At 43.7% G+C, this 144,179-nt stretch overlaps 3 protein-coding genes across 3 annotated transcripts in view; 2 read left to right on the top strand and 1 right to left on the bottom strand.

Annotated features, from left to right (window-relative positions):
• Nucleotides 1–9,828, top strand: part of GNS (glucosamine (N-acetyl)-6-sulfatase) — a 43,908-nt gene extending 34,080 nt beyond the window's left edge. Inside the window, exons 11-14 of the mRNA XM_023225082.1 lie at nucleotides 1,741–1,848; nucleotides 3,149–3,259; nucleotides 4,674–4,834; nucleotides 6,391–9,828. Of these exons, the coding sequence (XP_023080850.1) occupies nucleotides 1,741–1,848; nucleotides 3,149–3,259; nucleotides 4,674–4,834; nucleotides 6,391–6,469 (459 nt within the window). The 3' untranslated portion in view covers nucleotides 6,470–9,828. The remainder of the gene's footprint in view (nucleotides 1–1,740; nucleotides 1,849–3,148; nucleotides 3,260–4,673; nucleotides 4,835–6,390) is intronic.
• Nucleotides 9,829–26,279: 16,451 nt separating this feature from the next.
• Nucleotides 26,280–114,233, bottom strand: RASSF3 (Ras association domain family member 3). The gene is made up of 5 exons (XM_023225083.3): nucleotides 113,726–114,233; nucleotides 38,547–38,654; nucleotides 35,018–35,255; nucleotides 32,191–32,300; nucleotides 26,280–29,055 (listed from the first exon to the last, which is right to left on the bottom strand). The coding sequence occupies exons 1-5, from the start codon at nucleotides 113,834–113,836 to the stop codon at nucleotides 28,906–28,908; spliced, it is 717 nt and encodes a 238-aa protein (XP_023080851.1). The 5' UTR covers nucleotides 113,837–114,233; the 3' UTR covers nucleotides 26,280–28,905.
• Nucleotides 84,027–84,544, top strand: LOC111551225 (60S ribosomal protein L35a). Its single transcript, XM_023225084.3, has one exon. The coding sequence runs from the start codon at nucleotides 84,135–84,137 to the stop codon at nucleotides 84,465–84,467; it is 333 nt and encodes a 110-aa protein (XP_023080852.1). The 5' UTR covers nucleotides 84,027–84,134; the 3' UTR covers nucleotides 84,468–84,544.
• Nucleotides 114,234–144,179: the final 29,946 nt, after the last annotated feature.

Below are 144,179 nucleotides of genomic sequence, written 5' to 3'. Positions count from 1 at the left end.
CATGAGCTTTTTTTTTTTTTTTCTTTCTCATTTTCCAAGACAGTCTTGCTCTGTTGCCTAGGCTGGGGTACAGTGGTGCGATCTCAGCTCACCACAACCTCTGCCGCCTGGGTTCAAGCAATTATCCTGCCTCAGCCTCCCAAGTAGCTGGGACCACAGGTGTACACCACCACGTCCAGCTAGTTTTTTGGTATTTTTTAGTAGAGACGGTGTTTCACCATTTGGCCAGGTTAGTCTTGAACTCCTGACCTCAGGTGATCCGCCCACCTCGGCCTCACAAAGTGCTGGGATTACAGGCGTGAGCCACCGCGCCCAGCCATCCTGAGCTTTTTAAGTCTCCAGCGAGTCATGATTTCTGAGATCCTGAGCCACACAGGATTGTTCAAGTTTCATTGTAGAACAGAAAGTTAGGAAATAATTCCTATCTCTAACTCCCCCTTTTCAGGTGGCTGCGGCATTCAAGGCCTTGCACAAGCTGTTACCCATTCCCCACTGTACTGACCCATGTTTAGCATTCTTTAGAGCAGTGATTCTCAAACAGGCATTCCCTAGAATTGCCCGTGGGACTTGCTGAAACCCAGGTTGCTGTCTACCTATGTTAGGAACTAAGAATTTGCATTTGTAACAAGTTTCCCGGTGATGCTGCTTGTCCTGGGAACCACACTTTAAGGACCACTTTTTTAGAACAGTGCTTCTCAGATTTTTACTATGCATGGAAATCACCAAGAGGTCTTACTAAAATGCAGGCTTTGGCTTGTTAGAGCTAGAGTAGGACCTGAAATTCTGCATTTCACCAAGCTGCCAACCAGACTTTGACCATTTTAAGAGCAGCTTCTAACCTGGTCTTCCTGTCTTTGCATATCTCCATTCTGTCTCTAGATTCTGCCACTAAGCTTACTTTTCTAAATCACTGCCTTGATTGTGTTACCTCCCTGCTCAAAAACCTCCTATTGTTTCTAGGACAAGCCTGGGCAGCATGATGTTCAGGGCCTTTTCCTGTGTGGTACCAGCCTGCCTCTCCACCCTCACTGTGCACTGCTTCCTCGTCTGAAACCTGGGTTTCAGGAAGCCACACATCTAAGTGGTCTGTGTTCAACCTATATTCATGTTCTTTGAATCTAAAACTTGCTCCTATTCCTAGATTCTTTCTCCTTTCACCATTTGTGTCTTAAACTTGCTCCTTTCAAATGCTGCCACTTCTTTCCTTCCACACCATGAATGTACATTGAAGAGTGAGTTAATGTACTATACCTTCATTTTGACCATCAAGAGGTGCTTTGAACCTGTCACAGTCCTTTGCACACAAGTCTGCGGAATATTTCTTTATTGTCCTTGTTTCTATTAGGTTATAAGTTCCTTAGTCTGAGCTTAAAACAGTTCTTACATAGAGCATATGACAGTATTATTTATTCTAGTCTGGACTTTCAGCAACTTGCACTGTAACTTTGATTCTTGCTTAGTTACCTTGTCAGGTTCCATTGCTGACCTGATTCATGGAAGTAGCCTTGGAAAGGAGCTATTAAATTTTCAAAGCATTTGACCATCACTTGGAAAGGCCCTTAAGTACCAAACATGCTGCTCAGTAGCTTTCGTGTGCACCTGTTTTAGTCATTCCCTTCAGTTACTGAATGAACAGTCCAATTACTTTTGACTCCCAAGTCCCCTTTAGAAGTCAGTTACTTTGTGATCTTTATCATAGTCTATGTGCCTCACAGAAACTCCACTTGCTCTTTTATCTAGAGAGGTGCCAGTAACTTGACCTGGCGATCAGATGTCCTGGTGGAATACCAAGGAGAAGGCCGTAACGTCACTGACCCAACATGCCCTTCCCTGAGTCCTGGCGTATCTGTGAGTAATAGCTTGAATCGACTTAGACAGATTTCTCACTGATAATGTGGCAAGGTGCTGGTTTCCATGTGTGAAGTATTGAAACCTTTCATCTGAGTCCTCTTCATTTCTCACTGACTGTGAGTGGTTAGTAGATGGACAAAGGTAAATCCAGTGATCTTGGAAATGATGCTGCCGACCTGTCATCAGAATGTGCGCTGTTAATTCTTCCAATTTATGTAGCAAGTGCATGTATCCACCCATGTTCTTATCAATTCCTCTTCCCTGTTCTTCTGCCCCTCCCAATAACATTACCAGTTTTTTTAATTAGGGATGTTACTGAGGCATGAAGTAGAGAGATGTAGTTCCTGCCTGTAACCATGCCATTATGAGTGCCTCACATTGGTGGCAGCCAGCCAGGTCACAAAAAGGGGAACAGCCATGTTGGCCTCACTTTGGAGAAGGGAAAAATCGGCTTCCATTTGGAGTTGATTGATTCTTCTAACACCAAAGTGTTACAGTGTAATGAACCAACCAAAAGTGCAATAACAGATCATATGGTAGACGGAAGTTAGATTTAAGTTGTACTTGGTGATAAAAACACTCATAAATAACTTACCTGCAAATGATTCCACAAAACTCATTTTAGCCTTCTCCTCCAACTTTTTAGGGTGATAGTTCCTAGTAGCTCTTAGAAATGAGTCATTTGGGCCAGGTGCTGTGGATCACGCCTGGTAATCCTAGCACTTTGGGAGGCCAAGGCAGGTGGATCATCTGAGATCAGGAGTTCGAGACCAGCCTGGCCAACATGCCAAAACCCCATCTCTACTACAAATACAAAAATTAGCCGGGTGTAGTGGTGCATGCCTGTGCTACTCAGGAGGCTGAGGCAGGAGAATCGCTTGAACCCAGGAGGTAGAAGTTGCAGTGAGCCAAGATCGCACCATTGCACTTCAGCCTGCATGATGGGAGCGAGACTCTTATCTCAGAAAAAAAAAAAAAAAAGTCACTTGAGTTGATTTCTTCTCCTTGCCAACCCATACATTTTACAGGTGCCCATTATAAGTAATTCTTGTCAAGAGTTTAGCAGACAAGGATGGCAACAGTCTACAAATGGAACAACCCATATACCTTGATCAAGTTAGCCAAAGGAACAAAGCCTCACATCTATTTTTGAGTTACTGGCTTCTCCATGGAAGGTTTTCTAATTGCTGTCAAATTGCATGTCTGGCATGAGCCAAGCTGATTGCCCTTCTAGGCAACTAGGTATTTGTTACTATGGAACAACTGTCTTCATTTAAATTTTGAAATATCCCTACAGCAATGTTTCCCAGACTGTGTATGTGAAGATGCTTATAACAATACCTATGCCTGTGTGAGGACAATGTCAGCGTTGTGGAATTTGCAGTATTGCGAGTTTGATGACCAGGAGGTAAGAGGGACTTCTGCCTGCACTTCCCCCACTGCTTTCTTGCTGGTGCTTTGTTGGCTGGACTTGGTGGCATAAAATAGCAATTCCAAGGCTGCTCCCTAGGGAAGAGGTTGTGTTTCTTATCTGTGCTTCACTTTAGGTTTCCTTCTGTTGTAAGGCCATGTGTCACTTCTCTAACTAATCTTTCTGAATGGAGTTCTCTCCACTCCTACCACCACCCAAATACACACTTTAAATGCACAGTTCATGTTTTCAGAATGATAAATGCTTTGTCTGTTAGCTTCCCTGGTAGTTTGGGGTGAAAGAACTTTTACTTTCAAGTGAAGCCAACTTCACTTGAGTTGGAGCCTTTCCTAGAAAGCTTACCAGCACCTGGTGTATTCAGAAACTCCTGTTCCCACCACAGCATAATCCACTGCTGCTCTAGTAGATTAGAGTAGGGGTCAGAGGCCCAGGAGTCCATCCATGGAAGAAGGTGGTTTTTGGCCAACACAGTTTGGTGTGGATTTATCTGAAGGATCCCATGGACTCTAGTCCCTTGTGGTTTCTTACTGTTTATCAGCATATGCTTACCTGCCCCATCTGGCAACCCTTATCTGACCATCTGGAACAGATGCCCATCTGTGTTTCTCAGAAATGGACTCATTCTCCACTCCATTTGCAGCTGATAAGCACTTTGGACAAGCAAGAGAGCTTCCCTCAAACTCAGTTCCTGTTCCCTGCTCCCCCATGATGTTTATCAGTTCAATCACTACTTTATAAGTGATAGTGTGTGGGCAGCTACCTGAAGCCATTATAGGCAAAATTACCTACCATCTTTCTAGCCTAACATTTGACTCCAATTTGGAGAACAGCATACAGATTATAGAGTAAGACCTGTCTTATTTTAGAAATAATAATTAGTACTGTGTCCTTCCCCAGTATATCCACAACTACTTTTTAAAATAGGAAAACTTAACATTTGTATAACACAGGCAAGAGTACTTTCATATCCATTCTCATTTGAACTTTACAATTCTAGGGCAAAAATCACCTTTAAATGTTCGCTCTTGCTTTAGTAACTTTATTGCCAAGTCTTGTTTCTGAGACCTTACCATTGGAAACTCCTGCCTTCTGTTCTGTTTTAATTACAGAAGATAATGCATTTCTTCCCCATACCCCTTCTTGCCTCTGCCTGAAGGCACAGGCTGTGTGGCTGGAGACCCGAAGCAACTGAACCCCCAGAACAGATGCTCCCTCATCTCAAGGAAGCAGTGAGCTCTTTGAGGATCTTGAGACCAGATTGAGAGTCTCCAGGGCCTTGATTTTTTTTATCTACCTCCTCCCTTCCCATTTAGAAATAAATCACATTAAGAGTATTTCTTCACAGCTAACCCTTGCTCTTTTCTTTCCTCCATCCTTTCGTGTCCTCTAGGTGTTTGTAGAAGTCTATAATCTGACTGCAGACCCAGACCAAATCACTAACATTGCTAAAAGCATAGACCCAGAGCTTTTAGGAAAGATGAACTATCGGTTAATGATGTTACAGTCCTGTTCTGGGCCGACCTGTCGCACTCCAGGGGTTTTTGACCCCAGGTAAGTTTCCTTTCTCTTCATTTACTTGGCCAAGTTTTTTCTAGTAGTCATGCTGTTCTGGAAGGCAAAGGGAGCCCTTTTTGCTGTGAGATGATGATTCTTCTGCTTTGGAGGGAATACTGTGTTCTTAGTGCACCAGCCTGTTGTGCTGGGAAAATAAGCTTTTGAAATTTTTGTTCTCCACTGCCAGTTGGTGCTTTAGCCAGAGGTACAGCCCTGCTCCCCACCAAACATGGGGCTCTTCTTTTCCTCCAAGATGGGGTCATCAGATGTTGTGAGCCCAATCTAGCCCCACCTGCTGGAACACAGCCTCACACATTCTTTTACCTGGTTTTGGCTGCTTGTGTGCTTCAGCAGCAAAGGAGAATGTTTGGGACAGAGACTGTATGGCTCCCATACCCTAAAATATGTATTATCTGGCCCTTTACAAAAAATATTGGTCAATTGCTGTTCTAAAATGCAGTAGTCTCCCCCTTATCCACAGAGGATCTACTCCAGAACCCACAGTGGCTGCATGAAGCCACAAGGATAGTGCCAGGCCCAGTTGCCGTCAGTCTGAAGATGTTTCCATTTGTGTCTTCTACCATCAAATTTTATGCCTTTTCCATCTTAACTAAGCTTTTGTCATGCACCGTGGCCCTAACTTTTGCAGTTTAAGGTGTGGCAGCAAAACTAGAATTCTTTTTTCCTTCTTCATGATTTCACAGATAGAAGATTCATTCTTGGCTGGGCGCAGTGGGCACGTTTGTAATCCCAGCACTTTGGGAGACCAAGGCATGCAGATCACATGAGCCCAGGAGTTCTAGACCAGGCTGGGCAACATGGTGAAACTGTCTCTACAGAAAAAAAACAACACAAAAATTAACCAGGTGTGGCCATGCCTATGTTCCTAGCTACTCAGGAGGCTAAGGCGGGAGAATCACTTGAGCCTGAGAGGTGGAGGTTGCAGTGAGCTAAGACTGTGCCACTGCACTCCAGCCTGGGCGACAGACTGTGACTCTGTCCCCCTGACAGCCCTCCCACCAAAAATGACTCATGCTTATGGTGAGTCTGCTGTAGGTCTTAGCAGTCTCACTGTACGATTTTTTCTTTCCTTATTAAGTCAAGAGCATTCACTTTTTCACTTAAGGGGATCACTTTATGGCTTCTCTTTGGCGTTTCTGAATTGGCAGCACCACTACTCTTGTGGATTGGAACCATTATTAAATAAAATAAGGGTGACTTGAACACAAGCACTATAATAATGCAACAATTGATCCACTCCTACTCCCTCAAAAGAAAAAAATCTCAAATCTTGCTGCCTTCTGGCACCTTTCAGGATTAACCTACTTGTTTTTCTCCTTTTGACTTGCACTGTGTGACTTTGTGTGTGCTGACTGGTGATGTAAATGTTCGGAACTGTCGAGGGCTCATGTTTTGTACCATAGACTTTCTCACTAGAGTCCCTTCTGGTGATCTGTTTCTTTTACACCAATTCGTGCTATCCTTTCCACTGAATAATATTCTGGGTGAGAAACTAGCGAGAGCTAATGTTACATTTGGTTTTTCCTCCCCAGATACAGGTTTGACCCCCGCCTCATGTTCAGCAATCACGGCAGTGTCAGGACTCGAAGATTTTCCAAACATCTTCTGTAGCAACCTCACACAGCCTCTGCAGATGGATCCCTGCACGCCTCTTTCTGATGAAGTGATTATAGTAGGTGTCTGTAGCTAGTCTTCAAGACCACACCTGGAAGAGTTTCTGGACTGGCTTTAAGTCCTGTTTGAAAAAGCAGCCCAATCGGCTGACTTCCTCGTGCAATGTGTTAAACTGTGAACTCTGCCCATGTGTCAGGAGTGGCTGTCTCTGGTCTCTTCCTTCAGCTGATAAGGACACTCCTGAGGTCTTTGTTCTCACCATATTCTTTTTGTCCTGGGGCCACAGTTCTTGATTATTTCTCATGTGGTTAAAGTCTGAATTTGTAAATCCATTCAGATAAATGGCAGTACTTTAGGGGACACACACACACACACACACACACACACAGATACACCTTTTGATATATAAGCTTGACCTAAAATCAAAGGACCTGTGTAGCATTTCAGATTGAGCACTTCACTATCAAAAATACTAACATCACATGGCTTGAAGAGTAACCATCAGAGCTGAATCATCCGAGTAAGAACAAGTACCATTGTGATAGAGAAGCAGAGATACATTTTTTTATGATGTTCATCACAGTGTGGTAAGGTTGCAAATTCAAAACATGTCACCCAAGCTCTGTTCATGTTCTTGGGAATTCTAGGCTGGTGCTGCACTGAAATAGAGCAGTAAGCTTGTGATAAAGGCCAATTCCAGATAGCTCTTGAAGGTGATAGCCATCTACTTTCCAGTGGCTGCCAACCACAGGGAGTGCCGGTTAACCCTGGAAGGATTGAGCAAGGTCCCTTCTCTTGAGACGCCCCTCTGAGATCTGAAAATAAAGTGGCTTAGAAACATCAGCAGAGAAGAACTGCCAAGAGTTGGTGAGGGTTGTCTCTTACAGGGTGTTCTGAAGACAGGGCTCTTGAACAGACAGGTGGAAGGACTGTACCGGGGATAAAGGAAGGAAGTGCCTGTCCAGCAGGGAGCTTGAATTTCAGTTCCATGCATGAAGTCGTTGGCTCTAATCTGCATTTTTCTGCCTTTCTCTTCATTTGTTTCAAGATGGAAAATTTTCTTACAGTTGGTGCAAAGTATCAACTACTTTACTCTACCTTCTCCCCTTTTAGATGGGTTCTTCCTGAGTTTTGGAGTATTGTTAATTATCAGTATTCCCCCTGTCAGAATCAAATCTATTCAGGTTTCTTCACTGTTGAGAATATGTAAATTTTTTTTATTTTTGGCGGAGGGTGACAGAGTCTTGCTATGTCACCCAGGCTGGAGTGCAATGGCATGATCTCGGCTCACTGCAACCTTTGCCTCCTGGGTTCAAGCGATTCTGCCTCAGCCTCCTGAGTAGCTGGGATTATAGGCACGCACCACTATGCCTGGCTAATTTTTTGTATTTTTAGTAGAGATGGAGTTTCACCATGTTGGCCAGGCTGGTCTTGAACTCCTGACCTTGTGATCCACCCACCTTGGCCTCCCAGAGTGCTGAGATTACAGGCATGAGCCACCATGCTTGGTCTAGAACACCTAAATTTTTATGTTTCTTGACTCAAAAACCAGTTCCATTTCTAATGTTTTCTTCACAAGAAGACTAATTGGTGGTGAGACAGCAGGGGAGGAGGAAGAGCTGTGGTTTATAACTTGTTCAACTCAGGCAATAAGCGATTTTAGCTATATTTAAAGTCTTCTATCCAGCTTTAAGCACTTTGTAAGACATGGCTGAAAGTAGCTTTTCTATCAGAATTGCAGATAGTCATATTGGGCTAATAGCCATTGGATTTATTCCTTTACCTCACATGATCCCAGCAACTGAGGTGGTATCTAAAGGTGAAATAGGCAAGTGAAATGGACACCTCTGCTGTGAATGTTTTAGAAGAGGAAATGCAAAAAATGTTGTAACTAAAAGCAAACTACATTGTTGAATATGGGTATCGGCTTTCTTTTTCACTTTGATTCTTAACATTATCAGTCAACTTCCACATTAATGAAAGTTGACTATAGTTATTTCCAAATAAAAAGAAACCAACTCTTACCAGGTCTTGGACTGTGATGTCATTCAGTTTTTTGCTGGTTATTTGCAGATTATTCAGTTTTATGCTGGTTTCTAAGAGCAGAACTCGTAAGAGTGACATAGTCAGCTGCTGACAGCACCTCTGCCACACCACTCACTCTCAGTTCAGTGGGTGTGCTTGCCTGGTGGGGTGTGGTGCAGCCCTGTCTCTACGCTCTTCTCTTTTTGGTATATTTCCTGTCTAACCTTCAAATAGCTTTCAATTCTACTTTTTTTCTTGGACTGGCTCCATTCTGAATCTGTGCTAAAATCTTCCATAAAGAGACCTCAGTTGATAGCGTAACAGACTACACAATGCACTGATGTTTTCATAATGTTTTAGGGACCCACTGCAAGAAGCTTGCCTTCTCCTTTTAATTGTATTCATTTAGATTTTGATTTTCCATGTTAAGAAGGTGAAGTCCATATTGGTGCCCTTCAGAATAGAGAACCATATAAACATTAGGAATGAACAGAGGCCTTAGGAATGAATAGAGAGTTTGCCTTATACGATTTCCTGTTACAAAGCTGTCCCTCTCACACAAAGTAGGGAACATCTTTTGAGCATCTTTGGATTTGACAAACGGTGCTGTTGCAAACACTCTTTTTTTTTTTTTTTTTTTTTGAGATGAAGTCTCGCTGTTGTCACTCAGGCTGGAGTGCAATGGCATGATCTCGCCTCACTGCAATTTCCACCTCCTGGGTTCCAGCAATTCTCCTGCCTCAGCGTCCCAAGTAGCTGAGATTATAGGTGCCCGCCACCATGCCTGGCTGATTTTTGTAACTTTAGTAGATACTGGGTTTCACCATGTTGGCCAGGCTGATTGAACTCCTGACCTCAGGCGATTCACCCGCCTCGACCTCCCAAAGTGCTGGGACTACAGGTCTGAGCCACTGTGCCCGGCCCGCAAACACATTGTAATTGACAACACTAGGGCTCTTGTACAAAATAGTCATGAAAGCCATGGAAGTTTTACCTTATTCTGTGAGAAGTGTTCTTAAACTTATTAAGTGTCTAAACTAAGGTTTAGTGCTTTTTTAAAGGAAAGTTGTCCCAGGATTCATATTAAAGCAAAAGTTATTTCAGCTGATCCACCAATGGAATTAGATGGGTAGAGTTAGGTTCTTGAGTTTTATCACCACTTAGTTCCCACTGAATTTTGTAACTTCCTGTGTTTGCATCCTCTGTTCCTATTCTGCCCTTGCTCTGTGTCATTTCAGTCATTTGACTTACTTAGAAAGTGCCCTTTAAAAGGACCCTGTTCACTGCTGCACTTTTCAATGAATTAAAATTTATTTCTGTTCTAGTGGGAATGTGTCCTTTGTTTTAGTTCACAAATAGTAATTTTGACAAGATGCTTTCTTCTGATGCAGTTTGTTTTAATCACTCACCTAGTACTGGAAATGGGCTTTCTAGTCAGATCGTATAGTCTCTATCTGTATAGCTCTTACATACATGGCTCCTACTGATTGATAACCCCTGAATGAAGTACCATGTAGAAAATATTTCCTGATAAATCTTTGTGTATTTACAGCTTTGGAGAAAAAGTCTTATCTTGGCCGGCTTTGAAACAGACTCAGCTCGCCTTCAAAGGTGGTTTGCCATGTGATCCATTGCTCTAGATGAGGAATGACTTCTTACGGGGTCAGCAAACTTCTTAAAGGGATAGACGGCCAGTATTTTAGGCTGCCAGGCTATGTGGTCACTATCAGAGCTATTTACCTTTGCTGTTGTAACACAAAAGTAGCCATAGACAATAGATAAGTGTGCGACTGTGTTCCAATACAATTTTATTTTCAAAAACAAGTAGGTCATAATTTGCCAACCCCAGAGCTTATAGGTTGCCTCATATCTTAGCAATTCTGAAGACCACATAGAAAACAATGTTAGGCACTCATAAAATTGCCAGATTACTATCAGAAAAACAGGTGATTTGGGCCGGGGCAATGGTTCACGCCTTTAATCTCAGCACTTTGAGAGGCCGAGGCAGGAGGATCACTTGAGCTCTCTGGAGTTGGAAGACCTGCCTGGGCAACACAGCAAGACTCTGTTGTTATAAAAAACATTTAAATTGTAAAAATGAAAAATAGGTGATTTGGGTATATCACAATTTTAAGGTCATTTATTAGGGTCTGGGATTTGTACTCTTCTTGCAAGCTAATTAAGTAGGTCTGTTATTTCATGAGACTCCTGGGATAAAGACAAAGGACTTTAGTACAGCACAGCAAGCAGTAAGAGCCTGTCAGTTCACACTTACACCCAAGTCCTACAGGTACGATGCAAAGGGCACAGAGGGATGCCTGCACATGCAGTGGGTTTTGTTACAGGAAAAGAACATTAGGCTTGGGGAGCCTTTGTCCGGGCTGGAGTACAGTTGTGCAATCGTGGCTCACTGCACCCTCTGCCTCCTGGGTTCAAGCAATTCTCATGCCTCGGCCTCCCGAGTAGCTGGGATTACAGGCACACACCACCATGCCTGGCTAATTTTTGTATTTTTAGTAAAGACAGGGTTTTGCCATGTTGGCCAGGCTGGTCTCAAACTCCTGACCTCAGGTGATCCACCCACCTCAGCCTCCCAAAGTGCTGGGATTACAGGTGTGCGCCACCGCACCCAGCTGAGCCTGTTGTTTTATAGCAAGCACTCAGGCTGCTCTTTGTTCCAGAAAAAGACATCAACTTATCCCTCAAACTGCTCACTACAGACAACGCTGAGGAATGTCCAAAAAGTGGTCAGCCTGGCCAACATGGTGAAACCTTGTCTCTACTAAAAATACAAAAATTAGCTGGGTGCAGTGATGCATGCCTGTAATCCCAGCTACTTGGGAGGCTGAGGCAGGAGACTTGCTTGAACCTGGGAGGCGGAGGTTACAGTGAGCCAAGATCGCACCACTGCACTCCAGCCTGGGTGACAAGAGTGGAACTCTCTCAAAACAACGGCCAGGACCTTGCGTTCTTGGCATATCCAGCAAGGAGGTGCAAGGATGCTTGGGGTTCATAGTGGATTGCCTCTCCCAAGAGCTGTCAGCTGTTCAGTAGCAGGGGATCACCTGGCTGGATGTTTCTAGCCCTCCAGAAGGGCTAGAATGCTAGATCAGGCCAAAAATAGCAATAGTAGACCTAAATGCTTAAGTGAGATTTTTTTTTTTTTTTAACCTGGGACCTAAGGCCAAGAAACATGGGAAAGAAAAGTGGGTACTGGCCTTTCAGATTTCAAGACAAGACATCAAGACCTTAAACTGATGACTTAAAGGGAAAGGATAACAAGGTTAAGCATCGGGTCAGATTTAGTTCTGAGAGCTACCTCGTCTGGTCTTTGTCTAAATACTAGAGAAAGGCGGAAGAGAAAGGAGAGTCCCTGTGATCACTGACCAAATACTAATAGAAACGCAAGATGGTACACAGCACCCATAAAGTCACTAAATTACCATCCTAAACATTGGAAATTTGATTACATCACAGTCGAGCCATCAATAAGGAGGAAGAGAATCTTCACTTGCATAGACTCAGAGTGAAGATACAGACTCCATTAGATCCATTTTTTTTAACTTATCCCAGCTATTCCCACTGAAACGACCCTGCCCTGTAGGGAACCAAATTCCCTACAGAAGTGGTGTTTGTTTCATCTTTCTCTGCCACCAGTGGATTTAATCTATTTTTATTTTTTGAGACAGGGTCTCGCTCTGTCGCCCAGGTTGGATGCAGTGGCCCTATCTTGGCTTACCACAACCTCTGTCTCCCAAGCTCAACTGATCCTCCCATCTCAGCCTCCCAAAGTACCTGAGACTATAGTTACACACCACCGTGCCCAGCTAATTTTTGTATTTCTTACAGAGACGGGGTTTTGCCATGTTGCCCAGGCTAGTCTCGAACTCCTGGGCTCAAGAGATCCACCTGCCTTGGCCTCCGAAAGTGCTGGGATAATGGGCATGAACCACTGCACCCAGCCACCACCAGTGGATATAAAGGGCTGGTCATATGTGTACACGAAAGTCTGTTGAGGCGAGAGCTGACAACCAGAGAGCCCAAAGGATACAAGCTGAAAGCATCGTGCTGAGATCTCTACTGATGGCCTAGAATCACTGAATAAGACAAGATTTAGATATGGGACACGGGAGCTAGCTCCTGGAGTACGGTAGAGTAGATGACATTTCTAAATCTTTTTTTTTTTTTTTTTTGAGATGGAGTCTTGCTCTGTCGCGCAGACTGGAGTGCAGCGGCGCAATCTCGGCTCACTGCAACCTCCGCCTCCCAGGTTCAAGCAATTCTCCTGCCTCAGCCTCCCGAGTAGCTGAGATTACAGGCGCCCGCCACCACGCCAGGCTGATTTTTGTATTTTTAATAGAGATGGGGCTTCACCACGTTGGCCAGACTGGTCTCCAACTCCTGACCTCGTGATCCACCTGCCTTGGCCTCCCAATGTGCTGGGATTACAGGCGTGAGCCACTGCGCCCGTCCTTGACAGTTCTAAATCTTAGTCTTCGAGAGGAAGATTTCATGATCACCTGCTGGTGAGACTGATACCTGTATATGTCATCGTAACCTGCACCTCTTAACTGATGACGATAGGTTCTCAAAGGATAGAGAGATACAAGGATGCTTGTAATTATCGTTTTGGGGGGATAAAAACAGCTCCATAAGATAGATTTATTTCCCTCAGCTTAATTTATCCAAACTCACAAAGCTAATTGTCAAAGAAGAGTCAGAATTTCAAAGATGTGGTTTCAAAGCCATCTTTCCATTAACTCTGTTGTCACCATGATCTGTGAGGCTGTGTCTCCACCTCATTACATGTGCGAGTGCCTACTCTGACTGGTGGTGAGCTTAGTTATGAAAGGGAATTATTCTGGCCAGGCGTGGTGGCTCACGCCTGTAATCCCTGCACTTTGGGAGGCCAAGGCGGGTGGATCACGAGGTCAGGAGATCGAGACCATCCTGGCTAACACGGTGAAACCCCGTCTCTACTAAAAATACAAAAAAAAAAAATTAGCCGGGCGTGGTGGCGGGCGCCTGTAGTCCCAGTTACTCGGGAGGCTGAGGCAGGAGAATGGCCTGAACCCGGGAGGCGGAGCTTGCAGTGAGCCGAGATTGCGCCACTGCACTCCAGCCTGGGCTACAGAGTGAGACTCCATCTCAAAAAAAAAAAAAAAAGGGAATTATTCTATTCCTCCAGGATATTATTATGTAGACTGAAAAGAGAACTCATCTCTCATACCTGTACTTACAGGGAAACTGGTTTCAGGCTAAGATGAGAATGTACCACGGCCATTCAAGTGTCTTCTTGTCCTGTGCTACAGCCTGGCTGGCAGAAAACAATTAAGAAGAGGGCTCCTCTCTGTATGCCTCATTTAACTGTTTCCAGCATGGCTGTGGTAGCCAGCCTCCAAGATGGCGCCTAATTATCCTTGTGCAGTTTCCTCCCACAATGCATCACGGTTGGTCCATGTGACCAATAGAACAGGGCACCTGTGATGCTGTGTGACTTCCACAACTAGGTCCCAAAAGACATGGCCACTTCTGCCTTGCTCTCTCTTGGATAACTCTGGGAGAAAACTACTGCCATATCAATGACAACAAAGTAGATCTTTGGTGAGGTCCAAGTGGTGCAGCAGGTGGATCACCTGAGGTCAAGAGTTCAAGACCAGCCTGGGCAACATGGTGAAACCACCCCCCCTACTAAAAATACAAAAATTAGCCGGGCATGGTGGCGGGTGCCTATAATCCCTACTCAGGAGGCTGAAGCAGGAGAATTGCTTGAACCCGATTGCACCACTGTACTCCAGCCTGGGCAACAAGAGTGAAAGTCCATCTCAAAAAAATAAATAAATAAAAATAAAAAGCTAAAATTAAAACTGTGCCCCCAAAGGATTAAACACAGTAAAATTCTTTAATTTATGGGATAGCATATTTTAAAAGAAAACTAGCTAACTAGATTTTGCATAGAATGAGTCTGACATCACAGCCTGAATTTCCACTGCATGTTTCATATGAACTCCCCAAATTTGCACCTTTCACCCATGAGCTTGCATAAAGAAATAACTACATGCACGCAAGGACTTTCCAGACCTCAATTTTCCTGCCACCAAGCACCTGCTAATCCACCCCCAAACTCCTTTTTGTTTTTTTGTAGAGATGGGGCTGTATGTTTTGGGGGTTTTGCAGGGGTGGTTTGAGACACGGGCTTGCTATGTTGCCTAAACTGGAGTACAGTGTTGTGATCATGGCTCACTGCAGCCTCAACCACCCAGCCTCAAGCAATCCTCCTGCCTTAGCCTCCCAAGTAGCTGGGACTACAGGCACGTGGCACCATAGCCAGCTATTTTTTTTTAATTTTTAGTAGAGATGGAGTGGGGTCTCACTATGTTTCCCATGCTGTTCTTGAACTCCTGGCCTTAAGTGATCCTCCCACCTGTCTCCCAAAGTGCTGGGATTACAGGGATGAGCCATGGTGCCTGGCCTAAATCTTTTTTTTTTTTTTTTGGAGACAGGGTCTCAGTCTGTCACCTAGGCTGGAGTGTAATGGCACCTGTGCTCAAACGATCCTCCTGTCTCAGCCTCCCAAGCAGCTGGGACTACAGACATGCTATAGGCATGTGCCAGCATGCCTATCTAATCTTTTCTAATAAAATTTCTGCCTGCCTTAAAGACAGCACAGGGAGAAATATTTGAGCTTGACACGCCTATCTCCTTGTGAGTCAACTTATATATAATATAAAGTTTTTCTCAAAAACAACAAAAAACCCAGTGTCATGGTATCGGCTTCTGGTGCATCTAGCAGGGAGCCCTTTTTACTACAGGGCAGGGCAGAGCTGTCTAGTGGTAGAGGCTCAGATTGTCTCCAAAGTGGGGGAAAATATGTACATGACATACTAAAATAATAGAAATAAGCACTGGTTCCCAGCTATTGTTACTAAAACCAAGTGGAAGCTTCTTCGTTGGAATGGTTGCTAAAATGTTCTCAGCACATGTTGGAAAATATTTTAATGGATTCTTGGCTGGCAAGCTCCAGTCACAAGTCCCAAGTTTTCTCTCTAGCGGGTCTTCACAACTCTGAAAAGCTGGTGCGAGGGAGAGTCACAGCTTGGGAGAGCAGCCCCTCAGCAGCTGCAGTACGCCAAGATTCTAGCTGGGTTTCCGAGGCACCTGTTGTCCAAATCAAGATCATCAGTCACTTCTCCCTTTCTCCTCCCGATGCTGGGAAAGTAGCTCAGATGCACAATGGATTCTGTTCCCACTTACGTCCCTAAGAAAGGGGCTGCTTTGTGTACTTTTCCTCCCAGTCCCTTTTATCCAGCGTCTCACAGATTAGGTGAGCCGCACACTAATTAGGCCTGAGATCAACACGACAACTTGGGTTCTTTCCAGCAGTCTGGAGCAAGTAAGTACTCATTTTGTCATCTATCAGGGCAGGCTTCAGCCTAAAGCTCAATGCCCAGCAATGCTCCCACAGAGGATGAAGCCCATGATGCCATGTCTGGTCCTCTGCACAGCCGGGGATAACAACACTCTGGCCTGCAATCATCCTGGCCCCTCTCTTCTTCCTGTAATGCCATCAAAGGTCTTGTTTAAGAGTTCAGCCGAAGGTGAACACTGGCTGGATGAGGAGCAGCAGGAAGCTGCAGCTCCGGGTCTCTCTGTAGAGGGGCACCTTCTTGTCTCAAAGCTGCCCAACTGACTGTTTCCAGATATGTCTATGAAATGTTTAGTCTCCCAAATGCTGTGCCCTGCGGCTAGGAGAGATGCAAAGTGAGCTGAAGATATGGCCCAGTCTCCAAGGAGACTACTGTCTAGGGGAGAATTTACATGCATAAAATCATGGCCTAGAAACAAAGGTCAAGGCTCCCCACTGCACCACAGCCGTCTGGTTTGGATCATGCAACATCACTCTGTCCCTTACATTGATATGAAAACCTGGGCATCCCCAGTCCCAGCCGCTCTGAGCAAGATAGAGCCCACTCTATCTTGTCAAGGAAGAAAGAATACTTTGTGACTGTATTTACAGGGAGCACAAGGCAAGGTACTAAATGGTCTGGCCTACCAATCACCCGAAGAATCTTGAATGTTTTGCTTTTAACTCCATTTCCTTCCCATAGCATGAATTTTTTATTTTATGTTTTAATTTATTATTTTTTTTGAGACAGAGTTTTGCTCTTGTTGCCCAGGCTGGAGTCCAATGGCACAATCTCGGCTCACTGCAACCTCCAACTCCCAAGTTCAAGCGATTCTCCTGCCTCCGTTTCCTGAGTAGCTGGGATTACAGGTGCTCGCCACCATGCCCAGCTAATTTTCTGTGTTTTTTCAGTAGAGACGGGGTTTCACTATGTTGGCCAGGCTGATCTTGAACTCCTGACCTCAGGCGATCCACCCACCTCGGCCTCCCAAAGTGCTGGGATTACAGGCATGAGCCACCATGCCCGGCCGTGGATTTTTTTTTTTTTTTTTGAGATAGAGTCTCACTCTGTCGCCCAGGCTGGCACCTGTTGTCCAAATCAGGAGTGCAGTAGTGCAATCTCGGCTCACTGCAAGCTCCGCCTCCTGGGTTCACACCATTCTCCTGCCTCAGCCTCCTGAGTAGCTGGGACTACAGGTGCCCGCCACCGCGCCCGGCTAGTTTTTTGTATTTTTTAGTAGAGCCGGGGTTTCACCGTGTTAGCCAGGATGGTCTCGAGCTCCTGACCTCGTGATCTGCCCGTCTCGGCCTCCCAAAGTGCTGGGATTACAGGCTTGAGCCACCGTGCCCGGCCTCCGACCATGAATTTTTAAAAGAAAAGAAAACAAAACAAAACCCTTTCTGCTTGGAAAAATGTCCATCTTGGAAACTGGCACCTAGGATGCCTCTAGAATGGTAGATAAGCATCTATCATTGGCCCAGTAGTGAAGCAGCCACATTATTGTAGGAACAAATAGTTGGGAAATAATACCATCTCACGCTATACCAGGAATTACAATGCACAAGATACTTGCACATTCCCGATCTTATTTGGTCCTCACGGCAGCCTTGTGAGGTAAGCAAACAAGTGATGTCCTCTCCATTTTACAAGTGGAAAAAATAGGTTTGATCCAGAGCAATTGCCATTGCAAACTTTTTTTTTTTTTTCTGGGGGGACAGAGTCTTGCTCGCTTGCAGGCTGGAATGCAGTGATGCGATCTCGGCTCACTGCAACCTCCACCTCCCTGATTCAAGCAATTCTCCTGCCTCAGTCTCCCAAGTGGCTGAGAGCTGGGTGCCACTGTGCCTGCCTAATTTTTGCATTTTTAGTAGAGAAGCAGTTTCGCCATGTTGGCCAGGCTGGTCTAGAACTCCTGACCTCAGGTGATTCTCCTGCCTCAGCCTCCCAAAATGCTGGGTTTACAGGTGGAAGCCAGTGCACCCAGCCTACGACTGTTAATTTTAACTCCACCCTTGCCAAAGATGAACTCTTAATGTGAGGAGAATTATTTAGGCCTAAAGTTCTTTGCTTATAATATTACAGGTTGGTATAAAAGTAATTGAGGTTTTTGCCATGGGGGGCGAAAAACCAGCAAGAGTAATCCTGATAAAACACACTGTCAAAAAGAAAGACCTCAAATACCAGTCCCCACCATGCAGAACATGTTCATGTAAGTTATTAATTCTTCTAGGTAACTCCTCTTCCTCCTTCAGATCTCAGCTCTAAATCACTTTCTCAAGGATGCCTTCTCTGTCCTCCTAAATTATACACTCACAGTACACTGAATTTTATCTCTATGACACTTAACAATTTACACTACACACGGACTGATTTTCATAAACAGAGTTCAGATGTTCTCACTCATCATAATCTACCCAGTTCTTGGGGGTGGGTCATGGGACCAGGCAGCACAGGCTTGAAAAAAAAAACAGGCCAGGCGCAGTGGCCCATACCTGTAATCCCAGTACTTTGGGAGGCTGAGGCGGGCAGATCACCTGAGGTCAGGAGTTCGAGATCAGCCTGACCAACATGGAGAAACCCCCGTCTCTACCAAAAATACAAAATCAGCCGGGTGTGGTGACGTATGCCTGTAATCCCAGCGATTCGGCAGGCTGAAGCAGGAGAATCGCTTGAACCCAGGATGCGGAGGTTGCCGTGAGCCGAGATCGTGCCATTGCACTCCACCTGGGCAACAAGAGTGAAACTCCATCTCAATTAAAAAATAAATTGGCTGGGCGAAGTGGCTCACACCTGTAATCCCAGCACTTTGGGAGGCCGAGGCGGGCAGATCACGAGGTCAGGAGATCAAGACCATTCTGGCTAACATGGTAAAACCCCGTCTCTACTAAAAAAATACAAAAAAAATTAGCCGGGTGTGGTGGTGGGTACCTGTAGTCCCAGCTACTCGGGAGGCTGAGGCAGAAGAATGGCGTGAACCTGGGAGGCGGAGCTTGCAGTGAGCTGAGATTGTGTCACTGCACTCCAGCCTGGGTGACAGAGCAAGAACCCATCTCAAAACAAACAAACAAAACAAAACAAAACAAAACAGAATACAGATATCACAGGATACAAGGACATTAAATAAGATGGAAAGGAGGGAGGGAAAGAGGAGACCACATGTAGACCCAACTGTGTTTCCAATAATGTGGAAGCTTAAATGTTAGGTATAGATCACATGCATTAAAGCTTCATACTGCAGACACTTGTAAACGGTAAATTCCTGAAAGACCCATGAAGTTGGTAGCAGCAGCAATATCAGCACTTGTCTTTTGGCAAGCTTCTTCAAAGCTAGCCAATAGATAATAGAGGTATATATATATATACACACATATATATGAGAGAGAGCGAGAACAGAATAAGAGTAATAAGAGTAATTTTTTTTTTCAAGAGGGAGTCCCACTCTGTCTCTGTCACCCAGGCTGGAGTGCAGTGACACAACCTCGGCTCACTGCAACCTCTGCCTCCCAGGTTCAAGAGATTCTCCAGTCTCAGTCTCCCAAGTAGCTGGGATTACAGACATGCGCCACCACATCGGGCTGATTTTTCGTATTTTTAATAGAGACGGGGGTTTCGCCATGTTGGCCAGCCTGGTCTCAAACTCCTGACCTCAGATGATCTGCTTGCCTCAGCCTCCCAAAGTGCTGGGATTACATGCATGAGCCACCATGCCTAGCCATAAGGAAATTTATTTCAATGCAAAGACCTAACATCTGAACACATCAAGTATATCTGTAGTAATGATAACTCTCTTGTTCCTGACATTGGTAATTTGCCTCTTTCCTGATCAGTCTGCCTAGTGGTTTACCAATTTTGTTGATCTCAAAGAATCAACTTTAGTTTCATTAATTTTGTTTTTAATTTCATTACCCTTTATTATTCATTACATCTTTAGTATTTCCTTTCTTCTGCATCTTTGTGTGTAACTTGCTTTTCTTTTCATTTCTTAAGGTGGAAGCTGATGTCATTGGTTTAAGATCTTTCATCTTTTCTAATATAGATATTTAGTGCTATAAATTTTCCTCTACCATTTCCATGCTTGATCCTATAGTAAAAATGGGCACATGAGTACAGAGCTTATGTAAACAAAAGTAATCCTTTACGAAGGAAAGAGTGTTACCATGAAGCACCCAACAGCTGGAACACATCAGGTAGGTTCTAAATGTACTCCCTCCACCTCCCAGAGGCCGCACAGCCTCTCCTCTCTGCTTCTCTGCTTCATTCTGCTTTCCCTGCCATCTCTCTCTGCCCATGATACAAGGCCCAATGGTGGGCTCAGCTCCTGGTCTATAAATATTCCTTACTAACTAGAATTCTTGTTTATGTAAAATTTTGAGGCCAGGTGCAGTGGCTTGCACCTGTAATCCCAGCACTTTGGGAGGCTGAGGTAGACAGATCACTTGAGGCCAGGAGTTCGAGACCAGCCTGACCAACGTGGCAAAACACCATCCCTACTAAAAAAAAAAAAAAAAAAAAAAAATCCGCCAGGCATGGTGATGGGCACCTGTAATCTCAGCTAATTGGGAGGCTAAGGCATGAGAATCACTTGAACCCGGGAGGTGGAGGTGGAGGCTGCAGTGAGCCAAGATCACACCACTGCACACCAGCATGGGAACAGAGCGAGACTCTGTCTCTAAATACATTATTTAAGTTTTGAGAAAATCTAGTTGATCAATGGCCTTTCAGCAGAGGCCTAAGATCCAATTAGCCATGGTCCAGGGGAACAGGATATATAGAATTGTCCTTTCCAGGCTAAGTGAGGCAGATCAGAAAGCCTCTTTGCAGGCTAGTCTTTACTCTCAATTTGGAAGCAATTTATTTAAAATTTCAAAACAAGGGGTATGAGGGAAATACTCTATGCACAATGATGTATCCCTTCAGCCTCACAAACCCTCTGGAGAGCTCTAGGTTTTGCAGTTGGCATTTGAAAAAATATGGAGCACTTATTAAAATGGCAGATTCTCAGGGGCCAGTACTAGAGATTCAGATTAAGTAGCTTCAGAGTCGGGGAACAGAAAAATCTGCCTTTAAAAAATCAGCCTGGGCAGTGGCTTACACCTATAATCCTAGTGTCTTGAGAGGTCAAGACAGAAAGATCATGAGGCCAGGAGTTCGAGACCAGCCTGGGCAACATAGCCAGACCTCATCTCTACAAAAAATTTAAAAATTTGCTGGGCATGATGGCATTGATGCCCCTCTAGTCCCAGCTACTTGGGAGGCTGAGGTGGGATGATCGCTTGAGCCTAGAAACTTGAGGCTTCAGTGAGCTATGATCATGCCACTGTGTGACACAGCAAGACCTATCTCAAAAAAACAAAAGTCAGCACCTTCCATAGTTCCAAAGGCAGTCTGTGAAGACATACTGTGATAACCTCATTTTGTCTTGAAGTCTTTTCCAACAGATCCTAACCGTTGCCTTTTCCTAACTACCACCTTCATAACAAATAACTTTCCATGATAGAGGGGACATTGTTTCTGGCCTCCCCAACACCACCCTATACCCTTATCTTCCTTAAATCCCACTTTCTTCCCCAGCACACACAAACTCCTATACAAATTGTATTTAGATAGAGGCGATAGGACTGGAAGTTTTCTGATGGCTGGGCACAGTGGCTCACCTCTGTAATCCCAGCACTTTGGGAGGCCGAGGCGGGTGGATCACCTGAAGTTAGCAGTTCAAGACCAGCCTGACCAAACATGGTGAAATCCTGTCTCTACTAAAAATACAAAAACTAGCTGGGCGTGGTGGTGGGTGCCTGTAATCCCAGCTACTCAGGAGGCTGAGTCAGGAGAATCGCTTGACCTTGGGAGGCGGATGCTGCAGTGACCCAAGACCGAGCCACTGCATTCCAGCCTGGGCGACGAGCGAGACTCTGTCTCAAAAAAAAAAAAAAAAAAGAACTGGAAGTTTTCTGAAAGCTGGTCTTTGTGTTCCTCAATTTCTATGGTTGCCCTTACCTGCTCAGTCAAGCATCTTTTATTGATAAGGCCTTGATATGCTCAATCTGACCAAAACAAAATTGACTATGAATGTTTTCCTTGCAAAGATCACATATGCAAGAAAAATATTTGAAATGTTGACCATCTTTAAAAGAATCTGAAGACACCATTTAGAGTCCTGAGTAAAAGGTTTGAATTTAAGTTGTTGCCTCCCTGCCTGCAACAGTAGTAATTCAGAATTCCAAGTTTTGGCAAGGCACTAAAGTTTGCTGCTTCAGAACTTTCAAAATTTAAACAAATTTTATTGCACCTGTAAATGGAAAAACGCTCTAGAGCAGAGCCTCCCTAGAAAGCCACTTCAGAGACAGGAACCACAGAGAGCTTAATGAATCCCACGTGCCCACAAAGCGTGGCTCAACAGCCAGCAGTACATATGCCAGCAAACACAAACCAGATAGATGCCCTTAATGACCCAGGCGCATTGTAATCAGAACTCCTCGTTTAGAAAGAGGAAAAAAAAATGAACTCTCCTGATTGAAATAACTCCCTCCCCAAAACAAAGTCAAATCCCAGTTTCTTTTGAAGTTTACAAAGAGCCCTGATGTTTTGTTGTTTGTATGTAAATAATACTGAAAGGTGCTCACATTTCTCAGAAACAGGAAGAAGAGAGCTTTCAGAGTTCACTTGCTGCCAAATGCAGCCTCAGCCAAACACGTGAGAACCACAATCATCCTTTGGAAACTACTATTTAAGATCAAAGGGTCTATCCTGTACCCTGCTATTCTCATCTCCTAGAATAGGGAAAGATTTGTCAAAAAACAAAACCAAATGAAACCAAAACCAACAGGCAAAAAAAAAAAAAAAAAAAAAAACCCCAAAAGACAAAAAACAAAAACCCAAACCCAGATCCAAGCTTGCAGATGGAAGAAATGATTTAGCTTCAGAGTTGTTGGTATATAACCCAACTAGTCCCCACTCCCTCCTGTTCCAGCCTTCACCACACCTGCCCCCTGACCTTTATCCTTATATAGAACTTCTTTCTTGTACATTCAATTAAGCAAGCAGTGATTCACACCACACAAGCACACGCTTTAAACTTTGAATACTTACCTCCTAGTGTCTCTTTGCAGAGGATGAGTCTTCTTTGGGGGGATGGTTCCATGACTCAAACCTTTACACAAGTTTCGTGGCTCCTATAGCACTCTGTAGTACTGAAGCTGTTCTTCTGGTGGCTCCAGGAGAATTGTCTTACCAACTGCAGTGAGACCACTAAGTTTGGTTACCTGCCTTGTCATTTCACCCCATGCAACAGAACCTCTAAATGAAAACACAGGTCTGGGCTGGGCATGGTGGCTGTAATCCCAGCACTTTAGGAGGCCAAAGCAGGAGGATCGCTTAAGCCCAGGAGTTGGAGACTAGCGTGGGTAACACAGCCTGACTCCATCTTTACAAAAATGAAAAAAAAAAAAATTAGCTGGATGTGGTGGCAGGCACCTGTAGTCCCAGCTACTTGAGAGGCTGAGATGGGAGGATCTCTCAAGCCCAGAAGGTTAAGGCTGCAGTGAGCCGTAATCACGCCACTACACTACAGCCTGGGGGACAAGGTGAGACCCCATCCCAAAAAAACAAAAAGAAAACACAGGTCAGCATTTCTTTCTATGTGACTTAGTATAATCACCTAAATGAAATGATAAATGAACCAAAATGGATGAGAACACACTGACATCAACAAACCCCAATGGCACCAAAACAGTTACGCTTCTGGGTGAACTGTCCATTACGGCAATTTAACAGACTTTTGCTCCTTTACTCAATAGGCGATGTAACTGAGAAACTAGAGAGCACTTACAGGAAAAGATGGTAGAGGAACGGGGCAGTGGCTGGCTCTGCCACTCACTCACACAGTGGCCTTGAGCAAACTGCTAAACCTCAACATGTCTGTTTCCACATTTTTAAAAAAAGGGATATGAAGAAATAGTGTGGTAACGTCATGGGGGAGTCAATGAGTTAATACATACTAAGCATTTCAGAAGCATGCCTAGCACATAGTAAGCACTTTGTTAGCATTGGCTATTGTAGTGTAGACCTTCACCACCACACTCTTTTTTTTTTTGGATAGAGTCTTGCTCTGTTGACCAGGTTGGAGTACAGTGGCACAATCACGGCTCACTGTAGCCCCCACCTCCCGGGTTCAAGCGATTTTCCTGCCTCAGCCTCTTGAGTAGCTGAGACTGCAGTCGTGTGCCACCACGCCTGGCTGATTTTTATATTTTTAGCACAGAAGGGGTTTTGCCATATTGGCCAAGCTGTCTTGAACTCCTGGCCTCAAGTGATCAGCCCGCCTTGGCCTCCCAGAGTGCTGGGATTACAGGCATGAGCCACAACGCCTGCCCCCCTTCTTTCTTTTTTGTTTTTGTTTTTTTTTTTTTTTTGAGACGGAGTCTCGCTTTGTCGCCCAGGCTGGAGTGCAGTGGCCGGATCTCAGCTCACTGCAAGCTCCGCCTCCCGGGTTCACGCCATTCTCCTGCCTCAGTCTCCCGAGTAGCTGGGACTACAGGCACCCGCCATCTCGCCCGGCTAGTTTTTTTGTATTTTTTTAGTAGAGACGGGGTTTCACCGGGTTAGCCAGGATGGTGTCGGATCTTTTTTTTGTATTTTGAGACAGAGTTTCACTTTGTCACCCAGGCTGGAGTGCAATGGGGCGATCTCGGCTCACTGCAACCTCAGCCTCCCTGGTTCAAGCAATTCTCCTGCCTCAGCCTCCTGAGTGGCTGGGATTACAGGCACGCGCCACCATGCCCGGCTAATTTTTGTATTTTTAGTAGAGACAGGGTTTCACTGTTTGGTCAGGCTGGTCTCAAATTCCTGACCTCATGATCTGCCCACCTCAGCCTCCCAAAGTGCTGGGATTACAGGCATGAGCCACTGCGCCCGGCACCCTTCTTTCAATAAAACAAAACACCTAATTAGGGTTATCTGACAGTGTCTCTGAACTTGTCGCCAAATGATAACTGTTGCTTCAATAAATATTCATGTGAGCCAGGCATGGTGGCTCATGCCTGTAATCCCAGTTACTCAGGGAGGCTGAGGCAGGACAACCGCTTGAACCTAGGAGGTGGAGGTTGTAGTGAGCCCAGATCATGCCACTGCACTCCAGCCTGGGAGACAAGAGTGAAACTCTATCTTTTAAAAAAAAAAAAAAAGGTTTTTTAGTAATAAAAATTGACTTTAAAAAAAAAAAAAATTCCTACCTGTAATCCCAGCACTTTGAGAAGCCAAGGTGGGTGGGTCACTTGAGGTCAGGAGTTTGAGACCAGCCTAGCCAACATGGAGAAACCCCGTCACTACTAAAAAATACAAAAAAACCCAGTTAGTCAGGTGTGGTGGCAGGCACCTGTGATCCCAGCTACTAGGGAGGCTGAGGCAGGAGAATTGCTTGAACCTGGGATGTGGAGGTTACAGTGAGCCAAGATCATGCCACTGCACTCCAGCCTGGGCGATTGAGTGAGACTCTATCTCCAACAAAAAGCGGGGGGGGGGGGGGGGGGGGGGGGTGATAAAAATATAAAAATCCCCACGCACCATGGGTAGTAACCCAAGTAGAACCCCCAAACCTGATTCCTCTGAATGTTTCAGTAGTAAGCAGAATTATACAAAGCCATAATTTTCTATCACAGCATTTTTATTTAGAGAGCAGCTATGGTACGTGAAAGGCCTCTACCACCTGGTGCCAGCCTTGCTCCTATTTCATCAGCCCCTCCAGGGGGCAGTGTAGTAGTAAAAACACTCCCAACAGCAGGCATGGAAGCTGAACACCACAGGACAAAGACGAAGTGCAGGTGCGCACAGGGCGGAACCCCATCATCCCTGCGGGTTCCCCAGACACTCTCCATCCCATATGTGTAACGTAGTCACGGTGACCAAAAAAAATACAAATACTCACTTTATGTTGAAATGGTGTGTTTCAGGGGTAGGAGACCTCAGGGCAACAACAGGGGTGGAGGGAGATTTCGAAAGATCTGACAAAGTTCTATTTTGGTAATGGCCATGGGTTGTCCATTTTATATAATAATCCTGTAAACTGTTCGCATGCTTTTTTATTTTTATTTTTTCACTCTCGGCCTCCCTCTTATGCATACTTTTTATACTTTTAAATGTGTATATTTCAAAAATTAAAACAATTGTTTTAAATAAAATAGGAATATGCGGTGTGAGCTTAAGGTTATTTTTCCTCAGAGGATAAGGCAAAGAGAAAATGACATCTGGGAGAATAAATATGACCCACCCAAACTTAGTAAAGTTGTTGCATTCCAGCATGTGTCCCTGTGTATCTGCAAAAGCAGCTCAGCCCACTCCTGTGACCTTTTTAAATCTAGCATATTATCATACACACAAACATCAACTAATAACTTCAATTTTTAATAATGGAAACAATTTTGCCATTCTAGAAACAATTTTAGGGAGGAAAAATCTTCCCTACAAAAATAAGCTTAAACCCATCAAAATTATAAATATTATAACTTTTTACTTCTGCCATTTAAAATGCTCTCCTGCAATACTACCCCCCTTCATTTAACATCTTTCCTGTACCATCACATATTGAAGAGAAAACAGTATTACAGCAAAGCTTAGATAGTTTAACATAATGATTTGCACAATGGTTCTTAAAAAATCTTTGGCCTTAGTGGCCTTTTTTCTTCACTTACACATTAAAAATGCTGCTGCAGTAACCAGTGTTTGGGAAAGGACATCAGTCTTCAAGAACCATGAACTGACAGAATTTCAATACAGTAAGTTTCCAAATTGCAATCTGTAGTGCACATGACAGTGAGCGAGGTTCTGGATAAATACAAATAAGGATGCCTATTCAGACAATCTACTTCAAGTAAAAAAAAAAAAAAAAAAAAAAATTCACAGATACCCATAAGCTACTACTTTAGGTTCTAACAGTGTCTTAATCTGAGAAACAAATGCTTCACAAAATATAAGTTAACTGGGATGAATAATTTAAAAATCAGGTGGTAATAACAATATACTCAAACCCAGGCCATAGTCTGAATAGTAAAACCAGTAAAAAAAAACATCACGAAGGCATTCCCTGAACAATAAAGGTAAAGTGTTGGATGATAATGTCACTAAAACCTCATCAATGTACTAAAGAGAAGTTACATGCAAAATTAAACAAGATGTGCCATACATATTTGATAGCTGCTAATTCTATTTTTTTCAACTTTCCTTAAATGCTTAGGAAGATCTGATTGTCTCAGTAGATTGTGTGGCACAGCATAACAACTTAGGTCTGCCTCCAATAAGATGGGTGTTCTCCGAAAAGTCAGAAGAGCCACCAAGAGAGGAACAGATTTGCAATAAAAGGCACAGTTCACTTAGGCAAAGAACTGAAGCACCTTGGAATTTCAAAAAGAATCCATTAGGTGTCACCAAAGTGTTAACAATTCCTTGGGAATTTATAAACAAAAAATATCTAGACTAAAAATAGAATATAAGGCCCCTCTGGAACCACTGCACACCTTTCCCTCTGTTCTCAGATTAAACTGCTGCATAAAATGAGGTTATTTAGCCTGTTTTAAGGAAGGCTTCTATTGCACATGCATTTCTTTGGTTGGTAATAACATGTACTTTTGTTAAAATATTTCCATAATGAAGCCCTGCTGTGTGGTTAGCTGGGTGTGGACTTTCCTCCCTTTCTTGGGGGGCCCTCCTACTCACAGTCAAGTTGCCCTTTAGAACTAAAGATCTGGTAGGATTGGGTCCTCATTCAATTGCCCTGTTCTATATTATGTAAGAACAGATTTCAATGTAGAAAAGAAAGTTGGCGGGAGAAAAGGAGGGAAGGAACAAGGTAGGGTGGGAAAGAGAAGGGAAGGAAAGAAAAAAGGGAAGAAAGGAAAAGGAAAGGTGGAATAAAAGGGAAGGCGGTGATTGTCACAAAAGTTTACTTGATAAATATCCCAGCTACCAATCAACGGAAAAACAGCTGCCCCTACCCGAATTCCATCTCAACTTCGAAAACCACCTGGGTGAGGAAAATTATATACTGTATGTAACTTAGCAAGAGTTAGTGAATGGTCACTGTCCTGCCTATGCACAGCAGCTACACCAATTAGACCTTCCACTCCAAAAGGGCAGAATGAAGAGGGTCAGGTCCAGTGTGAGGCCTACCTCTGCCCAGGTCAGCAGGCTCCACCTGCCTGATTTTCTGGTCGGTTGGTTGCAGAGTTCATAGGGCCCTCCTTTTGGTTTAGCTCCTGCCTCTGGCTCTGTTCCCACATTTTACCCACCAGGAAACCAAGCGATCCTAAAATGAGTTTAACATCTCCACACTGAATGCTTTTAACTCATTTACAAGCAACTATCCCTTTCTCCACTACCCCTAACTGAAAAGCCAAGTCACCTTCCACAGCCCGCAGTGCTCGCCACCACCCCACATGCCTTCTTCCAAACTTACACTTTCCTTTCTGTGTCAACCCCTAACAAAATCCTTCACAATAAATTCCTCAGAGTTCCTAGATTCCTGTGCCTTTCGATTCACATGGATAGATTCCTCTGACATTAAAAAAAGAAAAAAAAACAAAACAAAAACCAGACAGGTAGTTTCAAAATAGGACAAGTATTCAGAAAGATTCCTAGTTAAGCTTTTTAAAACATCAACAGCATATCCGTAAGCTTAACAGCATCATCACATAATTAAAACAACCAAAAAAAAAAAAAAAAACACCCCCAGAGTTCATGCTTCCAAGCACCCTCGAATGCTCCTGACGGCGCTACAGATTCACAGCTTGCCAAGAGGTAACACTGCGGTGCTGAACAATAAGCTTGCAGCGTCCCTTACGTGGGACGCTAAGGTGCAGGATGCTGTGTGACCAGGTTTGGGGAACAAAATCTACAGATAGAAAGGGGAAGACCCTAGCATAGAGGGGCAAGACAGCAGCCCTCTGAGAAGAGAGGCACTTGCTGTTGTTTTGTACATCGGTCCCGCACCGGGCCTCGCGGGCAGGGAGCCCCCCTTTAATCAGGCTTCCACACCTCGCGGAGGGCTTCTTGCAGCTTGTGTCTGTAGGCTGCGTAGCGCCTCCTCAGGTTCTGCAGCTGCTCATCTTCTTCCTTGTCCAAGATACGCAAGAAATTCTGTAGTTCTGGAAGGCTGAAGGCTTCCCACTGTCAGGAAACAAAGGAAGAAAAACGCCAGGTGTTTAATGATCAGTCAGACTTAGGAATGCCGACTGGGAGCTCCCGGAGGTGCGGCTGCCCTCCCCTCCCAGCCCCAGGCCGCAGAAGGTGTGGTCTGCAAGAGCTGGGGTGTTGCCAGCCTAAGGACTCCCTCTACTCCCACTCCCACCCCAGCTCACACCAATCACCTTCCTACCCTCTCCTCCCACTGTTGTTCAAGACTATCTCCCTAAAAGCCAGGGGCCTCCGTATCCCTAAGTCTATTAGACACTTTCAGTCCTTACCTGATTTGACCCCCAGCAGCATTAAAAACAACTGGACACTCCTTCCATCTCAACCTCGAGTCCTCATTGTAACTGACTTCTTTCTTACCTCGCATAATCAATCTTATCACTCCCTAACAGTTCTCCACTCAGCCTTTTCTCCCTCGGTATGGCCCCTTGGTGCTAGCTACCATCATCTATCCCTGCATCGCTGGGACAGCTTCCTACCTGGCCTCCTCACTTGGCTCTTATGCTCCCTGATCTGTTCCCCAAACAGAACATCCTTTGTAAAATGCACATCTGGCCAAGACTCTCTCCTGCTTAGAACCATCCGACGACTTCCCTTAGTTGCTGAGGCTAAGTCTGAAAGACTCTAAACTCTCCTGCCCCATCTCTCTCTCACTGAATTTCACTCTCTACCCAAGTGGCACGCATTCTCCCCTCCTCCTCTTTGCCTGGCTATGAACTACTCATCCTCCCCATCTCAGCTTAAATGCTACTTTCTCTAAGCAGCTTTCCACATCTTCCTCCCCTCTCTTCCCACCCGGGACTAAGTGTATCAAAAGCCTTCACAGAGCCCTCATCACAACCAAGATTTTAAAATTACAATTATTAGCTTACTATCTATCTCACCTGCACCTTGCCTACACCACAGCTGCCATACTTCTCCTATTTAGAGTTTATCTCTTGCCTTGAGGCTCTGAGCTTTGTTTTCCTAACAGCTCCTAGTACTTATTTAGCAGGCACAAAATAAGTTTTTAGGCTGGGCATGGTGTCTCATGCCTATAATCCCAGCACTTTGGAATGCTGAGGCAGGAGATCACTTGAGCCCAGAAGTTCAAGGCCAGAAGTTTGAGACCAGCCTGGGCAATATAGTGACACCCTGTCTCTACAAAAAATTTAAAAATTATCTGGTTGTGGCGGTACATTCCTGTAGTCTCAGCTACTCAGGAGGCTGAGGTGGGAGGACAGCTTGAGCCCAGGAGTTTGAGGCTACAGTGAGCCATGATTGCGCCACTGCACTCCAGCATGGGTGACAGTGCAAGACCCAGTCTCTTTAAAAAGAAAAAAAAAAAACAATTAAAACAAATTTTAAAAAATAGAAGCAGTGAATGTCAAGGAGGGTATCTGGCATCATCTAGGAGGTTTTTTCCAAACACATCCTCCTCTCCCAAAGGCGACCCTGGATTCTGGTGGAGAATTGCTGTCTGATGGGGTAGAGAAAAGGTTCAAAATAACCAAATACAAACAAATAGAGAAAAATAAGTAAATCCACCAAGTGGGCTCAGTGGTAGAAGAATTCCTGGAGATAAGTTTAGGCTGGTTATTCAAACAAAAATGAGCAACATGGAGGAGGAGAGCAAAATTCCACGTTAGAATATTCTGTTAATTTTTAAAATTTCAACAGATTATCTTTCACCTATGTGGAAGTCTCCAAAATAAAGACATCATATAAATATCCCTCCCACCCCCTAACAGCTGTGGAAATTTCTTCCTTCAGTTCAGTTTTCCTCAGATAACTGAGAAACAAGAACACCATACAGAAGTCCAGTACAGCAGTCCGGAACAATACAACCCAATGTCAAGTCAATTTCAAACCTAAGTTAAGGCCAGGTGCAGTGGCTCACACTTGTAATCTCAGCACTTTGGGAGGCTGAGGGGGGAGGATCGCTTGAGCCCAGGAGTTTGAGACCAGCTTGGGCAATGTAGCGAGACCCCATCTCTAATTATAATTAAAATAAAATAAAATAAGTGAATAAAATTCTTGCCCAGTGTAGTTCTAGTTGCTACTTAAAACACTAAGTACAAGAAAAATAAAACACTGACTAGACTATGCTCATGTGTCTGGCTTAAGCTGGCAGAGGGAATGCTGCCCAACTGCAAAACCAAGTCAGACTCTGCACCCTGCCTTCTCCCCAAAATGAGTCTGAATGTCTTGAAAAGCTTCAAAACACCAGAATCAAAAGAAACTTCAAAAACATCTAAAACCACTGTCTTCCTAAAACTCCCTTCACTTCCATGTATACATTTCTAATTGTGACTCAAAGCCACCTTGTAAAGTGTTTAGTCCCACTCAACAGATTTTAAAACTGAAGGCTAAAAGATGAGAAGATTTACCCAAGGTCATGCTACTAATCTAACAAACAGTAGGAAACAGAGTGTTTCCCAACTTTTAACCTAGAAACCCTATTCTCAACTGCACCATGTAGGACATTTCATACCATTTCCTGTTTCCAGACAGAAGACTGGGACAGGAGCTTGGGATTTGCTCAAGTGTCATTTAAAGCTGACACTTGATCTAGAGGGCAGGCTCAAGTGCTTTTTTTCTTCTACTGAACTGGCTAAATACAATCCTCCCTGGAGACAACATGGTAAATGATGCACATGGAAACATAATTTCTTAATCAGTTGACTGGGCAAAGGGGGAAAAAAAGATTCTAGAAAGCTAAATGTCTTCCATGGTAAAGAGATCAAATTTCCTTTTATTTCCTTTAGAAGGGAATTAGCCTGGAGACTTTTGTTAGCAGCAAACACATGGTGAGTGTCAACTTTCAAAGTTCAGCTGGACTGGAGTATTTTGGAGGTGGGAAGGGGTGAAAATGACTCTCTGGATGGAGATCAAGTAAAAAAATTTTATTTTCTCCCATCTCTGACAGACTAATAACATAAGGTTATAAGAGAACGACATTGTAGGCTAACTTTGGGTTCATTTCTGACAATTTAAAATCTCTCTCCCTCTCCCTGCCCTCCAACTCTCCTCTCTTCCCATCCCCCATCAATAGCCAAGTCACTAGGCTACTGCAATTAAATAGGGCCAGCTGTTCTGTACAGTGTAAAGCAATAGTGAACAATAACTTACCTCTCCAATTTCATGTTCACGAAGAACAAAACTAAGCGTGTCTGTTCTGGGCCCTGCTACCAAACGCAGGTAGAGTGGATGTTCCCGGTCTGAGAGCTTGCAGGCGTAGACTGGGTAAGGAAACAAGCAGCATGTTACAGAGTATTCAGCCATTCCTGAGACCATTTCCCCATTGTGATCCCCTCCTCCAGATCAAGGTAACCATTCAAGTTACCCTAGTCTCTAAGTTGCCAATTGGCTCATCTTATTATTTAATACCAGTAGCCTACAGTGGAATAAAATCTATTCTGTTTCTGTTCAAATATAAACTGTGCCTTGATTAAGGAGGAAATTATTTTCAAGAATAAATTTTAATAGGTATTAGTCCCAAAATACGCTTATAGTTAGCTCTGCCCTTCCTTTTAGAAAACAGAGATAAGAGCCAGGCATGGTGGCTCACGCCTGTAATCCCAGTACTTTGGGAGGCCGAGTGGGCAGATCGCCTGAGGCTAGGAGTTTGAGGCCAGGAGTTTGAGACCAGCCTGGCCAACATAGTGAAACCCTGTCTCTACTAAAAATACAAAAAATTAGCCGGGCATGGTGGTGGGCACCTGTAATTCCAGCTACTTGGGAGGCTGAGGCAGGAGAATCGCTTGAACCTGGGAGGTGGAGGTTGCAGCGAGCTGAGATCGTGCCATTGTGCTCCTGCCTGGGCAACAAGAGTGAAACTCTCTCAAAAAAATAAATAAATTTTTTTAAAAAATGAAAAAAAAAAAAGAAAACAATCAACCTAAAAATGGGTCTACAACTCTTTTAAAAACAGTAAAAATAGGCCAGCTATGCTGGCTCGCACCTGTAATCCCAACACTTTGAAAGGCTGAGGCAGGAGGATCACCTGAGGCCAAGAGTTCAAGACCAGCCAGGGCAACACAGCAAAGCCCCGGTCTCCCAAAAAAAAAAAAAAAAAAAAAAAAAATTTTTTTTTTTTTTTCTTCTAATTAGCCAGGCAAAATGGTGCCCACCTACAGTCCTAGCTACTCAGGAGACTGAGGATCACTTGAGCCCAGGAGTTCAAGGTTACAATGAGCTATGATGGTGCCATGGTACTCCAGCCTAGGCGACAGAGTAAGACGCTGTCTCAAAAACCAAAGCCAGGGGCTTGCGCCTGTAATCCCAGCACTTTGGGAGGCCGAGACAGGCGGATTGCCTGAAGTCAGGAGTTTGAGACCAGTCTGGCCACCAACATGGTGAAACCCTGTCTCTACTAAAAATACAAAAGTTAGCTGGGCATGGTGGTGGGCACTTGTAATTGCAGCTACTTGGGAGGCTGAGGCAGGAGAATCACTGGAACCCAGGAGGCGGAGATTGCAGTGAGCCAAGATTGTGCCACTGCACTCTAGCCTGGGCAACAGAGCAAGACTCTGTCTCAAACAAACAAAAGACAAATTTTAAAAAATGTATATGCCATCCAAAGAACATAAAAACAAGAGTTCTAGAAGCAAATCTCTCTACAGATTAAGAATTAGCAGCTACAAACTGAGAAATCAGAATATAAGCTCTGGTAGCTTCAAGCACAGCCATGTCTCATGCTAGACACACACATACAGTGACACTGCCAATCATGTTAAAGGATTTGCCAGCCATGGGGGTAATATTTCAACAAGTCACTATTACTTTCAGATTGTACAGCTGAAGTCCAGGTGAGCAGGCAAAGAAACTGGCAGATAAAAATGCCATCGAGCTTCTCTACATTATTGTGGCACTTCCAGATGCACTGCCTTGCCAATTTCCCTGTAGATATAAACTTCCCCCACAATACTAAGCTTGTGACCTCTGGAGGTAGGAACCCTGGTCTGTTCATCTTTGTATTCCACGGGGTCTAGCCCCATGGTATGTTTTTAAAAAGATGTATGAATACTCAGCAATGAGCTGGGTTTCATCCTGTGTAACTGAAGAACATTACTATCATGTCAAGGTTAATATATTTTCTTCTATAGCTACATGAGGCTTTACCCAGAAAAACTAAAGAAAGCTTCAATAGTTTATTGTACACACCCACACACACACACACACACACACACCCCAATTTCAAATCGCATGTAGTGAATCACTGAATCACTACTGTCTACCACTGGTATCAATTTCTGGTTACTGCCTGACCTGGAATATCTCATTCTGTTTCATACAGTAATTTAATATTTAATATTCTCTTTCTATCCCCTGAATGTGGATATGAAGTTTAGTCAGACCCTAGATCAAAATGTTATTCACTCATTTTATGAGCCTCTGGGGGGCAGAGTACCAAAATGTCCCGGTGTAACACCAAGTGAGACAAGCTAAGGAATCAGGAGAGCCCAGGGCTGGGCCATTTGCATCAGTACGCTGAAATGTGCTGTGATGCACATGTGCCTCCCCAGTCACAAGGTCTCAGCACAGGTCCACCAAACCACTCCATGTACTGATGCACAACAAATGTGGAATGTGCTGTTGAAAACTTTAAACACAGAGGCACTCTTTTGTGTCCTAAAGAAAATTTAAATCAAAGCCACTCCTAACAACAACAACAAACAGCCCCCGCCCCATCCCCCCAACAACACCACAAAATACTCCATAACTGCCCATTGCATATGGATGCTTCCAAGCTCCTCAGACCCACAACTGTCCAACTCAAAAATGTGGACAGCCAGGAAGCACTAAGTGCATGCTAAGATCACCATGGCTTCCAGCATTGGACTCCAAGCTCTGACATAATTGACATGGATGAGACCCACCAGTCTTCCCTCTGCTAATGAGAATAGCAGATGTAAGTAGAAGCACAGACCATTTTCCTTTTAAGCTGGCAGCGTACCTTGGTCTTCCCTGTGACAACGCTTATAAAGTGCAAACTTGGCAGGGCTCTCAGTCACGAGAAACTTTTTGAGCAGGGCCTCGATCACTTCCCCGACAGTGTTTGTGCTGCTGATATGAAGTGTATTCATACAGCCATTGCTACTGCGAGAGAGTTTTCCAGAATTTGGAGAAGTCTGTGGAGGTCTGCAGAGTTCCATCTGTACTTTAATGAAGCCAGTGTAAATCCCATTTGAATTCTGAAGCAGGGAGAGAAGCACACACTTAGCTGGGTGGATGGTGGCACTTGAGGGAAGGAGCATATCAAAACAAAACGGGAAGGTGAAACACTCCTTTGTTCTCTTCTCTTGGAGGTTTGTGGCAAAACTTCACTAAAGATTGCCCCCAAGGGAATGACCTCAGAGGGCAGTTAACACACCAGGCAAAGTGCTTCCAGAGGCAAGGTCTGCAGGGCAGATGTGGCAACTGAAGAAGCCTCCTGATGCTGTGGCCGACTGCTGGCCCCAGACTCATGCCTCTGAAGCTACTGGCAAAAGGTCAGGGCCCATTTGCGAGGTTACAATCCAATGAAGCAGATGCTAGCCAAACCACAAAACTTATTAAAGCTTGGGGGATATGTCTAGGCTACAGGCTCAAAGGAAACAACATCCTCAACTGGCGACTATTATATGCAAAAGGAAGGTCACAATTAGGGCTCTGAAATACCAAAGTCAACAATGAGGAGACAGAAAGAAAATAGGCTATTTTCATTCCTAGTGGCTATATTCATATGCACTGAATTACCAACTTTGCTTAAACTTTTTAACACAGCATATATGCCATACAGCATAGGATGCATTTCAGGTCTCTTAAGCAGCATTTTAAAAACAAATTCAATCGCTTGAAACCAGAAGGTGGAGGTTGCAGCAAGCCAAGATCACGCCATTGCACTCCAGCCTGGGCAACAGAGCGAGACTCTGTCTCAAAAAAAAAAACAAACAAATTCAAGCCACTATACTTCACAGTACAGATCTTAAAAACAACTATCTTCGCTGATGGCAGAATTACCATTTCTTAGTTGACAAAAACAGTAATAACAGTTTGGTCTTCGCTTTTTATTTTTATTTTTCTATTCAGTATATTTGGGGCCAGGCGCAGTGGCTCATTTCTATAATCCCAGCACTTTGGGAGGACGAGGCAAGCAGATCACTGGAAGTCAGGAGTTTGAGACCAGCGTGGCCAACAGGGTAAAATCCTATCTCTACTAAAAACACACACAAAAAATTAGCTAAGTGTGGTGGTGGGCGCCTGTAATCCCAGCTACTCAAAAGGCTGAGGCAGGAGAATCTCTTGAACCCAGAGGCGGAGGTTGCAGTGAGCCGAGATTATGCCATTACACTTCAGCCTGGGCGACAGAGTGAGACTCCATCTCAAAAACAAACAAACAAAAACAGTATATTTAGAAAAGATTTACTGTAATGTTTTATTAAAACAAACTGTCAAGTGTTACATATAAATGCCACAGTTAAAGTAGAACATTTAAAACTACCTTTATGGTGTGTTATTTTTCTTCCTTCCCGCAAGATCAATTTCCAATCCCAAATGATTAAAATCCCAATTGAAAATTGTTCTTTTTTTTTTTTTTTTCTGTTTTTGAGACAGGGTCTCACTCTCTCACCCAGGCTGGAGCGCAGTGGCACAAACACAGCTCACTGCAGCCTCAACTTCCTGAGTTCAAGTCATCCTCCTGAGTAGTGGGGGCTGCAGGCGCCCGCCACTACGCCTGGCTAATTTTTCTGTTTTTAGTAGAGATGGGGTTTTGCCATGTTGACTAGGCTGGTCTCGAACTTTTTTTCTTTTTGAGATGGAGTCTTGCTCTGTCGCTCAGGCTGGAGTGCAGTGGCACAATCTCGGCTCACTCCAAGTTCCGCCTCCCGGGTTCACGCTATTCTCCTGCCTCAGCCTCCTGAGTAGCTAGGACTACAGGCGCCTGCCACCACGCCCGGCTAATTTTGTATTTTTAGTAGAGACCGGGTTTCACTGTGTTAGCCAGAATGGTCTCCATCTCCTGACCTCGTGATCTGCCCGCCTTGGCCTCCCAAAGTGCTGGGATTACAGGTGTGAGCCACCATCCAACTCTTGACTTCAAGTGATCCACCCGCCTCAGCCTCCCAAAATGCTGGGATTACAGGTGTGAGCCACTGTGCCCAGCCTAAAATTTTTATCTTTAAAATGATATGGATAATTTGTATCTGTTTTAGTCTCTATGGGGAAAGAAAAAAAAATGGAATTCTCCTTTGATGAAAAAATGTGTTTGAAAAAGAAATCTTGCTGCTGGAACGATGAAGAGTTACCTTGGGATTCTCTGTTCCTCTCCCCTCTTTTTGGAGGAGTTCTACCAGGGAGGGGTCCTTTACCACGAGGGTTTCTATCCAAAAGCTCCTCCCCAAGAATCACCGGATTCGGTAGGGCCTGTTTTAAACCAATCACCCTGTCCTTTACCAAACTCTGTCAGTTCACAGTAAACAGACTGAAAGACAGGGGTTCAAGTGCCCTGGAAACTGGCACCAAGGGCTGACAAGTGCCGTGAAGAAGGCGGGCCACCCAATGGGTAGGCGAGACCTAGATGCCAGCTAAGTTTAAAGGAACATGAATACTCTAGCTCTACTGTCAGCTCTTGTTTCCCTGTCACCAGGCCCTGAGCTTTCTCCCTCCTGTACACCGACTCTGCATGCTTCAAACAGTGTGGTGCAATGCTGTGGAAGCCTGCGACGGCGACGTGGAAGACACTGAGTATTAAGTACCTCGTCTTACACTAATGACCGGCAGAGAAAACTGTCCTATTATATACCTCTATATTCCAATCCATGGGCTCAAAATCCTTTCCCTGACACTTCCATACTTATTTTGTACATGACAAAAACTTACGGGCTTCTGATACCTGTAATCCCAGCACTTTGGGAGGCCAAGGTGGGCAGATCCCTTGGGCCAAGGAATTTGAGATGAGCCTAGGTGACATGGCAAAACCCCGTCTCTACAAAAAACTACAAAAATTAGTGGCAAGCGCCTGTGGTCCCAGCTACTTGGGAGGCTGAGGTGGGAGGATTACTTGAGCCCGGAGGTCGAGGCTGCAGTAAGCAGTGATCGTGCCACTGCACTCCAGCTCGGGTGACAGAGCAAAATCTTGTTTCAAAAAAAAAACCCCTTACCTGAGGTCTTCTTAGAATCTGAGTCACTATTTCTGTATGTTAGGCAATGATGCTAAAAATCCTTTGAGAAAGGAGGGGTAGGTCACAAAATCTTTTAAAATAAAATTGTAAGTGTTTCCCTTTTTTAAGGTTAACCCAGCAACCGATTTTTGAGACAAAGTTACTTCACAATACAGATTTAAATTGAAAGTCACAGAAATATTGCATTTTCCTGTTCTGTATACCGTGACTACTACCCTTCTACAAATGTTATTCAGATATTTAGAACTACAGATTGTAGTACCAACAATTCATATTTGTTTTTTGACAGGTGTCAACCCAAATAGTATTGTGGGTACTTACCAAGGTCATCTTCAACTTGTCTGTGACTGCTAAGTTGTATTTATGAACTTTCTCTTTGATCTCCTCTTTGCTGAGGTAACTGTGGGTTTCCTTCTCTTTCTCAACATCCTAGAAGAAAAACAAGCCATGTCACATGTGAGCAATCATAGAAAAAACTGCGGATAGGCTGGGTGCGGTGGCTCACGCCTGTAATCTCAGCACTTTGGGACGCTGAGGTGGGCGGATCACCTGAGGTTGGGAGTCTGAGACCACCCTGACCAAAATGGAGAAACCCTGTCTCTACTAAAAATATGAAATTAGCTGGGCATGGTGGTGCATGCCTGTAAACCCAGCTACTCAGGAGGCTGAGGCAGGAGAATCACTTTGATTGAGAGGCAGAGGCTGCGGTGAGCTGTGATCATGCCATTGCACTTCAGCCTGGGCAACAAGAGCAAACCTCTGTCTCAAAAATAAAAGAGGATAAGTCAGGATTTTTAAAAAATTCCACACAAGGGCTGGGCACGGTGGCACAAGCCTGCAATCCCAGGACTTTGAGAGGCCAAGGGGGGCAGAGCTTGAGCCCTGGAGATTGTGACCAGGCTGGGCAACATGAGGAAACTATCTCTACAAAAAATATAAAAATTAGCTGGGTGCAGTGGTGCGCACCTGTAGTCCCACCTACTTAGGAGGCTGAGGTAGGAGGATCACCTCAGCCCAGAGGTCGAGGCTGTAGTGAGCTATAATTGTGCCACTGTGCTCTAGCCTGGGTGACAGAGTGCGACTCTGTCTCAAAAAAAAAAAAAAATTACAACCCACACAAGAACCGTGTTGTTCTCGCACATTACCTTGAAACACACACACACACACTCTCTCCCCCGCCCCGCCCCAACTCCCTCGATGCTTCCCTTTCTCTCTTACTTTCAAACTCTCCAGGCTCATCCACCAATTACGGTTCTCATTCTTTCAGACTACAGTCTTCCTAGGGGATATATTTTTTAAAAAAACTAACTTGTCAGCAGCTAGAAGTATCCCTGACCTGTAAACTGTACACAACTACCAGAGGGTAATCCATCTTCCAAACAAATCCCCAGGCCAAGATACAAGCAGCCAGACTTCTCCTTCCCACCCTTCCAGTCTCACCCACTTCTCTACCTCCCTACACTCTAGAGGGAGAAACATCGGTTAAATCCTCCTCACTGTGAAGAATTTATCAATAATTAGCTGTCTAAAGAGTCCCACCAGTGCATGACATTATGCAGCAGCAGACGTGATCACAAATGACCAAATGACAGCATTTTGTCACCCTGACGAAGCACATCAGGCACCTAACTTGTATTGACTTTATTTCTCCCAACGACCTAATCAAGGAGGCATTATTACACCAGTTTCAGCAAATTAAACTGCTGAAAAAAAATGTAACTGTTCAGTGGAAGCAAATGAAAGCCTGCTAACCCTCCCTAACTCCAAACTTTACTGGAAGCTCTAAGTGCTTCCACAGGGGTGTTCTCATTTAATCCTCCCAACAATGAGCTAATGCTAATTAGCACCCCTATGCTACAGATAAGGACAGAAGATTTACAGAGGCCAAGCAGTTTGTCCAAGGACAACCCAACTAGTTGAGAGACCAAGTTCCACTTTAATCCAGGTCTTCTAGGGTGTTCCCACTAAATCCAGTCGGTCCCCAAGGGTCTAGTGTGGGTAAACATTTAAAAACTTACAGAAAGCCTGCATAATCAGATTCAACACAAGGAGAGGAAGAACAGTTAAAATCCAATGATTTACGCCTGCAAAATAAAGCCTTTGTAAACACGCCTCTTTCTGCCAGACACATCACACCATTCTCACAGCTGGATAGTCTCCAGGCAGGCACTGGTTTCCATCTGCCCACTGGAAGCTAGTGTCGTAAATACACCAGGAGGGGCTACTACAGAACTTGCATCAATACCACGTTCAGTAAGAAAAGGCTCTTGATCCATTCAAACCTCAAGATCTTTGACTTTAGACCCTAAGAGGAATGTGCTGACTACAAATTATCTTGGTGACTTTTCAATGTCAGCACCAACCTGGTGAAGTCTAATGGGTCAGTATACAGGTAATACAGGATAAATACCAGCACAAGATAATGTGTTCGCCCCCTAGCTTCAGGGGTACGCTTCAAAGTCCCTTGGGAGCATCCTATTTGCCAATGTAAAACCCCAAAGTAATCTTATTTTTGGTATTAGTGTTTGGTGGGGGAAAAGCTGTGGATTAAAATAAGCTTTCAAAAGCTCCAGTGACTACTTCCAAGAAAGTGTTTTGTTTTGTTTGAGACAAGTCTCACTTTATCACCCAGGCTGGTGTGCAGGGGCATAATCACAGCTCACTGCAGCCTTGACCTCCTGAGTTCAAGCGATCCTCCCACCTCAGTCTCCTGAATAGCTGGGACTACAGGCAAGCACTACTGCACCTAGCTAATTTTTTGTACAGATGAGGTCTGGCTATGTTGCCCAGGCTGCTCTTGAACTCCTGGGTTGAAGCAATCCTCCTACCTTAGTCTCCTAAAGTGCTGGGATTACAGGTATGAGCCACTGCACTGAGCCCCAAGGAAGTTTTAAACACGTATCACATCTCTGTCTTGTTCTTACCAATCCACAATTAGCTGGGCACCAGTCATAGCTGAAGAAGAAAATGAAGTAGTCTTGGATTGTACATTGTTTTAACTGTCCAAAGACTCTTCAAAGCATATACTAAAAAGTGTACAATAAAGGACTTAAAATCTCATGGATGTGGGATGGGAAGTTGGCAGGGCAAAGGGGTGTTGCAGAAAGTGCACCACACCTGCAAGACTTGGGCTCCAGTCCTGAGTCTGTCACCAGCTAACTCTGTGCCTTGGGCTTCACTTCTCTGAGCCTGTTCCCTCATTTTCTACCAAACAAGGAACTAGAGTCAATCACCTCCTCTAAGGTGCTTCCTGGACTATGCTGATCTGACCATTGCAAAGATGTAGAGGCGCCTTCACAGGTGTGACCAGGCCTAGAATAATCCGATTGAAAAGATCTGGTGCTGCTTTCACAGGTATGACCAAGGGCAAAAGAGTTCCATGTGAGGAATCACCAAAGGCTCACCATTAAAAACACAGGAAATGGCAAAGCACATACATACACAGCAGCATACATACATCCTAGGGGCTTACCACCACTCACATGAGAATTCTAAGAACGAGGAGAAGGAAAAGGGGTAATGGGAGTGATTAAGAGCAAAGAACAGGGTTAAGCAAAGCTGGTTAACCCTAAATTACAGGTTTTGCTGATGCTATGGGACTTAACACCCAGCCTTAGGCCCCTTCACACAGGCAGACCCAGAAGCTTGAGGAAAATCCAAAGAGTAAGCCAGTCTGGAAAGAGAGATTTTCCCTGGATCATCCACACATAGATAACCGAGACATCCTTATGTAACAATTATATTTCCTTCTCAGAGATTAAAAACTAAGGAAACTGGCTGGGCGTGGTAGCTCACACCTGTAATCCCAGCACTTTGGGAGGCCGAGGTGGACGGATAACCTGAGGTCAGGGGTTGGAGACCAGCCTGGCCAATGTGGTAAAACCCTGTCTCTACTAAAAATACAAAAATTAGCCAGGCGTGGTGCCAAGCACCTGTAGTCCCAGCTACTTGGGAGGCTGAGGTAAGAGAATCGCTTGAACCCGGGAGGCAGAGGTTGCAGTAAGCAGAGATCACGCCATTGCACTCCAGCCTGGGAAACAGAGCTAGACTCCATCTGAAAAAAAAAAAAAAAAAAAAGGATAGGAAAGTATATCCCAGAAAAGTAGGTAAAACCCAAAGGGCCCTGATGCTGTACTTTTAAAGCCAAAAATGTAGCAATCATACACCCAAGCCTCATCATTCGGCAAATATTTGCTGAGCTTCTGCCATGTGCCAGGCACCTGCCTAAGTGTGGGGCAGTCAGGCTCAGCAGCAGACACCACGCCCATCCTCACAGGGCTTGGTGTCTGCACAAGTGGAGGGGGAAAGGTCAAAGGACAAACTGCTTCCAAAGTGGCCACCAAACACTGTTTCTCTGGGTCTGGTAACAAAGAAGTCATAAGCTCAGGCCTTGGAACAGAGGACGGTGGTTTCATTTAGCATCAGAGGAAGACCCTTAACTCTACAAACTTCCCAATTGTTTACCCCTTTAAAACAGACGCTCCTGTCCGCTCACAGAGTAGAATCCTCCCCCTTCCTCCGTATACACTGATTATGAATCAGAACCACAATCTCTAGGAATGCAGCTGTATGCCCAGGAAAAACGAAGAGAAGAAAATGAAACCCAGGAGGGGCACAGTAGCTCTCACAGGTAAAGGGGTGGGAGCAAGAAGGAAGGGTTAAAAGAAAACGGTGCAGCAGACGTGGGATAGATACAACACCACGTGTCAACCCTGGCCTTTCAGGAGAGGAAACGGCATGGGGTTCAGTCGTCTGTGGATAATGTGTCAGTTATTGTTCTTGGCAGGCAGTGAGGGCATCATGCCACGCCTGAGAGTGTCTGCTTGCTGAGTTACAAGTCATCTTTTCATAAGTCAGTTTTGTTTTGTATTCCCCAAACCCTCCAGCAGTTTCTCAGAGGAAGAGTTCTTCCACAAAAAAATATTTCGCAAATCCTATACTCTTCTTCCCTCATTGTTTCCAGCCAGCAAGCCCGGGAGAGCTGATCTTAGGCTCGCTTCAGTTCCTGGGTGGGGTTACGTCACTGTTTTTCAGCAGCGAACTTTCTCAGATGGGACACACCCAACCTCACAGGCACCCAGGAGTTCTCACACAGCATGGCCCAGGCTCTACTCAAGAAATGTGGCCCAATCCCACAGGCTCACAACTCACACTTTCGAAGAATATGCCCCCAACAAATCTGGGTAACGGGTATGAAAATTGTTTATACTCTTTTGGTTAATTTTTCTATAACTGTGAAAGTATATCAAAATTAAAAACATAACAAAATGCCCAATAAACATAGTGCAATTAAGAGTGACTATTCGGGCCAGGCGCAGTGACTCACGCCTGTAAATCCCAACACTTTGGGAGGCCAAGGTGGGTGGATCATGAGGTCAGGAGTTCAAGACCAGCCTGGCCAACATGGTGAAACCCCATCTACAAAAATACAAAAATTAGCTGGGTGTGGTGGCACACCTGTAATCCTAGATACTCAGCAGGCTGCAGCAGGAGAATCACTTGAACCTGGGAGGCAGATGTTGCAGTGGGCTGAGACTGTGCCATTGCACTCCAGCCTGGACAACACAGCAAGACTCTGTCCCCGCTCCCCCCTCAAAAAAATAGTGACTGTTCAAAAGAGAGTGAAAAGGTGAATGTGGCCCTATCATTTCCTCTATTTTAGCTTAGTGACAGCCTGTGGACGATGATTTAGACATACCTAGGTCTAAAATCACACAGCTCTGCCACATTCTAGCTGTGTGACCAGAGGCAAGTTGCTTAACCTCTCTGGGCCTCAGTTTTCTCATCACTGTAAAATGTGCAAAAGAATACCTACTTTATACAACTGTTATGAAGATATAATACAAGCCACTATTCAACAACTATTGATTGATTGCCCATTGGTGCCAGGCTCCATGCCAAGCACTCAAAGCTGTGAGAGACAGCTGTGGACGCCTTTCTGCCTTTGCCTGCCTGACAGCCTAGGAAAGTTTACCTCACTCCCCACCCCAGCCCCACAAGAGGTTTTTGGGTGTTTTTTTATCTTTTTTTTTTTTTTTTTGGTATTACAGATCTCTTTAAAAAAATAAAGACCTTTTACCAAAAACAAACAAAAAAGAGCAAACATTAATAGCACAGATGCTCTGATTGAGTGGGGGACAATATATGCACAGTGCCTGATGCCAGCGGCATGACACTCAGTAAGTGGTACCATCACCCTGCCACTGGGAGGTCCCACAGCTCTCACAGGTGCTCTGACACCTGGTCAGGTTTGGGGTCCAGCCTGGGTCTGCCTAGAAGGGTAAACTTCCCAGGCCAAAAGGTGCTTTCTCCAAGTAAGGCTAGATTCCGAAATCATGAATTCCTACTTTTCATCTCGTCTGTTTTGGCAATAGGCAGTCACCTGCTGATGATCAACAGACTGGGATACCCAGTGTAATAACAGATAGAACAAGTTCTAGCCTAGGAATCGCATAGAGCAAAACATCAAGCACCTTTCACACGGAAAACAGCACATTTATTGGAGCAGTGGGCCCATCCCATGTTGCAAATGGAATTCAAGGCTAGCTCAAACTGAACTGAACCTAGGTCTTGACTCCTCTAGATGTCTTCTAATAACGACATCAAATAAAGTACCATGGACCAGACTGAAAGAGAAAAACATTCTCCGGGAGAGACATTTCCATTGAATTCCTGGAGGGACTTATAAGCAAACCAAAGCAGGTTTGCACCGAAGCCTGGTATGAAGTAAACAAGTGATTTCCAGGAGCTACAGAGCAAGCACTGTGGGGGTTTCAAAAGGAAATTTCAAAAGAAAATTTCAGCATATGAAGTTAGGTGCTCCTAAACTAGATTTTAAAATATGATTAATAGGGAAAAATACTGTTCTCAGGAGTCTTTTAGGTATACAAAGTGGAGGCCATGTGATGAATACAAAGAGAATTGTCACACAGAGCTACAAAGCCCTAGGAGGGTCTTCCAGGTGGGGACCATGTCTTGCTCAACCCTAGTGAAATGTATGAGAAGAGCCACCTGGGACAGTTTTGCATTTACATTTGATGTCTGTCCAATGTTCTTTACTTTCAGCACCAAAACCTCTAAGATATTAAAGTAGGCAGAGTCATCAAGCACGGTGTCTCACGCCTGTAATCCCAGCACTTTGGGAAACTGAGGCAGGAGGGTCACCTGAGCCCAGGAGTTCAAGGCCAGCCTGGGCAACATAGCACACCCTGTCTCTAAAAAAAACAAACAAAGAAATAGCTGGGCATGGTGGTATGCACCCACAAAAAATTGTTTTACAATAATAAAGTAAGCACAGGTGTTGAGGGAGCCCAGAAAGTTTTCTCAAATAATGATCAGCATTATTGATATAATCAGGGCTATCCAGCAGTGTTTTCTGCAGTGGAGGAAATGTCCTGTAACTATGCTGTCCATCAGAGCAGCCATGAGCAACATGTGGCTTCTGAGCCCTGGAAATGAAAACTGAATTTTAAGCTTCATCGAATTACTGTAGTAAACACTGCAAATACAGACTATAATAGACAGAGATGTAAATGAAGAACAAGGAAGGAAAAGATCCACAATAAAACAGTGTAAAACAGGATGTTCTAGAGCAATGCTACAGACCAGGCACAGTGGCTCATTCCTGTAATCCCAGCACTTTGGGAGGTCCAGGCAGGTGGATCCTTGGAGCCCAGGAGTTCAATACCAGCCTGGGCAACACGGGGAGACCTCGTCTCTACTAAAAATAGAAAAATTAGCTGGGTGTGGTAGTGTGCGCCTGTAGTCCCAGCTACTCGGGAGGCTGAGGCAGGAGAATCACTTGAACCCTGGAGGCGGAGGTTGAGCCACTGCACTCCAGCCTGGGCAACAAGAGTGAATCTCCACCTCAAAAAAAAAAAAAATTTCTACCCCTGAAGGAAAGAATCAGAACAGTTGTTTTTGGGGTGTTTGGTGCTGCTGTTCTTGTCCTTAAAAGTACAGTGTGCTCCTTGCTGCAGTGTTCTCACGGCACCAGTGTTGATAATCTGCCATGGTGCCACATCTAGAGACTCAATGCTTATCTTGGTGTATGGCCCTGGCATGCTGAATCATCCTGGCCACTCTAGGGCTGGGATTTCTTTTCCCCCTGCCAGATGACAGGATTTTTTTTTTTTTTTAATGGCAGGATACAGGGTGGGGCTCTATTTTCAGTTATGTGAGGATTCAGGAGTTCATCTTGCCTGAATTCAGTTTGTAAGCAGGCAACTTTTTTAGTGCAGCCACATAAGATGTTCACTTTGTTCATGTTTCCAACAGCAAGGAAAAGGTTAGAGAGGGACTTAACAGCCTCTCCCCCATCCCCCAATCCTCCTTGTAGCAATAGATGCATCACTGTCATCTCAGGGCACGAAAAGTAAGTGAAAAAACAGAGGGCAATTGGAATGAACAAGGGCAATGCACACAACATTGCAGAACAGCAGGGGCCATGCTCCCCAAAGAGTGTTCCATGGAACACCAATCCTCCAAAATGTGCTGTGGACAGAAAAGGCCCTCCTGTTCTTCCTCCTCCTTCACTCCTCTTAGAGATTCCCAGTGTTCCTTATAATGTTCAAGGCTCTAAGAAATCCTGCAGTTAAGAAACCAGGCCAGGCACCATGGCTCATGCCTGTAATCCTAGCACTTTGGGAGGCCGAGATGGGAGGATCGCTTGAGCCCAGGAGTTCGAGACCAACCTGGGCAACATTGCAAAACCCCCATCTCCATTTAAAATTTAAAAAATTAAAAAATAAACCAGTTAAAGGACACAGCAAGAAAACCTTAAGAAATTTTTAATGTTATGAATGTGACATTCCTTAACTATGAGCAAATGAGTACATTATAAAGGAACAAATATTTCTTTTTTCTTATTATTCATTGAAGTGAGCAGATTCTATTCATTAGAGGATTATCAGCACACACAATCCCCATCTGTTGAACCTGAAATTTTAAACAACCTCTTTCTTGGTCCTTAATGTTACTTGTTAAACAAGAAGCAGGGAGGAGTCTAGGTGGGTATTTTAGACAACTTCTAACACATGGTCTACAAAAATAAAATGAAGCAGCAACCTTATAAGGCTGGAGTACTATACTAGCCTTCCTTAAATACACTTGTATGGAAGAAAAACAAGAGAGCAAGAGTGCACACAGAAAACCAAAGCATACCATCCGCTGCTGCTATACTCCAACTTTACTTCTCACTATGTCCTGCCCTACCAGTCAGTGCAAGCTAAGAGCACCACTTGCACCCCACCCTGCTCCTCACCTGGTGATCCTCTGCGTTCAAGGCCCACCCCACCCAGGAAGCCATCCTAACCACAACAGCCCTCAGTTACCTCCCTGTCCTCAGAACCCCCATGCTACTCTCATCAGTTCAGGTTTAGGATCCACAACACCTTCTATGCCTTGTTGCTTCCTGTGCATACTTTTGCTTCCCAAATACACAACAATGCTTTTACACTTTCGTTTGTTTGAGACAGGGTCTCACTCTGTCGCCCAGGCTGAAGTGCGGTGGGGCCACATCGACTCACTGCAACCTCCGCCTCCCAGGCTCAAGCAATCCTCCTACCTCGGCTTCCCAAAGTTTTGGGATTACAGGCATAAGCCACTGTGCCTGGCTGTTTTTTTTTTTTTTTTTTCATCTTTCACTCCCAGAATACTGTGCTGGAACTACCTCAGTGCTGGATAGAGAAGAGGGCTCCATTCCTGTTCAGCTGATTCTGATCTGGTCATAGAGCTCACTGTTGCAAGACTGCATTTGCAAGCCACTCTCTTTTGTACATCTTATCAACTGGCATGAAGCTTTTTGCTCTCTTCTCAAAACTGAATGAATCTACAGAGGCATACAAAAGGCCTTTATAATGCCAGATACAAAGTTTGATGTACTTCTGTTATCCATGTGCATCATCAAAGAACAAGAATCCTTCAAAGCGTGCCCCCTAAATACTCTCGCACACTCGGGGCAGCAAAAGCAGGAACAGGCCCAGCATGTTAATAAGATTAATTGCAGTTGTGATACACATTAAAAGAGCTTCATCTGGGCCTTCCATGACCTCACTTTTTAAACCCCCTGGTTACCAGCCCTCCATAACCCTATATGGTTGTACTTTTAAAACCGGGTAGTGTGCCAACAGTCAAACAGCCACTCATTTGTTTGGAGCCAGAAAACAAACTTGGAGGTGGACCAGTCTCCTCTGAGTGCCCCAGCATGAGGTCCCAACCTCAAGGCATACCAGATTACACTCAGAAATCCCAATTTGACGTGTTTTCAAAGAGAATCAATTAAGATGCTGTTCATTTCTGAAGGGTGATATATTTCACAACTGGTTTAATTTTCTTCAAATTCTAGGTGAGCTATGTAAGAAAGGAAAGATTATTAGAGGCCTCTGAGCCACGCACATCCAAATCCACTAATCAGCTTTGACAATTAGAAAAGGAATGTGGCTGCACGGGAGTCAGCACTCTTGCTGCAGCCGTCCTCTCCGAGATCTCTGTGGGCTCCGTCTCAATGGAAAAAGCAGTGGATTCTTAGGTTTTCAAAGGCAGGCGTGTTGTCATGGACTGTTTTCCCTGGTTATTAAAAGAAGCCACTGGACTACAGTCCTTTTCAACAGTAAGTTTTCAAATATTAATACCATCTACAACACAATCCCAAACAATAAATACAAAGTAAGTTCACCAGATAGTAAGAAAATTAACTGAAAACATTAATAGAAGAGGATTGCCAAGAAGCCAGGAGGGAAGTGAGACTGACAAGGTAATTCCGAGTGGTGACACAAGCACCACCCCTAATTCAAGATTATATATAACACCTCACTGTTCAAGGTGTCACCCAGCAGCCATACATCTCCTTCAGCTAACAGCAATTAAAAGCCATAGTCCACTCATTCAGGTTAACTGGGTTTAAAAAACCAGTTTTTTATTAAGGTCAAAGTTTGGAGGTCAAGTCTCAAAACTGCCATATCCTTTATGGAACTTTCGAACCTCAGTGATAAGGACAGTTTCCAGAGAAAGGAAATGAACAGACTCATTTGGAGGCGAGCCAGACAGGAAGCATGAAGCAATGAATGCTGCAGCAACCAAGGAGGCAGGTGGAGCCCATCTGGGAAACTCAGCCGGCTCCACCAGCAACAGGAATCTGAACATCAAGGGCAGAGGCTTGCAAACAAATGGAGTAGCCACTCTGCCAGATGAACCTAATTTGAAGGGAGAAGAAAGTCTGAAGAAAATTAGACATTTCTGTAGACCAGGCTAGCCACAATGGCTCATACCTGTAATCCTAGCACTTTGGAAGGCGGAGGCAGGAGGATTGCTTGAGCCCAGGAGTTCGAGATCAGCCTGGGCAACATAGCAAGAGCCTCCCCACCGTCTGAACAAAAAATAAAAATACTAGCCAGGAGTGGTGGTTGTGCACCTGTGGTTCCAGCTACTTGGGAAGCTGAGGTGGGAGGACTGCCTGAGTCCAGAAGGTAGAGGATACAGTGAGCATGACTCAGCCTGGGCAACAGAGCAAGATCCTATCTCTCAAAAATAAATAATAGGCCGGGTGCGATAGCTCACGCCTGTAATCCCAGCACTCTGGGAGGCCGAGGTGGGTGGATCATCTGAGATCAGGAGTTCAAAGACCAGCCTGGCCAACATGGTGGATCATCTGAGATCAGGAGTTCAAAGACCAGCCTGGCCAACATGGTGAAACTCCATCTCTACTAAAAATACAATAATTAGCTGGGCAAGGTAGCACAGGCCTGTAATCCCAGCTACACAGGAGGCTGAGGCAACAGGATCGCTTGAACCCAGGAGGTAGGGGTTGCAGTGAGCTGAGATCGCGCCACTGCACTTCAGCCTGGGCGACAGAGTGAGACTCCGTCTCAAAATAAACAAACAAATAAATAAAATAATAAAATAAAATAACTAAAAGAATATGGATTGTTTGTAATACAAATGATGAATGCTTGAGGTGATGAATACCCCATTTACTCTGATATGATTATTACACATTATATGCCTGTATCAAAAAATCTTATGTACCCCATAAATATATATACCTATGTACCCACAAAAGTTAAAATTTTTTAAATAAATAAAAATAGACAAATGTAAAAGTCTGAAGAGGGCCATAGGGGGTTAAACTGTTTTATATCACTCTTGTTCCCATTAATTCCATCCACTTTCTTGTCCTGTATTCTCCTTCCGCCCTACAGGCCTCTCAAGATGGCTCTTTGATAAGTCTGTTCACAGTCCTTAAAAGGCATGGCTGAAATCCCAAGTATACAAGTATTTGTTCTGCCTCAGGCAATACATGATGAAGAACGAAGAAAGATACCCCTCTGCTGCCATCAATTCAGGACACTGGTAGAGGCACAGCATGGGCCCATGGAGAACACCTACACATCCAGCTCTATCTGAGCAGCAATTTCCTTCAGAAGCGCAGCTCTAAGTTTTGGTTTTATCTGAGGCATCACCTTCCTCCTCTTGCCAAGGAAGTAAAAAGTCCTCTGGAGTTATTAAATGATAAGTCAGAGCAATTCAAATAAAAGTTAGGTGATTAACACCTCAAAGAACTTCACAAAAGCAATTTCCAGAGGTACTCTTCACTGCAGAAATCGTCTCCGTCCTCCTGCTTGGTTGCAGATAGGGTGTGAAACACTTACATCATCAAAAGAATGCCAGGAACACAGGTTGGTCAGAGTCAGAAGGCTCAGAGTGAATAAGGAGTGAACACGCATAGAAGACCACAAGAGGTGAGGCCAGGGAGGCAGATCCCCCTGCAGGGAGAAAGCCCAGGGTCTGGTGTCCCTGGCCCACTTCACTGAACCCTGCTGGGGTGACCCAGGACCAGGACCAGCCCCCATCAGTCTTTGAGGGTTCAGGTGCTGCCTGAAACAAATACTTGAAGAGGGAAAAAGGTTTTTCTCAGCGACACCTCCCCTATCCTGCCTCCCTTTCTTTCCTGGTCCCTCATCCAAAACCAGACAGGGCAAGATTAGCCAACCCAAATTCTTGGGATGGGGCACAGGCAGAATACCCAGCACAGAGGTGGCAGCAGCTCCCCTTAGGGAATTGTATCATCACCCATTCCAGACACCATGCCACACCCTTCACAACTTGCCTCTGAATTCTTACAATAACCCTGGAATTGGGCAATACTATCATCCCTATTTTGCGAATAGGAAATAGAGGCTTAGGGAGATTTATTTTGCCTGAGGACACAAAGTTAATGGAGGGGCTAGGTGAGGTTCCTACCCAGGTCTGTCTGATTCAAAGCCAATGAAGGCACACAAGTGAAAGAAAGGAGGAAAACGCAAAGCATGCTGAGACCCTAACGCTTGCCCACTTCTGGTTTCTGAGGACGTAGCCATTTTGATACAGAAGGTCAATATGGATTTTGGAGGGCGGGGTACTAGCACAACTGGCAACTTAGTAGGGAATCATAATCTGGCCATGGCCACTGACAATTTAAAAAGAAAACTACATGTGCAGCACTCCAGAAATGACAAAACACCTTCATCTCCTAAGGACCATACAAGTGCTGTTAAGTGAAGCCTACAGAAGAGTTTTTTAATGAAAAGACCCCCCTCTCTTTAATGAAGAGAGAGAGAGAAAAAAACCGCATCCAGCATGAGAAATAGTTTCTGCCTGATTGGTGAGATTTAGAATGGGCCTCCACTTTGTTTCTCTTTCCATACAAAAATTTCAACATCTTTACAAAATTTTCAAGAACTTCTCCTCAGACTGTACATCTTTGTTAATCAGAAAAAAAAGAGTAAAATCTAGGAGGGGAAAAGGTTTTCGTGTGTAAAAAATAAAATAACCTTGGAAATAAAAATAAAAACAATGCAATTCAGCCCTTGGCCAGCATAACTGAACACCACTTTGATGTGCCGCTCATGGGGCGGTCACCCCCAAATAAATAGCTTTAGACACAGAACAGAGGCACCAACACCACAAGGCTGTCTGGCCTCCTTAATGCAGACACCAACTGCACATACAGAGATGACATGTGGAAGCTGATAGATAGAGCGAACCTGAGCTCCCTCAGGTAAAGATATGCAGTTGTAATCTGTGAAATAAAAAAGCTTCTCTATCCATTAAAAACAAAAACAAGCTGACCAATGTATAAATAAAAGCTACCCTCCATCTGCTCTGGAAAGCAGATTGCCAGCAATTTTTTTTTTTTTTTTTTTTTTTTTGGTAATTTACAGCAATTTACATTTTCTTTGTTGCACAGAAGTGTTGCTTGTATAACCTGAGGGTTCACACGTGCTCCAGCTCCTTTTCCTCCTTGGTGGCGTGCACAGGAAGCCGGAGGCTAGGAGGAAGGGGCCTCCAGCTCCACCTTTCCTTAGCACTGGGGTCAGTGGCCCAGCTGCCTCCCAACCCTGGCCGTGGTCTGCTGCTTACAAAGGGACGGGTCAAGGAGAGCGGCAGTCCAGCTACCAAAGCTGGACTGGAAACCTGCTAAAGGCTGATGTGAAGCAGAGAAAAGAAAAAAAACTGAATTTAACATAATGAACGCGTTAGCATTACAAGTCTAGGACTTCACAGCTGTACTTCACTCAAAACTAAAGACCTAGGCAGGAAACCAGTGGCAGACACCGTAAGAGAAGAGTCAACACAGTCTTAAACACAGGATATGCCCTGCCTAGAGCCACATCCTCATCTCCACGTGTGGCAGGGGGAACTGTTTCATCCAGAACATCTAAGGAAAAAACGAAGACAAGGACTACATCAAATTTCACACATTCTGGGCCAATCCCTTACACAATAATGTGAAGGTTTCACCTTTTTCACCCTTTCATCTAAGTCACCAATTTCTTCCTCTAGGAACTTGTTCATATAGAGTCCTCTAACATGCATAACAAAACAGAACACTTAAGCACCTAAAGAACGTCCCAGAGAAGAAAGGAGAATGTTTAGAATGGAAAGCCATTAAACAGGACACATAGTTCAATGCTCTACTTCAAAATCAATCGCAAGTGTAACCCAACTTTTTCTAGGGTGTGTGTAATATATAAAAGTCTTTCAATTTAGAACTTGACTTCCTTAGGAACAAATTTTTTTCTCCTAAAAAATCAAAGTTAAACAGTCAACATCCAAGTCCCACCCTGCTGAGAGCTAAACTCCAATCACCATGTTTTCTGAGGTGCCAACGCAGGGTGATTAAAAAGAAAGAACAACAAGGCTGGACATGGTGGCTCACACCTGTAATCCCAGCATTTTCGAAGCCCAAGGCAGGCAGATGGCTTTGAGCTCAGGAGTTTGAGACCAGCCTAGGTAACATGGTGAAAACCTGTCTCTACGAAAAATACAAAAACTAGCCAGGTGTGATGGCACGTGCCTATAGTCCCAGCTACTTGGAGGCGGGAGAATCGATTGAGCCTGTGAAGCGGAGGCTACAGTGAATGGAGATTGTGCCACACTCCACCCCAGCCTGGGCAAGACAGTAAGACCCTGCCTCAGTTAAAAAAAAAAAAAAAAAAAAAAGGTTGGTAAGGTTTGATAGAGGAAAGTGCCCCAGGCTGGCTGAGTGATATTTACATTGCTGATTCTGAGTGCCAAGCACTGGTTCCGGTCATTCAACAGTTATACCTTAGGTAACCCTCCCGGGAATCCCGAGGGTAGAAATTTTAACCCCATGGTATAGATGCAGAAACCAAAGCTAAAAGCACAGAAGCAGAATGTGGTGAACACAAGTCCTGGCCAAGCCCATAACCATGCCCTTTGTACTCAGAGCAAAGGCCTCTAGAGCCCAGGAGAAAAACCTGTTGCCAGCTATCTGTGTGACCTTGGGAAAGTACATCTTTTCCAGGTGTCACTTTCTTACCTCTTCATACGGAAGGAAAACAGGCTCAGTGAATCTGGAAGGAGGGAGTGAGCATGCACGCAGAGCCAGTCCCACCCTCTGGCCTCTCCTGAGGGCAACATGATGCTGCACAGCTCTGGAGATGAGCCTCAGGAAGGCCACTTGCCCACAGAGATAAGCCATGTTCTGCACAGCAGCTCTAACCCTGATCAGCATAAAGGTAAATTTTGGTCTCCAACAATTGAAGACTGGCTGAATTGAAGACCACCTTACTCCTGTCTTTCTTCTTAACTGATTCCAGGACACAGGCAGGGAACGAAGATGAAATTTGGTCCTCTTTGAATACCTGTGAAATGGGAAAATTTCTAAGACAGAACTTCTATTCATTTAGAATAGGAGTGACAACCCTCCTTCCCGCAAGGGACTTGTAATAGAAAGAAAATAGGCCAGGCCCAGTGGCTCACACCTGTAATCCTAGTACTTTGGGAGGCTGAGGCGGGAGAATCGCTTGAACCAGGGAAGGGGAGACTGCAGTGAGCCAAGATGGCACCACTGCACTCCAGCCTGGCGACAGAGCGAGACTCTGCCTCAAAAAAAAAAAAAGAAAGAAAGAAAAGAAAATACACACACACATTCCAAGTAACCAAAACACAATTCCAGAAATTAATAAATGGAAACTGTTAACTAGGTACACTTAGTTTCACAAAATAAATGTGTTTCCCTTGCAGCAGAGAAACCATATTTTTGAAAGTACAGATATTATTTTAAAAACAAAAACACACCTTAGAAATTCCCAATGCAGAGAAAAACTCTGGTAACGGCTGGTAACCTTCTCCATACCCCTCCATTTCCCGAAGACCTGCCCCAAGCCCAGCTGAGCCTCCGTATCTGGCTCCCCTACCCAGTAACCGGCTTCTACCACACCCTGCACCGGTCAACACTCCTGAGCCACCATGGATCTCAATTACTTTTGCTCCCACTTTCTTGCTTTTCTGTACCCACTTTTCAATTTTCATGTGAAATGACAAATCTCTTTGCAGACACTGCCAACAAAAAATATTTTCCTTTCTTTCTGCTTAGTAAATGGACCAATTTTGGCATTTAATAAATATTTGTTCAGCACCTAAATACTGTGCAAATAGTTGTGTGAGGCACTGGAATACAACAGTGAACAGAGCACAGGTTCTGCCCTTCAGAGCCCAGGTGGGACACGGACAGTGGCGGGATAAAGAAGGGAGTACTGCAAGGAACACCTTGGGAAGGTTCCCTGTAGGAGGAAGTATCTAAGCTGGAAACTGCTTTGTAAAGTATTCTGTTAGAAAGTAAAGCCATTCTTAGCTTTACCTTTTAACACCCATCAAAGGTGTTATCCAGAAAGATAACAAAGTTACACCAGAATAAGAAGTCACCTAATGGAAGGCTTTGGAAAACCAGAGTATACAGCTCAAATCTGCTAATTTTAGACAAACAGAAAATACTTCAGTGAGCATGGTACTAAAGGGTATTTTTAGAGTCTGTTTCAGTTAACCACTCTGAACTCCTCAGTTCAAAAAAAAAAAGCAAGCAAAAGAAAGAAAACTATTTCAAATCTATAGCAAGTAAAAAATTATCTTCCTTCTTCATGCCTGATTTCTTTCATCCTACAACAGAAAATAAACAATCAGCATTCCATAGCTAATTCCATTCTATGCCTAACCACCTTATTTACTTAGTACTTGGGGAAGAAAGTTGACTACAGCTGTTACTTCTCATTGCTTATCTTGAGAAAACACTGAACAATGTAAAGCACATATGAGCAATAGGCAATAAATTAAGCACAAAAAAGCATGGCTCCATTAAAAAGTGATCATTTAACATAACTTTTTCTTTTCGTTACTTTCCAAATCTCAGTCTCACTAAGCCTCAGTTTCTTGTCAGCAAAATGAACATAAAAATACCTGCCCTTTGAGGGCCCTTGTTCAGAGTAACTGAGATAACACACATAGAACACTTCACTGTATCTGGCTGGTTACCATCTTCATTACTATTCCTACTACTATTGATGAAGGGCAGGCAAACTCCCAAATTGGGGCTTCGCCCACGAAGATTCTTGACTACACTGAGGAAAGAGCTGAAGAGTGAGCCTGCGGTAGAAGGAAACTGCTTTACTGACGCAGCAGTGTCACAGCTCTGTGACTGCTCCAGAACAGCAGCTCAAGGGCAGTTCTGCAGTCATATTTATGCCCACTTTTAATTACATGCAAATTAAGGGGCAGGTTAATAAGAAACTTTTAGAAAAAAGGTGGTAACTTCCAGGTTGTTGCCATGGAAAGGGGTGGTAATTTCCAGGTGTTGCCATGGCAATAGTAAACTGACATGGCACTGGTGGGCGTGACTTATGGAGAGGTGCTTTCACCTCTTCCCTGTTTCAGCCAGTCTTTAATCTGGTCTGGAGTCAAGTTCCACCTCCCACCTCAATAATAGTATTTATTATCAAACTTGGTGTTTAATAATAAGTTAAAAATCTAACAGTAAAAATTAATGTGTATCAATTAAGCAATCTGACTGGAGACTTTCAAAATCAATATTAAAAGTGAACAAACCTGACTGGTGCCAAATGAATCATTGAAGTTTAGCATCTACATGCTAGACACACATACTAATCCATTTTGTCACACGAACCTTGCAAAATAATAACAATTATTTCACAAAGGAGAAAATGGAAATGGAGAGACTAATCTACCCACATTTTAAACAACTAGTTGCGAGAGGCACTGAGATTCCAACCCAGATCCACACAACTCCTAGAACCTTCCACTATCTTGTCTTTCTGATTTTAGACAATGATTTAGCCCACAAAATACTATGACCAACAGACAACGTCATACCTTTTCATCCTGGACCTCTGACTTTTTTAGAGGTGGAGGGGTACAATTCTAATATTTTTCAACAGAGACTTATTATTTAAATGACTTACTAAGCACTGTTAAACTGAGGTACAAATACTATATAGAGAACTGAAATAATTAGTAATAGCCTTCAATAGTTTTAGAAGTATAATTTTTAATACCAATAATAGGATCCACATTCCTTAAACTAAAGAGCAAGGCTAACAGCCAAAGACCAATAATGCTTGTGCTGAGGCAACCAGAGATGACCTCCCAAAATCAGAACTGTCTTCTATAACTACGGAGTAATTTGTGATTTGGCTTCATTTTCGTTTTTTGGAAAGTGCCTGTGCTTGGACCTACACATTTAAATTAAATTTAATTTTTTAAACAACAAAAGCCAGGCGGTGGGGGAAGGGTTGAGACTGGGAAAGAATTTCCCTTTTTACTTTCTGAGCCCCGAAACTGATTTTATTTTTCGTAACTGAGAGATTGCTTCTGTAAGTACACAATAACATGATGTTGAAACAGAAACTATGAGACTTAAGGAGAACTGGTTGACTTAAAACATATACCAGGGCCAGGCATAGTGGCTCATGCCTGTAATCCTAGCACTTTGGGAGGTCGAGACGGGCGGATCACCTGAGGTCAGGAGTTTGAGACCAGCCTGACCAACATGGAGAAACCCCATCTCTACTAAAAATACAAAATTAGCCGGGCGTGGTGGCGCATGCCTGTAATCCCAGCTACTTGGGAGGCTGAGGCAGAAGAATCGCTTGAACCCAGGAGGCAGAGGTTGCAGTGAGACAAGATCGTGCCATTGCACTCCAGCCTGGGCAACAAGAGTCTCAAAAAAACAAAAACAAAAACCATATACCAGTTTCTTCTTCCATTGTTAAAAGTATGCTAACAACAGATCATTAGAGAGGAAATCGGATGATTACTGACCTTCTTGAGATGAAAGAGTACACAAGAAACTAATTACTGAACAGTTTGACAAATGGCCTGAGTAGATACTGCTGTACACAGGACATTGTATAATATTTTGTAAAGCCTGTTGTTTTTGGAAGTATTTATGGTAAGCTTTCTTTAAAATTATTAGGGTAACTACTGAAATGCAGCATTTTTTTTAAAGCTTTGTTATTTCTATTACGATTTTTCATGGTAAAATTTTGGCACTGAGATGGGCATTCTCTGTACCTTGATAGCACCACTCCAAAGGCAGGGAACCATGATTGACAATAGTCAGGTTGTGGATGAAATGACCAGGAACAAAGAATTAAGTATGTAAATCCCAGCTTCACAGGAACTCTTCTCATATTGCTTTTCTGACTAAAATTGCTGTTTATCAGGTCTCTGAATGTTAATGTCTGACTAATTAAGTCATTGCCCAAATCAGGTTTCCCCTTGCCCCATCAATATGTTCTCTCACATATACTGGCATGCTGCCATATAAAGTAAAAATCTGGAGATAGTCTATATTTTATATATAGGTTCATGTATTGTTGAGGATGCTTTTGTTCTGTTCTTTTGGACATAATAAAGAATTTTCTGTTGAAGCAAAAAAAAAAAAAAAAGGCAAGGCTAAAACGTAGTAAGACATTGCAGGATGGCCAGGGGCGGTGGCTCACACCTGTAATCCCAGCACTTTGAGAGGCTAAGGTGGGTAGATCACCTGAGGTCAGGAGTTGGAGGCCAGCCGGGCTAACATGGTGAAACCCCATCTCTAGTAAAAATACAGAAATTAGCCGGGCATGGTGGCGTGTGCCTGTAGTCCCAGCTACTCAGAAGGCTGAGGTGGGAGGATCACTGGAACCCAGGAAGCACAGATTACACCACTGCACTCCAGCCTGGGCGACAGAGCGAGACTCCATCTCAAAAAATAATAATAATAATAACAATTGAAGGTGTAAACCACATAGAATAAGCTTACATCCCTGATATGTATATTTTCCCAAACTCAAATTTAGTCGCTAACCCAGATACGGTCAGAGTTTGGGAAATCATTATATTCTTCTTTTTTTGTTTTCCCCATCAATCAGGATGTACCACACCTTTACTAGATTTCTTACCCTTTTCCCCCTTATCCAAGTACATTTTAAGGAATCTGACCATGCTTTGAGAATGAGAATTATCCCTTTTGCCTATTGATCCACTAGATAGTAACACAAGAAGGCCTTTGTTAGGTACACATCCGAGGTTCCCGCCTTAAAAATCTATTCCTCCAAAATGGCCTAAGGGAATGAAAGGGTGAGGGGTAGAGAGAGATCAACATTGTGTGCGTGCTCTAAATTTGGCACTTACATAATTATTAATACATAATTACTGCTTCTAACACTGAGCACTTTTTCCAAGAACATGGCCCTTCTAGTTTCTATTTAAAGCTCTGAGTTTTATAACATAAGGCACAATACATTATATGTGTTACTAGCTAAACTTTATTGAATGCTTAGCATTCTTCTAAGCACTCTTCATGTATATCCGAAGACATCTCCCCCTCAACCCCTCTTACACACACACACTCTTTCCCCATCAAACCTGAAGCCTTGTTGCTAGAGCCCTCACTCCCAGCCAGGCAAGATCAAAGAATTCACCTTCTTCCACAGACACTGTATCCCAGAAACAACCAGGGAGTCCCATTTCAGCACAGGATGGGGTGTGGCCCCCAGCAGGAGCTTAAAGACACATTTCACATAGAAATAAGATGCAGCTGCAATCACTCATTATTCCCAATATTCCTTCTCAACAAACACACATGCACAGACCATGGAAGCTTTATTTGCTTCTTGGCACTGACCACTAATCTAACATATATCTAGGTATTTATCTTGTTTTTGTTTCTTTATTTGAGACAGGGTCTCACTCTGTCACCCAGGCTGGAGTGCAATGGTGCAATCACAGCTCACAGCAGCCTCAACTTCCCAGGCTCAAATGATCCTCCCACCTCAGCCTCCCGAGTAGCTGAGACTACAGGCAAGTGCCACCATGCCTGGCTAATTTTTGTATTATTATTATTTTTTTTTTTTTTTTTTTGGTAGATATGGGGTTTCACCATGTTGCCCAGGCTGATCTCAAATTCCTAGACTCAAGAAATCCACCTGCCTCTACCTCCCAAAGTGCCAGGATTACAAGTGTGAGCCACCACACCCAGCATTTATCTTATTACCTACTTTCCCCACAAGAATCTGAGCTCCACAAAGGCAGGGATTTTTTTTCTCTGTCTCCATTTTTGTCTCCAGCATCTAGAGCAAGGCTTGGCACACAGCTGGTGCTTAATACACTTTAAAAAAAAAAAGAAGAAGAAGAAGAAGAAGGAGACTGGGCACAGTGGCTCATGCCTGTAATTTCAGCACTTTGGGAGGTGGAGGTGGGCAGATCACTTGAGGTCAAGAGTTCGAGACCAGCCTGGCCAACAGGGTGAAGCCCCATCTCTACTAAAAACATAAAAATTAGCCAGGCATGGTGGTGGGCACCTGTAATCCCAGCTACTCAGCAGGGCTGAGGCAGGAAAATTGCTTGAACCCAGGAGGTGGAGATTGCAGTAGGCCGAGATCAAGCCACTGCACTCCAGCCTGAGCAACACGTAACACCCTGTCTCAAAAAAAAAAAAAAAAGAAAAAGAGAGATGGGGTCTTGTTATATTACCCAGGTTGCACTCAAACACCTGGGTTCAAATGATCCTTCCATCCCAGCCTCCCGGGCAGCTAGCTAGGACTTCAATACACATTTTTGAATGAAAGGAACAAACAGGGTTGTGTGGGCATCACATCCATGGAAAGAATCCCCCGCACCCCTTTTTTTTAGAGACAGGGCCTCACTTTGTTGTCCAAGCTGGAGTGCAGTGGCAATCAAAGCTTACAGCCACCTCAAATTCCTAGGCTCAAGCGATCCTCCCATCTCGGCCTCCTAAACATCTAGGACTACAGGCCACACTGTGCCCAGCTAGTTTTTTAATTTTTTGTAGAGACAGCCTGGTCTCAAACTTTTGGGCTCAAGTGATCCTCCTGCCTTAGCCTCCCAAAGTGCTGGGATTACAGGCATCAGCCACCATGCCTAGGCCGAGAACCTGCTATGTACCAGGTACATCAGATCATTGTATCTAAGCATTGTTATTACCACTTACATACGAGCAAGCCAAGTTTAACTTACTCATGGCTACGGCTACCATTCGACTGAGGCCAGGATCTGAACCCAATGCCTCCGGCACTAGGCTCTTTCCTTCCACAAAACACCTTCTGACGTGTCAAGCCTCAACTTGAAAACACACCCGGAGAGCACACATTCACAAGAAAGGGGTGTTCTATTATATTAATGGGAACCACTGAGCTCAAGTCTCATAGATTCAGAGGAAAGCTCGTGTGCTCCAGTGGGAAGACGGGAAGTTGATGGGGAAAGAGGGCCATGTGACTCCCTGCCAAGTCCTCCAAATTCAAGGGATCACAAGAGGAGGCACGAAAGGACTACATGAGACAAAAGTCAGCAGAACAAAGCTTGCTTCTGACTCAAAGCAAAACCAATAGTCATCCTGAAAGAAATGTTTTTTCAAAAGCTCCTCCATTTTTTCCAATTTCCAAGTCTTCTGCATTGAGTATACATTATTTTAGCCATTGGGAAAAAATATGTTAAAAAGAAATGTCCCTGCTTTTACAGGGAAAAAGCAAACGATAGTCACTACCTTTAAAAAAAAAAAAAAAAAAGATTTTGTGGCCTTCTCCTTAAAGGCCAAGAAATTAGAATTATGTCCAAGTATTAATCTTCCTTACGAAACACAAAGTTGTATTTGTCCCTCATAGCACCAAGCCAGGTGCAAGCTGCAGCTTTTCTCATAATACTGGGCAATACAGACTTCTGAGTGTACACATCCTTACATACAATGAGACAGCTCTTTCAAGATGCCTTTAGACTCACCTATTATAGTGGCTCCAGAATGTAAATGGTTAATGATGATGGAATTGTAAGAAAGTAAAAAGAAATACCACTTTCAGTACCATTATTGTCTACTTTTTCTCTTCTTGAAAAAACAAATAATTTGTTTCCAGCAACATTAGGTTAATAATTATTAGCATTTCAGGATGGGCACAGTGGTTCACACTTACAATCCTAACACTTTTTGAGGCAGAGGCAGGCAGATCACTTGAGCCCATGAGTTTGAGACCAGCCTGGGCAACATGGTGCGTGCCATATATACATATATACGTATTTTTTTTTCTTTTTTAGATGAAGTCTTGCTCTGTCACCCAGGCTGGAGTGCAGTGGCACAATCTCAGCTCACTGCAACCTCCGCTTCTCAGGTTCAAGTGATTCTCCTGCCTCAGCCTCCCAAGTAGCTGGGATTACAGGCGTGCACCACCACATCCAGCTAATTTTTGTATTATTAGGAGAGATGGGGTTTCGCCATGTTGGCCAGGATGGTCTCAAACTCCTGATCTCAAGAGATCTGCCCGCCTTGGCCTCCCAAAGTGCTGGGATTACAGGCGTGAGCTACCATGCCCAGCAATATCATTATTATTAGCATTTGATTTTTCTACATTTCCTTTCAAATTATGCTATATTCTATTAATAGACTGTTGCAAACCTCTCCCTCCCCTCCCTCAGCAACAGGAAAACAAAGATTCTGATTTATTGTAAAATTCACAGACAACCCTCGAACTAAAATAAAGCAGTCCACAAAAATGGACCCCTCTGTATCCTAAAGCCAACTTTTTGGAGTATGCTCCAAAATTCCGCCTCGGAATTCACCACCCGGCTAGGATCCCTGTTCTTCCATGTTTGTCGGTTTGCTCTGACCTTGTCATTAGTAAGAGAATGAGGGCAGTACAGGTTCCATTTAGGAGAAGAATAATCTTATCAGGAAATTACTTTGTATCTCACACTGTGCTAAAAATATCACATCCTTATCCCCACACTTCACCTCTGACTCCACCTCTCTCTCACCTCCTCCCACCAAGTAAAGAATTTATTTAACAGATGAAGGCTGCCTCTGAGAATGATCTGTCTAAAAACACAGGCAGGACCATTTGAAACTAGAGTCTCTGGGCTCTTGGTCACTGACCCACACGATTTAATGTCTCTTCCACAGTTTGTTCGTTTTTCTGTTGCTCAGGCTGGAGTGCAGTGGCACAATCACGGTTCACTGCAGCCTTAAACTCTTGGGCCCAAGACATCCTCCTGCCTCTGCTTCCTGAGCAGTTGGGATTACAGGTGTGCATCATCATGCCTGGCTAATTTTTTATTTTCTGTAGAGACAGGGGTCTCGCTTATATTGCCCAGCCTGGTCTTAAACTCCTTGAGCCTAAGTGATCCTCCTGCCTCAGCCTCTCAAAAGTGTTGGGATTACAGGCGTGAGCCATCATGCCCAGCATAATTCATTCTTTTTTTGAGACGGAGTTTCCCTCTCAGCTCACTGCAACCTCCACCTCCTAGGTTCAAGCAATCCTCATGCTTCAGCTTCCCAAGTGGCTAGGGCTACAAGTGTACGCCACCACACCTGGATAATTTTGTATGTTTAGTAGAGACAGGGTTTCACTATGTTGTCCAGGCTGGTCTCGAACTCTCAGCCTCAAGCAATCCACCTGCCTCAGCCTTCCAAAGTGCTGGGGTTACAGGCATGAGCCACTGTGCCCGCTGAAATTCCTTCTTATTAAATTTACTTTCACTAGTTTAGACAGTGCTCCATAAGCATGCTTTGTTTTGTGTTTGTATTTGAGTCTCCTCCATGGCTGGCCCATCAATTCCTTAAGGCTCTGGCTATGTCTCTTATGTTGCCTTGGGAAACTGTAGTCAGCGGAAAACCTCATGCTGATGGGTTCCTCACCAAAAGCACACAGTTCCTTTGGCACCAAGAGGATCTTCGTTCCATGAAGAATTTTTTTTTTTTTTTTTTTTGAGACGGAGTCTCGCTCTGTTACCCAGGCTGGAGTGCAGTGGCCAGATCTCAGCTCACTGCAAGCTCCGCCTCCCGGGTTCTCGCCATTCTCCTGCCTCAGCCTCCCGAGTAGCTGGGACTACAGGCCCCGCCACCTCGCCCAGCTAGTTTTTTGTATTATTTTTAGTAGAGACGGAGTTTCACCGTGTTAGCCAGGATGGTCTCGATCTCCTGACCTCGTGATCCACCCGTCTCGGCCTCCCAAAGTGCTGGGATTACAGGCTTGAGCCACCGCGCCCGGCCACCATGAAGAATTTTTAGGCTATAAACAAGTCTTGTTCTTTTAGAGACATTCTGGCTTAAAAAAAAAAAAAAAAAAAAAAAAGGATGTCTGCGGGTATCAAGTCTCACCCACATGTTGATTTTACTACTTTAAATTAGGTTTCCAGACATCTGACGGGCACTCTCCAAGTACTACCTAAATAACACCACCCACACTTCTACCACAGGGGAGCACAATGCAACCTGACAATTTATTTATCTTTTGGAGAGAGTCTCGCTCTGTCACCCAGGCTGGAGTGCAGTGGCACAATCAACGCTCGCTGCAGCCTTGACTTCCCGGGCTAAAGTGATCCTCCCACCTCAGCCTGCACCACCACGTCTGGCTAATTTTTTTTTGAAGTTTTGTAGAAATGAGGTCTCGCCCAGGCGGGTCTTGAACTCCTTGAGCACAAGTGATCCTCCTGTCTCAGCCTCCCAAAGCACTGGGAAGTGCTGGAATTACAGGTGTGAACCACCACACCCGGCCCTGACAATATTTTTCAAGCAAATGTATCTTTGCCAACCTCCCTCTGGATTATAAGTGCCTTGGGGGCACAGTTTTATCCTGCTTCTGTGCCAAGGCACTGGCGTTTCTGAAACACAGGAGATACTCCATGGGTGACTGGTGGAAGGACCAGAAAGAAGGGAGCAGGCAGAGACCTGCCCTGGGCATCCTCAGAAGGCTGGCACAGAGGCAAGAAGACCACTGAAAAGGGTGCCTGGCCTGGTAGACAATCCAAATACCCTGGTCCCACCCTGTCTTTTCATCAAAGTGATTTTACTACTCTTACTTTTAAAAAATTTACTTTGTTGTGGTTAAACACAACATAAAATTTGCCATTTGAATCATTTTTAAGTATATAGTTCTTTGACACTGAGTTCATTCACAATATTGTGGAACCATCACTACCATCCATCTCCAGAACTTTTTCACCTTCCCCAGCTGAAACTCTGTATCACCCAGCACGGTGGCTCACACCTGGGGGCGGGCAGATCACCTGAGGTCAGGAATTCGAGACCATCCTGGCCCACATGGCGAAACCCCATCTCTACTAAAAATACAAAAATTAGCCAGACATGGTGGTGCGCACCTGTAGTCCCAGCTACGAGGGAGGTTGAGGCAGGAGAAAATTGCTTAAACCTGGGAGACGGAGGCTATAGTGAGCCGAGACAGCACCACTGCACTCCAGCCTGGGCAACAGACCAAGACTCCATCTGGAAAAAAAAAAAAAAGAAAAAAGAAACTATACTATTAAACACTGACTCCCTATTTCCCTGTGACTACCATTCTACTTTGTCTCTATGAATGTGGCTACTCTAGGCACATCATGTAATTGTAATCATATAGTATTTGTCCTTTTAGTGACTGGCTTATTTCATGTAATGTCCTCAAGATTCATCCACATTGTTACATGTCAGAATTTTTCTCTTAGACTACTTTACTGACAGCCTAAAATGGTCCACAAATTAAGGGACGAACATCAGGAAATCCCAGATATTCCATCAGTCGGGCAGGACCATTTCTCTGGTAGGTTTTTGCCTGAGTGGGCCTTCGGCCTGGTGTGATTTTTTAATCTCTGAGTTTATATAGACTCAGGCTTGTGTAAACAACTTTCACCGCACAAAGTCAGGGCCACTCAGCATTTCCCCACCACCAGAAGAGAAGAGTGTTTGATGTTCTTAATCTTTCACTGCAACTGCATTGGGGGACTGGGATAATGGAAAAAGGTAGAGAATCACAACTTTGGAATCTTTTCAGCACTGCAAATTCATTAACAGCATTTTTTAAGCATCACGGAGATGTAACTCACATAACATAAAATTCACCCATACGTATACAATTAAATGGTTTTACTATATTCACAAAGTTGCGCAACCATCTCTATTTTCATCAACCCACAAAGAAACCCCAGACCCATTAGTAGTCACAGCCCCATATCCCACTCCTGCCCATTAATATGATTTTAAGCTTTATAATCTAGCTGACAAATATTCTTATACTCCTACATGTCCCACAGTACATAGCAAGTACTTAAGAGTCCAATAAACACATCTATTACTATCAAATGCATATATACATACATCACAAATAACCTAAAAAATAATCCTTTCTAGTAAACCTTATGTTCAGAAATTTTGTTATTAGACATATCCCAATTAACCTGAGATCCAAGTTAGGGGGTAAAAAAAAGGATTTATGATTTTTTTTCTTTTTTTTTCCCCTGAGACGAAGTCTTACTCTGTCGCCCAAGCTGGAGTGCAGTGGTACTGTGTCGGCTCACTGGAATCTCTGTCTCCTGGGTTCAAGCAATTCTCCTGCCTCAGCCTCCTGAGTAGCCAGGATTATAGGCACCCACCACCACACCCGGCTAATTTTCATATTTTTAGTAGAGACAGGGTTTCACCATGTTAGCCAGACTGGTCTTGAACTCCTGACCTCAGGTGATCCGCCCGCTTCGGCTTCCCAAAGTGCTGGGATTACAGGTGTGAGCTACTGCACCCAGCCCAGATTTATGATATTTTTAAGACTAGATGTATGTTCCTAAAATGGTAGCATTTTGGCCAGGCATGGTGGCTTATGCCTGTAATCCCAGCACTTTGGGAGGCCAAGGCAGGTGGATCACGAGGTCAGGAAATCGAGACCATCCTGGCTAACATGGTGAAAACCCCATCTCTACTAAAAATACAAAAAATTAGCTGGGCGCGGTGGCAGGAGCCTGTAGTCCCAGCTACTCAGGAGGCTGAGGCAGGAGAACGGCGTGAACCCAGGAGGTGGAGCTTGCAGTGAGCCGAGATCGCGCCACTGCACTCCAGCCTGGGCGATAGAGCAAAACTGTCTCAAAAAAAAAAAAAAAAAAAAGGTAGCATTTTTTTGTTTGTTTTGGTTTATACAATTAAAACAATTTAAAAGAAGTAACAGTGACTAAGACATGCATTTCAAGACCAGGCATGGTGGTTCACATCCATAATCCCAATAATTTGGGAGGCTGAGGCAAGAGGATCACTTAAGGCCAGGAGTTTGAGACATCCTGGGCAACATACTGAGATCGTCCCTATTTTTTGAAAAAAAAGAAAGAAAAAAATATATAATATATGCATTTCAGGAGAGGGCTCTGCTTTAGTTCATCAGGGCTCTCCTTGCTGTCTCATGGGCAAACTGTGTCTGTACACCTACCTACTCTATGCAGATTCCTGCCTCTCTCTTATCAAACAAACCATGTACAGATGATTACACAACACTTCGTTATGTATATTTTTGAAAATCCTAATGTTGCATCCTCTTAAATGAAGCAATGAATAGGATATCACGAGCCTTCAAAAAGGTAAATTATTTACTTATCATCACAGACAGCCAAATACTAAACTAAAAACTGATGAGCATTACATAGATTTGAAAACCTCTACAGATCTGTAACAGTGCAGCTTAGAGGAAAACCTGTACTTCCTCCATAAAGCAGCTTTGAATTAAAGTTCTCCCCTTGCACTCACTCCACTTTGGCGCTGATTTGTCTCGGGGTACATACTGGTGTAATGAGTTTTTAACAGTCAGTAAGTCACAGCATATATGCAAGGAACAAAGGAGAAAATAAAATCATTTACTTGGAGATGAGAGAAGGCAATTTTATCAGTGAATTCATTCTATTTTATTTTACTATTTAATTTAATTTATTTTATTTTATTTTGATAGAGTCTCATTCTGTCAACCCAGGATGGAGTGCAGTGGCGTGATCTCGGCTCACTGCAACTTCTGCCTCCCGGATTCAAGGGATCCTCATGCCAAGGCCTCCTGAGTAGCTGAGATTACAGGTGTGTGCCACCACACGTGGCTACTTTTTGTATTTTTAGTAGAGATGAGGTTTCACTATGTTGGACAGGCTGTTTTTTTTTTTTTTTTCCAAAGAGATAGGGTCTCACTATGTTGCCCAAGCTGGTCTCAAACCCCTGGGCTCAAGCGATCCACCCACCTCAGCCTCCCAAAATGCTGGGATTATAGGCAGAAGCCACCGTGCCCAGCCACAGTGAATTAGTTCTAAGTGGAATACAGAGTTTTAACTAAAAATCTGTCAGATTATGGGGCTGGGGCAGTGGCTCACGCCTGTAATCCCAGCACTCTGGGAGGCCAAGGCGGGCGGATCACTTGAGGCCAGGAGTTAGAGACCAGCCTGGCCAACATGGCAAAACTCTGTCTCTACTAAAATTACCAAAAAAAAAAATAGCTGGGCATGGTGGTGCATGCCTGTAATCCCAGCTACTCAGGAGGCTGAGGCAGAAGAATCAACTTGAACCTAGGAGACAGACGTTGCAGTGAGCTAAGATCATACCACTGCACTCCAGCCTGGGTGACAGAGCAAGACTCTGTCTCAAAAAAATAACAATAAAAATTAGTCAGATCATGGGCAAGATTACTGTGCCAAAGTAGAAATGACTCTTCTTAGGGCTACCAAATTAATTCCAGTCAGAATCAGAGTGGGGAGAACAGAGGGAAAACTGGCAAACTTGACACTGGAGCAGCATCATCCTTTTCCAAACCAGACTTGTCTGTGCCCCATGGAGAAGGGGATCCACCAACAGCCCGCCACCAACCGGTGATCCCTGAGGGCCAGCCTCTAAGTTGGGACCCATGGCCACCATCCCACAGACAGTACTCTCTGGATACACTACTGGAGAGTTGTTAAAGACACTGTTAAGGGCTGAGCGCAGTGGCCCATGCCTGGAATCCCAGCACTTTGCGAGGCCAAGGCAGGAGAATTGCTAAAGCCCAATAATTCAAGACCAGCCTAAGCAACATGGTAAGATTCCATCTCTACAAAAAATTTGAATTAACATAGGAATGCCAGCTACTAGGGAAGCTGAGGCAGGAGGATCACTTGGGTCCAGGAGGTCGAGGCTGCTGCAGTGAGCCATGTTTGCACCGATGCACTCCACCCTGGGTAACAAGGCAAGACTCGGTCTCAAAAAAAAAAAAAAAAAGATACTGCTGAAGATTGATTTGTGTCCTCCCAAAAATCATATGTTGAGCCGGGCATGGTGGCTCATGCCTGCAATCCCAGCACTTTGGGAGGCTGAGGTGGGTGGATCACCTGAGGTCGGGAGTTCAAGACCAGCCTGACCAACACGGAGAAACCCAGTCTCTACTAAAAATACAAAATCAGCTGGGCGTGGTGGTGCATGCCTGTCATCCCAGCTACTCAGGAGGCTGAGGCAGGAGAATCGCTTGAACTCAAGAGGCAGAAGTTGCTGTGAGCTGAGATCGTGCCATTGCACTCCAGCCTGGGCAACAAGAGCGAAATTCAGTCTCCAAAAAAAAAAAACAAAAAAAAAAAAAACAAAACAAACCAAAAAAAAACGTATGTTGAAGTCCTAACTCCCAATAACAGAATGTGACCTTCTCCAGAGACAGGGTCTTTACAGAGGTAACCAAGTTAAAATGTTAAGGCTATTAAGGTTCAGGGTGGTCCCTAATGCAATATAACTGATGTTCCTGTGAAAAGGGGAAATTAGGCTGGGCGTGATGGGTCAAGCCTGCAATCCCAGCATTTCCGGAGGCTGAAGTGGGAGGATCACTTGAGGTCAGGAATTTGAGACCAGCCTGGGCAATACAGTGACATCCCCGTCTCTATAAACATTTAAAAAAATAAAAAAATTAGCAAGGCTTGGTGGCACATGCCTATAGTTCCAGTTACCTCAGAAGGCTGAGGCAGGAAGATCAGTTGAGCCTGGGAGATCAAGGCTGCAATGATTCATGATCACACCACTGTACTCCAACCTGGGTGACACAGTGAGACCCTATCTCAAAAGAGAAGGGGAAATTTGGACACAGACATGTACAGAGAGATGACGTGAAGACACTGTGTGAAGATAATCACGTATAAACCAGTGAGAGAGGTCTGGGACAGATCCTTCCCTCCTAGCCCTCAGAAGAAAGCCACCCTGCCAACACCTCAATCCAGGGCCTCTAGCCTCCAGAGTCATGAGACAATACATTTCTGTTGTTTAAGCCACCTTGTTCGTGGTGCTTTGTCAAGGCAGCCAAGGCAAACTAATACACACAAGACTTTACATGTAAATAGAATTATACTGCAAATTACACACTGAAACAAAATCAACATTTCCCAAGTTCCACACAATTAGAAAATAGTAAGAGTGTGATTATTGCAGTAACCACTAAATAACTCCATCATATATTCATCTTAGAAGCAAGATGAAGCAAAAAACAACACTGAATTAAGAGCAAGAATCCTCATTCATCTCTGGATTGAATGTGCTCAGAGTGTGCTCAAGCACAGGCTGAACAAATAAATTAACCCATATGTTTCCTCTACAAGATGGAAACAATGTCTATAAAATCACAGTCCTCGAGCCAGGCCTGGTCCAAGCTACTTAGGAGGCTGAGGCATGAGACTCTCTGGAGCCTAGGAGTTTGAGGTCAGCCTGGACAACAATAGTCTAAGTAAGAAAGAGGAGAAGGGGGGGTGGGGGGGAAACCACTTTGCAGTCCTCAGATATCTTAAAAAAAAAAAAAGCCCAAGCACCTGCGATGGCCATGAAGCACTGTGCTACAGAGCACACTGAAAGATACAGAAAGTTTATAAATGAACATTGTCTTTAAAGCAAAATTAAGTATAATACCTACTAAGAAGATTACATTATTCAAGTAATATAAAACTACAATGTTAATTTTGCCATTAGAACCTCAGGCCTCTAATTTATAGCCAAAATACCATCCTTCCTCATTTCTATTCAATAAGGAAATAACCAATATACTGCATAATATGGTAATCTATTATAATACCTTAACACCAACTAGTCTGTTGTAAATTTCAAAATTATTGCCTTAGCATGTCTAATAATTCCAAATAAGAATATCCAGTAATTAATACATAAGAGACACCAAGCCTACAATTAAATATTAAATGGGGCTGGGCGAGGTGGCTCATGTCTGTTACCCCAGCACTTTAGAAGGCCAAGGCAGGAGGATTGCTTGAGCCCATTTTGAGAACAGCCTGGGCAACAGGGTGAAACTCCATGTCTACAAAAAATGCAAGAATTAGCCAGGCGCGGTTGCGTGCACTGTGGTCCCAGCTACTCAGGAGGTTGAGGGTGAAGGATCACCTGAGCCCGGGAAGTCGAGTGTGCAATGAGCTGTGACTGTACCCCTGCACTCCATCCTGGGTGACGGTGAGACCCTGTCTCAAAAAAACAAAAATAACAACAACCAGCTGGGCATGGTGGCTCACGCCTGTAATCCCAGCACTTTGGGAGGCCAAGGAGGGTGAATCACTTGAAGTCAGGAGTTCAAGACAGCCCGGCCAACACGGCAAAACCCCGTCTCTACTAAAAATACAAAAATTAACCAGGCGTGGTGGCAGGCACCTGTAATCCCAGCTACATGGTAGGCTGAGGCAAGAGAATCGCTTGAACCTGGGAGGTGGAGGTTGCAGTGAGCCGAGATCAGGCCACTGCACTCCAGCCTGGGTGACAGAGTGAGACTTCGTCTCAAAAACAAAAACAAAAACATTAAGTGGGCAACCTTAAAAATAACTTCTTAACATATGTTAATACATGCATCTCCAGGCACCATGGTCATTATCATTTTTATTGTCTCTCCACATATCTTGGACCTTAAACTAGGTAAGCTACAAAATTTCCTGACATTTAGTTGTAACTAAGTTTTTTGTTTTGTTTTTTTAAAGAGGGGACATGAGAGAGGCACAGCCCATGAAGACACTGATTTTTCTATTACTAGATGTGTCTGAAATGCAGTAACATTTCCTTAATAAGTTCGCTCTGTATACGGTCATATGGCACTTTCAAACACTAATCTCAAATCTATTTATATCAAATGCAGCAAAGCACACACAGCAAACACATCTTGGAAACCACTTTACAAGCCTGTAAGAAATCAGTGTTAGTCACAATAGAGGCAAAAGGCAAAGAGCCAGCCATACAATCGTGCATGCACAAGTCATAAAGTTTACAGGAAAGTATGACTAAAAGTAAATAGTGCAGGGGTTTTCCAATGAGGATGATATACCTTAGGCAAAAATGTGTAAGAATCAATATGAAACATCTAAGAGCAATTCCCTTTAGTGAAACCACTCTTTAAGGTATAGGAAAAGACTTTTTTTAAGACTCCTAAAAATCCTTTAGAAATAAACACCTCGGCCAGGCATGGTGGCTCACGCCTGTAATCCCAGCACTTTGGAAGGGCTGAGGCGGGTAGATCACAAGATCAGGAGTTCGAGACCAGTCTGGCCAACACAGTGAAACCCCATCTCTACTAAAAATACAAAAAATTAGCTGGGTGTGGTGGTGCATGCCTGTAATCCCAGCTACTCAGGAGGCTGAGGCAGGAGAATCCCGTGAACCTGGGAGGCAGAGGTTGCAGTGACCCCAGATTTGCACCACTGCACTCCAGCCCAGGTAACAGTGCAAGACTCTGTCTCAAAAAAAAAAGGAAAAAAAGAAATAAACACCTCCTAGCCGAGGACAACTATCACTAAGGTCATCACTGAGCACAGCACAGAGGTCCTGTCAAGGTCCTATCAAGGACCTATCAAGGTCCTTCCATGGCAGTGCTGCTTCAGGCTTGCTTTGAGGCACTGCTTCCTCTTTGGCATAGAGATGATCAAATTTGTTTATCAAATTGCCAATGACATCTGTGGGGTAAGCCGTAGACCTGTACAGGCTCAAACAGGGTGAATCCAAGATAGAATTAAAGGTACACTTAAGGTTTACACTGGGAATCCCCTGGCCCCGCCCCTGCAAATGCATGCATATATCATCTACATAACAAGAGAGAAATAAATGATCCCACTAAACTGTGCTGGTGCGTAAATTTGCAGGTGTCTTATTTGAAAATCAGTACTAGCAAAGAGCAACAGTTTAGAGGGAATCACAACAAAGGCTCTGAAAACTACACAAGAGCCTACTGGGGATGTTAGTGTGGGGAAAAGGAAAACTGGGAGAAACAGTAAAAAGTGTCTTTATAATCTAAAGAATATCATGTACAGGGTGGGCTGGCCTTGTGCTCCCTGCAAGGCCCATACTGTGAAAGCTATTCAGGGAGACCGTTTAGCTTATTTCACCAAAGAGCTTTTCTGATCCTCAAAATTGCCCAAAAATGGCTGCCCTGGAAGTTGGCAAACTCTTTGTTCTGGAAGTGTTAAGCATGACCACTTTGGAAAAAAGATCTTTTCGAGACATTTAACACTGATAACTTGACTATCAAGATGGCAGGATTTTTCCTGAGTTCCCTGAGAACTCAGAGATATGACTATGTCCTAACTGGGTACCGTAGGACCATTTTCCTCACTGCTTCTTACCTGCAGAGTGGGCAGAGAATATGCACTAGAAGTCAAAGTGCTTTTAAAAATTCAGATGGCTGGCCGGGAGTGGTGGTTCACGCCTGTAATCCCAGCACTCTGGGAAGTTGAGGCGAGAGGATTACGACGTCAGGAGATCGAGACCATCCTGGCTAATACGGTGAAACCCCATCTCTACTAAAAATGCAAAAAATTAGCCGGGCATGGTGGCGGGCGCCTGTAGTCCCGGCTACTCAGGAGGCTGAGGCAGGAGAATGGCGTGAACCCGGGAGGCGGAGCTTGCAGTGAGCCGAGATCACACCACTGCACTCCAGCCTGGATGACAGTGAGACTCCATCTCAAAAAAAAACAAAAACAAAAAAAATCCAGATGGCTGCTGAGACCCCAAGAACACCAATTAGAATCTCCAAGGTCAGACCAAGCCAGACGGTTTTCAAGAGCTGTATGAGTAGCTGGGCTCATTCCTTTACTGTAATCCCAGCACCCTGAGAGGCCAAGGCAGGAGGATCACTTGAGGCCATGAGTTTGAGACCAGCTGGGCAACATGGTGAGACCCTGTCTCTACAAAACATTTTTTAAATCATTAGTCGAGTGTGGTGGCACACACCTATAGTCCTAGCTACTCAGTAGGCTGAGGGGTGAGGATCACCTGAGTCCAGAAGTTGGAGGTTACAGTAAGCCAATACTGTACTACTGCACTCCAGCCTGGGTAACAGAGCGAGACTCTATCTCTAAAAAAATTGTTTTCAATTTGAAAACAAGAAGCTTGGCCGGGTGTGGTGGGTCACGCCTGTAATCCCAGCGCTTTGGGAGGCCGAGGCAGGCGGATCACAAGGTCAAGAGATAGAGACCATCCTGGCTAACATGGTGAAATCCCGTCTCTACTAAAAATACAAAAATTAGCTGGGCATGGTGGCGCGTGCCTGTAGTCCCAGCTACTCATGAGGCTTAGGCAGGAGAATCACTTGAACCCGGGAGGTGGAGGTTGCAGTGAGCTAGGATCACGCCTCTGCACTAGAGGCTGGCGACAGCAAGACTCCAACTCAAAGAAAAAAAAAAAAAAAAAGCTTTATGAGTGATTCTGAAACCACACCCACCATCGGCTAACCCACTATGCCCTAGAGCTCTAGCCGGGAGCCTCTATCTACTCCCGTGGCTCCTACAACCAGTTTTGTTGACTCTCACGTCCATTTTCTCCAGCTCAGATCTACCTTCCAACTAGCCTTCAGTCCCACATGATGGACATCCTACTGCAAGCTCTCCACCAGCCTCCCCACCTCCACGTGCTGCCATACCGCTGCCCAACGAATCGTCCAGCGGGAAATTCTTCAAAAGGCCGCAAGGCCTGACATTCAAGAGTCTCCCTGACCTGGTCCAAATCTGGGGCCACCTACTCACTCAGCTTATGCCTGTCACACATGCACCCACCAAACAGAAGTATCTGCAATTTGAAGCACAAATGTTATCTCCACGTGCTGGCCCAACTCCTAGTGTTCACATGTCTATGATCCAGCCACTTTTCAAAGCACAGCTCAAATACCTTCTCCTACACAAAGCCTGGTACCACCGACAGCCCCAGCACTTCCTCAGGACCTGTCCTCTGTACTTTCCATAGACATCATGGCTGAACATATGCATTTCTTTTTTTTTTTTTTTTTTTTTTTTTTTTGAGACGGAGTCTCGCTCTGTTCCCCAGGCTGGAGTGCAGTGGCCGGATCTCAGCTCACTGCAAGCTCCGCTGAACATATGCATTTCTAATCTTGGGTGCCATACGCAGTGCCCTTGAAGGTTGGACCTATTTCTCGTTTGTTCTGTTTTATACTCCTAAAGGGCCTAAAAACAACCTTGGGAGGCTGGGGACAGTGGCTTATGCCTGTAACCCCAGCACTTTGGGAGGAGTGCTTGAGCCCAGGAGTTGGAGATCATCCTGGGCAACAGGGCAAAACCATGTCTCTATTAAAAAAATACAAGGCCAGGCCAGGCGCGGCGGCTCACACCTGTAATCCCAGCACTTTGGGAGGCCGAGGTGGGCAAATCATGAGGTCAGGAGTTGGACCAGCCTGGCCAACAAGGTGAAACCCCATCTCTACTAAAAATACAAAAATTCGCTGGGTATAGTGGCAGGTGCCTATAATCCCAGCTACTCAGGAGGCTGAGACAGGAGAATCACTTGAACCTGGGAGGCGGAGATTGCAGTGAGCCGAGATCGCACCATTGCACTCCAGCCTGGGAACAATAGCGAAACTCTGTCTCAAAAAAAAAGAAAAGAAAAGAAAAAACAAAAAACAAAACAAAAAAAAAAAAAACAAGGCCGCGCGCAGTGGCTCACACCTGTAATCTCAGCACTTTGGGAGGCCAAGGTGGGCGGATCACGAGGTCAGGAGATCGAGACCAGCCTGGCCAACATAGTAAAACCCCGTCTCCACTAAAAAATACAAAAAATTAGCTGGGCGTAGTGTTAGGCGCCTGTAATCCCAGCTACTCGGGAGGCTGAGACAGGAGAATTGCTTGAACCCAGGAGGTGGAGGATGCAGTGAGCCACGATCATGCCATTGCACTCCAGCCTGGGCAACAGTGCAAGACCACGTATCAAAAAAAAAAAAATTAGCTGAGCATGGTGATGTGTGCCTGCAGTCCCAGCTGCTCGGGAAGATCACTTGAGTCTGGGAGGTTGAGCCTGCAATGAGCCACGATCATGCCACAGCACTCCAGTCTTGGTGACAGAGTGAGACTCTGTCTTAAAGAAAAAAAATAAAACAAAGAACAGGGCCGGGCGCGGTGGCTCAAGCCTGTAATCCCAGCACTTTGGGAGGCCGAGACGGGCGGATCACGAGGTCAGGAGGTCGAGACCATCCTGGCTAACACGGTGAAACCCCGTCTCTACTAAAAAATACAAAAAACTAGCCGGGCGAGGTGGCGGCGCCTGTAGTCCCAGCTACTCGGGAGGCTGAGGCAGGAGAATGGCGGGAACCCGGGAGGCGGAGCTTGCAGTGAGCCGAGATCGCGCCACTGCACTCCAGCCTGGGCGACAGAGCGAGACTCCGTCTCCAAAAAAAAAAAAAAAAAAAAAAAAAAAAAAAAACCTTGCTGAATAAAACAACTATGGGTTTCATTTATGTTTTACCAGAATTGGGGTGCCAGGAGGTGGGGGTGGGGGGTTCTCAGCTTAAAAGATAAAAGGAATTGGGTTAGTAAATCCTAACTACATAGAGATCATTTTTATTAATAATCATAAGAAAGGGGCCTCATTCCATTCTTTGTAGTTAGACAGACCTAGATTAAAATTTCAGCTTCTGCATTTACTAGCTAGATAAACTTGGGCAAATTACTTAACCTCTCAAAGCTTTAGCTTCTTCATCTATAAAATGGGGATGGCAAACATACATATACTTCATTGGGTCGTGATAGAAAGTAAACGAACTAAGGAATACAAATCACTTCGCACAGAGCCTGACCCAGAGGAGGCCCTCAGTAAACGCTACGGTTGTTATCGTTACTAGATCTGCAAAATGTACACACAGGCATATTCTTCCTGGCTCTTTCACTCTATTTCAACAGGAAAAAAAAAAATGGAGAGTAGAGAAACCAAACACTGATCCCTTTTGAAGTATGAGGTTTCCCATAGGAATATGTAGTGATTTTTTAAATATTTCAGCATGAATATAAGAGGGGAGAAGAAGAACATAAGCATAATTAGACTAGAATTTTGACAATGTTGACTTACAGTAGATGGGTAGGGAGGGTCTAATCAGAAATTCTTTTTGGTTGTCATTGAAATAAATGCTACATCTGAATAAGATGCTGAGCAAAGCTTTAGGCTATGCATTGGTTATTCATCTTCATCCCACCCAACTTGCACTAATCAGAAATTTCCTTGAGAGTTCCTTTCTCCTGTAAGTGAGGGTGGTTCCTACTTGAAGACACAATTAAAAACAGAACAACTAAAGAGACTGTTAGCAAGGATGTGGAGGAAAGAGAACTCTCATCCATTGTTAGTGGGCATGTACGTCAGTCTAACACAGTTAGAAAACTGGTAATATCTACTAAAGCCAAGGATACACCTACTCTACAATGCAGTAATTCCACTCTTAGGTATATATATATCCAAGAAAAATAAAGGGTTATGTCCACCAAAAGACACATCCTACAATAATGTTCAAAGCAGCTGACTGACAATCTAAATGTTCATCAAGAGAACGAATAATGATATATTCGAACAATGTAATGTTGTACCACAATGAAGAATTGCTGATACATGCAATAACATGGATGAATCTCAAGGTGTGGCACTGACTTGGGCAAAAGATGTCGGCTGCAAAACAGTGCATACTGCACGGATATGAAGTTCCAGATGCAGCAACATTCACTTAGCGTGATAAAAGTCAGACTAGTGGTTCTAGTAGAGGGCTGGGGAGATTACTGATTGTGAACAGTCACATAGGAACTTTCCCGGGTAACAAAAATGAACCACATTTCTACATCTGGGTGGTATTTAAACATAGAGACTCATTAGATTGTACAATTAAGACTTGTGCATTTTATTGTGTATAAGTGATACCCAATTTTCAAAAATTCAAATAAATATCTACACAAATAAACATTCTGTGAAGATACAACATGCCCCATTCTTAATCTCGGGAGTAAAACTATTTTTCTTTTTCTCTTTTTTTGGTAAGGATGGGAAGGTAGGATAGAAGGCTAGTAATACAAAGTTTGGCTTAATGAAACAGAATATACACCTAAAGCACACAAACTTCTCAAAATAAAAAAATTTATTTTTAAAATTTTGTAATTTAAAAAGATAGAGATGGGGTCTCACTATGTTGCCCAGGCTGGTCTCAAACTCATGGCCTCAAACCGTCCTCCTACCTCAGCCTCCCAAAGTGCCATGCCTCGCCAAAGTGAAAATATTTCTTAAGAAAGGATAATCTCTCATGTACTTTATCCTAAAAGAACCCTCCTCAGAGAGTTACTGTGATGATACACATATTCAATACATACTCATTACTTAATACATTAATTAATGAATACAATACATATTCATTACTTAATAATGGTTTGCCAAAATTATTTGCTCATTTCCTTCAGCCCTTTTGATCCATTCCACAAAAATTCACAACCTGAATTGAAAAAATTCAGAAAATCTGAATTTGTTGAAAAAATTCAGAAAATCTCTCTCAGCATGCAAACCATAAATAATTCCCCCCTTAATCCATAAGAAAGTCCTCAGGCTGTCACCAAAGCTGGAGTGCAGCGGCGTGATCATGACTCACTGCAGCCTCAACCTCCCAGGCTCAAGTGATTCTCCAGAGTAGCTGTCTACTGGCACACACCACCATGCTCAGCTAATTTTTTTATTTTTTTGTAGAGACACAAAAATGTGTTAGGCTTCTCACACTAACATAGACACAAACCTCTGGGCATTCCCAGGTATCCTGGAGGTAACAGGATAAACATGGCATATGTATCTGAGGACATCCTACTTAAAAATTTATAGGAACACCACATGTATACATACATATTACATATATTTTTGTTTGTTTGTTTTTGGTTGGAGACAGGGTCTCTGCTGCCCAGGCTGGAGGGTAGTGATGCAATCCCAGCTCACTGCAGCCTCAACCTCCTGGGCTCAGGTGATCTTCCCACTTTAGCCTCTGGGGTAGCTGGAACTACAGGCATGTGTAACCACACCCAGCTAATTTTTTGTATTTTTTTGTAGAGATGGGGTTTCTCCATGTTGCCCAGGCTGGTTTCCAACTCCTGGGCGTAAGTGATCTGCCCGCCTCGGCGTCCTAAAGTTCTGGGATTATAGTCATGAGCCACCTCACCTGGCCAGAAAACATATTCATATGTAAACAGATATTATTAAGCAGATTACAAATTTGGCTAAGATAACGCAAGACACTCCAGAGAAACCTCTGCTGCTCAATTCAAGCTATGCTCTAGGCCATCACTCTTCCTGAGCCCCTCAGGTACTCTTTCCCTCTCTCTATATTTCAGCAACAGTTTTGACAGGTTAGGCATAGGATATTTAGAATATTTCTGGCTCTCTACCTTAAACAACTCTAATCAATGTGCTTCAGGCTTTTTAATGCAATTTAAACCGATGACAAAGTTTAAGCTATTTCCTCAAATTATAAATACCACTCCATCTGGCTTACTAGCCCTGCAGAGCAAAATATTTATTTTCAGCAATGTTGACATGCAAAAGCAAAAGAACAGGAACTGTGCTTAAGAAAAACAAAATACCACAATAAGATTAACAAACTACATACAATTTTATAATTACCTTTAGGAAGCTGTCTTTGTATGAAAAGTATATTTTCAATTCAACTGCATACATACAACAATGAAGCTTTACTTTGTTAAAATAATTAGTCAATCACTGGGAAACAAATGAAACACTGAGATAAAGTGAAAAAACAAAATGCTCTTTTTAGAATTCACCTGCCAGTAATCTCTGGGTGCTTTTACCCAAAGACTCCAGTCTAAAATTCACATGCAAAACATTTTTTTTTGGTTATAAAACAGAAGAGTTGCAGGAGAGAAAAAACACAGAAGCCAAAAGAGATTGTCCTATCATCCAGAGTAGATCTTTTTTCTTTTCCTATTTTTATATTTAATGAAACATTATACATGCTGTTTTGTTGGGGTTTTTGGTTTATTTCTGTTTTAGGGTTTTATTTTTTTTTTAAGAGATGGGGTCTCACTATGTTGCCCAGGCTGAAATGCAGTGGCTATTCACAAGCACAATCGTCCCATACTTACAGCCCTGAACTCCTTCCCCGGCTCAAGCAGTCATTCTGCCTTAGTTTCCCATGCAGCTGGGACTACAGGTGCTTGCCACCTCACTGGGCTCTACACATGCTGTTTTAAGATTCTTTTCCATTTGAAAAATGTTGTGAATATCTGTGTATCTAACACTTTTAACAGTAACAATAGCTAAATCTTTATGGAGCATTTACTATGGACCAGACATGTTCTAACCATTTTACAAGGTATTAATAACTTCTTTGATATTTAAAATAATCCAAGGACAGCTGTTAAGCTACAGTTAACAATTGCATTAAGAAACTTGCCCAGGCCAGGCGTGGTGGCTCACACCTGTACTCTCAGCACTTTGAGAGGGCGAGGCAGGGGGATCACCTGAGCTCAGGAGTTCGAGACCACCCTGAGCAACATGGTGAAGCCCTGTCTCTACTAAAATACATTAGCCAGGTGTGGTACCACGTGCCTGTAGTCCCAGCTAAGGCACAAGAATCGCTTAAACCCCAGAGTGAGACTCTGAAAGAAAGAAAGGAAAGAAAGGAAGGGAGGGAGGGAGGGAGGGAAAAGACAAAGAAAGAGAGAAAAGAGGAAGGGAAGGGAAAGGGAGGGGAGGGGAGGGGAGGGGAAGAAGAAAGGAAGGAGAAAAGAAAAGAAAGAAAGAAACTTGCCCAAAGTCACCAAGTTCTAAGTGGCAGCACAACTATCAGAATCCACTTAGTCTGAATCCAGAAGCTATACTTTTAAACCACTGCACTCTACAAATAATTTTAAATAATTGAGTATCTACTGTTTCCAAACTTCTCACTATTACAAAGTTTTGATGAACCTTCTTTTTTTTGAATTGGAGTCTTGCTCTGTCATCGAAGCTGTAGTGCAGTGGTACGATCTCGGCTTACTGCAACCTCTGCCTCCAGGATTCAAGCGATTCTCCTGCCTCAGCCTCCCGGGTAGCTGCGACTACAGGCACCCGCCACCATGCCCAGCTAATTTTTGTATTTTTCGTAGAGACAGGGTTTCACCATGTTGGCCAGGCTTGTTTTGAACTCCTGACCTGAGGTGATCTGCCTGCCTCAGCCTCCCAAAGTGCTGGGATTACAGGTGTGAGCCATCAAGCCCAGCCCTTGATGAACCTTGTTATAAGAAATCTTTTTTCCTTAAGATAAATTTTTAGAAGTATGATTGCTAAGCCAGAAGATAAAGCAAATAATTTAAATAACCAGGTGAGCTGTCAACCAGAACACATTTTAATCAGCTCATAAGGAAACTTAATGCAGTAGAAAAGATAATTTGCAACAAATAATTATAATTAGATGGCTCCATATATAGAAATAAGAATCACAGGCCGAGCACAGTGGCTCATGCCTGTAATCCCAGCACTTTGGGAGGCCAAGATGAGGTCAGGAGTTCGAGACCAGCCTGACCAACATGGAGAAGCCCCGTCTCGACTAAAAATACAAAATTAGCCGGGCTTGGTGGCACATGCCTGAAATCTCAGCTACTTGGGAGGCTGAGACAGAAGAATCGCTTGAACCCGAGAGGTGGAAGTTGCGGTGAGCCAAGATCACACCATTGCACACCAGACTGAGCAACAAGGGCGAAACTCCATCAAAAAAAAAAAGAAACACGAAAAAAAAAAAGAATCACTAGGTACTTTAAAGTCACAAGGGAGGTGCTAAATAGCTAAAGAAATGCTGGTATTCAACTGCTTAAATGCCCCCTTGGAGTCAGTAAGTTAAAAAAAAAAAAAAGAAAGAGAGATGGGGTCTCACCATATTGCCCTGGCTGGTCTCAAACTCCTGAGCTCAAGGGATCTGCCTCCCTCGGCCTCCCAAAGTGCTGGGATTACAGGCCTTTATTTTCAACTTTAACATCACCTGTTTTAAAGCTCTAAGTCACATGGAAATAACCCAAATGATAATTGACGTTAAATAAGTATATCTTATTTAATGTCATGAAATAAGATTAATAAAAATGCAATGTATATATACATTAGAATATTATTTCACATTTAAAAAGAAAATCCTAGGCTGGGTGAGGTGGCTCATGCCTGTAATCCCAGCACTTTGGGAGGCTGACAGTAGGATTGCTTGAACCCAGGAGTTCGAGACCAGCCTGAGCAACATAGTGAGACCCTGTCTCTACAAATAATAATAATAATAATTAGCTGGGAATAGTGGCACGTGCCTCTAGTCCCAGCTACTCAGGAGGCTGAGGTGGGAGGATCGCTTGGGTCCAGGAGGTTGAGGCTGCAGTGAGCCATGACACCACTACACTCCAGCCTGGGTAACAGAGTGAGACCCTGTCTCAAAAAATAAAGTAAAATGAAAAGGAAATCCTACCATTTGCAACAACATGAATGAACCTTGAGGACAATATTCTAAGTGAAATGAAATCAGTCACAGAAGGACAAATACTGCATAATCCCACTTATATGTGGTTTATCTAAAATAATCCAACTTATAAAAGCTGAAAATAGAAAAGTAGTTGCCAGGGGATAGGTAGAGAGGGAAATGAGAAGTTGTTCAATGGGAATAAAGTTATAGTTATATAAGATGTATAAGCCCTCAAGATCTGAGTGCAACATAATGCCTATAGTTAATGATATGGTACTGTACACTTTTGTGTTGAGAGGGTCAAACTCATGTTAAGTGTTCTTACCACAAAAAAAAATGACACAGAAAAATTTGGAGGCAATAGATGTTTATGACCTTGAGTGTGGTGATATCACTGGTGTGTAAATATGTCCAAACTCATCAAATTGTATACATTAAATATGTACAGGTTTTTGGTATAGCAATTATACTCAATAAAGCCGTAAAAAAAAAATCAATTGATTAAAATAAAAGTAACGTGGTCCACTGGGGAGAAAAGGTTTGACTTAGGTCAAACTAGCTGGAAAGTAGAGAATATAAAAGACCCTCTGAGGCCTCACATGAATTAAACAGGTCAGTTATCTACCTATATTAAATCTGCATAAATGCAGTTTACCTTTCATTTCTTCATCATAGAATGGCAAGGAGATCTTTCATGTTGCATTTCCTCAAAAGATCTATGCAATATAATGACACATCACAGACCTTGTGGCCAAGATCCACCAGAAGCAGCTCTCTTACTGATTCCTCCCAGTAGGTAGTAAGTGTTAGGAGAAGCAACTATACCATAATAGGAAAACTGTTTTAGAACCTTATTGAAGAATGCAGTTACATAAAATTTATAAAGACAATGTGAAAAAAATATGAAGGAACCGATATTATCAGCCTAAAGCCAGTCCAACAGGTATCTTGGAAACCACAAACTACACCTGGGCAACTTGAGCAGGAAGAATACGGTAAGAAAACAGAACCCTCTTTCACCCAAAGGGAGCATTCCAGGTGACTTCAAAAAGATCTTGTCATGATTTATGCCATTCTTCATAATTAAGGCATCTGATCATTTCTACTTGATCACTTTGAGACGTGATGGTTTAAAAAGTTTCAAATAAATTATAGAAATTTTAAAGGCCACACAAAAATGTTATCACCTGTTCAAAAGTCTCCCCTGCCCAACTAAGCCATATTCACTGTAAGTCAAATTACAAGTGGGCGCACAGATATACAAAAAATATATAGTTTAGGAATTTCTTTTTTACAGAGTCTCTCATTGTGGTCCTAGGCATTATTATGCAGCCAGTATTACTGTTTATTATTTAAATTAGATGGAACTTTATATAAGTCACAAGTTAATGAACCATTAACACAACAAATATTTCCTATTGTGTATATTCCATTTACCTCCTAAACCACAAGTATGCAAAGCTCCATTACAGCTTCAAAATAAATCAGCATACAGGTTTAAAAAAATAATTTCTTGGGAGGTGAGTGAAGCGCCTGCTGCTGAAATTTGGGGGCAAATAACCGGAGTAGGTTTGTTCCTATACCTCGGCGAGTCGCCGGCCTGCTGGGAACGGGACTTCTAAAAGGAACTATGTCTGGAAGGCTGTGGTCCAAGGCCATTTTTGCCGGCTATAAGCGGGGTCTCCGGAACCAAAGGGAGCACACAGCTCTTCTTAAAATTGAAGGTGTTTATGCCCGAGATGAAACAGAATTCTATTTGGGCAAGAGATGCGCTTATGTATACAAAGCAAAGAACAACACAGTGACTCCAGGCGGCAAACCAAATAAAACCAGAGTCATCTGGGGAAAGGTAACTCGGGCCCATGGAAACAGTGGCATGGTTCGTGCCAAATTCCGAAGCAATCTTCCTGCTAAGGCCATTGGACACAGAATCCGAGTGATGCTGTACCCCTCAAGGATTTAAACTAACGAAAAATCAATAAATAAACGTGGATTTGTGTTCTTATATTTTTGTTAAGTGGATTAAAGAATTTATTACCTTAAAAAAAAAATTCTTAATCCTCAGAGCTTCCCATTTCAAAAAGAGAACTGAAGAATCTGCCTATGGCAGTAGCCTATGAACATGAAGACACAGCCCCTTCCCTATGACTAAGCAGCTCCAGGCCTTGGATTATAATTACACAATGTCTCTCGCACATGCAAAAGGAGAACCACAAAGATGTTTATTGTGGTACCATTTGCAATAGAGAAAAATGGGAGGAAATAATAATTAAATGTCCATCAACAGTAAAACAGGCACACTATGGCGTGTTCAGCAGCTCAGAAGGAACTAGAACAAAGGTCAGTCTCAAAAATCAAGGTTCAACAACAGAAACAACCTGTAGAAGAAACACACAATATGACACCACATATCCATAATAAAAGTATAAAGCAGATGGATGGCAATGATCAAAATGAACTGGGGGAAACAACAGGTTAAGAACAAATGGGGCCAGAAATTGAGACCCAAGGGCTTCAACTATGATGCAATGTTTTCTTTTAAACTGAATGGTGACTAAAAGGTATTCATACGACTTTTTTTTTTTTGAGACGGAGTCTCGCTCTGTAGCCCAGGCTGAAGTGCAGTGGCCGGATCTCAGCTCACTGCAAGCTCCGCCTCCCAGGTTCACGCCATTCTCCTGCCTCAGTCTCCCGAGTAGCTGGGATTACAGGCGCCCACCACCACGCCTGGCTAATTTTTTGTATTTTGTAGTAGAGACAGGGTTTCACCGTGTTAGTCAGGATGGTCTCGATCTCCTGATCTTGTGATCCGCCCGCGTCGGCCTCCCGAAGTGCTGCGATTACAGGCATGAGCCACCGTGCCCGGCCCATACTACTTTTATAGAATTACTATAAAAGTAGTAATTATGCCTGAATTACTTTAATAGTGAAAATAATCCTTTCCTAGCAATTGACCTACTTCAATAAATTAACATTTATAATAGTTCAAAAATAATTCCTTTCTATTATAATCTTGCATTCTTCAGTAGAAATATATGATAACTAGGACAGGCGTGGAGGCTCATGGCTGTAATCCCAACACTTTGGGAGGCCGAGGTGGGCAGATCACGAGGTCAAGAGATCAAGACCATCCTGGCCAACATGGTGAAACCCCATCTCTACTAAAAATACAAAAATTAGCTTGGTGTGGTGGCACACGCCTGTAATCCCAGCTACTCGGGAGGCTGAGGCAGGTGAATCACTTGAACCCAGGAGGCAGAGATTGCAGTTAGCCGAGATTGCGCCACTGCACTCCAGCCTGGTGACAGAGGGAGACTCCGTCTTTAAAAAAAAAAAAAAGAAAGAAAATCTGATAACTACAGGAAAAGGGCACAAAGGAACATCCTAATTTTAGAACTAGCCCGGTCACATATACACACTTTTGGAGTGTTTCTAGAAAGGAACTACTCGAGGGGCTGGGCATGGTGGCTCATGTCTGTAATCCCAGCAGTTTGGGAGGCTGAGGTGGGTGGATTGCTTGAGGCCAGCAGCTCAAGACCAGCCTGGCCAACATGATGAAACCCTGTCTCTACTAAAAATACAAAAATTAGGCAGGTGTGGTGGCACATGCCTGCCGTCCCAGCTACTTGGGAGGCTGAGGCATGAGAATTGCTGGAACCTGGCAGTCAAAGGTTGCAGTGAGCCGAGATCATGCCACTGCACTCCAGCCTGGGCCTGGGCAACAGAGCAAGAATCTAAAAGAAAAGAAAAGAAAGAAAGAAACTACTCATACTACCCACCTATCTCTGGAGACAATCCCTAGAAGTCTATAAAACTCATTATGCTTTTGAGACAATCTAAACTTTTCAAACACACACCAATGCTTTTTCTACAGAAAAATAAAAGACACCCACTCAGTCAGTTTGAACTTCTATCCTTCCAAAACCCAAATCCAAGCTTCTCCCACCTTCAGAAGGTATGCCCTTTTCTATGCAGCCCCCAAGGCGCCTACTGCTCAACAACAGTTGCACAAAAGAATAAATCAGGCTATCCCTGTGGGCCTCCTTAAATGTATTTATTTTAACCTCTTCTGGATTGCTCTATCCTCATTTACACAGCTGTTACTGTGTGCAAATTGCATCATATTATATTGGTCTCCCCATATAAACTTGGGAATATATGTAGGGAGGAAGCAAGTCTCTTATGGAATAACCTAATTGTATCTAGTACAAAGTTCTATGCATTGTCCATGCTCAATAATACTGTAAACATTTAAGGAATCCCAGTATGCCAGTAAGGGTGTGTGTGACTTAATTTTTTTTTTTTTTTTTTTTGAGATGGAGTTTTGCTCTTGTTGCCCAGGCTGGAGTGCAATGGTGCGATCTCACTCACTGCAACCTCCGCCTCCCAGGTTCAAACGATTCTCCTGCCTCAGCCTCCCAAGTGGCTGGGATTACAGGCATGTGCCACCATGCCTAGCTAATTCTGTATTTTTTGTAGAGACGAGGTTTCGCCATGTTGGCCAGGATGGTTTTGAACCCCTGACCTCAGGTGATCCACTCACCTCGGCCTCCCAAAGTGCCGGGATTACAGGTGTGAGCCACCACGCTCAGCTACTTTAAATTTTTGGAACTCACCCAGGTCCTTTACATTTTTTCTGATCTCAGAGGAAAACAAGCATGCAGCAATATACAACCACTTTCTAGAACTCCTTCCTTACCACTCCCGAAGCCTACCAATAACAGACTGCTTTTTAAATTACAATAAACCAGCCAGGTGCAGTGGCTCATGCCTGTAATCCCAGCACTTTGGGAGACCAAGGCTGGCGGATAGCCTGAGGTAAGGAATCTAAGACCAGCCTGGCAACATGGCAAAACTCTATCTCTAATAGAAATATAAAAATTAGCCAGGTGTGGTGGTGCATGCTTGTAATGGGAGCCTTGGGAGGCTGAGGCGGGAGGGAGGATCGCTTGAACCTGGGAACCGGGGATTGAAGTGAGTCAAGATTGCGCCACTGCACTCCAACCTGGGCAACACAGCAAGACTCTATCTCAGAAAAAAAAAAAAATAATAATAATAAGTTATAATAAACCACAGAGAAACCCCCAACTTCTTTGGAATTGTGAGCGACTCATTACAATCATTATCATTTCCACCCATATTGCACATGCATATTTTTAAATAACAATGAGTGTAATCAGTATGTTCATAAGAAATATAGTTTAGGATTTCAGGGTAACCTTTGACATAAAAAGGAGATACTGCCTATTTTCAGAATCTGGTTCCCATCCCCATCTCTATCCTCACCTTCTACTATCTGACTTCAAACTAGTCCGTCTAGGTTTAATTTAACCATAACCTTTTAATGTCCCTTCCCATTGTCCCTGGACCCCCACAGCCCAGGCTCCACACACATGCACAAAGTCCTCATCCCCTTATCTTCAATAATACAACAGTCACCCTAACCAGGCTGCAGCTTCCCTTCTTCTTACTGCTTGTTTTTTCTTTTTGGTATTTATTTATTTATTTATTATACTTTATGTTCTAGGGTACATGTGCACAACGTGCAGGTCTGTTACATATGTATACATGTGCCATGTTGGTGTGCTGCATCCATTAACTCCTCATTTACATTAGGTAAATCTCCTAATGCTATCCCTCCCCTCTCCCCTGACCCTTCTTAACGCTTTTGAAAAGTATGTGCTCTCACACCAGACCACCCAGTTTCTAATGTTGGTTAATTTAATTACCAGCTACTATTCAACCTCTCTGTGCCTCTTCTAATAACTGTATCACATCACAGAGTTGGTGTGAGAATGGGACGAATCAGTATGTGTAAAAGGTATTGTAAGTGCACCACAAGCGTGAGCCATCCTTATCAACAGCAGCATGCTCTTCACTGCCCTTACACAGACACTGACAGTGGTCATTAAATGGCTCTTTATGACTTTATGACTTTCCACTAGCCCATGTGCTCCACTAGCTTACTCCTCTTTGAATTCCCAGAGAAAACCACAGCAATGGGTATTAGGCAGGCACGTAATAAATGTGTGATACTATAAAACAGGAATACAGATACAAGGGATCATCAAAAATTTCAAGGAAAATGAGTATTATGAAAAAACTATGGCCAGGCACAGTGGCTCATGCCTGTAATCCAAGCATTTGGGGAGGCTGAAGCAGATGGATTACTTGAACTCAGGAGCTCGAGACCAGCCTTGGAAATACGTCAAAACCCTGTCTCTCCAAAAAATGCAAAAATTAGCCAGGTGTGGTGGCATGTACCTGTAGTCCTAGCTACTCAGGAGGCTGAGGAGGGGAAAGGGTGACAGAGGTTGCAGTGAGCCAAGACCGCACCACTGTATTCCAACCTGGACAACAAAGATAGACCTTGTCTCAAAAAAAGAAAAAGAAAGAAAAAGAAGAAACTTGCATGGATTTGAAAAACTTTTTGCACCAAAATAAACTTGTACTAACTTGTCATAACATGTCTGAGCAAAGCCTAGTTTGAGGCACTAAGAAGGACAAACATCAGTTTGAAAAGAGCCCCTCTCTGAGCAACATAAATAATTCTGCTAATTTTTTTTTTTTTTATGAGACGGAGTCTCGCTCTGTCGCCCAGGCTGGAGTGCAATGGTGCCATCTCGGCTCACTGCAACCGTCGCCTGCCAAATTCAAGTGATTCTCATGCTTCAGTCTCCGGAGTAGCTGAGATTACAGGTGTCTGTCATCACACAGGGCTAGAATTCTGCTAAAATTTAAGCAAAAATAAACATCAAATTTATGGTGAAGCTTGGGCAGAATGGTGAAATCACTGTTGCTTTTTGAAAAGTTTATGGGGACAATGCCCCCCAAAAATCAGTTTAAGTGGATAACCCTTCAAGAATTGTCGGGCGCAGCGGCTCACATGTGTAATCCCAGTTGGGAGGCTGAGGAGGGTCACTTGAGCTCAGGAGTTCAAGACCAGACTGGACAACATAATAAGAACTCATTTCTATGAAAACATGAATTTTTTTTTTCAAAGTAGGAAAAAAAAAAAAAAAAGACGACGTTGAAGATAAAGCTCACAGCAGCAGACCCTCTGTGTCAATTTGCAAGAAAAAAGTTAACCTTGTTCATTCCTACTTTAAGAGAACTAATGATTAACAGCAGAAACAATAGCCAACACCACAGACATCTCAACTAGTTCAGCTTACACAATTCTTGCTTGTTTGTTTGATACAGGGTCTGGATGTCACCCAGGCTGGAGTGCAGTGACTCAATATTGGCTCACTGCAAACTCTGCCTCCCAGGCTTAAGCCATCTTCCCACCTCAGCATCCCCAGTCGCTGGGACTACAGGCGCAAGTCACCATGCCCGGCTAATTTTTGTATTTTTTGTAGAGATACAGTTTTGCCACATTGTCCAGGGTGGTCTCAAACTCCTGAGCTCAAGCAATCTGCCCACTTCAGCCTCCCAAAGTGCTGATTACAGGCGTGAGCCACCCCACTTGGTCCATATTTCTATCAGCATTTTGGTCAAATTTAATCAGTCTCTGACAAGTTCCAAAACTTTCCCTCATCTGCCTGTCTTCTTCTGATCCTTCCAAACTCTTCCAATCTCTGCCTATTACCCAGTTCCAAAGCCAGTTCCACATTTTCAGGTATCTTCACTGCAATGCCCCTCTCCTGGTACCAATTTTCTGTGTTAGTCTTTTCTTCATTGCTATAAAGGAATATCTGAGACTAGGTAATTTATAAAGAAAAGAGGTTCATTTTAACTCACAGTTCTGTCGGCTGCACAGGAAACATGGCACCAGTATCTGCTCCTGGTGAGGACCTTAGAAGGCTTCCAATCATGGTGAAAGGAAAAGGGGAAGCAGGTGTGTCACATGGCAAGAAAGGGAACAAGAGAGAGAGGAGGAGGTGCCAGGCTCTTTTTAAACAACCAGCTCCCACATGAACAGAGTAAGAACTCACTTATCACCAAGGAGGTGGTACTAAGCCATTCATGAGGGATCCATCTCCATAATCCAATACCTCCCACTAAGCCCCAACTCCAACATTGTGGATCACGTTTCAACATGAGACTTGGAGGCAACACACATCCAAACCATATCAGTATTCACTGGTGTCAAAACCAGGGCATAATTAATGCAATGGCACCACACTCAAAACGTATGTTTCATCTTCAAAGACTTTTCAAAAACATAACCAGCTAGTCCCTGTCAGTCCTCTGAAGTCTCTTATCAAAAGGAATAAACAAAATGATTGAAGAAACAGATTTTAACCTGATAGGAAAAAAACAAATAGAGCCAGATCAAGATAACAACATTTTTATTGAAACTTCTTAGATTTATTTTCTAGCTTATTCTAGATGTGCTAATTTTGAGCTATTTGTGGAGCACCACCACATTCTGGTCATCACAGACTTTTTTTCTAAGAAAGTTAAAAATATACTCAAATGGTCTGTGAAGTTTACTCTTCCAGTCCATATCCACATCAAGATTTATTTTTCTCTTGTTATTTCAAATAAATCTTAACCACTTCCAATTCAAGGATGATGATCTCATGTTTCCATGAGATCTGAGCATGAGATCTGAGGTCTGTTCTCAGCTGCAGACCCCTAATTCTGGCTGCCAGCTGGATGCTACACAAATGTTGTGTATAGGCCCTAAAACCGAGCTGTTCCCCTACCTCACTAAATCTGTTCCCTTTCCTCCCAGTGTACTCCCCGTTCCTCAGTGGCATGGCCATCCTCCCACCCAGCCACCTTCCATACCTCCTTCTTTTCTCTGGTCTCCTTCCTTGCCTCCCCTCACCCTGGTCGATCAGGTGCCAAAGTGACACCTCAACTTCTGGAATCCTTCTCTCTCCCACTGCAACTGCCCTATTTCTAGCCCTAATTACCTTCACCCAGCTTACTGCAATCGCCTTCCAAACAATATCCCTACCTCTCTTGCCCTCTAAACTCTGCCATAAACTGTTGTCAGTTTTCAAATCATAGGTCTGACCACTTTATTTCTCCCTAAGTGGCTCCTCCTTACTCATAAAATATTCAATCTTCAGGCTGGTAAGCACAGCCCTTCAGAGCCTGCCAACCCTCCCTCCTTTCCAGCCTAGTTTCTCACCAACCCTTGGGGTGGCAACCTTTGCTGCAGCCATACCACCAGTTAACTGGTCCCAAATACCCCAGCACTCCCCTCTTCTGGCCCGGTGCACTCCCCTCTTCTGGCCCGGTGCCTGCGTGTGTGGGCTTCTCTTCATGTACCACTCCCACATGTGCATACCCACCTCCTCCATCAATATCCACCTGCCACCAACTGAAAGGCCTAGTCATCCCCTCTTCTATTCTAAACACATTTCCAGATTGAACCCCTCCTCCACTCAACCATGGGAGAGTCCAAATACAATCCTTTCCAATGTGAAGGCAGGCATCTCCTTCAATGATCCTCACTCCCCTGACACTCAGCCTTACTTTCCATTCAAGTCCTCTAATCTAAAAATAAATAAAAAACAGGCCGGGTACGGTGGCTCACCCCTGGAATCCCAGAACTTTGGGAGGCCGAGGTGGGCAGATAACCTGAGGTCAAGAGGTTGAGATCAGCCTGGCCAACAAGGCGAAACTCCATCTCTACTAAAAATACAAAAATGAGCCAGGTGTGGTGGCTGGCGCCTGTAATCCCAGCTACTTGGGAGGCTGAGGCAGGAGAATCTTGAACCCAGGAGACAGAGGTTGCAGTGAGCCGAGATTGCGCCACTGCACTCCAGTCTGGGCGACAGAGCGAGACTATGTCTCAAAATATATACCTACATACATATATAAATATATACATTCATTCATACATACATACATACATTACATACGATGACAACACTCTTACCACTTCCTTTGCCCTTGTGGGTTCATTTTACTACACCATCCTCTCCTTGCCAGACAAGCCTCATGGAAGAGCACCTCCACTCACTGTCCCGCTTCCTCTGCACTACTCACTCGCCACCCACTGCAGTGTGACTGTGCGCTCCAGTTCACTGAAGTGGCTCTCCTCAAGGTCTCCAGAGACTGCCTCACGGTTCCACCCCAGGCCTTCTTGGCTTTTCTGCAGTACTTGTCCCATGACCAAGCCCTTGTTCTTGAGGTGGTCCCGACCTCAGATCCCAGGACAACCACCCTCTTCTTTCTCTCCAGCCTCTCTGACCACTCCTTGGTTCCTCCATGGACATGCCCTTCTCTGCCCACTTCTTACCTTCTGGTGCCCCCATGCTTCTGTGATATTGTCCATGCTTCTGTCTGAATACCTTTTTTGCTGTACACACACAGTTCAGGTGACTGCATCTAAGCCCATGACTTCAACAAATTCCAAAGCTCTCTCTGCAGACCATGTCTACCTTCTTGATAAGAAACCCAAGAAACTTTGATAGCCCACAGACATCTCAAAACACACACGCCCAGATTTACTCACTCAAAATTTATTGACTGCCTAGTGTATGCCATACATTCATTGCCTGAATGTGTCCTCCCTCCTAAACCTGATCTTTCTTCTTACTTGATTTCTTGGTGAGAGGCAGCTTGCTAGCACCATCTTCCAAGGGACCCAAACCAGAAACCTACAACTCATCCTTGACTCCTCTTTCTCACCACCTGTATGCCCACATTCAGTGTTACTAACGCCTCACAATTAACCAGTATCTCCAACCCAGCCCCTCCTCCACTTCATCCCCACATTCATGCCTTCATTCCATTTTAACAACCGGACATCTACTGAGAACTGGGTACAACTTACTCATGTGTAGACATATGATCACATGTCCTGAGAGTAAAAAGAACAGTTCAGGATTTCTAAGCACCCTTTTTTTGTTTGTTTCGTTTCGTTTTGCTTTTGAGATAGGGTCTCCCTGTGTCACTCAAGCTACAGTGCAGTGGTGTGACCATAGCTCACTGCAGCCTGAAACTGCTGGGCTCAAGCAATCCTCCTGCCTCAGCCTCCCAAATAGCTGGGACTACAGGCACAAACCACCACATTTGGATAATTTCTCTTTTTTCAGTAAAGACAATGTCTCGGTCTGTTGCCCAGGCTGGTCTCAAACTCCTGGGCTTAAGCAATCCTCCTGCCTCAGCCTCCCAAAGTGCCGGGATTACAGGCATGACCCACCACGGCCTAATTTTTAACTTTATATCTCTTTTTTGGATGACAAAAATTATACGTATGGCAGCCCACATTTTCCCTTTTGATGAATGAAAAACCTTAAAATCAATGAGTGCCTACATGAGTGGAATGCCTACATGTAAACTCAGAGGTACTTCAAATATTTCATAACTGAAACATTTAGGATCTGGGAATTTGTTGCTTTTATTTGCCACAAAATGCAAACAACCTTTTAGTTCATATAAACCATTTTTCTTTCTTTTCCTTTTTTTTTTTTTTTTTTTGAGATGGAGTCTTGCTCATCACCCAGGCTGGAGTACAGTGGCACAATCTCAGCTCACTGCAACCTCCGCCTCCCAGGTTCAAGTGATTCTCCTGCCTCAGTCTCCCAAGTAGCTGGGATTACAGGTGCACACACCACGCCCAGCTAATTTTTGTATTTTTAGTAGGGATGGGGTTTCATCATGTTGGTCAGGCTGGTCTCAAACTCCTGACCTCAGGTGATCCACCCACCTCGGCCTCCCAAAGTGCTGGGATTACAGGCACGAGCCACTGCGCCCGGTTGACATAAACTATTTTTACATAATACTCATTTTCATAGGCCAACTTTCCAATTAAAACAAACATAATATGTGAGCAGCTACATAAATCAGCTATTTCTTCATATTATCACATTAAACATACAAAATCCACCACAGAATTTCAGGAATATACTAAGATCTGTTTAATGAAAAGGGCAGGAGTTGCTAGAAAAATAATTTTTTATGATTTTCATAACTAAAATCACAAGTTTGTGTAACTATGCATTTAAGTATAGTCCTTCTAGCTAGAATAGCAGGTGGATGGGCGCAGTGGCTAATGCCTGTAATCCCAGCACTTTGGGAGGCCAAGGCAGGCAGATGGCTTGAGCCCAGGAGTTTGAGACCAGCCTGGGCAACGCTGTGAAACCCCATCTCTACAAAAAAAAAAAAAAAAAATACAAAAAATTAGCTGGATGTGGTGACAAGTACCTGTAGTCCCAGCTACTCGGGAGGCTGAGGTGGGAGGATTGCTTGAACCCATAGGCAGAGGTTGCAGTGAGCCAAGATCGCACCACTGTACTCCAGCCTGGACGACAGAGTGAGACCTTATCTTAAAAAAATAAAAAATGAAAATTAGCCGGGTGTGGTGGTCTGCACCTGTGGTCCCAGCTACTAAGGAGGCTGAACTGGAAGGATCACTTGAGCCTGGGAGGTGAAGGCTGTGGTGAGCTGTGTTCATGCCACTGCACTCCAGCCTGGGTGACAAAGCAAGACCCTATCTCAAAAAAATAATAATAATAAAATAAAATAAAAATTAGACAACTGACTCTGGCATTTTATAATAGGATTTAACTTGCTGAAAGTTTTCTAGGAATATTTACCTGTATGTGTAGGCTGGAATAAAGGAGACACTTGAAGCAAGTGAAAGAAATTAATCACGCCAGGCGCAATGGCTGAGAGGCCAAGGCAGGCAGATCACCTGAGGTCACAAGTTCAAGACCAGCCTGGTCAACATGGCTACACCCCATCTTTACTAATAATACAAAAATTAGGCAGGCGTGGTGGTGCATGCCTGTAATTCCAGCTACTCGGGAGGCTGAGGGAGAGAGAATTGCTTGAACCTGGGAGGCAGAGGTTGCAGTGAGCCAAGATCATGCCACTGCACTCCAGCCTGGGCGACTGAGCGAGACTCCGTCTCAAAAAAAAAAAAAAGAAAAAAATTAATCTTCCAAAAGAAATGAACACACTCCCTCAATCCCAAAAAGTTGCACCAACCCTCAAGTACTGACTTTTCCAGGAAGTATAGTGGCTAAACAATCCCTTCTGTCCTACCATTCTCAGTAAGAAGATGATTCTCATACATTCATCCTGTCCTGGTTTTGAGGAACGTGGAACTGCTAGTGGGCTCTTATTAAATAGTTCTTGATACTGTATTTATAACTCCTGCAATATACAGAAGTTCAAAACAATCAAGTGTTCTTTTGGCTTACATGAAATCCATTCTTAAAAAAAGAAAAAGAAAGAAAGAAACCTGTTCTTGTTGGCACTAGATAGGGGATGAATCAAAGATATCACCCAGGTCCCCCTTGATTTCTTTCCCAAGACATTCCCTCTTTTGGAAAAGAAATAATTCTATATATTCTATTTATTTCTCAAACACCCATGACTAATCAGCTCACTTGGGTTTTCCCCATCCAAGTAGATATGACCTAATATAGCTGTTTCTAAACTAATTCATTTGGCATCTCAATACATTTGTGAAGCCCTCTCAGGTCCTATTGCTGTTACTTTCCCTCCAATCAGTAATTCTGTTCCAGAATAAACTAACCATTTGCCACACAGCTGGACAGGGCCTTTGAGGAAGAAACTGAAGCCAAAAAAATGGTTAAGTAACTCTCCCAAAGTTATCTCTGCTATTTAATAAAGGACCAGTCCTAGGAGCTAGGTATCCATACCCTTGGCCCAACATACTTTTCACCTAAATATCCTACCTCCACATGAATATATAAGCTATTACTGTTGTTTTATTATTACTCCCTCTGAAACCAAAAGAAACACATTTTAGTGCCTTTGCCCAACTTTTCCTTGATTATAATTCTGACACAAGTCTGATCAGATGAAAAGGAGGTAGTTAATTAACAAATATCACTGGGACTCCCTCTGTCCTCCGTGCCAGGCACCGAAATAGCACTGAAAATATCATGGTAAACTAGAGATGTGGTCTGCCCTTGTGAAGCTCATAGGCAGGATAATCTGGAAGGCTTAAAGCTAAATTAACTCAAGTCCCCTCAATAAGCCAAAATGTCATCTTCCCTCAAATCACCAGTGCTTCATAACATAATCATCAATTCATAAAGTAATTTAAATTTGATGTTTAGCTATCAATTGTTCAGGCCCCCAAACACAAATCACCACTCTACAGATAAAAACAGACATAGAAGAGATGGGGAATAAATTCATTTTCAAAAAACTGTTTATCAAGTGTCAATAGTACAGTCAGCTGAGAATGTATCATCAATTTACATGAGACAAGATTAAAATTAGGAGAAAATCATTTTTTAGTAGTCTCTAAACATACCTGTGATTGCTACCACACTTACAATTATGTAATAATCTATAATCTAGGAATACTTTCCACATACATTATCTGATTTAACCCCTCTATAATATGTTTTAAAGATCAAGAAACTGTTGCTCAAGGAAGTTAACTAAGGAACCTGCTCAAGCTTCCAGAGCTAGTAAATAACAGATCCAAAATTAAAATTGTCTCCCAATTCTAGATCCCCAGACCTTTCTACTGAACCACACTGCCTTCATAAAATCTCCTACCAAATTATTTTAATTAAGAATGCTGGATGAGCATGGTGGCATACACCTGTAATCCTAATACTGTGGGAGGCTAAGGCAGGAGGATCACTTGAGCCCAGGAGTTCAAGACCAGCCTGGGCAACACAGCAAGACCCCATTTCTGCAAAAACATTTTTTAAAATTAGTCAGGCATGGTAGAATGCACCTGTAGTCCCAGCTACTCAGGAGGCTGAGGTGGGAGGATCACTTGAGCCCAGGATTTCAAAGCTAGCTACAGTGAGGCATGATCACACCACTGTACTCCAGCATGGGTGACACAGCAAGACCTTGTCTCAAAAATAAAAAATAAAATAAAATAAAACAATACTAATACCATTAGAAATAATAAGTTAATCTTTTTCTTTTTGCTTTTTTTTTTTTTTGAGACAAGAGTCTTGCTCTGTTGCCCAGGCTGGAGTGCAATGGCACAATCTTGGCTCACTGCAACCTCTGCCTCCTAAGTTCAAGCAAGCGCGTCAGGTTAATTTTTATATTTTTAGTAAAGACAGGGTTTCACCATGTTGGCCCAGGTTGGTCTCGAACTCCTGACCTCAAGTGATCTGCCCACCTCGGCCTCCCAAAGTGTTAGGATTGCAGGTGTGAGCCACCACACCCAGCAGAAGTAATAGGTTAATCTTTATTAAACATGTACTTATATATGCCAGGTATAGTTCCAAGCCTTTTATATGAATTAACTTATTAATAACATATATACAAAAATATATCAATAACATTACAGCTCAGCCAATTAAAAAATTTAAAGGCTATTAAAAATCTTCACAATGGCATTTGGAATTACTACAAAGCCAGTTTCCAACAACCAATTCATTGTGAGAAACATACAACCAAAGGAAGGGGAGGTTGGGGATGGAGAGAGAATATGAAAACCCAGAAGGCGCATCCGGCCTGTAGGACTAGGAAGAGGTTTCCCACCGGATTCCAAGACTCATACCAATTTTACAGAGTACAAACGAACTCTGAAGAGTTGGCCAAGCAGATCACAAGACTCATTGAGCTTTAATGCCTGTACTGGAGCATAAGCAGGCCTGTTTCCTAAATGTGGAAGCATCCAGCATTGCTGAAACCCTCAAAGCTGAGACAGTCACTCTGTGGAGAGAGAACAGAGGGCTGGGAATCCAGCCACTGCCAGGGAACTGAACTCTAAGGACAGCAGCAGGGTCTGCCTCTGCAGTACGTTATACAGTTTGCATGTATTACCTTATTTGATTTGATCTCATGAAAACCAGAAAGACGACAGTGACTAAGTTCCTAAACCATGAGCACAAGACCTTCTGGAGGAAAAAGGAAAGCCCCAGGAAGCAGCGGAATTCGTCACCAGGTCAAGCGAGCTGCCCTGAGCAAAACTAGCCAGGATCCCGTGATCAGAGGCAGATAAGAGAGAAAGAGGAAGTTAAAAAAAATGTGTACAATGTGTTAACTGTACATAAACTCTTGAGCAAAAAAACACACACTTTCATATGTCCAATCATTCTCTTTCAACGGAGTGGCTTGCTTTAAAGGAAAAAGAAGTTGGTAAAGACTCGTGGTTAGGTGCCCCCAGGCTTGGTCAGCAGGCCATAGCTCCTTTCCAAAAACAAAGGCACCACAGTGATACGGCATGCAGTTAAAAATAAAAAGTAAAAAAATAAAATTAATCCTCCAGGAATGACTGGAGCTCCTTCCTGATGAATTACATTGAGATTCCCAATTCATTTTGGTTAATAAAGCCAATGAGACAGGCCTAATTTCCTGCCATTTTTCGCTCTTTGGCTGGACTATCTATTAGTTCACTTCAAATCTTTCAACCACTGTCAGTTCTCCATATGGTCTACTACCCTCAAATGAAAAGGGGTATATAATGGCATGTAGGAGGATCTTTTAAAAATAACTGTTGCTGGCCAGGGGCGGTGGCTCAAGCCTGTAATCCCAGCACTTTGGGAGGCCGAGATGGGCGGATCACGAGGTCAGAAGATCGAGATCATCCTGGCTAACACGGTGAAACCCCTGTCTCTACTAAAAAAGACAAAAAACTATCCGGGCGAGGTGGCGGGCACCTGTAGTCCCAGCTACTCGGGAGGCTGAGGCAGGAGAATGGCGTGAACCCGGGAGGCGGAGCTTGCAGTGAGCTGAGATCCGGCCACTGCACTCCAGCCTGGGCCACAGAGCGAGACTCCGTCTCAAAAAAATAAATAAATAAATAACTGTTGCTGGCCGGGCGCAGTGGCTCACGCCTGTAATCCCAGCACTTCGGGAGGCCAAGGTGGGCGGATCACGAGGTCAGGAGATCAAGACCATCCTGGTTAACACGGTCAAACACCGTCTCTACTAAAAAATAAATAAATAAATAAATTAGCTGGGCATGGTGACAGGCACCTGTAGTTCCAGCTACTGGGGACACTGAGGGAGGAGAATGGTGTGAACCCCAGGAGGCGGAGCTTGCAGTGAGCTGAGATCGCACCACTGCACTCCAGCCTGGGCGACAGACCACGACTCCGTCTCAAAAAATAATAGTAATAACTATTGCTAACATTTATTAATGCTTATGAACTTCCAGGCATCCTACTAGTTTACATATGAGGAAACTAAGACTCAAAGAGGTACAACGATTTGCCAGGTGTGGTGGCCCATGCCTGTAATCCCAGCACTTTGGGAAGCCAAGGCAGGAGGATCACTTGAGCCCAGGAGTTCAAGACCAACCTGAGCAACAATGAGATCCTGTCTCATAAAAAAGAAAAAAATAAAAATAAATTTAAAAATCAAAGAAGTACAATGACTTGCCCAAGATAATACAGCTAGTGATTTAAACACAGGGTGCCCTACATAGCTGCCTGCAATTAATCAATTAAGAACACACACCCTTTTAGCCTATAGTTCTCCCTCTTTTTCATTACTGAGTTTTAGGCCCTCACCTCAAACAAGCAAGATCCATTGTAATGCTAATTTTAAAACTGTAACAGAACTTCCTCCTTTAGGAATGGATTTTGTAAGTGGATTTGCTGATATCGGCGCTAGGTTTGCCTTTATGAAAAGTACTCCTTCTGCTATACAATAAGCCCACATTCTCTTCCCCCAAATTTCACGAATGCTTATTTGGATATAGAGACCACCAATATGACAGCCAAAGATCAAACCCCTGCGGTTTATTATTAATGAGGCAGCAGCACCTCATTCACGCTAATTGACAGTTTCATGTGACCAAATCTGGGCAGAGGAAACACAAGAAAGCAATTTTAAAACAGAAACGTGGCCGGGCATGGCGGCTCATGCCTGTAATCCCAGCACTTTGGGAGGCAGAGGCGGGCAGATCACTTGAGGCCCAGAGTTCGAGACCAGCTTGGCCAACATGGTGAAACCCTGTCTCTACTAAAAAAAAATACAAAAATTAGCCAGGCGAGGTAGTGGGTGCTGGCAATCCCAGCTACTTAGGAAGCTGAGGCACGAGAATCTCTTGAACCTGGGAAGTGGAAGCTGCAGTAAGCTGAGCTCGAAAGCTGCAGTGAGCCGAGATCGTGCCACTGCACTCCAGTCCTGATGACAGAGCGAGACTCCATCTCAAAAAAGAAAAGAAAAGAAAACTCCGAAATATCTGAAAGGGCTGTACCTTCCTCCTAAAGGAACACTGGCAAGAAAAGCAATCCACAAGCCTGTCTGAACAAACAGAAACAGACCTTAAATGGACAAACGTAATATTGTTTCTTTATACCATCTACATAATATTTACATTTTCCCATAGCTAAGAAATTACTCACTACAGTCAAGTACCCCTGAATTTACCTCTGGCATGTCATGAAACCTGCATCTGCTTAAGGCCTAAACGGATAAATGTGCTAGTTAAATTTCTCATCTCAGAGTTCCTCTGAAATTAAAGTTCAATAAAATCAACTGAATTTTAATTCCCCTGGAATGCTCTATTAACTGTAAAACACCAAGGAATGCTAAAGTTAATTTTAGTACTGGTACTTTTCCTCCTACATAATACATTTAACTTTGTTGTTTTCTAATTTCATGTTAAAAAATTTAGTTCCTATGACTTTGCTGGCAAAATATCAAAAAAGATTCCTCGAAACAAGCATTTGTAGAAAATTTTCACAGTAGCCAGACGCAGTGGCTCATGCCTGTAATCCCAACACTTTGGGAGGCCGCAGCAGGCAGATGACCTGAGGTCAGGAGTTCGAGACCAGCCTGGCCAACATGGCGAAACCCTGTCTCTACTAAAAATACAAAAATTAGCTGGGCGTGGTGGTATGTGTCTGTATTCCCAGCTACTGGGGAGGCTGAGACAGAAGAATCACTTGAACCCAGGAGGTGGAGGTTGCAGTGAACCAAAATCATGCCACTGTACTCCAGCCTAGGCAACAGAGCAAGACTCCATCTCAAAAAAAAAAAAAGAAAGAAAGAAAGAAAAAAGAAATTTCACAGTAAGCTTGTTTAAGAAATTGGGAATTAAGGAGGGCTCCTAAACTATCAATCATAAAGTCAGAAATAACTCCTCACATGTTTTTAAAAGATTCATTTGATAAAAAGATTCTGAAAGAAGAAACAATGCAAAGTAGGAGTTCATCAGAATAAAAGAGATTAAGCAACAATTTTCTACAAAGGCATCAACAAGGCTTAAAGTGTTAAGTTGGTACAAAAGTAATTGAGATTTTTGCTACTGAAAGTAATGGCAAAAACCGCAATTAGTTTTGCACCAACCTAATAGATGCCAATGCCAATCCCTTTCTCATCACAATTTTTCAACAAAAGACAATAAGCCTATAGGTAAACAGTATAAATTATCTCTGGTGGGTAAGGTTTCCAGCAGTTTGCCCTATCATCCTTTTTTCAATACCTAGTATATTTACAAAATAAGTTAGGCTTGGCCAGGCGCGGTGGCTCACACCTATAATCCCAACACTTTGGGAGGCTGAGGAGGGCAGACAACAACGTCAGGAGTTTGAAACCAGCCTGACCAACATGGTGAAACCCCGACTCTACTAAAAAGGAAAAAAAAAAAAAATTAGCTGGGTATGGTGGTGCACGCCTGTAGTCCCAGCTACTCAGGAAGCTGAGGCAGGACAATAGCTTGAACCTGGGAGGCGGAGGCTGCAGTGAGCCCAGATGGCGCCACTGCACTCCAGCCTGGTGATAGAGCGAGACTGTCAAAAACATAAAAATAAAAAATAACTTAGGTTCTTCTAAATTCTACCAGAGTGGTTGGAAAACAAGCACGAAATTTATTGAAATTCAAAGATAAACAGGAACTTTCTAGTCACCCTTTTTCTAAAAAAACATGATTAGTAGAAAACACATCACCCAACTCCCCACCTTCGGAATCCCACGGGTTTATTTATGGTGATGCTTTCTTAGCAATGCCTTCCCCATGTTGTAACTACAGTATTTTTCTTAGTTTCAGTGATACCAGCCTGAAACACATTCTGAAGTATTTCAAAATGCCTGGGCTGGGCGCAGGGGCTCACACCTGTAATCCCAGCACTTTGGGAGGCCCAGGCGGGTGGATCACCTGAGACCAGGAGTTCAAGACCATCCAGTCTGATCAATCCCATCTCTACTAAAAATACAAAAAGTAGCCAGGCATAGTGGCGCACGCCCGTAATCCCAGCTACTTGGGAAGATGAGGCAGGAGAATCGCTTGAACTGGGAGGCGGAGGTTGCAGTGAGCCAAGATCGCGCCACTGCACTCCAGCCTGGGCAACATGAGCAAAACTCCGTCTTTAAAAAAAAAAAAAAAGCCTAAATATGTAATATCCCTTTAGTACAAACAGTGTAAGTCAAAAAAAAAACCCTGAAGTTCAGCTGACCTCAAAAAAGGAGAACCATCTACCCAGCTAAAAATGCACAGACTCGAGCAGTGCTCTCTCAAGATTTTGCCTACCTAATAGACAAATGGGCAAAGGTCATGCATGGACAATTCTCACACGGGGAGATTTACTCAGAAGTATTAAAAAAGTATTAAATTCATAGTTAATTAAAGGAATGCACCGGGTGCAGTGCCTCATGCCTGTAATCTCAGCTCTTCGGGAGGCCGAGGCGGGTGGGTCACCCAAGGTCAGGAGTTTGAGACCAGCCTGGCCAACATGGTGAAACACCATCTCTATTAAAAATACGAAAGTCAGCAGGGTGTAGTGGCGGACACTTGTAATCCCAGCTACTCGGGAGGCTAAGGCAGGAGAATCGCTTGGTTCTCCTGTTGCAGTGAGCCGGAGGCGGAGGTTGCAGTGAGCCGAGTTCGTGCCATACACCCCAGCCTGGGTGGCGAGCAAAACTCCATCTCAAAAAATAATAATAGATAATTTAAAAAATAATAAAGGAAGGCAAATTAAATAGCAATAAGGTGCCTTTAGTTATTGAAGTTTTCTTTCTGTGTTTTAATGACTATATCCAATGGAGGTACGGATGTAATGAAACTTAAAAATAGACAAAAATTGGTGATATATAACTACAGTCATAAAAAGTCACACCCTCATAATCAGTAAAATTTCATTTTTGTACAACTATCCTATAAAATTAATCCATAACGGAAAAGGTTTCATGTTCAAGGTATTTATTAGTGCTATTTACAGTAGCAAAAATTAGAAACTTCCACATTTTCCAATATTTGGGGAATAATGCCAATTCGATAAAATACAATGTAGACAACCAAATGACAGCTGAAATCAAGCAGCAGTATTCCATAATCCTGGGTTTAAATAAGGACTCAAATTTGTCGGTATAGTATTCCTCAAAAAATTAAAAACAGAATTACCATATGATTCTAGAGCAACTGTTACTTATGGGTATATATCGCAAAAAGTTTTAAGAAGGGTCTTTAAGAGCTATTTGTACACTCATGTTCATAGCAGCATTATTCACAAAAGCCAAAAGGTGGAAGCAATCCAAATGTCTATGGAAGGATGAATGGATCAACAAAAAGTGATACATACATACAATGGATATATTATTCGGCCTTTAAAAGGAAGGAAATTCTGACACATACTCCAACATGAATAAATCTTGAGGACATCAAGCTAAGTAAACTAAGCCAGTCACAAAAAGACAATTACTGTACAAATTCACTTATAAGAGGTATCTAGACTAGTCAAATTCAGACGAACCTATATAGGCCCCCCATAAAGGCAGGTTTCAATCTGTTTTGTTCACCACCGAATCTCTAGCACTTAAGTCTAGCATCACTGTGAATATTCAATACTTAGAAAATGAATTTAGAAGACTACACACACACACACACACGGTCAACCTACACTAATTTCTTTTTTTTTGTTTGTTTGTTTTTTGATACGAAGTCTCACTCTGTGGCCGAAGCTGGAGTGCAGTGGCACGATCTTGGCTCACCACAACCTCCACCTCCCGGGTTCAAGCGATTCTCCTGCGTCAGCCTCCTGAGTAGCTGGGAGTACAGGCATGCGCCACCATGCCCGCCTAATTTTTGTATTTTTAGTAGAGATGGGGTTTCACTATATTGGCCAGGCTGGTCTTAAACTCCCGACCTCGTGATCCACTCACCTCGGCCTCCCAATGTGCTAGGATTACAGGCGTGAGCCACTGCGCCTGGCAACCTGCACTAATTTTAAGTGAACCCTTTGCTGATTATATTCTAAGTCTGTTAACTCCAAGATCTTCTAAATCTATCCTTCTGGTCTCTAATTCCCAAACTCACCCTTTTTCCTCCTCTAATTATCTCACTTTGTTTAGCATCTGGAAAAAGAACCAAGTGCTGCAATATATAATTAGTAAATTATTCTTAGCTGACTGAATCATGTAGCAGCAGTTAGCAATTACAGTCCATAAAATGCAAAATATTAAGCTTGCTGCTTTAATACTCTATGAAACATGAGCCCTCTTCTCTCTGTAAACTGAAGGCAGAGTTGCACTGAGAATGTCATTAGGTCAGTTTTATCTTATTGGCTCATGTGGGAAAAAAAAGGGGAAGTTCCCCACACAAAAGTTTCACAACCCCAAAATGCTGGTATGTGTGTCCCTGGATAGGCTGAGAAGAAACTATCCCCAACAGTAAAGGGCAAGTTCCCCTTCACAAAGAAAAATCTTTCCAACACACCAGGCTGGTACCCCCACATCCATCCGTCTGCAGCCACCAAAACAATGGAGATTCAAACCTCCGGCAAGGGCTGCCAGCTCTGCTTTAGCAAACAGCATTGTTCAACAAAAATATAATGCGAGCCACATGCATCATTTTCAGTTTTCCAGTAGCCATGCAAAAAATAAGTAACATTAAACTGACTTAACTCAAATATTATCAAATATTATCATTTCAACATGTAATTGCAATTTTTCAATTATGATAATATATTTTACATTACTTCTTTCTAGTCTTCAAAATCCAGTGTGTATTTTTCACAGCAATCTCAATTCAGACTAGCCACCTCTTGAGTGCTCAAAAACTACATGTGGCTAGTGACTACCGTATTGCACAGCACAGTTTTAGAATGGTCACTTCTATCTCAGAATATATTTTCTGATTTGTTACATAGGTTTTTACATATATTTCAAACACTCATCATTTTTTATGGGTTCTGACATCCTTCCTAGAGCATTATCTGGCCCTCTCCATTTAAAAAAAAAAAAAAAAAAAAAAGGCCAGGCACGGTGGCTCACACCTGTAATCCCAGCACTTTGGGAGGCTGAGGTGGGAGGATCATGAGGTCAGGAGTTTGAGACCAGTCTGGTCAACATGGTAAAACCCTGTCCCTACTTAAAAAATACAAAAATTGGCTGAGGATGGTGGCATGCCCCTGTAATCCCAGCTACTCGAGAAGCTGAGGCAGGAGAATTGCTTGAACCCAGGAGGCGGAGGTTGCAGTGAGCCGAGATAACGCCACTGCACTCCAGCCTGGGCAACAGATCAGGACTCATCTCAAAAAAAAAAAAAAAAACATTAAGCAAACAAAAGTTATTTAACAACACTACTGATAGCCAAACCAGAACTATCTGTTTAAACTATTAAGAAAAACCAGGAATACTCAGGAGGCTGAGGCAGGAGGATCATGTGGGCCCAGGAGTTCGAGGCTGTAGGGCACTATTGCCATGCCTGTGAATAACAACTGCAGTTTAGCTTGGGCAACATAGAATGATCCCATCTCTTTAAAAACAAAAAAAGAAAAGAAAAAAAAAAGAGCTGGAAAATAAACCAAATTTGGTTGATTTCTTTGGTTAATTTTGGTTAACATTTTGGTGAATTAACCAGTTTGGCTAACTCTGGTTGAAGTTACTAAAAAAACATTTTCTAACCTTGAAGATGATTATGTTTCTGTTGGAAGACAGTCATCAATAAGGAAATACGATTGTTTTACACAGGGATGTAAAACAGGAAGGGATACACTTCCACGTCAACATTCCCATCTAAATAGATGTATAGGGCCGGGCGCAGTAGCTCTTTCCTGTAATCCCAACACTTTGGGAGGCCAAGAAGGGCGGATCACAAGGTCAGGAGTTCAAGACCAGCCTGGCCAACATGGTGAAACTCCATCTCTACTAAAAATACAAAAAATTAGCTGCACGTGGTGGCACACGCCTGTAATCTCAGCTACTGGGGAGGCTGAGGCAGGGGAATTGCTTGAACCCAGGAGGTGGAGGTTACAGTGAGTAGAGATCGCACTATCGCACTCCAGCCTAAGCGACAGAGCAAGACTCCGTCTCAATCAATCAATCAATCAATGTATAGCTTTACCACACTACAAAATAGGTGTGTTCCTGAAAAACTACATTTCAAAGTTTCCTCAAATATACTAAAGGAACAAGCTCTTTAGGGAAAAATTAGAGAGATATTTTCATTTGCCTATTGGATAAGCTTTTTAAAAACATTGCCAAAAGAGGCTAGGGACTGTGTATTGTTCACCACCCTAACCCCAGAGCCTAGAACAGTATCTGGCACATAGTAGGCACTCAATAAATTGTCAACTAGATTAACAAATACGGCCGGGCGCGGTGGCTCAAGCCTGTAATCCCAGCACTTTGGGAGGCCGAGACGGGCGAATCACGAGGTCAGGAGATCGAGACCATCCTGGCTAACACGGTGAAACCCCGTCTCTACTAAAAAAATACAAAAAACTAGCCGGGCGAGGTGGCGGGCGCCTGTAGTCCCAGCTACTCGGGAAGCTGAGGCAGGAGAATGGCGAAAACCCGGGAGGCGGAGCTTGCAGTGAGCTGAGATCCGGCCACTGCACTCCAGCCTGGGCGACAGAGCGAGACTCCGTCTCAAAAAAAAAAAAAAAAAAAAAAACAAATACATGATGAGTTTTCTTAAAACAAGGGGAAAGTATATAAAGTGAATTATGCCTAACCAGTAATCACAGATATCACCAACACCATACCATTTTAAATCACTACTACCTGTAAGATACTGTGAAGGCTTATGGTCTAGTTTGGAAAGGGGGAGACACTGTGTACATTCGTGTATAAAGGAAAACTAACAGTACCAAATACTGGGACATCCATCCAAAATGAGCAGGATTTCGTTTGTTCAAGCACCTTAACTGCTAAGCATTTATTTTATGTAGTAGATAAAAAATGCTAATCTCTGTCCTCTATTAAACAAAATATAATGACAAATTGTAATTTTTGCTATGAAGGGAAAGAATAGAGGGCTTTAAGACTTTTTTTGAGTAGACATGTTAAGGAGAATGGAGGGCGGCAACTCCTGACCACGGTTCCAAGACAGGGATGGGGCCTGAAAGGAATTAAAGAGAAGGCTAATATGGCTACAGTCCTAAAAGTTATTACATCACAGGGTGAACAATAAGCGGGGGCCTTGTAATAGAGGTAATGACTGCTTGCCATGAGAATAAAAACTTCCTACAAGGCAAATGTGTATAGCTCTTCAAAGAGAGGAAGATATAAAGAGGCTAAGTTAGCCAAGACTTGTCATATAGAAGAGAAGCTCCTTTGCATGCATTTATCATATATCCTACTGTCTTTTCACCATCCCCTCTGAAGAGAGACTGCTAGCCAATGGCCTTTGGCCAAATTAGGAGTGAAATGCATGTTTCAAACTGGGGCCTTTATTTAAAGACAGCTACTTATGCTTGGAGACTTGGGGTGGAAAATGCAAGGGCTAATGCCCAGGGCTAAGAGTTGGTAATCAGGCCACACTAGAAAGCATTTGGTCAGCCTCAGTTTTTTTTCTCCCAGAAAAAGAATGTTAACAGTATGACAGGCACTGACTGCCAAAGGAAGTCTAAAAAGAAAAACCACGTTATTGGATATTTTTAGCCTTTCTTTTCAAAAATGTTTTGTGTCACTGCTTTCCAAATAATTCCAAATCTTGCGAGTTAGCCAGAAGAAAAAATGGGATAAGGAGTATATTGCTCAAATAGGAGGCTTTATAAGACTGGAAACTAATTTTCTTTTGAAATTCATTTAAAGGAATATGCCTTTGTGAATCTTGCTCACACAAACACAAAATTCCAATGGATTAATATCGTGTAAGAACAGAACATATCAGACATGCAGACAAGATGTGTAAATCACCTTGCACTAGGCAAAATGTCTAGTGAAAATGTTTATGCCCCATAATACAGGAATTAAAAATAAGCATTTAAAAAGCTAGCATAGGCCAGGAGCAGTGACTCACGTCTGTAATCCTAGCACTTTGGGAGGCCGAGGTGGGTGGATCACCTGAAGTCGGGAGTTCAAGACCAGCTTGCCCAACATGGCAGAAGCCTGTCTCTACTAAAAATACAAAAAATTAGCTGGGCATTGTGACGGGCGCCTATAATCCCAGCTACTCGGGAGGCTGAGGCAGGAGAATCACTTGAACCCAGGAGGCACAGGGTACAGAGAGCCGAGATTACACCACTGCACTCCAGCCTGGATGACAAGAGCGAAGCTCTGTCTCCAAAAAAAAAAAAAAAAAGGGGGGGGCTAGTATAGTCAAAATACCTATACTGTCATAAACCACTATCCTTTTACCCCAGTGATCTAGCTCTGAAACTTCTAATGGAAACACTAATAAAAGAGTGCAGCTCATTACTGTTGATTCTAGCAGTAAGACACAACCAAATAACTGAGGCACAAAAGTATTTGAATAAGAAAGAGAAAACCAAAAGGGTGAAGTTGAGGCCTGCTGTGTAGAGTCTCATAGGCTTACTTACTGAAAAATTCTTTAGCACAATTTTTTTTTAGTGTGGGTTATTCAGAAGACAATTTCATGTTTCTCAAGACTTCTTGACTATCCTATTTCTAAAGCAAAAATACTGTCTCATTTCCTTATTCCCATGAACTACCAAAGGCTCAGGAGAGGGAGCTTAGCTAAGAGGTAAAACACACTCCAACAGATTATAATTTTAGACCATTTCTACTCTTTGGAAATTTGAATGTGTCCTCTATTTACAGGCAGTTTGATTTTGGTGGGAAATCAAGAAGGCAAATAATAAATTACAGAACTGTCCACATTTTTGATTCTGCTGAAAACAATGATTAGGTAGATCCTTTGAAACACAGGGAATCCACAAATACAAATTATCAACACTATCATGACAATATGTGCACGTCAGGGAGTTGAAATTTTAAGAAACGACCAGGCACGGTGGCTCATGCCTGTAATCCCAGCACTTTGGGAGGCCGAGGAGGGCAGATCACTTAAGGTCAGAAGTTCAAGACCAGCCGGGCCAACATGGCAAAACCCTGTCTCGACTAAAATACAAAAAAAAAAAAAAAAAAAAAAGCCAGGCCTGGCGGCAGATGCCTGTAATCCCTGCTACTTAGGAGGCTGAGGTATGAGAATCATTTGATCCTGGGAGGCAGAGGCTACAGTGAGCCAAGATCCTGCCACTGCACTCCAGTCTGGGTGACATAGTGAGAATCTATCTCAAAAAAAAAAAAAAAATTTTTAAGAAACTCTTAAATTTTAGGTGTCCTTATTTGCAAAGGGAATATGGGGCTGTAAAATTATTTTTACAGCTAAAAAGCAACAAAATAGAGAGTGTAATTTGGGTCAGAAAACCTGAGTTCCATCCTTCTTGCTATCTAGGTGTGGGCCTTACACAATCACTAAATAATACCTCCCCCTTTCATTAAGTTAATGTTTCATACAGTTTTTGGGAGAACCATAAGATAGAGTACATTTGAAAATGGTAAAGATCAGGGGCCAGGCGCAGTGGCTCACACCTGTAATCCCAGCACTTTGGGAGGCCGAGGTGGGTGGATCACCTGCGGTCAGGAGTTCAAGACCAGCCTGGCCAACACGGTGAGACCCCGTCTCTACTACAAAATTTAGCTGGGCATGGTGGCAGGAACCTGTAATCCCAGCTACTCAGGAGGCTGAGGCAGGAGAATCGCTTGCACCCGGGAGGCAGAGGTTGCAGTGAGCCGAGATCGCGCCATTGCCCTCCAGCCTAGGCAACAAGAGCGAAACTCCGTCTCAAAAAAAAAAAAAATCCGGTTATTATCAAATCAGAAAAACATTCATTCATTCAGCTTGCATTCACTGAGCAACTACTGTATATCAGGTACTGATCCAGACCCTGGGGATACAATAAACATAACATTCAAACTGCCACAAAAAGTCATATATTCATTCCCTTTATATCTTTTAGACAGTTTTGTTTTTGAGACAGGGTCTCGCTCTGCTGCCCAGGTTGGAGTGCAGTAGTGCAACCACAGCTCACTGCAACCTCTGCCTCCCGGCCTTAAGCAATACTCCCACCTCAGTCTGCCAAGTAGCTGGGACTACAGGCGGGCGCCACCATGCCTGGCTAATTTTTGCATTTTTTTTGTAGAGACAGGGTTTTGCCATGTTGTCCAGGCTGTTCTCGAACTCCTGGGCTCAAGCAATCCTCCCATCTCAGCCTCCCAAAGTGCTGGGATTACAGGTATGAGCTACCACACCTGGCCTAGACAGGTTTTTAACCCTTTTCCATTTTGTTGTTGTTGTTGTTAAGAATGGGGTTTAAAATAAGATAAAAAATGATAACATTTTCTTTATATCTATAAGGTTTTGTTACTGTTGGGGATAGAAAGAAGTTGGGCTATGTTCCCTTGCCTGGCAAGAGAAGAAAGAAATTTCTAGTCTACCCGCTCCCTCACCCCTTTCTCCCCACTCTGCATTTACCACAAACATCTTGTTTTCTCTGCATATTTTCAATAATTCTAGAAACCTAATTTTTCTCACTTTTCCACCAGGTGGTACAATATCCAAAAAAAATCACTGTTATCTAATAGATCCTTCTAGCAACACCTCTCTTTCCATCTCTCTAGAGAAAGGATAAATTTCACTACTATGCTATATGTCAGAAGTGCTTTTCTTATTCTTATAATCATCAGCATGAAAATGAAGAAAAAAGCTTATCCAACTTTAGAGAAAAGAAACGTTCTACATTAAGAGTGCTTTGCTTTAAATTTATGATGTTTTACTTCCCTAATTCACCAATCTTACCAGGAATTTAAAACATTCGTATCACCTCTTTAAATAAACCACAATGCCCACTAAAATTCAGTTTAGAACACTTTGCCTGGCAAATAACTCCTACAACTCAGCACCTTACATGTCTTACGTTAGAAGGGAAAAATATGCAGGCAATAAAGTTTCAGATACACATATGAAGCTCTTCAAGCACGGAACTATGTTTTCCTGTCCTGATTTCCAACACATTATTTCAAAATACATATTAATGTTAGACTAATTCTAAATGCTAAATACTACTACCCTGAGTATATATGCTAGATGAATATTACATAAATTAATGCATACAACATAGAAACAATAAATGTGCCAGGGGCGGTGGCTCACACCTGTAATCCCTGCACTTTGGGAGGCCAAGGCCGGCAGATTACCTGAGGCCAGGAGTTGGAGACCAGCCTGGCCAACATGGTGAAATCCCATCTCTACTAAAAATACAAAAATTAGCCAGATGTGGTGGTGCATGCCTGTAATCTCAGCTACTTGGGAGGCTGAGGCAAGGGAATCGCTTGAACCAGGCAAGCAGAGGTTGCAGTGAGCTGAGATCACACGACTGCACTCCAGCCTGGGTAACACACTGAGACTCCATCTCAAAAAAAAAAAAAAAAAAAAAAAAAAAAAGCTAAATGCATATAAACCTGGAAAAGAAATCTGATGTCTTTACCCTTTAAAGCACTAAAGGATTGTCACGCAATTCCAATCTGAGTACTTTGGCCCTTGTGGCATCTCACCCCTGGAGAATCCAAGAACCAACTAGTTTTCAGATTAGCAGACACCTCTGGAATAAACTTCAAACTAGCATGAGTTCCTTTTCATGTCAAGTGATGAAAGCAACATAAATGAAAGGAGAAAATGCAAAATGGACAAGAGGAAGAGAGAGCCAAGAAAGAGAAAAGCAAAATGGAAAAAGCATAAGCAAATGCAATTTTTCTATAACCCAGGGAGGGTGGGCGTGGGGAGGGGAGGGCATTTCCAACTTCCAAACTTCACAGCAAAATCTAATGCTTTTAGAACACACTCTGCGGAAAGTAAGAGATCCCACTCAAAGTGACTCGTAAATAGTGGGGCCTTAAGTCTTAGAAACAATACAAGACGGACAACTATGGCACTGGGACTTGACTGGAGATTAACTGCGGTTACTGAATAAGGGCACTTGACTTTAGCTTACCCTTCACCGTCTCCTCTCCTCCTCCTGGTTTGAGACTTAAGGGCCTGAAAAGACTAGAACTTCCGAATTTTAGAAAGAATTTTACTTCAGAAAGTGGCTAAACTTAAGAGGTCTGGCAAGACCACCCTGACAGATTGCACGCTCCCACACCCATCAGAAAAAGTTCTCATCCGGCCCCTGAACGATTCTTCTTACTTCTAGTCTCTAGGTCTCAGTCTGGTATTAATAGAAATGTCTGGCAAACGCCTGTTTTCTAAAAGCAACAAATTTGTTCCATTACGATCTTCTGTAATCTGATGTGAGCGGGTTGGCCCGGCTCCCTGGTGCGGCTCCCAGTGCCAGGAGGCCGCGGGTTCTAGCACCGGGGTCCTCAGTCCAGCCGACGTGCCCCGTTTCGGGAAGGCCTCCCTAAGAAACACGGCTACGGCTGGCGAAACTGGCACAAGTTCCCTTCCCATCTTTTCCCAAGTCGTGCTTCCCACGGCGTGCTGCCTCCAAAAAAGGAAGAAACCGGCCAAAAGGTTAGCTGTCGCTAGCTAGTATTTAGCATCGGAGCTTGTTTGCAAAACATCTGGGCACCAAAAAACCTCGCTTTACAGGAAACGCACAACCGAGATTTAGTTAGCGCCTACGGTGGCGAGGCCCGCGGTGCCCCTGGACCCCCACCCCACCGCGGCGCCCAGGCCAGGAAGAGGGGAGGCCAGGTCACCTGGCCACCCCTAGCTATTACACGTTGACCCCAAGCCACTCCGGGGGCCACATATGAGTGAGCAAACTAACAGGAAGGACAGGCGCGCGAACCCGACCGTCGACCCAGCGGGGACGCTAAGGGGAAACATGGGGGAGTAGCCCGGGGACGCCTGCTGGCTCCGGGACTGCTCCCCGCAGGCGGCGGCCCAAGGCGGAGCTGCAGAGGCCATCTGGCGCGGAAGGCAGAAGCCGGCCCTCAGCCTCCCCGCCCTTCCTCCGCCTTCCCTCGCCCACATGCACAAGCTCCAGGCACGCTCCCGGGACCCGAAAAGGCAGAAGCCACTTCTTGGCCCGTTCCTCCTTCCCGGCGAGCATCCCCCGAGCGCCCTGCAGAGACACGTGGAGTCAGGGGGAGCGGGCTGGCGGGTTCCCTGGAGCTCCGGGACGCGGACTGCAGCGCCCGCCGCTCGCCACTCACTTGCTGGCCGGAGCGGGGCTTGCCCTGAGGCGCTCTCCTGAAGAAGGAGGTCCTGGCGGTGAAGAAGAAGTCCTCGGCGTCCTCCTCCAGGCTGCTGTAGCCGCTGCTCATGCTGCCGGTCCCGTAGCGCCCGAGCGGCCTCCCCGGGGCGCAGGCGGCCAGGGAGGGGGTGCGGCGCCCGCCAGCCCCGCGAGGTTCCCGGCGCGCGGCCCCGGGACGTCCTGCTGCAGCTGCGGCCGCCGCTCAATTAGGCGTCCCAGCCCCTCCCGTCGCCTCCCCGCCCGGCTCCAGGCGCGGCTCGGCCCCGGTGCGCCCTCGACCCCGCCTCCCTGGACTCCGCCCCGGACGGGCGACCGGCCGAGCCCCACCCCGCGCGGGCCCGACCCTCCCCGCCCGCCCGCAGGTGGGGGGAGCCCGGCCCGCCCCTTCCAGGCGCGCGGGTTTCTCCCGGCAGCGTAGCGGAACCCGGAAAGCCGGGCGCTAGGGCTGCATCTGGTGGAGCTGTGCTCTGGTCGCTTCCTCAACCTCCCGGAAACTGCAAATTCCTCTGCGAGCCGTCCGCCCGCCCCCAGCCTCGCTGGCTCGAGTTTCGGAGAGGGCGGGGGCAGAGCGGGGAACTTTCTCTGCTGTCCACACCCTGCTCGTCCCCCTCCCAGGGTCCTGTGGGAGTGGGTGGGGGTTGCCCGGCCCTGTGGGAGGGCCCCCCAGGTCCCACGGCTTCCTGCAGCCGTCCTGAACCCCAGCAGCTAGCCCCTCCTGGAGGATTTCAAGTTGGCAGAGATGGGTGCGGAGGTTAACAACTGGGTTGAGTTTATTCGAATGAAAACATCCTTTCTGGTCATTGATTTGAGCTTCGGTCTTATCCTTTTCCCCTTCTTTCTAGCGAGGGCTCACTTCCAAATAAGATCGTTATCTTAGGCGCACTCAGTGCAACTGAAGGGTGAACTAGTTCTATAGTTACAGAACAATCGAGTGCTTATTAATTAAATGTGCTTTGTAAATGTCCCCGCCACAATCAGCCTTCCACGGTCACCCACAGGCATGGTTTAAGTGGTGGGGATAAGGAGATCAGGGAATTCTATTCATCCACATACAAGAAAAAAAGTTTCCATGTTTTCTAAAATTCTTCCAGTCAGCTAATCCTCTTTTAAAGCCACCTGTGGGTAACAGTCTTTTACACCTTGGTGTTACTGCACTGATTTAAATCATACTAATTTCAAGATCTTGACTGAAAGGTTCTTTTGAAGCTGCAAGCCCTGCTATGGTTAGCGAGCTTCAGAGGAGGTTTCATTAGGAGGGGAAGAGAGACGTTAGAAAAGAGAAAATGTCCAGCATAGCCAAACTAGCCAAACTCTCTTACATTATCTCCTTCAATCCTCCGAGCAACTCTGTAAGGTAGGTAGCACTATTTTATGCCGGTTTTACACCTAGAGCAGCAGCTGAGGCTTAAAGAGAGGAAAGTGGCTGTAGGTGGCAGTACTCGGACCGTTCTGCTCTGCGTTCTGCTGATCTGAACGTGGTCACAAACCCTACTGGGTTTTCTGCTTGGTCTCGGTCAGCCGGTCAGCTGTGCTCTTTTGTGGACTACAGGAGGAAGAGTTGGACCCGAAATGACGGGAAGGAGAGACGAATTGGCTCATGAGTCATCCTACTGCCCCCAGGCTGAAAGAAGGCTTGCAAATCTGCTCCACCTTCGGGCTTACACATCCATCTTGTAAAATAGTATATTACCCCACGTGATTCACAACTCCAGAAGAAGGGCCTTAGAGTTACAGCCCATTTTAAAGGTCCTACAACATTAAAATCTTCTTCTCAGCCACACAGCCACTGAATGATAGGAAGCCAGGAATTCTAACTCCGTATAAGTTTCACCCAGTTTAAGCTGATCCCTGTGTGTGCCATGCACATAATCTAATGTAGGAGAACAGGGCTTTATGACAAATTCTTCTTATTTGGTTTCTGTTATTTCATTATTCAGATGTAATATTAGCGCAGCTCTTATTAAATATGCCAATGTAAAAATAATGTGTAGGTTAAGGACTTAAATTACTCATTTTATTGTGGGTAGAAAGGGGAAAATAATTTTACCCAAACAAGTTGAAGTTTATCAATACTTTGAGGAAAAATGCATTAAAATGCTTCATTGGGCGGGCGTTGTGGCTCACGCATGTAGGAGGCCGAGGCGGGTGGATCACCTGAGGTCAGGAGCTGGAAACCAGCCTGGCCAACGTGATGAAACCCCGCCTCTACTAAAACTACAAAAATTAGTTGGGCGTGGTAGGGCGCGCCTGTAATCCCACCTACTCGGGGAGGCTGAGGCTGGAGAATCGCTTGAACCGGGAGGGGCGTAGGTTGCAATGAGCCGAGATGGCGTCATTGCACTCCAGCCTGGGCGACAAGAGCAAAACTTCATCTCAATAAATAAATAAACAAATAGCTTTATTATTTATAAATAAATAGCACCACACCACAAAAATGATTTTTTTCATTGTATTATTTTTAAGTTCAAAAGGACTGGATTAATTTATATATCTCTCAGCATACCATCAGAATCAGTTATAATAAAAAGGCATGATTGAGTGGGGTACAGGGGGAAGCTGAGGAGGAGGATCACTTGAACTCAGGAGTTCCTGTCCAGCCTGACCAACATAGTGAGACCTGTTCTTTAAAAAAAATGATTTTTTTATAAAGGCATGATTTAGGCCAGGCACGGTGGTTTACACCTGTAATCCCAGCAATTTGGAAGGCCGAGGTGGGAGGATCGCTTGAAGCCAGGAGTTCAAGACCAGCCTGGGCAACAAAATGAGACCCCGTCTCTACAAAAACAAAAACAAAAAACAAAAAACAATTAGCCAATGTGGTGTCACATGCCAGTGGTCCCAGCTACTCAGGAGGCTAGATGGGAGGATCACCTGAGCCCAGAAGTTTGCGGCTGTAATGAACTATGATCTTATCACTGCACTCTAGCCTGGGTAATAGAGTAAAATTCTGTCTCTTGAAAAAATAAATAAATAAAATAATTTAAAAAGCGATGATCAAATAATGAAATGGAAGCACTGCTTTTAAGCAACAAAAAACAAACAAACAAACATAAAGGAAAGGGCCCAGTGAAGTGGCTCACGACTGTAACCCCAGCATTTCGGGAGGCCAAGGCCGGCGGATCACTTGAGGTCAGGAGTTCAAGACCAGCCTGACCAACATGGTGAAACCCCATCTCTACTAAAAATATAAAAAAATTAGCTGGGCATTTTGGCACATGCCTGTAGTCCCAGCTATCCGGGAGGCTGAGGCAGGAGAGTCACTTGAACCCTGGAGGCAGAGGTTGCAGTGAGCCGAGATCATGCCACTGCACTCCATCCTGGGTGACAGAGGGAGACTCTGCCTCAAAAAAGAAACGATAAATAAATAAAGGAAGGAAGAATTGTGATTTTGTTTCCTAAAAGCAGCATAATGATATTTGTATATTTTTCTGGTAACTTTTTTTTTGAGATAGGGTCTCACTTCGTTGCTGGAGTGCAGTGGTGCCATATTGGCTCACTGCAGCCTGGACCTCCTAAGCTCAAGCAGTTCTCCCACCTCGGCCTCCCCAGTAGCTGGGACTACAGGCATATGCCACCAGGCCTGGCTAATTTATATATATATAATTATTTTTTTTTTTTTGTAGAGATAAGATCTCACTATGTTGCCCAGGCTGGTCTTGATGAACTCCTGGGCTCAAGTGATCCTCCCACCTTGGCCTCCAAAAGGGCTGGGATTACAGGTGTGAGCCACCATGCCTAGCTTGGTAGCATTTTAAATTAAAATACTGTGAATTTAAAATTTAGCTCATGAAAATTGTATCTGTAAAAATTCAAAATGTCATGTTAAGCAACTAGACATTTTTAACATTTCAAATTCAGGGAAGGGGGTAGAATAAATAAAATTAAATGTATGCAACAAAGTTCAAGTTTTGTTTTGTTTTTTTTTGAGATGCAGTCTCACTCTGTCACCCAGGCTGGAGTGCAGTGCTACAATCTCAGCTCACTGCAACTTCTGCCTCCTGGGTTCAAGCGATTCTCCCGCCTCAGCCTCCTGAGGAGCTAGGATTACAGCGCCACCACACCCAGCCAAGTCTTGTATTTTTAGTAGATACAGGGTTTCACCATGTTGGCCAGGCTGGTCTCAAATTCCTGACCTCAGGTGATCTGCCTGCCTTGGCTTCCTAAAGTGCTGGGATTACAGGTGTGAGCCACCATGCACAGCCCAAGTTCAGTTTTGAAAGGACTTATCATCAAACACACAATTGAATTTGTATGTAGACTGTATCATCATTACTATTTCAGTGATATAAGATCCTAATGATTACATTTATAGCCTAATACGCTTTTGTTTCTACGTTAAATGAGGAATCGATTTAAAACTTTATTTGGGCCGGGCGCGGTGGCTCATGCCTGTAATCCCAGCACTTTGGGAGGCCGAGGCGGGCGGATCACAAGGTCAGGAGATCGAGACCATCCCGGCTAACACGGTGAAACCCCGTCTCTACTAAAAATACAAAAAAAAAGAAAAAATTAGCCAAGCATGGTAGCAGGTGCCTGTAGTCCCAGCTACTCCAGAGGCTGAGGCAGGAGAATGGCATGAACCCAGGAGGCGGAGCTTGCAGTGAGCCAAGATCACACCACTGCACTCCAGCCTGGGAGACAGAGCAAGACTCCGTCTCAAAGTTCGTGTCCTTTGTAGGGACATGGATGCAGCTGGAAACCATCATTCTCAGCAAACTATCGCAAGAACAGAAAACCAAATACCTCATGTTCTCACTCATAGGTGAGAATTGAACAATGAGATCACTTGGACACAGGAAGGGTAACATCACACACTGGGTCCTATTGTGGGGGGGGAAGGGATAGCATTAGGAGATATACCTAATGTAAACGACGAGTTAATGAGTGCAGCACACCAACATGGCACATGTATACATATGTAAGAAACCTGCATGTTGTGCACATGTACCCTAGAACCTAAGTATAATTTTAAAAAAAAGATGTGAAGTATTATAAACACACAAATGTTTCATAATTTTAATAATCCTGTATATCAAATCATTTCCCTTAATATAAAAGGGGAGACTTTAGTTACAATTTTAACCTTTCTTGCTCAACAGATAAATCATCATGAAAATAATAATTCTATATAAATGTGATTATCAATCAAAAAGTTTAAATCATATTCCAGCTAAGTACCCACTGCCACGAATAATAGAAACACAAATGTAATAAATGCAGAAAAAATGTCAAACACAACTCACCCTTTGACTAAATACATTTAGAAGTAAAATATTTATTTTGCTAATTTGTCCTAATAAAGATAACATGGTATTACAGAGGAAAAGTTTTCTGGATTTGATTATGTAAAGATTGAAATATTTTAAACACACACACACACATTCACACACATACATACAATATTAAAAGACAAGGAAAAAATGGGGGGAATGTTTGCAATATAAACGACACAGGACTGATAAAATATAGGGAACTCATGCAAATGAATAAAAATGTTGAATACCTAATAGAAAAATAAGTAAAAGACAGAACAAGCAGTTCATAAAAGAAGAAATATGAATAATTTATCAGTCATTTATATGTTAAAACATTCACTCAGCCAACAAATATTTATTGAGCATATACTATCTGCTAGACACTAATCTTAGCACAAAGGATACATCACTGGACAAAACAAACACAAATGCTTACTCTAATGGAGCTAGTATGTTAGAAGGTAATAAGTACTTTCACATAAATTATGGAAGAAAGATAAAGAATGTTGTACATGGACTGGTTACTGAAGGTCTCAGTGAAGTCACATTTGAGCAAAGATGTGTAGGAGGTGAGAGAGCTGGCCATACAGATATCTGTGGGAAAAACATTTCCAGGTGGGAGAACAGCATGTGCAAAGGCCCTGAGGCAGAAGTATGCTTGGCATGTTTAAATAAGAGCCAAGAAGCCAGTGTTTCTAAGTGGGCAAGTGGAGAGCAGAGTAGTAGGAAGAATTTTGATGGAAAAGTAACTGATGCAGGGAGTCAAGATCGTGCCACTGCACTCCAGCCTGGGTGACAGAGTGAGACGTTATCTCAAAAAAAGAAAGAAAGAAAGAAAGAAAAAGAAAAGAAGAGAAGAAAAGATGACAGAGACAGAGGGTTTACTGTTTCTGTGTTTCTGTAATACCTGGAAAGCAATGGTATGGACTTCAGTTTTGGCTTTTACTCTGAGATGAGAAACCACCAGAGATTTTGAGCAGAGGAATGACAATATTTGACTTACCTTCTTAATGGACCCCTTTGTTTGCTGGGTGGGGAATAGAGTGCTGAAGCTTATGAAAACCAAAGCAAATGAAAACAAAGTCTATTTTTTTCACTCATGAGGTTGGCAAATATTTTTTAAAGCAGGTCACGAAACTGCATGCATAATAAGATTTATATGTGTGTAATTATAATCATAGGTAATACTCTTACAATGTGCTGGGAACTGAGATGCTTCATCCAAGGATTTATAAAAGGTTCACACACATACTGACAGACAAGTGTTACCTTGATACCTGTGTGATATGGAAAAAGCATGTCCTTGGAGGTCGAGCAGACCCAAATTTGAATGATAACTCTATCACTGACTCTTATGTGACCTTTAACTTCTCTATGCCTCAGGTTTATCAGCAGCAAAATGGGGATGACAGTGTCCTCATATTATTTTATTTAGTTTACTGTAAGGATTAAGTGAAAGAATCCAGGCAAAGTCCTTGGCATAGAATAGGGCCAAGCAAGTATTCATCTCTCTTGCCCCAAATATTAGACCTTATGGCGTACTTAACATTCATCACTCACTTCTTTCTTGTTAACTAAACAAGGAATTTAATTCAAGAATCCCCTCAGGAAAAGAAGTCCAATCTCAGTTCGGGGTAAGGCCTGACGTGCAGAGTCAGTCGTGGTGGTCCCATTCCCCTTGCCAAGGATAGCTTTAGGCATGGACGGGTCTCACAGACCTGACCACTGGGACCAGAGGGAAAGTCAGCTTAGTGCCTTTTGGGAAGATGTTTCTCACTTTTAAAAGAAACCTACAAAAAAGGCTATCTTTTCTTCCTCTGGACCTTGCATGCTTGCATAGAGTACCTAGGAATTCTGTAGCCATGCTGTGGACAAAACAGACACTATGAAGACATAGCAAAGCAGAACGATACAAAGACTTCATAGCTCTTTGATTAACCAGGTTTGTTTTGACACCGCCCTAATTAGGACTCCTTGTTATGTGACACAAGATATTGTCTCGTTGCTTTTTTTTTGAGACGAAGTTTCGCTCTTTTTGCCCAGGCTGGAGTGCAACCTCGCCTCCTGGATTCAAGCGATTCTCCTGCCTCAGTCTCCCAAGTAGCTGGGAGTACAGGCATGCACCACCACCCCAGCTAATTTTGTATTTTTAGTAGAGATGGGGTTTCTCCATGTTGGTCAGGCTGGTCTTGAACTCCCGACCTCAGGTGATCTACCCGCCTCAGCCTCCCAAAGTGTTGGGATTACAGGTGTGAGCCACCGCACCCGGCCCAGATATTGTCTTGTTTAAGCCAGTTGAGTTGACCTGTTATCATCCTATAGTCCTATTGTTTTGTTCCTGCTGGAATAGTCATATCTCTCATAATATTTCTGCCAAGTTCTGTTCTCCTGCATTGACATTGGTAGAATCAGTAGAGACAGATAGAAAAAGAAGTAAGAGTTTTTACATGATTGCTAAGTTGTTCCCCTGAAAATAATTTTAAAAGTTCATTCTCTCACATTAAAAAAAAAAAGAACCCATAACAGAGGTATTTAAATTGACTTTAGGCCGGGCGCGGTGGCTCAAGCCTGTAATCCCAGCACTTGGGAGGCCGAGATGGGCGGATCACGAGGTCAGGAGATCGAGACCATCCTGGCTAACATGGTGAAACCCCGTCTCTACTAAAAAATACAAAAAACTAGCCGGGCGAGGTGGCGGGCGCCTGTAGTCCCAGCTACTCAGGAGGCTGAGGCAGGAGAATGGCGTAAACCCGGGAGGCGGAGCTTGCAGTGAGCTGAGATCCGGCCACTGCACTCCAGCCTGGGCGACAGAGCGAGACTCTGTCTCAAATAAATAAATAAATAAATAAATAAATAAATAAATAAATAAATAAATAAATTGACTTTAAAAAGGAAAAAAATATGTTCTAAAATTTCTCTCAAAAATTCTGACAGGCCGGGTGTGGTGGCTCACACCTGTAATCCCAGCACTTTGGGAGGCTGAGTCAGGCAGATCACCTGAGGTCAGGAGTTCAAGACCAACCCGGCCAACATGGTGAAACCCCTCTCCACTAAAAAAAAAAAAAAAAAAATAGCTGGGTGTGGTGGGTACCTGTAATCCCAGCTACTCGAGAGGCTGAGGCAAAAGAATCACTTGAACAGGGGGGTGGAGGTTGCAGTGAGCCGAGATGGCACCACTGTACTTCAGCCGGGGCGACAGAGCAAGACTCTGTCTAAAAAAAAAAAAAATTCTATGACAAACTCAAAGATGATAAGAGTTGGTTACATCAGGCTGGTAGCTGGAGGACAGGTTCTGTAGCAGCTAAATCGATGCAATCAGCGATCAGCGGCTCTTCTCTTTGGTCAGTGCCTATTGGCTGCAACTGTCACCCTGGTTGCTTCCATTTTGTTCATGGCAATGACAAGAATAAATGGTATAATAACTGAAAGGCAATGTGTTTGGTTGTTAAGTATGCGGGGTGAGAAATCAGCCTGGGCTCAGCACAGGTGGCTCACACCTGTAATCCTAGCATTTGGAGAGGCCGAGGCAGGCAGATAGGTTCAATCCAGGAGTTGGAGACCAGCCTGGACAACATGATGAAATCCTGTCTCCACAAAAGATACAAAAATTAGCCGGGCATGGTGGTGCATGCCTGTAGTCCCAGCTACTCAAGAGGCTGAGATGGGAAGATTGCTTGAGCCTGGGAGGTCATGGCTACAGTGAGCCATGATCAGGCCACTGCACTCCTGCCTGGGCAATGGAATGAAACCCTGTCTAAGAAAAAAGAAAACCTGTAGTCCCAGAACTTTGGGAGGCCGAGGTGGGAGGATCATGAGGTTAGAAGATCAAGACCATCCTGGCCAACATGGTGAAACCCCGTCTCTACTAAAAATACAAAAATTAGCTGGGCATGGTGGCACACGCCTGTAGTCCCAGCTACTCGGGAGGCTGAGGCAGGAGAATCGCTTGAACCCAGGAGGTGGACATTGCAGTGAGCCAAGATCGTGCAACTGCACTTCAGCCTAGCGATAGAGCAAGACTCCGTCTCAAAAAAAAAGAAATCAGACTGTCTGTGTTCAAATGTGGGCTCAGACGGTGTGACCCACTGCATATTATCTAACCTGGTTTAACCACAGTTCTGCATCTGGAAAGGGAGGGTAATAGTATGCACTTACCTTGTAGGATTCTTAAAGGGATTAAGTAAACTAAGACATGCAAAACATTGTGCCTGGCACATAATAAAAGGTCATGATGTTAGCTAATATGATTACATATAAGGATAGTATTTCCATGTTTGGGCACATCCTTAATAATCAAAGAAAGGATGTGTTACTTGTGAGCCTGGAGGTAACCCGGTTTATAGGACAAGGTGGAGGAAAAGCAAATGGCTTTTCCATCACTAGATTTGTCCATCCAACATATCTAGGACCTAATGGAATGAGCTGAAATATTTTGGGCAATAAGCACCTGGTACGAGGACTGCAAGATAAAGCCCGTAGTTTGATATCTGTGTCCAAGTGAATTTCATCATAGGCTTCTGCATTTCCTCATTACTGTAATAAAAACTGGCCAAGGGAAAGCACGTATCTGATGAAAAAATCCTTGATCATCATAATCATGTTACCTTGTATCTCAGACCCTCAAAGTCCTTGACATTAATGTTTACTCTGACCAAGTCATAATTACCTGTCTCCTTTAAAAGATAAACAAACAACAAAACAAAAGATAAAGAAACCAAACAGGTAAATGGAAGAGCTACACCCCCAATTTTTTTTTTTTTTTTGAGACAGAGTCTTGCTCTGTCACCCAGACTGGAGTGCAGTGGCGTGATCTCAGCTCACTGCAAGCTCTGCCTCCCAGGTTCACGCCATTCTCCTGCCTCAGCCTCCTGAGTAGCTGGGATTACAGGTGCCCACCCCCATGCCCAGCTAATTTTTGTATTTTTAGTAGAGATGTGGTTTCACCATGTTGGCCAGGCTGGTCTCAAACTCCTGACCTTGTGTTTACTGTAAGGATTAAGTGAAAGAATCCAGGCCCGCCTTGGCCTCCCAAGCGCTGGGATTACAGGCGCGAGCCACTGTGCCCAGCCTATACTCCAAATTTGGGAGAGTAGAGTACAGGGAGAAATCCTTCTTTAGTTGTGAGGCTTTCTGTTTTCTCTGTCTCTCTTTCCTTCCTTCCTTCCTTCTTTCCTTCCTTCCTTCCTTCCTTCCTTCCTTCCTTCCTTCCCTCCCTCCCTCCCTCCCCCCCTTCTTTCTTTCTTTCTTTTCATTTTTAGAGATTGGATCTCACTGTGTTGCCCAGGCTGGCCTCGAACTCTTGGGCTCAGAGTGGTGTATAGCTGGGACTACAGGTCGTGTGTGCCACTGCTCCAAGCTCCTCAGCCTCCCGAGTAGCTGGGACTACAGGCGCATGCTGCCACACATGGCTAATTTTTTTTTTTTTTTTTTTTGTATTTTAGTAGAGACGGGGTTTCACCATGTTGCCCAGGCTGGTCTCGAACTCCTGAGTTCAGACAATCCACCCCCGCCCACCCTCCCAGAGTGCTAGGATTACAGGCGTGAGCCACTGCACCTGGCTCTAGCTGACATTTTATTTCTTTAAAAAGAAAAGGGTTTCTTGGCCAGGCACAGTGGCTCACACCTGTAATCCTTAGCACTTTGGGAGGCCGAGACAGGTATATCACCTGAGGTCAGGAGTTCGAGACCAGCCTGGGCAACATGGTGAAACCTGTCTCTATTAAAATACAAAAAAAAAAAAAAAAAAATAGCCAGGTGTGGCCGCATGCACCTGTAGTCCCAGCTACTCGGGAGGTGAGGAGCTCAGAGCCTGACCAACATGGAGAAACCCCACCTCTACTGAAAATACAAACATTAGCTGGGCATGGTAGTGCATGCCTATAATCCCAGCTACTCCGGAGGCTGAGACAGGAGAATCACTTGAACCTGGGAGGTGGAGGTTGCAGTGAGCCAAGATCAGGCCATTGCACTCCAGCTTGGGCAACACGAGCAAAACTCCGTCTCAAAATAAATAAATAAATAAATAAATAAATAGAGGGTTTCTCCTCTACTCCCACTGCTTCACTTTACTAGTCTTAAAAAAAAAAAAAAAAAGCAAAGAAAGAAAAAGAAAAAAGAAAAAGAAAGAAATGAGAAAATAGGCCAGGCATGGTGGCTCATGCTTGCCTGTAATCCCAGCACTTTGGGAGGCCAAAGCGGTAGATCACTTGAGGTCAGGAGTTCGAGACCAGTCTGACCAACATGGAGAAACATCATCTCTACTAAAAATTCAAAATTAGCCAGGTGTGGTGGTGGGCGCCTGTAATCCCAGCTACTTGAGAGGCTGAGGCAGGAGAATTGCTTGAACCTGGGAGGCAGAGGTTGCAGTGAGCTGAAGTTGTACCATTATACTCCAGCAGCCTGGGCAACAAGAGCAAAACTCCATCTGAAAGAAAGAAAAGAAAAGAAAAGAAAAGAAAAGAAAGAAGAGAGAGAAAGAAAAGCAAGCAAATATGGCAAAATGTTAATGTGTATTTTATCTGAGTATTGAAAATACAGTTTTTTGGCCGGGCGCGGTGGCTCAAGCCTGTAATCCCAGCACTTTGGGAGGCCGAGACGGGCGGATCACGAGGTCAGGAGATCGAGACCATCCTGGCTAACACGGTGAAACCCCGTCTCTACTAAAAATACAAAAAAAAAAACTAGCCGGGCGAGGTGGCGGGCGCCTGTAGTCCCAGCTACTCCGGAGGCTGAGGCGGGAGAATGGCGTAAACCCGGGAGGCGGAGCTTGCAGTGAGCTGAGATCCGGCCACTGCACTCCAGCCCGGGCAATAGAGCAAGACTCCGTCTCAAAAAAAAAAAAAAAAAAAAAAAAAAAGAAAATACAGATTTTTAAAATAGTTTCATATGTATTTTTTGTATGTGTGGACTATTTCTTTCTTTGGTTATAATTTTTTTTTTTCTTTTTTTGAGACTGAGTCTTGCTCTGTTGCCCAGGCTAGAGTGCAGTGGCGTGATCTCAGCTCACTGCAACCTCTACCTCCCGGGTTCAAGCAAGTCTCCTACCTCCACCTCCTAAGCAGCTGGGATTACAGGCATGCACCACCACACCTGGCTAATTTTTGTATTTTTAGAAGAGACGGGGTGTCACCATATTCATCAGGCTGGTCTCAAACTCCTGACCTCATGATCCATCCACCTCGGCCTCCCAAAGTGCTGGGATTACAGGCGTGAGCCACAGCACTCGGCCTTGTTATATTTGTTTGTTTATTTTTGTTTTTGTTTTTGTTTTTGTTTGAGATGTAGTCTCCCTCTGTCGCCAGGCTGGAGTGCAGTGGCGCGATCTCAGCTCACTGCAACCTCCACCTCGGTCTCAAACTCCTGGGCTCTAGCAATCCACCCACCTCAGCCTCCCATAGTGCTGGGGTTACAGGGCATGCCCATTCATATTCTTAATTTTATGGTAAAATAAACTGAAAGGCAGATGATAATTGAAATTTTTTAAACAACTCCATTTTAATACTGTGACGATCTTCATCCATAAATGATGGCATTAGAGCAGGGTCTCAGACCTAAAGCTTCTAAAAATTTAAGTCATGGTAATAAAGCAGACTCTCACCAACAATTTTGTGGAAAATATTTTGTTTTGAAATAGCAATAGCTACTAGAATGGTTCATATTTTTAAAATTTTTTATTACATATTTTTTAAGACAAGGTCTCACTCTGTCACCTAGGCTGAGTGCAGTGGCGGGATCATGGCTCGCTACAGCTTCAACCTCCTGGGTTCAACTGATCCTTCTGCCTCAGCCTCCCAAGTAGCTGGGACTACAGACGTGTGCCGCCATGCCCACCTGATTTATTTATTTATTTATTGAGGCATGGTCTCCCTTTGTTGCCCAGGCTGGTCTCAAGTTCCTGAGCTCAAGCAGTCCTCCTACTGTGGCCTCCCAAGGTGTTGGGAGTACAGATATGAGCCACTGCACCTAGTCTAAAATAGTTTAAATAAGGCCTGGGTGTATAAAAATAGAATATGACCCTGTTTTGGGCACTATGGAAGGTTACAATGGCATTAAGAGAAGATCAAAGAAAGGAGAAAGCAATATAGCACCTCTACATCTAAAAATTGATTTCCCATAGTAATCGAAACAGAAAAAGACAGAAATCAATTTAAGCCTGAGAAACCAAATATAGTAACAATGTTTTAAAACTTTAAGTTATAGCTTCATAAATAAAAACATTCTAAAACCACACAAAACCACTGGAGTCTAAGATGTTTGTTGGTAATTTCCACTTACTATTATTACTTACATATAGGTCACAGTTAAAAATTCATTGTTAGTTATTTCAGTCACGCTACAAAGACGATGCATATATGGTGAATGGAAGCAGTAGAGAATTCTAGCTTCCCTCAAATGAGAAAGAACAAAAACAAAATCCAAACTTGGACATTTGGATCTTTTTGGCAAAGATAGGACTCCCAAAGGGCATTTGAAACTAAAAATTAATTAAGCAGGTTGTTCCTCAAATAGTTGGGAAATTTACCGAGTAAACACACATACTGTTTGCTCAGTATGTTTAATGAGTTTGCTCATTAAAGTACTAGTTTATTCATGTCCAGTGAAAGAAAGCCTGTAGGGGGGAAAAAACCTGAAGAGCAGTTGGTGGTGATGTGTGTGCGTATGTGTGTGTGTGTTTTGAGATGGGTTTCCCATACTGGCCAGTCTGGTCTGAAACTCCTGGACTTAAGTGATCCTGCCTCTACCTCCAAAGATGCTGGGATTATAGATGCATGCCACTGTGCCTTGCTAGTTTTTTTGTTTTTCTTTTTGTTTTAACTTCTGAGATACTTTTTCTGGAAAAGACTCCTCAGACAAGGAAAAAAGATTAACTCATTGAACATTTATTGAGCTCTTACTATGTATCAAGCACTATGTTTTTTTCTTTTCTTTTCTTTTCTTTTTTTGAGACGGAGTCTCCCTTTGTCGCCCAGGCTGGAGTGCAGTGGTGCGATCTCGGCTCACTGCAAGCTCCGCCTCCCGGGTTCACGCCATTCTCCTGCCTCAGCCTCCCGAGTAGCTGGGACTACAGGCGCCCGCCACCACGCCCGGCTAATTTTTTGTATTTTTAGTAGAGAGGGGGTTTCACCATGTTAGCCAGGATGGTCTCGAGCTCCTGACCTCGTGATCTGCCCGCCTCGGCCTCCCAAACTGCCGGGATTACAGGCGTGAGCCACCGCGCTCAGCGTATCAGGCACTATTCTGAGCGCTGCTAAACTCGTTTAATCCTCCTAACACTTCTCATCTTCCCCTGGAAGCGTGGTATAGACTTTACAACGTCAAGTGGCAAGGCAACCTGAGCTCCCACGTTCACTCTCCTGATCACTACTGCATTACACAGCCCTCAGGCTCAACTAACCTAGGGTGAGAGGAGTGTCAGGTGGCTTCAGAGGAAACCACAAGGGTTTCCAGTCACAAATGATTTGCAGTGAATTGATTTGAAATGTGTTATTAGAGAGTGTCTTTGTGTGACAGAGATTGTATTCGAGGTTTTTAAATGAGAGAAGATATTATTTTTATTCGATTGGCTGAGACATTGAAATTTCCAACATTGATTTTGATCAGTCCTTGCAATTAATTCGTGTTCCCTACCCCCATGCTTCTACTAAGGTCTTTTAACTGTCTATCCCTTAGTTTGAATACAGGTAGGGAGAACCTGAACTTTTTTTGCCATGAAGTATTCACCATGATTATGAGCCATCCACAGTGACACATTATGTCTTATAGGGGCTTCCAGAAGCAGAGCTGAGGCTGGGAGATTAATGCTGTCCTCAAAGTGAAGAGTCACCACTACTTGTCAAGTCATGTCATCTCTGCAGCCATGTGCATTTTGTAAACTGGGAAGAATAAACAGACATTTCTGACATTTTTGCTTGAGATTTAACTAACCTCAGCCGTCAAGAGATAGAGAGGGGAACAGAAATAAATAAAATGTGGCTAAATAGGGACCATTTATCACAAACACAAGGCAGAGATCTGGTGACCATATCTGACTTTGAAATCTGTGTCTCATGATGACAGCTTTAGGAAAATAGAAATGCTTTTTTGTTCAAGAAAGGCATTCCAGGGAGAAATTGAGCCTTCTTAATAAATACAAATAAGAGACATAACAGTGCCCTCAGAATTTCTATGGAGGCCTTAGTGGTAGCCTAAGCTGGGCTGCATAAATTGTCCATATCAAAGGAGAATTGCTGATAGAGATAGTTCAGCAATTGTTCTCCTTTGTTCTCTGCTGTGCTATATCCATGCCATAGCTATAGCTACATCCACTCTTTTTTTTTTTTTTTTTTTTTTTTTTGAGGCAGAGTCTCACTCTGTCGACCGGGATGGAGTACTGTGGCCGGATCTCAGCTCACTGCAAGCTCCGCCTCCCGGGTTCACGCCATTCTCCTGCCTCAGCCTCCCCGAGTAGCTGGGACTACAGGCGCCCGCCACCTCGCCCGGCTAGTTTTTGTATTTTTTAGTAGAGACGGGGTTTCACCGTGTTAGCCAGGATGGTCTCGATCTCCTGACCTCGTGATCCGCCCGTCTCGGCCTCCCAAAGTGCTGGGATTACAGGCTTGAGCCACCGCGCCCGGCCGCTACATCCACTCTTTCACTACCTTGAGTACTGAGATCTTATTATATGCATAGCACCATGGAAACTGGGTAAGACATAAAAGAAGAGTTAGATAGGTTTCTGCCCTTCAAAACCTTATAAACTAGTTAATGAAAGAAATATTCCACATAGAACCATTATGTAATGATAACAGACTGTGATTAGCCAATCAATAAACCTGTGAAGAATGTGTCAAAATACAAGACAAAGGTCAGAAGAATGTGGTAAGATTTGGTCAAGGGCCGGGCGAGGTGGCTCAAGCCTGTAATCCCAGCACTTTGAGAGGCCAAAGTGGGCAGGTCACTTGAGGTCAAGAGTTCTAGGTCAGCTTGGCTAACATGGTGAAACCCCATCTCTACTAAAAATACAAAAAAATTAGCTGGGCGTGGTGGCTTGTGCCTGTAATCCCAGATACTCAGGAGGCTATGGAAGGAGAGTCGCTTGAACCCGGGAGGAGAAGGTTGCAGTAAACTGAAATTGCACCACTGCACTCCAGCTTGGGTGACAGAGTGAGACTCTGTCTCAAAACAAAATAAATAAAGGATTTGGTCAGGAAGCCTTCAAAGGAGGTGGGATTTAGTTTGATTCTTAAAGGAGAAAGATAGGTGAGAGGAAGAGAATAGAAAGTTCAGGGAGAAGACAGGTCACTGGCAAAAACTTAAGCACAATCTATTTGTCTGCTGAATCAAACAGTTAAATAGGCTAGGCGTGGTTGGCACATGCCTGTAATCCCAGCACTTTGGGAGGCTGAGGTGGGTGGATCACCTGAGGTCAGGAGTTCGAGACTAGCCTGGGCCACATGGTGAAACCCTGTCTCTCCAAAAAATACAAAAATTAGCCAGGCGTGGTGGTACACACCTGTAAATCCCAGCTACTAGGAAGGCTGAGGCAGGAGAGTCGCTTGAACCTGGGAGGGGAAGGTTGCAGTGAGCTGAGATTGTGCCACTGCACTCCAGCCTGGGCAATAGAGCGAGACTCTGTCTCAAAATACAAATACAAATACAAATAAAATAAATAAGTAAAATAAAAAAATAAAATAGGCCAGGTGCCAGGCTCATGCCTGTAATCCCAACACTTTGGGAGGCCGACGCAGGTGGATCACAAGGTCAGGAAATCGAGAGAAGCCTGGCCAACACGGTGAAACCCTGTCTCTACTAAAAATACAAAAATTAGCTGAGTATGGTGGCGCATGCCTGCAATCCCAGCTACTTGGGGGGCTGAGGAAGGAGAATTGCTTAAACCCAGGAGGTGGAGGATGCAGAGAGCGAAGATCGCACCACTGCACTCCAGTCTGGGCAACAGACCGAGGCTCTGTCTTGGGGAAAAAAATAAAAAAATAAAATAAAATGGAGAAAAATTGACCAGATATGTGAAGGCCAACGTGCTAAAAAAAAAAAGTACACTGAGGCCAGGTGTGGTGGCTCATGCCTGTAATCCTAGCACTGTAGGAGGCCGAGGTGGGCGGATCACCTGAGGTCAGGAGTTTGAGATCAGCCTGACCAACATGGAGAAACCCCATCTCTACTAAAAATACAAAATTAGTCGAGTGTAGTGGCACATGCCTGTAATCCCAGCTACTTGGGAGGCTGAGGTAGGAGAATCACTTGAGCCTGGGAGGCAGAGTTTGCGGTGAGCCAAGATTGCACCATTGCACTCCAGCGTGGGCAACAAGAACTAAACTCCGTCTCAAAAAAAAAAAAAAAAAAAGTACACTGAAGAGTTAAGACTTTATCTGCAGGGAATTTGAGAACCAGCGGAGTCAGGGCATGACATGAAGAAAAGAGTGTTGGGGCATGGGGTGAGGGTGGAGGGCTGTGTTGTAACACCAACCTGGGAAGGATCAGACAAACAAGCTCTGACCATAGTTTGTGAAACTTCCTGTCATTTAGCAAGGGACACATCCAGTGCACAGGATGAGCACTTGTTGGGCACTGGGAAATTTAACTCCAAATCCTTGAACATCAGTGGTACCATGCTTGTACAGCCTGCAGAACTGTGAGCCAAATAAACCTCTTTTCTTTACAAATTTTGCAATCTCGGGTTTCCCTTGTAGCAACACAAAATAGACTAACACAGGAGCCAAGGGAGAGCTTTCTCCTTGTCCCTCTGAAGGTTTGCTGAAAAATCAACTAGCATAAGGTAGATTAACTGAAGAAAAGACAAACAAATTTATTTAACGTAGATACACGAGAGCCTTCAGAATGAAGACTCAAAGTTACAGGGGAAAATGTCCATTTTATGTTTGGGTTCAACAAAGCACAGAGAGCCGTGTAAAAATATAATTGGACAAAAAGGGTCTGATCAAATGCCAATAGACTGAGTGGGGAAACCCAGCAAGGCCTGTCTGCCTAGATTCTTCCTGGCCTCTCTGAGCATGCATTCCTTCCTTCTGGGTTTGGAGCAGGACCCTTGTTGACCTACAGTCAAACAAGGTAGGTCAGGTGATTTCTTTATGGACAGCTTTTACAAAGAAAGGGAGAGGAAAAGTCTGAGTAGTATTTTGAGGTTTTATGGCTGGCTTTGGAGAAAAGGGGTTCTGGTTTCTATGACCTGCCTTGGGGAAGACAGATTGTAGTTTCTATGGCTAGCCTTGAGGGAGAATGGGATTGAGAGAAAGGAGGACAGGAAAAGGTCAGAGAAAAACTTTTGCTTCTTAGGCTGCTTCTGAAACCCTCATTTTGGGGTATTGTTTTATGAGCCCTAGTAGTTTAAAAACAATCAAACAAAATTCAGTCTTCCACTAAGCTTGCGAGGTTCATGTGATGTGAGTAGTGTAGGAGAAGAAGAAACTTTGCCCTGCATTCTCTTAGGTTCTGTACATGGAGGCCTACAAATTAGACTGACAAAAGACAGATTAATAGGAGAAAAAAGATATATTACATATGCATGTGGGAACTTCACAGAAAAGGAATGAAAGCACAAAGATGCAAATATTCCCCAGGGTTTATACATCATGTAATAAGTCCTGGAGGAGGTGGTTTTGGACTTCCACGTGCAGGGGGCAGTAGGTTTTGGGAGGATGACTAGGAAATGTATGGTGCATAAGGGTTGATTTGTAAGATTTGTTATGAAGAAGCGAGGTGCAGTGACTCAGGCCTATAATCCCAGCACTTTGGGAGGCTGAGGCAAGCTGATCACTTGAGGTCAGGACTTCGAGACCAGCCTGGCCAACATGGTGAAACCCCTTCTCTACTAAAAACATAAAAATTAGCCGGGTACGGTGGCACACAACTGTAGGCCCAGATACTCAGGAGGCTGAGGCAGGAGAATTGCTTGAACTGGGGAGGCAGAGGTTGCTGTGAGCCAAGATTGCACCACTGCACCCCAGGCTGGGTGACAGTGAAACTCTGTCCAAAAAAAAAAAAAAAAGATTTCTTATGAAAAGTCATCTCAGATGGTCAGATGGTAAGAGTTGTGTTTATGTGTATGTAGTGAGCGTGTGTGTGTGTGCGTGTGTCTGTGTCTTTGGAGTCATTCTCCTCTTCCTGGTATAGAAGAGGACACCTTCACAAATAAATTTCTGCCAAACACAGTCGTACCTGCCTATAGTCCCAGCTAATTGGAAGGCTAAGGTGGGACGATCATTTGAGCCCAGGAGTTCAAGACCAGAAGACCAGCTTGGGTAACATAGTAAAACCCATCACCCTACCACCTCCAGCTCAAAAAAAGAAAGAAATTACCTTTACAAATGTAAATTTTCTTTGCAAAAGGAAAGGGCATGCTGTGTTTCTAGAGTTTTCCCTGAATCTGCTGTTTCTCAATTGCCTTCAGCACAAAATAGTTGCTATACCAAAGTGGCATTTTTTTGAATGGTGTATTTTGATTCTTTTATAGCAGCATGTTGGAAATAGCAAGAGTACCAAAAGTCTTTTGAGGCTACCACATTATTTTTTGCTTCCTTAACCTACTGCTTGCCCCATGAACCCTCAAATAAAAAGGAGCAATCCTATTCAGCTTTACTACAGGATTTCAAAATTTTATCTTAGAGCTTCCTTTAACAGAAAGAAGTTAATTTATACTAGTTATAATAATGTGTCCTCATCTCCCCAGCTAGAATATACATTAGGCCTATATAATCTATTTGTTTAAAACACAGAAAGAGAATTATGAGACATTGGTTGAAAGAACCTGTTTACATTAAGTCATGGATGTAGCAACTAAAAAAACACAGCTTCAGTCAGGCGTGGCTCATGCCTGTAATCCCAGCACTTTGGGAGGCTGAGACGGGCAGATAATTTGAGGTCAGGAGTTCAAGACCAGCCAGACAACATGACAAAACCCTGTCTCTACTAAAAATACAAAAATTAGCCAGGCATGGTGTTATGCATCTATAGTCCCCGCTACTTGGGAGGCTGAGGCAGGAGAATTGCTTGAACCCCAGAGGCGGAGGTTGCGGTGAGCTGAGATAGCTCCACTGCACCCCAATCTGGGTAACAGAGTGTGAGACTCTGTCTCCAAAACAAAACACAGCTTCATGGCAAAATAGAATGCAATAAGCAGAGTCCAAAATCTAAGTTTAACCAAAAGTGGGAAAAAGCAACTCCTAAATTGAAAACAAAATAAATGAACCTACTGAATATTTGGAGGCACACAAAAAAAAATGCTCAAAAATAAAAAAGGAAATATATCTTGAAATATGTATTGATGAAATGACATGATGTCTGGGGTTTGCTTGAGTTAAAGGAAGAAAAAAAGAAGGACAAAACAAGTGTGGCAAAATCTTGACAATTGCTAAATGTACATGATTGGTTTGTGGGGGTTTGTTACATCATTCTCTCTCAGGTTGCGTCTTTTGTTTTAGTTGGAGTCTCACACTGTCGCCCAGGCCTGGAGTGCAGTGGCGGGATCTCGGCTCACTGCAACCTCTGCCTCCCAGGTTCATGCGATTCTCCTGACTCAGCCTCCTGAGTAGCTGGGATTACTGGTGCACACCACCACTCCCAGCTAATTTTTTATATTTTATATTAGTATAGATGGGGTTTCACTATGTTGGCCAGACTGGTCTCAAACTCCTGACCTCGTGATCCACCTGCCTTGGCCTCCCGAAGTTCTGAGATTACAGGCATGAACCACCGTGCCCGGCCAGGTTGACTTCTATAATAAGAAGTTTTAAAAGAAGCAGCTGCCCACTTTTAATAACTCCACCAGAACACAATCACCACCCCTCATGTTGTTTAACACAAAATCAGGTGGGACCAGAATTAATGTGAAGAAACCTCTTAGCATCCTTTCATCTTCAAAGCTCTTCAAAAGATAAGGTTTCACTGTGTCATTGAGAGGTATTTCAGTTAATAGCTGTATTTCTACATGGAGAAATTAGATAACTGGAGTACAATAATAATAGCTTGCTGTGTTTGATTGATGCTCTTTTAAATGCTCACAGCACTTTCTCACCTAGTTATCTCACCGTTACCTAAAGGGTCTGTAATTACCGCCACTTCACAGAGGAGAAACTGAGTCTTGGCGAAGGCAAGTGATGGGTCGATGCTCACAGCTGACCTGCTACTGAGACCTGGGTTTCCTATCAGCCAGCTGGTTATCAGGTACTAGTGGAGAGTTGGAAGTCAGCTACCAGCTATCATATACAGACCACAGAGGAAGTTAACATCAAGAGAGGAGATTCGAATTCGTATTTTAGCTTTTACACCAGCAATCTGGTTAAATAGTATACATATTAGAAAGATCACCTTTAAACCCTAAATTTCACATATAATAAGTAGTCTAAAACTACTTAAAAATGTTTGCGTTCACATATGTGTGTTGTGTGTGTATGTGTTCATCTCCCTCCCTTGTCAACACTACAATAAAATGAGGGGTGTCTCTTCCCCTTTATTTGAAAGTCAGGTTCATGGGCTCATGTCTACAAAGTAATCATGGTAGAACGCAATGGTTGTTGAATGTTTTTACTGTTTACTGTCTTGACCTCATTCCTTCCTATAGAGAAGGATTGAGCTTATAAGTTAATGTTCATTTAATAGTTACAGAACACATTGTTACAGGGCAAGCCTAAGTCTTGAACACCTTTTTTTTTTTCTTTTTTGACAGGGTCATTTGTCACCCGGGCCGGAGTGCAGTGGCTCCATCTCAGCTCATTACAGCCTTGACCTCCCACCCTCAAGTGATCCTCCCACCTGAACCTCCAGAATAGCTGGGACTACAGGTGTACACCACCATACCTGGCTATTTTTTTTTTTTTTTTTTTTTTTTTTAGATAAGAGTTTTGCCATGTTGCTCATGCTGGTCTCGGACTCTTTTTTTTTTTTTTTTTCTGAGACAAGAGTCTTGCTCTGTTGCCCAGGCTGGAGTGCAGTGGCATGATCTTGGCTCACTGCAACCTCCGTCTTCTGGGTTCACGCAATTCTCCTGCCTCAGCATCCCCAGTAGCTGGTGTTACAGGCACATGCCACCATGCCCAGCTAATTTTAGTATTTTAGTAGAGATGGGGTTTTCACCATGTTTGTCAGGCTGGTCTCAAACTCCTGACCTCAAGTGATCCACTCGTCTTGGCCTCCCAAAGTGCTAGGATTACAGGCATGAGCTATCACACCCAGCCATGTCTCAAACTCAAGCTGAAGTTGTCTTCCTGCCTTGGCCTCAAAAATACTGGGATTACAGGCGTGAGCCATTGCACTTGGCCAAACACCTTTTCTTTATGGAAAAAAAAAAAAGTTGTTTCTTTGAACAGCACAGCTAAGTGTTTTAAAATTATTCTCAAGCTTGTGGAAGCAATACTGGCATGTGGAAGGCTATCTTTAGTTTTTAATTGTGGAGTGCCATCTTTAACTATTTGATTATGCTGACATTTTTATTTTATTTTATTTTATTTTATTTTTTGAGACAGGGTCTCACTCTGTTGCCCAGGCTGGAGTGTAGTGGCATAATCTTGGCTCACTGCAGCCTCTGCCTCTGAATTTCAAGCAATTCTCCTGCCTCAGCCTCCCCAGTAGCTGGGATTACAGGCACGTGCCACCACACCCGGCTAATTTTCGTATTTTTAGTAGAGACTGGGTTTTACCATGTTGATCAGGCTGGTTTCGAATTCCTGACCTCAAATGATCTACCCGCCTCGGCCTCCCAAAGTGCTGGGATTACAGGCGTGAGCTACTGCTCCTGGCCTATGCTGACTTTTTTTTTTTTCTTATGCTGACATTTTCAATGTGAAAAAGAGAGTTGGCTTCCACCTTAAATTCCCAGGTGGCTCTTAGTTCTTTGATTTATGTAGCATATTTGGTGTTATTTGAATATTTTGTTTTATTTTTCAAAAGGCAGTGTTTCCTTCAGGTTTTCTTATAATTTGGGTCACGACAGCTTTTGCAAATTAGAAACAAAAAGAAGTCATGTGAAAAATTATAGGAATTAGAAGATATGCATTTTGACTCCATTAAAAAGATTCAATCACATTAAAAGTTACATAAAGAGGGTCTTTGTGTGTTTATATTATATAGACATTAAAGTAATCTTAAAAAAAAATTCCACTCAAGTAGATAGAAAAAGTCATCTTATTTAAAACCATTTAATACCATGGAAAAATGTTCATTATTTAGTATTAAGTCAAAAATAGAATATAAAACTAAATATCCAGTGTGATTCCAATTTTATTTAACGATAACTAATGCATAGAAAAAAAGGCCAGATGGAAATATACCATATTGTTTATGAATATAATTTTAGCCTAGTGGAAGTATGTGTTGTTTAAACATTTTAAAAATGCTTTCCTACATTTAATGAATTTTTCATAATAGATATATTTTATTTATTATATACATTTATCATAAGAAAAAAGATATCTTTTTTTTTCCCTTTTTGTGTAGAACAGAGTCTTGCTATATTGCCCAGGTGGGTCTGGCTTAAGCTATCCTCCCACCTATGGCTCCGTAAGTGCTGGGATTACAGGTGTGAGCCACTGTGCCCAGCAGAAAAAAAAAGGTATTTAAAGGCTTCTATGCCAGTTTTTAATCTAGAATAATTAATATTATTAATAGTGTTTTTTATAGCTCTCAGCAATTCTGTATCATGCAGAAATGGCCTACAAAATGTACAGTTGACTAGACAATTCAAGAATTCACTTTTCTAATCTTTCATTCATCACCACAGCAAAAGGCAAAATGTATTACTCAGGAGGTTGAGGTGGGAGGATCACTTGAGCCGAGTAGGTGGAGGTTGCAATGAGCTGAGATGGTGCCACTCACTGCACTCCAGCCTGGGTGACAGACTGAGACCCTGTCTCAAAAAAAAAAGGGGGGGGGAGATGTAAAGAATGATTCCCTATGATATTATTCCTTCTTATTCTCAGTAACCATTTGAGCAAAACTTGGAATAACTTGCTCTGTCCTGATAAACTAATTTAGCACATAAATGTACTTTGATAAATATAGAAACCTAAAGATGCAGCTAGGGGGTGGTGTTCATTTAGTTAATACCATGAAACTACCAAATAGTATAATCTTGGAAAAAATCGTGGGTTGAGATATCATTGTCTATGTTGCAGTATTTTAAACTACGTCAAAAATAGAAGTCCTACAGTTTCTATTTTCTTCAGTTACTTGCTGGAAGTGGTGGGAATCATAAAAAACAACCAGGACCTTGCATCCTAGTATAGAAGCCACAACTGTGGAAGCTCAACAGCTGGGCAAATGCCTACAAAACATCACCATCTGCATTGGACGCATATGTCCCTGACCTCACAAGTGAAAAGGAGAGGAAGACTGCGACACCTCCAGGCTTCAGACACATTAATCCTGTGAATGGTGACCCACTCTTAAAACCAAGGTCTTTTAAATTAAATGAGGTATTTTACATTCCACTTGGAAATACTCTGGCCAGGCAGCATAACAGTCTTGTAGATGAAACAGCCAAACTAGGTTGTTCTCAAACTCTTAGCCATTTTTTTTTCTTAGGAAAAAGAAAAATTTAAGAACTACATACACATGCAACTACTACCACTTCACAAATTAAAAAGCGAAGAGAGGAGGCCGGTCACAGTGGCTGATGCCTGTAATCCCAGCACTTTGGGAGGCTGAGGCAGTGGGATTGCCTGAGGTTGGGAGTTCAAGACCAGCCTGATCAACATGGAGAAACCCTGTCTCTATTTTAAAAAATACAAAAATTAGCCAGGCATGGTGGTGCATGCCTGTAATCCCAGCTACTTGGGAGGCTGAGGCAGGAGAATCGCTTGAACCCAGGAGGCGGAGGTTGCAGTGAGCCGAGATTGCACCATTGCACTTCAGCCTGGGCAACAACAGCAAAACGCTGTCTCAAAAAAAAAAAAAAAAAAAAAGTGAGGAGAGGAATATGGAAAATAGATTTTAAAGAACATATCAACTTGGAGACAGAGCATTTGACTTATCAGCTGAGTGGTTTGGGGTAAATTATTTTACTTTTCTTTTTTCTTTTTTTTGGAAATAGAGTTTTGCTCTGTCACCCAAGCTGGAGCACAGTGCCACAATCTCCGCTCACTGCAATCTCTACCTCCCGGGTTCAAGCAATTCTCCTGCCTCAGACTCCCGAGTAGCTGGGATTACAGGCACAGGCCCCCACATCTGGTTAATTTTTGTATTTTCAGTAGGGAAGGGGCATGGCCCACCACACATGGTCTCCTTTCTAGTTTTTTAAAAGAATGAAAATGCTTAGTTCAGGAGATTCTAAAGAGAACCAAGTGACACTATGAATGTAGATGTTTTTGTAGAGACTCTCTACTACAACAATTGTTAAAGACTCGGCCAGTTGCGCCGGCTCATGCCTATAAATCCCAGTACTTTGGGAGGCCGATGCGTGAGGATCGCTTGAGCCCAGGAGTTTGACACCAGCCTGGATGACATGGTGAGACCTTGTCTCTACAAAAAAATTAAGCAATTAACCAGGCTTGCTGGCACATGCCTATAGTCCCAGCAACTTGGAAAGCTGAGGTAGGAGGATTGCGTGAGCCTGGGAGATCAAGGCTGTAATGAGACGTGATTACGCCACTGCACTGCAGCCTGGATGACAGAACAAGACCCTGTCTCGCAAAAAAAAAAAAAAAAAGAGGACTTGTCTAGCAAAATGTAGTAAGAGTATGTAGATGAACCAGTGAGGAAAGAAACTTCTCATTTTTCCCCCTCTTCACTCATTGGCATCTGAGTTAGGAGCTGTTGTGTCAAATCATAGTGCTAAAAACAATATACTGTATTCCCAAAGTTCTCTCCCTGGACTGGGCACCAGTCTTTATGGTCTTGGATTTTTCAGTGATTGCCCAAGAAATCCCCACTGGTGTCCCTAGGTCGTCAGCCCTCCTGCTGGAGAGTCTCAGTTCAAAGAATCCTTCTGGGCCAGGCATGGTGGCTCACGCCTATAATCCCAGCACTCTCGGAGGCCAAGGTGGGCAGATCACGAGGTCAAGAGATTGAGACCATCCTGGCCAACATGATGAAACCCCGTCTCTACTAAAAATACAAAAATTAGCTGGGCATGGTGGCACGTGCCTGTAGTCCCAGCTACTCGGGAGGCTGAGGCAGGAGAATCACTTGAACCCGGGAGGTGGAGGTTGCAGTGAGCCGAGATCATGCCATTGCACTCCAGCCTGGTGACAGAGCAAAACTCTGTCTCAAAAAAAAAAAAAAAAAAAGAATCCTTTTGTGCTTTTCCAGGGCGATCCTGAGAATAACATTGCAACAGGTGTAATGTGAGTTGCTGTGCTTCAGCCAACCAAACCTCCCTCTCCCCAGAAATTTGCTAAGGGTTGGATGCTTCCCATCAGAAATCTATTCTCTGTGAGGCCTCTCCCTAACCACACCTCTCCTTCACCTCCCAAGGGTGACAGTTACGTCTTTCTTACATCCTACATTCAGACACTTTGGCTGAATGTATTTGCGTGCATTTCCTTTGGAATTCATAGGAAAGGTCACAGTCATGAAGATGTAGGATATCTGAAGGGAGAGAAAGGAGATCAGAAATAGAGCATTGACTTTCTTTAGATTTTTTTTTTTTTTTTCTTAGCCTGGACCCCTTTTGTAGAAGGCAGCAAGACCTTTGAGGGTATGAAAAGCGGGTAAGAGAGACAAAGAGGGAGGTATGGAAAACAGGGGTGACGGGAGATCTCCAGGACAAACCACCTCATTGTTTTGCCTGACTCCGGCTCCATCAATGAAAAGTCCCTTTTCCCCTCTGGGCAAAAGAGAGAATCAGCATAATTAAATGTTCAAGGTTTGTTAGATGTTAGGTGCCTGCATTTCAGCTGAGGAAGGGGCTATTCCATAAACTGGAGATTTCTCTGTTTAGAACTGCCCTGCAGAAATCAAGCTGGCATCAAAGCCTGGTCTTTTTAGTTCTGTTTCTTTCTGAGTTTTGCTGCAGCTCATAAGTTATAATCAGAGGAAGGAAACGCCTGAGAGATCTGAAGGTTTTAATTGTTGTTGAGTGCAGATGGTTTGGATTACCACGCAGGAATGGAGCTCGAGGTCAGTGTCTGTAATCAGCTGCCGGAATGTATGATTTTAGCTGGACGGCACCATTTCTGGGTAAGAGCTGTGCAGCTACATTTAAGCAGCATTCGTGCCTGGAACACTGGCTGACAGATTAAAATGTAAGTTTATCAGAAATTGATAGCACAGATAAACCGACCATATTTGTCACATAAAATAAGATCTTGTCAGTGAGCTTTAAAAGAAAACAGGAAGTGGACGTGATTGGAGGACAATAAGTCAAGCAAATTCCACCACCAAGATCCTTGGTTTCTTTCAGCTGAATACAGTAAGGATTGTTAGGGTGGAGGAGTTGCATGAAAACCGAGGCAGAGGGGTTGCAACGTGTGCCTGGTGCCAGCAAAAATCATGTGGATGACTGAAACGTTGGTGTTTTGTTTTGTTCTGTTTTTGAGACGGACCCTCACTCTGTCATCCAGGCTGGAAAGCAATGGCTCAATCTTGGCTCACTACAACCTCCGCCTCCCGGGTCCAAGCAATTCTCCTGCCTTAGCCTCCCAAGTAGCTGGAACTACAGGCGCGTGCTACCATGCCTGGCTAATTTTTGTATTTTTAGTAGAGATGGAGTTTTACCATGTTGGCCAGGCTGGTCTCCAACTCCTGATCTCAGGTGATCCATCTCCATCGGCCTCCCAAAGTGCTGGGATTACAGGGGTGAGCCACTGTGTTGAGCTTGAAACTTTGGTTTTGTATGAAACACAAATCTGATTTCCCCTGTGTGACATGGAACACTTGAGCTTTTCACCCCATTAACAGTAAGTAAAAAGGGAGATTCTTTTTATTTCAGAAAGAGCCTAAACAAAGCAACTGCATTAACTGCATCAGAGGGTGGAGATCACTTTGTTCCTACCCTGGAACACAGACTCAATACTTTGTGCCACGCAAAGGGTCCTCAGGTACCTCCCATTGCCTTGAGTAGAAAGTGGGAAGGAGGTGGGGTAGAGAAGATCTCTCTGGGGGAGAGAACTGCTTGTCTTGCAAGAGAACAAAAGGTACAGGGCTCTCTTTGAAATATGCACTTCCAGGCCCAGGGTTTATGCTGCGATGCACAAAGATTGATCAAGCACTTCAAAATGAGTAAGTAGTGTCTCGAAGATCTTTCTACACTTCCAGCCTGCTCATGTGAGAAATGAGAAAATAAATGGACATACACGCTGGCCAAAAGTGTGGGAAAATCAATAGTAGTGCCAAATCAGAACGCTGGCTCAACCTTCAGTGTTTTCCTTGAAGTAGAAAGCCCCAAACAGCTAGAAGCTATGAAAGACTCCAGGTCTGATTCTTCCCTCTAAGAAGCACACTGCAGGGTACTTGTTCCTAAGCCAGCTCAAGGGTGGGTGTTGAGAGGGAGATTGCTTCAGAATGAATCTTTTTCTAACTCCACACCTTCTTTCCTCCATTCTGAGATGCACCCCTCACCTACCCCTCAAAGCCCCATATCCGGGAGTCTCTGTGCCGAAATGGGTTGTAACTGATGAGACTTTGTTTCCAATCTGAGTGTCTTGAAGACAGAAAAAGATTCAGTTACCTAAAGTGTTCTTCAGGCTCTAAATTATCTTCTATGATGAAAATAGTAAAGCTTTTCAAAGTAAAATAGGCACAATGATTTATGAAATTACCTAAAGAAAGATGAGTGTAGTTAATCTTCTTGGCAGGAGGCGTTTTCACTAGCTGAGCAGGCTGGTGCTGTCAGCAAAGTTTCTGAGTAGACAAGGACAACCTGCAAATTTCAGAGAGCTGGGCAGGGTGGTGGCACTGTGCCCTTGTAGGTGGCACCTACAAGGGCAAACCTTCATGGTTTTGCAATAGACCCAAATCTTTTGGTAGAGGATCTTTGACCTAGTTCATTTTTCTGTCTCCTACAATAAAAAATGTCATGGTCAGATGGGCGCAGTGGCTCTCTCCTGTAATCCCAGCACTTTGGGAGGCTGAGGCAAGAGGATCACTTGTGCCCAGGAGTTTGAGACCAGCCTGGGCAACCACTTCTCTACAAAAAAATACAAAAATTGGCCGAGCATGGTGGGCCATGCCTGTGGTCCCAGCTACTCAGGAGACTGAGGTGGAAGGATCTGCTTGAGCCTGGAAAGTCAAGGCTGAAGGGAGCCAAGATTGTGCCACTGTACTCCAGCCTGAACACCAGAGTGAGACCTTGTCTCAAAAAACAAAATAAACAAAAAACAGGTCATAATCTCTTTTGAAAGGTTTTCAGATTTAAAAAGAAGAAACATCCTTTTTTGGGCTTTGGCAATGAAGTCTTCATTATACGTAACCCTTCAAATTTGCCTATAACTTTAAAAACGTTCTCATTTTCATCACTGCTTTTTCCCCAGACTCAAGTAATCCTCCCACCTCATCCTCCCACCTCATCCTCCCTAGTAGCTGGAACCACAGGCATACACCACCACACCTGGCTACTTTTTTTTTTTTTGTAGAGGTGGGGTTTCACTATGGTGCCCAGTCTGGTTTCAAACTCCTGAGCTCAAGTGAGCTGCCCACCTTGGCCTCCCAAAGGGCTGGGCTTACAGGCTTGAAAAGCAACTACTTGCAAGTTGTATTATATTTTGTTTCAAAAGAGCACTTTACTTGTAACCACTGCTGCTAAAAACTAACCTGATGTTTTAAGGTGCTCAACTAAGTCCCTTATAAGCGACGTGTACAGTTCTAATGAATTCTTCTCTGACAGCCCTGCCAACAGTCAGAATTGTCCAAACCCTGGGCAATCTACAGAGATAGTCACCTGTCAGTGGGCTCAGTATAGGCACAACTACTATTGTCAAGTTTTTACCAAAAGAATTCAAGAACTGGATGAGTGCTTAGATTAAATCAGTGTTTATAAGCTCTCTCTCTCTTTTTTTTTTTTGCCACAAGTAATATTAAACACATTTTTGCATTGTGATTCAATACATAGGTTTTACATATATATAAATATATGATGTATAAATGTGTAAGTAGATACATGTAAATATATATGTAATATATATGTACGATATATATATATATTACAGGTTGAATGAGTTGAATCCTCACCCCCAAAAGATATGTTGAAGTCCTAAGCCCTGGTATCTGTGGTTG

This window comes from Piliocolobus tephrosceles, chromosome 10 (genome assembly GCF_002776525.5).
Source record: "Piliocolobus tephrosceles isolate RC106 chromosome 10, ASM277652v3, whole genome shotgun sequence".
NCBI classification, from domain to species: Eukaryota; Metazoa; Chordata; class Mammalia; order Primates; family Cercopithecidae; genus Piliocolobus; species Piliocolobus tephrosceles.
The sequence above is the reverse complement of the archived record's forward strand: the minus strand, read 5'-3'. Positions and strand labels throughout refer to the sequence as shown.

What these genes read in the sequence shown, in the direction of transcription:
- RASSF3 (XM_023225083.3), bottom strand. Translation starts at nt 113,836, where the DNA reads ATGAGCAGCGGCTACAGCAGCCTGGAGGAGGACGCCGAGGACTTCTTC. An exon ending in AGCCCCGCTCCGGCCAGCAA is followed by an intron (nt 38,655 to 113,725) that starts GTGAGTGGCGAG and finishes TTTTTCTTCTAG; the next exon opens with GATGTTGAGAAAGAGAAGGA. An exon ending in ACAAGTTGAAGATGACCTTG is followed by an intron (nt 35,256 to 38,546) that starts GTAAGTACCCAC and finishes TCCCTGCTTCAG; the next exon opens with AATTCAAATGGGATTTACAC.
- LOC111551225 (XM_023225084.3), top strand. Translation starts at nt 84,135, where the DNA reads ATGTCTGGAAGGCTGTGGTCCAAGGCCATTTTTGCCGGCTATAAGCGG.